At 45.8% G+C, this 144179-nt stretch overlaps 1 pseudogene; it reads left to right on the top strand.

The window, feature by feature from the left end:
• Nucleotides 1-35485: 35485 nt before the first annotated feature.
• On the top strand, nt 35486-129848 carry LOC138666765 (zinc finger protein 420-like; annotated as a pseudogene).
• Nucleotides 129849-144179: the final 14331 nt, after the last annotated feature.

The following is a 144179-nucleotide window of genomic DNA, read 5'->3' as shown; positions in this document are numbered from 1 at the left end:
TATAGGTATTGGGATTACGTTGATTGAGGGCTCTGGCCAAGAGTCTACCACTTTTATTACCGAGCTGATAGAAGCGGCTCTTGAGTCTTTCTCTGAGGTATTTAGATTTTTGGTCTATTATAGATAGCAGTTTTTGTCTGGCCGAGGAGAGCCTAGCAAATGTGCTGGCTTCAAGGTCTCGTTTATGTTTGTTTTCTAATTGGTGGATTTGATCTGTTAAGCTAAGTATTTCCGCCGCTCTTTCTTTTTTTAACCTCGCGCCATGGGAGATGAGGACGCCTCTTATTACACTTTTCAAAGCCTCCCATTTTATAGTAGGGGACGTGGTGTCTTCCTCGTGGTCAGTCAGGAAATCTGTGATTGTTTGATCAATCTTGGATTTACATATGGGATCCTGTAGCAGGTTTTCATTCAGACGCCAGGAGAAACCTGGTCTCGAGGCAGAATGAAGTGAGATTGTTAGGTAAATAGGAGCGTGATCTGACCACAATATCGACCCCACGTCCGCCTTTACCTGCATATCAAGCAACTTATGTGTTATGAAGAAATAATCTATTCTACTGTAAGTGTTGTGTATTTTTGAGAAGAAGCTGTAATCCTTAGTTGTTGGATTAAGGACCCTCCAGACATCTACCAGTCTCAAGCTGCGCAGCTGGGATCTTATTTTTTTAATAGAAGATGTAGGATATGAAGACTTACCGGAAGAGACATCCACCGCAGGGTTCATAGGAATATTAAAGTCGCCCCCAAGTATCACAGGAGAGGAACCAGCAAACTCCTCGAGACGTCTTCTGCAGTTGGCTCCAAACTTCTGTTGCCCTTGGTTTGGGAAATATACGTTAGCGATTACAAGTTTATGTGCTGCCCATGTGATGAGTAGGAAGATATATCTGCCGTTTTTGTCAATTTGTGAGTCTAAGATCTCAGGCACAAAGGATTTGTGAAAGGCTATTGAGACACCTTTTGATTTTGAAAATGGGTTTGGGCAGTGATACCATTTAGGGTAATTTTTTGTGGTACAATGTGGCAACACACCAGATTTGAAATGTGTCTCTTGGAGCAGTAGCACAGAGACCCTCTGTTTGTGGCTATCAAATAGGACCCGCCGTCTTTTTTCAGGTATATTTAGCCCCTTAACGTTGAAGGAGCAAAATTTAATTTCATCCATTATCAAATACCTTTATGCCATTCCGCAGTACCATGCGCCCCATCCGCCAGAACACGCGACAGCCAGAGGTAGTAGGGAAGAGACAGTAGGAGGGAAGGGAAAAAGGTGGGGTAAAGAAGAAATAATAGAGCATGGAAAACATGAAAGAAGGTGCGTTAGGATTGACGCACCAGGTTAGACTATGCATCTGTATATTTAGGGCAAAAGAATGGAGAAGGAGAAGTCTCCTCCCTTCACCCGAGCACCTTAAGTGGATAAGGGAAGCCAAGGGAGATACCGATCCCCCCAACCCCCACGAACTTGGTAAGTCCCATAAACGAGAATTTGCAAACATGTAACGTCTAGTTAAACAGGATAATTGTCCTTGCACCGGCGAGATGTCCCGCATGCCATCAGAGAACACGGAGAGGAAAAGAAAAAAAAAAAAAAAAGGGGGAGGGGGGGATAAATTCACCGATGACAGGCAAGACACCACGCGCCCAGGTGCTCAAAGAATAGGATCAAACCTCCAAGGCGAGCCCGCTGTGGGACAAACCGTCCCGCCAGGAGACTCGGCCTACTAACAATAAGTGTTCATGGGACCACACAGCTGCAGCAGAGTATCTGGGCATATTGCAACAATGAATAGAAACTAATTGAAACTAAGAAGAAAATGGAACAAATGAAGAGGGAAAAGCTTCATGGGGGATCTGAGGAGCCTTCGTTGGCATGACGATTCTTGGAACGTGGAACCTTGAGCCACCTTGGAGGAGCATCTGGAAGTGTCGGAGCCTGAGGCCAATCTGGGAGATCTATTAGTGAGAGTTCAAATGTTCCTAGAAAGTTAGCCAAGTCCCCAATCCGGCGGAAGTATGCGCTTTTGCCACCTTTGAATGCTGTTAATTGAAAAGGGAACCCCCACCTGTAGGGGATATCTCTTTCCTTGAGAGCTTCCAGCAAGGGCTTCAGAGCTTTGCGCAGGAATAGAGTGCGCCTGGATAAGTCTGATAGGAGTAAGATTGGATGACCTTCAAACTGGAGCGGTCCCTTTTTCCTAGATGCCATCATGATGGCCTCCTTAATTCTGAAATAATGCACCCTGCAGATGACATCTCTAGGGCGAGCCTCAGACGTGGGTTTAGGACCAAGTGATCTATGAATCCTGTCGAACTCGATGGTGTTGTCTCCATGGTCGCCGAGAATGTCCAGAAATATTCTCTGAACTGTACGGTCTAGGTCCTGAGGACTGACCGATTCTGGTAGGCCACGTATACGGATATTGTTGCGCCTATTGCGATTTTCCAGGTCCTCAAGGCCAGATGACATTTCCTCCAGTTTCATGGCGTGGTCCATTAAAATTTCTCTGTGCGCCTGAAGTTCCTGTGAGATATTCTCCTGAGTCTTTTCTACATCTTCTATGCGCGATGTAAATTCTGTCTGTAAATTATGTATCTCTTTTTTGTACGAGTTCTCAAGCCTGCACGCAAAACTTTCCAGATCCGTTTTAGTTGGAAGAGCTTTAATGTATTTACTCAGTTCAGCTATATTCATGTCCTCCGGCATGTCTCCATCTCCCCCACTGTTGTCTGTTGTTTTTTTAGGAGAGATCTGTGAGGTCTGTGGCTCCTTTGGGGAGGAACTATTTTTGTGCGGTGTTTGCGACATTGCTGATCTGGTGTTCCTTGTTTGAGGTGGCTGGTTTAAGAAACGTTCCATGTCCTCTATATGAGGTTCCTTGTGTAAGCTTGCGGATTGCCCAGAAGTCTTCCTAGTTTTACCCATAAATGTCTGCTGCTATTAATTGTACATGGTAGTGTTCAGGGGAGCATGGGGGTGCAGCGGTCACCGCTTCAGACAAAGCCCTCCATCAGCAAGCCCCCTCCGAGGTGCATTAGTTATGATCTTGAAGTTAGTGGGGCATATATAATGTCCAGGTCCAGAAAAAGGGAGCCTCTAGATGTTATGCACAATTCCAGCACTAGGTGTCGCCAGAGGTCTGGACTTATAAATTGTAAGCTTGTTATGTGGTGAGCTGAAGTTCTTTTTCTGATAATAAAGTAGATAAGGCACAATGATAGCCCAGTAAAGGGTAATGGTAGGGTGTCTGCACCGCTTCTGCAGCAAGGATGACAGGCAAAGCAATATGCAGGGGTGCCGGGTGTCTTGGGTATTCCTGCCCTGAAATGGTGCTTCTCTATGAGGAGCCCCGTCCCCAAGATGGCGTCCACCCTCTCACTGGCGGGAAAACAATCAGCGCTGACGGTGCAATGGTGGGTGCCCTAGGGGCTCCCTTAACCCGCATATAACAGTCCTACCTTCTTTTCCTCCCTCTTTAGTGAGGTGCAGTCTTCAGGGTTTCCCCAGCAGGGATTTCAGAGTGCCCGCAGCGCTCTCTCTATAAGTGTTCACCTCGTGCCGCCTGTCGGGCCTCCCAGGGACGAGACACCAGCTGACTGCCCCCTGTGGTTGTTCTAGGCCCGCTCCGTGAGGCAAGCCTGAGGTCCGCAGGCCGCAGATGCCGGTGTGTCCTCTCTGCGGGTCGCCTCTGAATGTGCAGTCCGGGCTCCAGGTCAGGGGAGCACCTGACTTCAGCGCTCCGGATCTGTCTGGCACCGCTTCGCCGGCTTCCGGCGCCTCACAGCCAGGTGCCGCAGGGACCACTCCACCGAGGATGCCGCAAGTGCGTGTGCCCCTCACCGAGGGGTTACCTAAGGGAACCCACTTCCGACGGTGTTTGCCGCTGATCGCCTCTGTCCCAGGCGCCGTCCTTCTAGCCGGTGCGGGTATAGCAGGGGGCCGCTGCAGCGATGGAGGATAGGGAGGGCAGGAAAGCTGCTGCACGCGCGCCTAAGCGCCAATCTTCCCCCGGCAGTCTCTTCCTCCTCACGTCGGCACCAGGGAGCCACGCGCCGTCACCGGCTTCAGGTCTGCAAGTAGGCCTCCGATGTTCCTCTTGCCCGCTCTCACAAATATGGCCAATATGGTCTAAATAAGTGGCCGGGTCCTGCAGGCAGGTGTGTGGAGCTTTTAAAACGAGCAGATTGCGTCTCTATATAAAGAGATTAAGCAGATTATATCTGCAATACGAGGAGCTCAGGGAATGTGCGTCCTGCTTCTTCTGCGGCTAGCCACGCCCCCTCATATATATTATTATTTATTCCAGCGCGAGATAGCTTTAAAGCCGGTAATTCAATGACGGGCTTTTGCTCTCTCCTTCCTAAACCCGACATGATTTGAGACATGGTTTACATACAGTAAACCATGTCATATCCCCCTTTTTTTTTGCATATTCCACACTACTAATGTTAGTAGCGTGTATATGCAAAATTTGGCCGTTCTATCTACTAAATTAAAGGGTTAAATGGCGGAAAAAATTGGCGTGGGCTCCCGCACAATTTTCTCCGCCAGAGTAGTAAAGCCAGTGACTGAGGGCAGATATTAATAGCCCGGAGAGGGTCCACGGTTATTGGCCCCCCCCCCCTGGCTAAAAACACCTGCCCCCAGCCACCCCAGAAAAGGCACATCTGGAAGATGCGCCTATTCTGGCACTTGGCCACTCTCTTCCCATTCCCGTGTAGCGGTGGGATATGGGGTAATAAAGGGTTAATGCCACCTTGCTATTGTAAGGTGACATTAAGCCAAATTAATAATGGAGAGGCGTCAATTATGACACCTATCCATTATTAATCCAATACTAGTAAAGGGTTAAAAAATACACAAACACATTATTAAAAATTATTTTAATGAAATAAAAACAAAGGTTGTTGTAATATTTTATTCAACGCCCAATCCACTCACTGAAGACCCTCGTTCTGTAGCAAAAATAACATAATAAACCAACAATATCCATACCTTCCGCAGATCTGTAAAGTCCAACGATGTAAATCCATCTGAAGGGGTTAATATATTTTGCAGCCACGAGCTTTGCTAATGCAACGTTGTTCATGGCTGCAAAACCCCGGGGAATGAAGGTAAAGTAGGTCAATGACCTATATTTACCTTCATTTGCGGTGAGGCGCCCTCTGCTGGTTGTTCCTAGATCGTGGGAATTTTCCTAGAAAGCTCCCAGGCTCGAGTTCATATGAGGACAACCAGCAGAGGGCGCCTCTTATGAACTCGAGCCTGGGAGATTCGAACTCGGCTTCAGGAAAATGGCCGCCGCGATGTCCATCTGCGCACGCGCGGCATCCCGCGGCCATTTTACTGAAGCCCCGGGAAGCAGGAGACTCCATCTGCGCACCCGCGGCCTCAGGAAGATGGCCGCACCCACCGAGAAACCGCTGAATAGCGGCGAGCGCGCTCTTTTTCTACAGCTGCGCAGTGCATTCGGCACTTGCGCATGCGAGAAGCATTACGCCACCAACGGGAACATAAGCAAGATGTGGGGGAGAAACAGCGCTGTGACCACGCCCATCCGACCTGACCAGCCTGATTGACAGGCGAAAAAGGCCACTTTTGTAAGGTATTTCGGCAGCATAGGTAGGGAATCAGGGGACAAAAAATACCCTATTGTAATGCACCGCTCAGGCCCTATTTAACGGTATTTTTATCTCCTACTGAAAAAACGGGGTGACAGGTTCCCTTTAAGGCATACCCCAACACCATTTGCATGTCTGTTATTAAGCCTGCTACATTACAATTCAGGCCTACAGACAAAATGGAGGAGATCCTGAGGCAGCTGGTCCTCACACAGCAACAACAGCAACAAACGAATAACCTGTTGCTGCAGCAAATTACAGCCCTGCGTGAGGCACCTCCAGCACCGACCCCGGAATGTCGCGATGCCCGAGACAAGGTCCGCTCCGCTTTGAGAAAATTGAGTCCAGAAGATGACGTGGAAGCTTTCCTCACCGTCTATGAGCGCACGGCAGAGCGGGAGAAGTTGTGGCTCCGTTCTTGAGGGGTGATGCGCTAAAGGCCTACTTTGACCTCAGTCGGGAGGATGCCCAGGACTATTCCAAGCTAAAAGGTGAGATCCTTGCCCGACTGGGGGTTAATACTTATGTGAGAGCTCAACAGGTGTTTTCTTGGACTTTTGTGGAAGCCCAGCCTGCCCGGTCTCAGATTTTTTACTTACTGCAGCTTGTGAAACGGTGGCTCCAACCTGAGACTTTAACCACAAGTCAGATAGTGGAGAGGGTGGTGGTCGACCGACTGGTGAGGGCTCTGCCAGCAGCCATACAGCGTTGGGTGGGTCAAGGGGACCCGGGTACCCTAGACCAGGTTGTAGGTCTCATAGAGCGATATAAGGCCACCCAGGACTTTATACGGGACACTGCTCTGCTTCGGCTGTCACGTAAGGCTCCGCCAGCCCAGGAGTCTGAGAAAAGTCCATGACCCTCCACTGGGACAAAACCGGACCGAGTCCGTGCTGAAGGGTTGTCTCGGAAAGAGAGTGACCACAGACCTGTGTCCCCTAAACTGGCCCCAAGGTTACCTCGTGCCACAGTCGTTACGTGTTGGCGGTGCCAAGAACCTGGACATGTGGTTGCTAATTGCCCCCTAACAACAGAACCCATGGACTGCAGGTATACCCGCCGGGTGTCTATGTATGCCCAGCCAGTCTGCATTGCCACTACAAACCCTGCTGGTACCGAACCTCAGCTATGCAGAGTACTCGTTAACGGGTACCAGACGGATGCTCTCTTGGACTCGGGGAGCTTTGTGACCCTGGTACACGGGTCCCTGGTTGCGGGGGACAGTCCTAATGGACGAAAGGTGGGGGTAGTGTGCATACATGGGGACCTCCGAGAGTACCCGACTGCGGAGGTCACGTTCTCCACTCCATGTGGAGAGATAAAACATGTGGTGGGAGTGGTAAAGACTCTTCCGTATGGAACCGTGATGGGTAGAGACTTGCCATTGTTCTGGTCCCTCTGGGAAACCAGAGTTAACCCTCTCAGGGTAAAAAGCATTCCGGGTGCAGAACCCGAAGATCCCGAGTCAGGGACACCTGCCATAGGGGTCGCCACGATAGGGACAGTGTGTAATCCCGATAGGCTTCCCCTAGAGGTGTTGGCAGGAGAAGTGGAAGAGAATCCACCAATTCCTGAGCTGGAGGTGTCACCTGGTAAGTTTGGGACTGCCCAGCTCCAGGATCCCACTCTAACCCGGGCAAGGGAAAGAGTAATCGAGGTGAATGGGGTGGCACAACAACCTGGTGCAGAAAAGGAGTTTCCCCGGATGATGATCAACCAGGAGTTACTGTACAGGGTTGATAAAATCCGGGATGAGGTGGTGGAACAACTGGTAGTGCCCCAACCCTATCGTCGGGCGGTGCTCTACATGGCTCACACTCACATGTTGGGGGGCACTTGGGGGCCAAAAAGACGTTAGAGCGCATATTGCAGAGGATTTTTTGGCCTGGTGTCTACGCTGAGGTTACAAATACTGTGACACATGTCCTGAGTGTCAATTAACTTCACCCACCACGAACTACCGGAGTCCATTAGTGCCTCTGCCCATCATAGAAGTACCCTTTGAGCGGATAGCGATGGATCTGGTGGGACCAATAGTAAAATCCGCCCGGGGCCATCAGTACATATTAGTAGTCGTAGACTACGCCACCCGGTATCCAGAGGCGATACCGCTCCGGCACTCTTCGGCTAAACTAATAGCCCGTGAACTGTTTGCCATGTTTTGTCGCCTTGGGCTTCCCAAGGAGATCCTTACAGATCAGGGAACCCCTTTTATGTCTAAAGTGACTAGGGAGCTATGTAAATTGCTCCAAATTAAACAGTTGCGTATGTCAGTGTACCATCCACAAACCGATGGGTTAGTCGAGAGGTTTAATAAGACCCTCAAGGCCATGCTCAAAAAGGTGGTCGCCAAGGATGGGAAGGATTGGGATATGTTATTGCCATATTTAATGTTCGCCATACGCGAGGTACCGCAGGCGTCCACGGGGTTCTCCCCATTTGAGCTATTGTATGGCAGGCACCCGAGGGGACTGCTGGATGTAGCCAAAGAGACGTGGGAACAGGAGCCCACTCCACATAAGAGTGTTATCGAGTATGTGGCAAGTATGCAGGATCGGATTGCAGTCGTGCAACCCATAGTAAAGGAGCATCTGTTGGATGCCCAGGCCGCTCAGAGCCGTACATATAATAAAAGGGCCACGGTCAGGAGCTTTAAAGAAGGAGACCGGGTAGTTGGTACTAGTACCCACCCCAGAGAGTAAACTCATGGCCAAGTGGCAAGGGCCTTATGAGATACGGGGGAAGGTGGGGGAAGTGAATTACAAAGTGTACCAACCCGGAAAAAGAAAACCCGAGCAGTTGTACCATGTAAACCTGCTAAAGGCCTGGAAGGACCGAGAATGTTTGGTCACAAATGCAACTACGGTCATACAATCGGAGGTCCCTCTGGCCCTGGCCAAGGACACGGCCAGGTGTGAGGTAAAAGTCAATGATGCCCTCACAAAACAGCAGCGGCGGGAGGCTCGAGCTTTGGTACAGCAGAATATGGATGTATTCTCAGAGCTGCCGGGGCGAACCTCAGTGATTCAGCATGACATTGTCACTGAGCCCCGGGTAAAGGTGCGGATGAAACCGTACAGAGTGCCAGAAGCCCGAAGGCAAGCCATCGCGGCCGAGGTAAAGCAAATGCTTCAGTTGGGAGTCATTGAGGAGTCCCGAAGTGAGTGGGCTAGCCCCATTGTACTAATACCAAAACCTGATGGGTCATTACGCTTCTGTAATGACTTTAGGAAGTTAAATGAAGTGTCAAAATTTGACCTGTACCCCATGCCACGGGTGGACGAGCTAATTGAGAGACTGGGGAAGGCCCAGTACTTCACCACGCTGGATCTCACAAAAGGTTACTGGCAGGTTCCCTTAACAGAGTCAGCTAAAGAAAAGACTGCTTTTATAACCCCAGAGGGTCTCTATCAATACGTTGTCTTACCTTTTGGGTTACATGGGGCTCCGGCCACATTCCAGAGGCCGATGGACATTGTGTTAGCGCCACATAGAGATTACGCATTGGCCTATTTGGATGACATAGTCATCTTTAGTACCGACTGGGATACCCATCTGTCCCAGGTACAAGCAGTGCTGGAGTCTCTTAGAGCCGCAGGGTTAACAGCAAACCCAAAGAAATGCGCGATAGGTCTCACGGAAGCCCGGTACTTGGGATACGTGATCGGCCGGGGGGTTATCAAACCTCAAGTGAACAAAATTGAGGCCATTCAAAAGTGGCCCAAGCCCTTAAGTGCCAAACAAGTGAGGGCATTCCTTGGCATCATTGGGTATTACCGTCGATTTATACCCAATTTTGCTGGTAAATCGGCTTCCCTAACGGACCTGTTAAAAGGGAAGAAAACGGTGATGGTCAAGTGGAATCCTCAAGCAGAGGAAACTTTCCAGTCCCTGAAGTCGGCATTGTGTGGACAGCCGGTCCTCATCAGCCCCGACTTCAAGAAAACCTTTGTTGTGCAAACCGATGCTTCAGAGGTAGGCTTAGGAGCGGTGCTGTCGCAAGAGGTGAACGGGGATGAGCATCCAGTCACCTATTTAAGCAGGAAACTGACCCCGGCAGAGAAAAATTATAGCGTAGTGGAGAAGGAGTGCTTGGCGATTAAATGGGCCTTGGAGTCTCTACGCTACTATTTGCTCTGGCGTCAGTTTCGGTTGGTAACGGACCATTCACCCCTTGTCTGGATGAGAAATGCAAAAGAGAGGAAGGCCCGAGTCACCAGATGGTTCTTGTCCCTACAAAACTTCAGCTTCTCTGTGGAACATCAAGTCTGAACAGAGGGGGGGGTATGTAAGGCAGTGACCGGTGTCATATGCGAGGGTCGCTATGTATCCCCCAGGATGTGCTTAGAAGCATATTAGATCCGCTGGAGTGCCCTGTGCTCACAGCAGGTTTGCCTGTGAGACACAGGAAAGAATAAAAGTGAGTGTGAACTGGATCAAGTTATTTGACCCAGAAATTATTCCCATGGCCATAGAATCTGGAGGAAAGAAAAAAAAAACCCTGCAAGAGAGTTTGGGTGTGTCAGTATTGGTCTGGGAGTCAGACCTAGCAGGAGGCTTATGAGGAGCTCTTTCCCTGTGGAGCAACACGGGCCTGGCAGAGCCTGAAAAGCCTGACACCCCAGCGTACACGGTGGTGTAATACGTTCACGGCAAGGATTGTGGACTGTCTTTGTTTTTCCCGGCTGCATACCAAAGGACTTGTTTGCTTATGTTTTCGCTTTGTGAGTATGCTGTGAAATAAAAAAGACTTTATTTTGAACTTTATATGGGTCACTGCCTTCTCACTGCACAGCAAGGACATCGCTACATCACAGGATAGACAGTAGGTATATTTAGTCTCAACGTGTGACTAAAACAAAGATTGATGTTTCTTACTGGTCATAACAAACCAGTTTTAGCACCTCAAAGAATATATTATGTTATCCCTATAACCCTTATGTTTCCATATATACAAACTGCAGCCAAAAATGTCAAGCAGGCAATATGTATTGATAAGCTGTCTCTCTGGGCTATCACTATTTTGCTGATGTTCTCATATTTCTGTATAAACCATGTGGGGATTATTCCCTGATGTATGTAATAGCAATTTGACCATATCTTGGACTATTATAAATAGCCCTAATCATACTTCAATCCATAGCTAGGGCACTGATAATAGCATTATATTTGCTATTACCCCTTCAACCCGAAGCCTGTTTTCACCTTCCTGAACGGGCCAATTTTTACAATTCTAACCACTGTCACTTTATGAGGTCATAACTCTACTCTACTTCAACGGATCCCGTTGATTCTGAGACTGTTTTCTCGTGACATGTTGTACTTTATCACAGTAGTAAAATTTCTTTGATATGACTTGCTTTTATTTGTTAAAAAAAATGGAAATTTGGCAAAATTTTTGAAACTGTTGCAATTTTCTAAATTTTAATTTGTATGCCCTTAAATCAGAGTCATATCTCACAAAATAATTAATAAATAACATTTCCCACATGTCTACTTTACCGTAGCACAATTTTGGAAATATAGTTGTTTTTTATTAGGAAGTTATAAAGGTTAAAACTTTACTAGCGATTTCTCATTTTTAGGGACCACCTCACATTTGAAGCGACTTTGAGGGGTCTACGTAACAGAAAATACTCAAAAATGACACCATTCTAAAAACTGCACCCCTCAAGTTACTCAAAACCAAATTCAAGAAGTTTATTAACCCTTCAAGTGCTTCACAGGAAATTTTGGAATGTGGAATAAAAAAAACAAACATTTATTTTTCTTTCACAAAAATTTTCCTCCTGACCTAATTTTTTAACTTTTGCAAGGTAACAGGAGAAAGTGGACCATACATTTTGTTGTGCAATTTCTCCTGAGCATGCCGATACTCCATATGTGGGGGAAATCTACTGTCTGGGCACACGGCAGGGCATGGAAGGGAAGTGTCATGGTTCAGTCCTGAGTTTGTTTTAAGCTGTCTTGTCTCTGGTCTGGTCATGCAGGAGTTAATCCCCTCTGCCTTGCTATGCAGCTGGCTGTGTTATTTCAGTCCTCTGCAGCCTGTGGGCCAGTGTCAGCTATAGTTCAAGAGTCCTGGCTGGAGCCCAACCTGTATTCCTATTAGTGATCCTTGTTCCTCTGACTGCCGACACCCGTGTATGACTCGATATGATTTCTGGACTTCGCCCCTTGTTCTCCGTCTTTGATACCACGCTTCCCGACTGGTTTCGACTCTGGCTTGTATCCCGACTTCTTCTTACGTCTCACGTTTTGGTTACCACGTTCCCGGTAGGCTCTGACTTCTTGTTTGTCCCCGACTGTCATGATCCCAATGGCAGGGGATCACAAAAGGACAAGCACAAAAAACAGAACGAGCTCTAGGGTGATGGAAACTGAGCTGACCGCGATCCTGAACCTAATTCACACAACTAGCAGTAGCCGGGGAACGTGCCTACGATGATTCCTAGACGTCTCGCGCCAGCCGAAGGACTAACTTCCCCTATTAGAAGAAACACAGACCTCTCTTGCCTCCAGAGAAACACCGCACAGAAATAGCAGCCCCCCACATGTAATGACGGTGAAATGAGAGGAAAGCACATACGTAGTTATGAAAACAGATTCAGCAAAATGAGGCCCGCTAAAGCTAGATAGCAGAGGATACAAAAGTGAAATGCGCGGTCAGCGAAAAACCCTACAAAAAACCATCCTGAAATTACTTGAACTCATGTGCCAACTCATGGAACATGAGGAGTAATATCAGCCCACCAGAGCAACCAGCAACAAGGAATCACATATCTGCAAGCTGGACTAAAACAAAAATAAAGCAAAACGTGGAACAGGAAAATCAAAAACTTAGCTTGTCCTGAAGATTACAGAAGCGGAAAGCAGAGGTAACAAGACACACTGATTACATTGATAGCCGGCGAGGAAATGACAAGAAAGCCAGGTTAAATAGGAAACTCCCATATCCTGATAGAACAGGTGGACACCAGAGACCGCAGAGAACACAAGTCACCCAGTACCATCTGTAACCACCAGAGGGAGCCCAAAAACAGAATCCACAACAGTACCCCCCCTTGAGGAGGGGTCACCGAACCCTCACGAGAACCACCAGGGCGACCAGGATGAGCCCTATGAAATGCACGGACCAAATCAGCAGCATGAACATCAGAGGCAACCACCCAAGAATTATCCTCCTGACCATAACCCTTCCACTTGACCAAATATTGAAGTTTCCGTCTGGAAACACGAGAATCCAAGATCTTCTCCACAACATACTCCAATTCTCCCTCCACCAGCATCGGAGCAGGAGGCTCAAGCGAAGGAACAACAGGTACCTCATACTTCCGCAACAACGACCGATGGAACACATTATGAATAGCAAACGATGCCGGGAGATCCAAACGAAACGACACAGGGTTAAGAATTTCCAAGATCCCCTGGTGCTAATGCAAATGCCCAATTCTGAGGGTCACCCCGCAGGAAAGATATAACAATCTTGACTTGCTGAGCAGGGTCTCCAGAGGAGCGAGATTTCAAAGAAAGAAACAACTTGCAATTGTTCCTAAAATTCAGAAAACTAGATCTATCTCCAGAAAAAAACTCTGGGATAGGAATTCTAGGTTCAGACATAGGAGCATGTACAACAAAATCTTGTATATTTTGAACCTTAGCAGCAAGATTATTCAGGCTGGAAGCCAAACTCTGGACGTCCATGATAAACAGCTGAGGTCAGAACCATTCAAGGATTAAGACGAGGTAAGACGCAGCCAGGCTGCAATTAAGGCTAGGCAGCAAACTCTGAGGGGAGAAAAAAAAAAAAAAAAAAACTTCCTCAGACTACTTTTCCTCCTACTTCAGCCAATACGATTACCACTTTTTGGGCCGGCTATACTGTCATGATCCCAATGGCAGGGGATCACAAAAGGACAAGCACAAAAAACAGAACGAGCTCTAGGGTGATGGAAACTGAGCTGACCGCGATCCTGAACCTAATTCACACAACTAGCAGTAGCCGGGGAACGTGCCTACGATGATTCCTAGACGTCTCGCGCCAGCCGAAGGACTAACTTCCCCTATTAGAAGAAACACAGACCTCTCTTGCCTCCAGAGAAACACCCCACAGAAATAGCAGCCCCCCACATGTAATGACGGTGAAATGAGAGGAAAGCACATACGTAGTTATGAAAACAGATTCAGCAAAATGAGGCCCGCTAAAGCTAGATAGCAGAGGATACAAAAGTGAACTGCGCGGTCAGCGAAAAACCCTACAAAAAACCATCCTGAAATTACTTGAACTCATGTGCCAACTCATGGAACATGAGGAGTAATATCAGCCCACCAGAGCAACCAGCAACAAGGAATCACATATCTGCAAGCTGGACTAAAACAAAAATAAAGCAAAACGTGGAACAGGAAAATCAAAAACTTAGCTTGTCCTGAAGATTACAGAAGCGGAAAGCAGAGGTAACAAGACACACTGATTACATTGATAGCCGGCGAGGAAATGACAAGAAAGCCAGGTTAAATAGGAAACTCCCATATCCTGATAGAACAGGTGGACACCAGAGACCGCAGAGAACACAAGTCACCCAGTACCATCTGTAACCACCAGAGGGAGCCCAAAAACAGAATCCACAACACCCGACTATTCCTCTGACTCCCCCTGTGTATGGTGCTGACCTCTCTGTGTATGACCTTGGCTTGACTGACTTCACTTTCATTACCTGTAGCACCTGAGTTGTTGTTCAGTGTTGCTACGCTGTGTGTACAACCTCTTTTCCCTCACCAACACTCCCTGGTGGAGTTTGCACTATACTGCACTGCAGCAGCACACTACAGGAAGGAGGGCCATTTCACTTTTTGAATGTAAAATTTGCTGGCATAATTTGCAGTCGCCATGACGTGTTTAGAGCGCCCCTGATGTGCCTAAAGAGTGGAACCCTCCAAGTGTCCCCATTTTGGAAATTATAACCCTTTGGGATGTTATCTACAGGTGTAGTAACATAGTAACATAGTAACATAGTTAGTAAGGCCGAAAAAAGACATTTGTGCATCCAGTTCAGCCTATGTTACATCATAATAAATACCCAGATCTACGTCCTTCTACAGAACCTAATAATTGTATGATACAATATTGTTCTGCTCCAGGAAGACATCCAGGCCTCTCTTGAACCCCTCGACTGAGTTCGCCATCACCACCTCCTCAGGCAAGCAATTCCAGATTCTCACTGCCCTAACAGTAAAGAATCCTCTTCTATGTTGGTGGAAAAACCTTCTCTCCTCCAGACGCAAAGAATGCCCCCTTGTGCCCGTCACCTTCCTTGGTATAAACAGATCCTCAGCGAGATATTTGTATTGTCCCCTTATATACTTATACATGGTTATTAGATCGCCCCTCAGTCTTCTTTTTTCTAGACTAAATAATCCTAATTTCGCTAATCTATCTGGGTATTGTAGTTCTCCCATCCCCTTTATTAATTTTGTTGCCCTCCTTTGTACTCTCTCTAGTTCCATTATATCCTTCCTGAGCACCGGTGCCCAAAACTGGACACAGTACTCCATGTGCGGTCTAACTAGGGATTTGTACAGAGGCAGTATAATGCTCTCATCATGTGTATCCAGACCTCTTTTAATGCACCACATGATCCTGTTTGCCTTGGCAGCTGCTGCCTGGCACTGGCTGCTCCAGGTAAGTTTATCATTAACTAGGATCCCCAAGTCCTTCTCCCTGTCAGATTTACCCAGTGGTTTCCCGTTCAGTGTGTAATGGTGATATTGATTCCCTCTTCCCATGTGTATAACCTTACATTTATCATTGTTAAACCTCATCTGCCACCTTTCAGCCCAAGTTTCCAACTTATCCAGATCCATCTGTAGCAGAATACTATCTTCTCTTGTATTAACTGCTTTACATAGTTTTGTATCATCTGCAAATATCGATATTTTACTGTGTAAACCTTCTACCAGATCATTAATGAATATCTTGAAGAGAACAGGTCCCAATACCGACCCCTGCGGTACCCCACTGGTCACAGCGACCCAGTTAGAGACTATACCATTTATAACCACCCTCTGCTTTCTATCACTAAGCCAGTTACTAACCCATTTACACACATTTTCCCCCAGACCAAGCATTCTCATTTTGTGTACCAACCTCTTGTGCGGCACGGTATCAAACGCTTTGGAAAAATCGAGATATACCACGTCCAATGACTCACCGTGGTCCAGCCTATAGCTTACCTCTTCATAAAAACTGATTAGATTGGTTTGACAGGAGCGATTTCTCATAAACCCATGCTGATATGGAGTTAAACAGTTATTCTCATTGAGATAATCCAGAATAACATCCCTCAGAAACCCTTCAAATATTTTACCAACAATAGAGGTTAGACTTACTGGCCTATAATTTCCAGGTTCACTTTTAGAGCCCTTTTTGAATATTGGCACCACATTTGCTATGCGCCAGTCCTGCGGAACAGACCCTGTCGCTATAGAGTCACCCTCTAGTGACGATTTTGATTCCATGGGTGTTTTCCAGAAACAGGCAGCAGTGGATGTTGCTGAGTGAAAATTGCAAACTGCCGTTATAGCGTCCAGTACATTATGCCCAGCTCATGCTTCTGGAGACAGGCACCTGTAAATTAGGCGGGCTCTCATCACTATAGAAATGCCAAACATGTGGGCGTTATATGTGGTTTAGGCACACTGGGGCCCAGAAGGGAGGGGGGCATTTGGAAGCAGAGAATTTGCTGAATTTATTTTGGGCAGCGTGAAGCCACTTAGCTTTTCCAGAGCCTTTGTGCTACCAGTAACTTGGAAGCCCCCTATAATTCTGTTAACAGATGACAGACCTGAGTGAGGACTTGCTTTTCTTTTCTGGATTTAGTTGAAGCTTTTATTGGTAACATTTTACATAACGTTTGGGATCACATTTATCCGTGGCTCTACGCTGAGCACTTTGGGGTTTACATCTAAATCTCTGAGTGACGTGACAGATGAAACCCCCGAAGGATCTATTCACTATAATGAGACAGTAGATTTACTCTGGACTCTGTCTGGCCTCTGTTCAGTGGTGTCCTTTTATACAGTGCACAAAACTGTGGCCGACGGCACTTTTATGCAATCCTAAAAAGACCGACACTGACGGATCACAGGTCCTATGGCGCCCACATTGTCTCCATCTGCCTCATTATAGGGAATTTTCCACCGCTGGTTCTGTCTAAATCACGTATTTCAGAGATTTACTATACATGGAAACCCCGGTGTAAATGCTCAGCGCAGCCTTACTGCGATCTTTGCGAATCAGAATGAAAAAAATTCACAGCAGGTGAAGAATTGATTTTATTTTTTACACCATTCCTCGTGCGGTATCAGTGATTAGGCAACTTTATTCTTCGGGTCGGTGCAATTACAGCAATACTAGATTTATATTGGGTTTTTATGTTTGACAGCTGTCACACACTAAAAGACGCTTTTTATTGTGAAAACTAGTTACCGTATATACTCGAGTATAAGCTGACCCCCTTAATTTTGCCAAAAAAACTGGGAAAACTTATTGACTCGAGTATAAGCCTAGGGTGGGAAATGCAGCAGCTACCAGTGAATTTCAAAAATAAAAATAGATGCTCCATACCGTTCATTATTGCCCCATAAGATGCTCCATATAAAGCTGTGCCACATATAATGCTCCATACATTTCATTATGGCCCCATAGATGCTCCATATAAAACTGTGCCACATATAGTGCTCTTCACCGTTCATTATGGCCCCATAGATGCTCCATATAAAGCTGTGCCATATATAATGCTCCATACCATTGATTATTGCCCCATAGATGCTCCATATAAAGCTGTGCCATATAGAATGCTCTGCACCGTTCATTATGGCCCCATAGATGCTCCATATAAAGCTGTGTCATATAGAATGCTCTGCACCGTTCATTATGGCCCCATAGATGCTCCATATAAAGCTGTGCCATATAGAATGCTCTGCACCGTTCATTATGGCCCCATAGATGCTCCATATAAAACTGTGCCATATAGAATCCTCTGCACCATTCATTATGGCCCCATAGATGCTCCATATAAAACTGTGCCATATAGAATGCTGCTGCTATAAAAAAAAAAAATGACATACTCACCTCTCTTGCTGCCCGCAGCTCCTCAGCGTCTCGGCGTCTCTCCGCACTGACTGTTCAGGCAGAGGGCGGCATGCACACTAGTACGTCATCGCGCCCTCTGACCTGAACAGTAAGTGCAGAGGACGGGAAGATGGAGCGGTGCCTGGTTGGTGGAACGCTTACAGGTAAATATGAGATACTCACCTGCTCCGGCGTCCCTGGCTCCTTATCCCGGAAAGATGGTCTCCGGGTGCCGCAGCCTCTTCCTCTGTCAGCGGTCACTGGCACCGCTCATTAGAGGAATGAATATGCGGCTCCACCCCTATGGGAGTGGAGTCCATATTCATAACTTTAATGAGCGGTACCACGTGACCGCTGAACTGGGGAAGAGCTGTGGCACCTGGAGACCATGGGACAGGCAGGGGGAGCGCCAGGATCCCCGGAAGCAGGTGAGTATGCGACAGTCCTCTCTCCCCCTCACCCGCCGACCGTGACTCGAGTATAAGCCGAGAGGGGCACTTTCAGCCATTTTCGGGCACATAACATTTTTTGATCGCTTTCTATTCCAATTTTTGGGAGACAATGAACAAAAAACAGCATTTCAGGAATTTTTTTTTTATACCTTTCTGCATGTGGTAAAATTGATGAGACAGCTTTATTCTTCGGGTCAGTATGATTACAGTGATACCACAATTATATTTTTTTATGTTTTGGCGCTCTTACACAATAAAACTATTTTATAGAAAAAATAATTATTTTTGCATTGCTTTATTCTGAGAGCTATAACTTTTTTATTTTTCTGTTGATGGAGCTGTGTGGCAGCTGTTTTTGGGGGGACAAGATGACGTTTTCAGTGGTAACATTTTTATTTACATCTGTCTTTTTGATCGCGCTTTATTGCACTTTTTGTTCGGCGGTATAATGATAAAGCATTGTTTTATGCCTCGTTTTTTATTTGTTTTTTACGATGTTCACTGAAGGGGTTAACTAGTGGGTTAATTTTATACAGCGGGTCGTTATGGACATGGCGATACCAAATATGGGTACTTTCATTGTTTGTTTTATTTACATAAATAAATGTATTGGAAAAATATATATTTTTCTTTATTTAGGAATTTAAAAAAATATATTTTTACACATTTTTTTTTTTTTTTTTACATTGTCCCAGGATGGGATATCACTATATAATGTCAGATCGCTGATCTGACACTTTGCACTGCCGAGTATCAGATCAGTGGCATTAGAGGTGCTAAATGCCCGTGATTGGTGTTAACATCGATCGTGGGCATTGCTGCGGGGTGTCAGCTGTCACATACAGCTGACACCCGCACCTGATCGCCGCGGCACTCAGCGTGAGGCCGTGCGATCGGTGCGCCATACTAGTACTGCTGTTTGCGGGAACACACCTCCCGCAGAGCAGTACTAGTACGGCGCATGTCGGGAAGGGGTTAAGCAATACTTTTTGGACCCCTAAACCATTTCTACCTCATTAAGGCTATTTGGGCAAGCAGTGTCTGGGGCCCACAGGAGGAATGGACTCATTACAGTAGAGTCCCACCATTCAGCTATATGCAAATATATGTAAGCTGCTATCGCTGGTATAGGGGAGCATCGACTGTAAAACCCAGACAGCTCCTGCACATGTATTGTGCGCCACCATAACTGGGATGTACAATTATGGTAGTTTAAAGAGTTTGTTGGTTAAAACAAGTTATTACTAATCCATGGGCTCTGCAGGATAGGTGATTGCTTAGGTCTGACCATCAGAAACTGCACAGATCGGAAGAATGAGGAAGTTTTATCCATGACAGGACACTTATCCCTATTTTAAAATGGAGCAGGTAGGATGTCTGACCGCAGCCCCATTCATTCTCTCTGGGGCTTCCAGAAAAAAAACAAGTGAAGCGCTCGCAGCCACTGAGGGAATGAATGAATGGATGAGTGCTCAAGTCGAACATGCCACTCCAGTCTAATGGGGATAAAAACTCCACATTCTGCCGATTGGGTCGAAGCAATCAGACCCCCACCAATCCTGTACCTCTTTTCTTCCTCTCATCCCACTTAGCTCGGTCTCTGGAAGGCTTCCTACGACTAAACCTTTTTCGGCTGAAGGGACGCCGGTAGGAAGGGGTTGACCAGCTGGGAAATCTCTTTCTCGTCCCCTGCTTTCTCCAAAAGCTCATCCAGAACCAGACCAAAGAGGTACTCCCCCCTCACATGGAATGGAACAGAGTCTGGACCTGGCTTGACTGTCTTCTGGCCAGCATTTTAACCACAACGCCCTCCGAGCTGCGTTACAAAGCCCTGCTGCTCCTCTAGCAGCCATCCTGACATAATCTGCTGAAACATCGGACAGGAATCCCTGAATCACTGCTAAGCCATTCAGAATAGTCCCACGAGGGGTTCTCTCTTTCAACTGAGTCTCTAGTTGGTCCAGCCAGATCATCATTGACCTGGCCGTACAAGGGCTCCTTTAAGAAAAGTGTCAGCCTTCCTATCTAGAGGGTCCTTCAGGGTCCCTAGGTCCTCAAAGGGCAAAGAGGATTTCTTTGAAGCCTTGGCCACCGCCGCATCAAGTTTTATTGGCTTTATCCCAATTATTTACAGCAGTGTCCTCGAAGGGGTACCTTCACTTAAATGCCGGAGGCAAGGAGCCCCTTTTTTCCGGCCTCTTCTACTCCCAGTGAACTAGGTCCTGAATTTTCTCATTCGGGGAAAGGATCTACGTTTTCTCTGATCTAATCCCCCAAACATGACATCCTGTACCGAACGTTCCGGCCTGGATTCTGTCATCCCCATAGTTCCTCTGATTGCTTTTACTAATTTGTCCACATGGTCTAAGGGAAAGCAGAAAAGGCCCGAGTCTTCTTCTGAGGAAGAAGATGAAGAGGAGGAGACCGAGGAATCCTCATCCCTCACATAGTAAATAGAGGGGTCTGAATCCGAAAAGCTTGCTCTACGTCCTTTCTCCTTCTTTTTGAAACTTTCTCCCTGAAATAGGGATCTCATGGACTCCCTCACTTCTATTTTAATGATCTCCTTCAGGTTTGAGGTGAAGTTGGCCATTTCCTCTGCTACCGGTGGGGGGGTAACCATGAGGCACTGTATCCTACCCTAGTGGCTGATACCCCCCCTCCCCGAAGAAGCCTCACCATCTGTGGGACACAGGGCTGACATAACCTTTTCGGACATGAGTCCGGCAGGGGGCATCTGCAGAGGGCACATTCCCTGTACATTTCTTCCCCTAGCAAGATAGGAAAATAAGGGGAAGACTGCATCACCGGGAGCACATGAAGAAAAGGACAGCAAGCTTGAAAAAGGTCCACGGACCGAAACGTTGCAGATGGCAGAATAAACTTTGGAGCTGTCTTTTCACAATTGCTGTGGTGCTGTCCTTTTCTTCATGTGCTTCTGGATTTACCTACTGGGATGGATCCCCTGGTGAGGACGTGCACTCTGCTGTCCATAGAGACATTGCCATTATAGGGTGCGGCTTTACTATTTATATTTGATACTTGCATCACCGGGAGAACATTAATGAAGATCGCTTACCAGTGTTGCAGTAAATAGGTACCGGATCACGAGGGGGGCATCTCTCAGCCGACGCTGCTGATTCGTCCACTCTGGAGGAGCTCCTGCGGCTGGACCGACCACTCGCCTGGCCATCACCCGTCTCAACACGGGTCTTCCGCTGGGCAGCACTGGGCTTCTGAGTAACATGCTGCTGTGTAGGGCTCTCCTGCTGCTGCTCACCTACATCCATTATGGCAAATGGCTCAGAAGCTCAGATGCATGTGCATGCTCCTTTAAATGCAGGTCCTCTCCTGGGCGTGCTTTTCTTCCCTGGACCCGGCACGCCCCCAGCATCCGCAACAGCCGCAGCCCCAGGCGCCGCTGAGCGCGCACAACCGCAGTGTTATTTCCAACAAGCCGGCCGGCACCTGGCATCCAAACACCCCCCAGGCTCCGCCCCCCAACGCAATGCTACAGCGATCCAAGCCAGGGATGCCACTGCGTCAAAGGACACTATATACAGAGCTTCTGTGTATAATGTCACTGGTAATCACTGTATGTCTTGTACACTGACACTATATACAGAGTTCCTGTGCATAATGTCACTGCTGATCACTGTATTACCTGTACACTATATACAGAGCTCTTGTGTATAATGTCACTGGTGGTAATAAGTGTTGTTAGTATTGTGGTTTGTATTCATAATCAGTATTGCAGTAGTATTATTATTTATTTATATAGCACCATTGATTCCATGGTGCTGTACATGAGAAGGAGTTACATACAAATTACAGATATCACTTACAGTAAGCAAACTAACAATTACAGACTGGTAGAGAGGGGTGAGGACCCTGCCCTTGTGGGCTTACATTCTACAGGATGGTGAGGAAGGAGACAATAGGTTGAAGGTTGCAGGAGCTCCGGTGTTGGTGAGGCGGTAGCTCAGGTAGTGGTGAGGATGCAGCGGTGTCAGTACAGGCTGTGAGCTTTCCTGAAGAGGTGGGATTTCAGGTTCCATCTGAAGGATCCGAATGTGGTTGATAGTCGGACGTGTTAGGGCAAAGAATTCCAGAGGATGAGGGATATTCGGGAGAAGTCTTGGAGGTGGTTGGGAGAGGAGCGAATAAGTGTGGAGGAGAGAAGGAGGTCTTGGGAGGACCGGAAATTACGTGAGGGAAGATATCGGGAGATTAGTTCAGAGATATATGGAGGAGACAGGTTATGGATGGCTTTGTAGGTCAGCATTAGTAATTTGAACTGGAAACACTGAGGGAATGGGAGTCAGTGAAGAGACTTGCAGAGGGGAGAAGTTGAGGAGTAGCGAGGAGAGATATGAATTAGTCGGGCAGCAGAGTTAAGGATGGACTGGAGAGGTGCAAGGGTGTTAGCAGGGAGTAGTATTCAGTCACTATGTGGTGGTAATTTGTGGTCTGGTCACAGTGTGGCAGTATTTGTCCCTTTGTATGTGGTATTATTTGGTCAATATATGGCAGTATTTGTCCCTTCTATGTATTATTCGGTCACTATGTGATGAAATATGTAGTCTAGTTATGGTGTGGTGGTATTTCTACTTGTATGTGGTATTATTCGGTCACTATTTGGTCTGTTCATCGTGTGGTGTTTATGTTCTTTGCATGTGGTATTATTCGGTCACTATGTGGCCTGATCATGGTGTAGTGGTATTTCTTCCCTGTATGTGATAGTATTGGTGTTGGTATAGGGGATTGTGTTGTGTATGGTGGTCAATTGTTCTCTCTGATATTACTTACGAGAAGATTTTTTATTTTCATAAGTGATTAAATACTTGGAACACAGTGGCAGAGATGCACTTACATGGGTTCTCCTGTTTAAAAAAAAAAAAGTAATCACCTCTCCACAGGATAAGTGATAGCGTATTGCTTGGATCCAATCGGCAGAATGTGGAACTTTTATCCCCATTAGACTGGAGTGGCATGGTCAACTTAACCACTAATCCATTCATTCACTCAGTGGCTGTGAGCGCTGCTCTTATTTTTTTCTGGAAGCCCCAAAAAGAATGAATGGAGCTGCAGTCAGACATCTCACCTGCTGCATTTTAAAATGGGGATAAGTGTCCTATCAACGATAAAACTTCCTCATTCTTCAGATTGGTGCAGTTTTTAATGGTCGGACTTAAGTGATCACCTATCCTGTGGAGCCCATGGATCAGTGATAACTTGTTTTAACAAACGAACCTCTTTAATGTAAACTACCATAGTTGTACATCCCAGTAACGGTGGCACACAACAGACGTGCAGGAGCCACCTGGGTTTTACTAAAACAGAGATAACGGATTACAGATATTTGCATATAGCTGTAGGGTGGGCCCCTAGGGTCAATTTCCCTTGTGGGTCTCAAACACCCCAGTTTGACCCTGCCTAAGGCCGGTTTCACACGTCAGTGGCTCCGGTACGTGAGGTGACAGTTTCCTCACGTACCAGAGCCACTGACCAGGGGCAGATTATCAGAGGGTCAATATGGGCGGTAGCCCAGGGCCCAGTGGTCTGGGGGGGCCCTGGGCTACCGCACAGATTGACCCTCTGATAATCATCTGTGAATGCCGGCGGCCGCCGCCGGCATTTATGTGCCCCCCCGCTGTACCCGGTGGGCAGAGAGAGGGGGCCCGCATCGGGCCCCTTCTCATCTGCTCACCGGGCCCCTTGCGGCGCTGCGGCGGTTTCCTATTGACGTGCGGGCGCGCTCCCGCACGTCAATAGTTAACAACAGCCGCAAGCCAATTGGAGGCTGGCGGCTGATGTCGGCCGCAGGCGCACACGTCGCCGGCGTCTGACGTCATTGTCAGTCGCCGGCGAGTGTGCTCTGCTGCAGGGAGCTCGCCGCCTGGAGCGCAGACAGGTGAGGAGACTGCTTGTTTTTTTTTTTTTTTTTTTTATAACGGTGGACACACTGGGGCAATGCTGGAGGACACTGGGGCAGATGGCTGGAGGACACTGGGGCAGATGGCTGGAGGACACTGGGGCAGATTGCTGGAGGACACTGGGGCAGATTGCTGGAGGACACTGGGGCAATGCTGGAGGACACTGGGGCAGATTGCTGGAGGACACTGGGGCAGATTGCTGGAGGACACTGGGGCAGATTGCTGGAGGACACTGGGGCAGATTGCTGGAGGACACTGGGGCAGATTGCTGGAGGACACTGGGGCAGATTGCTGAAGGACACTGGGGCAGATTGCTGGAGGACTCTGGGGCAGATTGCTGGAGGACACTGGGGCAGATTGCTGGAGGACACTGGAGCAATGCTGGAGGACACTGGGGCAATGCTGGAGGACACTGGGGCAATGCTGGAGGACACTGGGGCAGATTGCTGGAGGACACTGGGGCAGATTGCTGGAGGACACTGGGGCAGATTGCTGGAGGACACTGGGGCAGATTGCTGGAGGACACTGGGGCAGATGGCTGGAGGACACTGGGGCAGATGGCTGGAGGACACTGGGGCAGATGGCTGGAGGACACTGGGGCAGATGGCTGGAGGACACTGGGGCAGATGGCTGGAGGACATTGGGGCAATGCTGGAGGACACTGGGGCAATGCTGGAGGACACTGGGGCAGATGGCTGGAGGACACTGGGGCAGATTGCTGGAGACACTGGGGAAGATTGCTGGAGACACTGGGGCAGATTGCTGGAGACACTGGGGGCAATGCTGGAGACACTGGGGGAAATGCTGGACATACTGGGGCAGATTGCTGGACACACTGGGGGTAATATGCTGGACACACTGGGGCAGATTGCTGGACACACTGTCTGGGGGCAATGCTGGACACACTGGAGGCAATATGCTGGAGACACTGGGGCAGATTGCTGGACACTGGGGCAATATGCTGGACATACTGGGGCAGATTGCTGGACACACTGGGGGCAGGACTGGAGGCATGGGCAGAATGTAGACACGGGGCATGATTGGAGACACGGGGCAGAATGAAAGATATGGGGCAGGATTGGATCATGGGGGAGGATGGATACGATGGAGACATATGGGGCAGGATGTGGAGATCATATGGGGTAGAATGGATACTCATGAGGGCAGGATGCGAGAACATATGGCTGGAGCCAGGAATGAGACACACGGGGCCAGGATGTGGAATATTATTACCATAGGGGCTAATTAAGGGATATTATTACTGCAGTGATGTATTTATTTTATTTTTTGAGTATACTGTTTTAAATGGGGGTCGGTCCTGTTACTGTGCAGAGTGACACTATATCGCCTTTTTTTCTTCATGTGGTGTAATGTAGAAGTTGTGAAAAATTAAGTAATGTGTTCTACAAGCGGAGCTCGAGATAACTGTGTTATTTCCTGCAGAAACGAGTCCTGGCTGGAAGAAATGATGGCGGTCTGTGCTGGATGAAAGATGAAGGACTTCACCTAGAGACGTCACTGGTGAGTCAGTGTTACCTATACACTGACACTATACACTGTATACTACCGTGTTTCCCCGAAAGTAAGACCCTGTCTTACATTAATTTTAACCCAAAAAGTCCCACCCTGTCTTACTTTCGGGGGAGGTCTTACATTAGCCGAAAAAAAAAATGACAATTTCTTTTTAACCAATAAATTAACATTTATTAACATACCATACCATAACAGTGCCGTATCCCACTGCACACAGCCCCATACCCCATAACAGTGCCGTATCCCACTGCACACAGCCCCATACCCGATAACAGTGCCGTATCCCACTGCACACAGCCCCATACCCCATAACAGTGCCGTATCCCACTGCACACAGCCCCATACCCTATACAGTACATGTTTCCCTACTTGGTTTTTAAATGCTGGACGTTTTCCTCTGCGGTGCGGCTGTGGGTGCGGAAGGCCTGTGCTGCAGGGAACGCTGTGCCAATCAGCAGGGAAACAGCGGTGACGTGGGGCTGGGGCGGCCAATTACAGCCCGAGCTGCTGGGCCAATCAGCACTCGAGCTGATTGGCCAATCAGCGCTCGAGCCGGGGGCCGGCGGTGACGTGGGGAGCAGGGGCGGCCAATGAGCTGTTGAGCTGGGCGGATTGCGGGGTTAACACGGCGAGTTAACCCCATGAGCGCTGGACCCGCCCAGCTGCACCTGAGGACACCTCTGGAGCCTGGGGACCCAATGGGGGACAGCGGCGGCCCAAAGGTAAGGGCCTTACATTTCACAGCGGCCCCCCCAACCCTGCCTTACATTCGGGGGAGGCCTTACATTGGAGGACCCCCCCGAAACCCCCACCCTGTCTTACTTTCGGGGGGGTCCTACTTTCAGGGAAACACGGTATAATCCCATACATGCTAAATATCCCAGAACGCCCGGAAGTCTTCTGGAAATAAGCACTATGCCTCTTGGAATAGTCAAGTAACGATTGTGACCCTGGCAGTGGCGGGCTGGGCCAGGGGGCCGAGGGGCTTTTGACCCCCACCCCAGAACGTCTTCCATGATGCTGGCCACTTTTCCGATTTTTCTTTTGAGAGCCTCTCCTCCTTTATTTCCCAGTCTCCGTACCCGTATCGGAGCTGGTTTAGCAGAATAGTTGCGGTTTGTATGACCCTGTCATACATCTCACCATATAGTGACCTGAATATTGTTGATTGGGTTTTATTCTTGTGGTGTGCGGTAAATGTGACGTGGTATCGTGAGTCTTCGGGTCACTCTGATTGCAGCGATACCAACGTATAGTTTTTTTCCATTTAGTGGAGAAAAATATGGTCGCCATATTCCAAGTATATGTGAAAAAATGTCCCGCTCGTCTCAATTACGGTGTTGAGCAGAGAAGGCATACGCCTTCCATTCCTCCGATATGGATAGTGAGGTAGAGGACGTCACCTTCCTTTATTTTTCAAATATCAATCAAAAAAATCCGGCACTCAGATTATCTGCAACTTAGATTTATTTAAATGCAATCCAAAAATTCATATAACGTTTCGGTCAGTAACTTAGACCTTCCTCAGACTAGGATTGAAACACAAAACAAACAAAATTAACAATAAATACAAACAATGCCTTAAATGTGAGTCATAATATAACGTCCTGGCATTAACATAGCACGTAACATCAGAAGGCTGTAAATGTTTTTATCTTCCACAGAGATTAGTGTCAGTTGTCCAAAGTACAAGCACAAAGAATAATATCTTCAAAATGTGTCACAAAAGTAAAAAGGCAGAACATACAGAGCTCAATAACTGAAAAAAAAAACCAAGATATAAGTTCTGATACATAGTAACAGACATCCTTGCCATATAGGCTGTAATAAAGAAACATGGTGGAAGCAATGTGGACAAAGTCATTATTTGCTATAATAAGATCCCTTTTGTAGCACATGGGTTTATGGAGATAAAATGAAAAAGAAAAAAGTCATACCAAAAATTCTGAAAAAATGGATAAAACATGGGGGAGGGAGGGGAGAAAAAAGGGAAAAGAAAAAAGACAAAACCAAAAAATGGCAATAAAAAATGTTGATAAAAGAACGGTGGTAAAAAAAAGTTGGTAAAAAATGTGTGCAAAAATCCTTTATTTTTCATCCTCCTTTTCCTTAGGGCAGTCTCACACGTCCAGATAATTCCGGTACCGGAAAAATCGGTACCGGAATTATCCGTGTCAGTGTGCTGGTGCGTTTCTGTGGCACATCAGTGTGGCACACATGTGCCGCCCGTGTGCCCACTGGGTACCACACGCACCGTGCAGGAGACAGCGCTAAAGTTTAGCGCTGTCCCCTGCATCTGGTGCTGAAGCCGCGATTCATATCTTCTCTGCAGCAGCATTTGCTGTAGAGAAGATATTAATAATCGTGTTTAAAATAAAGATCCATGACCCCACCTGTTATTAAAATACTCACCCGGCTCCCTCGCTGGCTGGCGCTGCTTCCTGTCCTGGCCGCACCTTCTACTGTATGAGCGGTCACGTGGGGCCGCTCATTTACACTAATGAATATGTGGCTCCACCCCTATGAGAGGTGGAGCCGCATATTCATGATTGTAATGGGCGGCCCCACATGACCGCTCATACAGTAGAAGGTGCGGCCAGGACAGGAAGCTGCGCCAGCCAGCGAGGGAGTCGGGTGAGTATTTTAATAACAGGTGGGGTCATGGATCTTTATTTTAAACACGATTATTCATATCTTCTCTACAGCAAACGCTGCTGCAGAGAAGATATGAATCGCGGCTTCAGCACCAGTGGGGGGGACAGCGCTTACAGTAGCACTGTCTCCTGCACGGCACACGGACTGCACACTGACAACGTCCGTGTGCGGTACGTGTTTTACACGGACCCATTGACTTTAATGGGTCCGTGTAATCCATGCACTCCCACGAACACTGACATGTCTTGGTGTTTGCCACACGGAGACAAGGTCCGCAAAAAAATCAATGACATCTGCACAGATGCATTGATTTCACTGTCTCTACGTGTGTCAGTGGCAGGGGTGGATTAAGGGTAGCCAGGGCCCCGGGCTGTTCAGACACTGGGCCCCCCCCCGGTCATGTGACGGGGTCATGTGACGGGGGTCATGATATACCCGAACCAGATTATTCCAGAAAAATGGCCGGGCCCTACTCTACTGTAACCTATTAAATATTTGGTAGAATCTGCAATACAATTTAGGTATATTTTGACCAATAATATCACATACAAGGAACAAATACCACCGCACCATGTCAAGACCACAAATTACCACCACTTGGTGACCAAATAGCACATACGAGGAACAAATACCACAACACCATTTCCAGACCACATATTACCACCACATAGTGACTGAATACTACAATACTGATCAGTAAAAAACAACAACACAATACTATCACCATAAGTGCCAGTATTCACAGGAGATCTGTACTTAGTATGCAGTGTGTGTACAGGTAATACAGAGATCACTGGTGACATTATACACAGGACCTCTATATACGGTAGTACCGGACAATGGAGAGAGAAGGTGGACGTGAATAGAACTACAACTCCCAGCATGGTATGGCTCTTATCAGCCTGCATGGGCATCTGGGATACATTTCTGCTGTGTAACAATCACAGAGAAGCCCTCAATTCTCCACTGTCCTATCACACGGCACGGGAGTCACCCACCCACCAGAGAGCAGCTTCTCTCGCTGCTGAGATCCGCCCCCTAATGTCACATGACCTCACCGCAGGTCCTGCAGTCACTTCTTAGTGTCGTCTCCACAGAGCCAGCCCGAGCCCAGCTGTCACTGACCACGTGACGGTGACGTCACCACAGGTCCTGCAGGCAGCAGTATCGCGCAGGTGCAGCTGAGCTCTAGCTCGGGGTATGTATGGCTTGTAGTTCCCGGGGTTGTGTATGTTCTATAGGACGCTATACTATAGGACAAGGGAAAGACCGACGTATAACTATATGACCCCAGAAATCTTCACAAATCCTTGTGGTTGCCATGGAGCTGGTAAACAATGCCTCTCACCCAGAGGCGTAGCTAGTGTTTTGGTTCGGGGGGGCTCCTAACCAGGTAACCTTCATTACAACTGGGTGACGCGCCCTAATAGTGGAGGAGAACCTCAGCAGATGACCGCGCTGTTACTGAAAATAATCTCTATACAAATACCCCAATACTGAGCCTCTGCTGGCGTATGTGTCCCTATTACTGCCCCTGATACCCCAATACTGAGCCACTGCTGCCGTATGTGTCCCTATTACTGCACCTGATACCCCAATACTGAGCCACTGCTGCCGTATGTGTCCTTATTACTGCACCTGATACCCCAATACTGAGCCGCTGCTGCCGTATGTGTCCCTATTACTGCCCCTGATACCCCAATACTGAGCCGCTGCTGCCGTATGTGTCCCTATTACTGCACCTGATACCCCAATACTGAGCCGCTGCTGCTGTATGTGTCCCTATTACTGCACCTGACACCCCAATACTGAGCCACTGCTGCCGTATGTGTCCCTATTACTGCCCCTGATACCCCAATACTGAGCCGCTGCTGCCGTATGTGTCCCTATTACTGCACCTGATACCCCAATACTGAGCCGCTGCTGCCGTATGTGTCCCTATTACTGCACCTGATACCCCAATACTGAGCCGCTGCTGCCGTATGTGTCCCTATTACTGCACCTGATATCCCAATACTGAGCCACTGCTGCCGTATGTGTCCCTATTACTGCCCCTGATACCCCAATACTGAGCCGCTGCTGCCGTATGTGTCCCTATTACTGCACCTGATACCCCAATACTGAGCCGCTGCTGCCGTATGTGTCCCTATTACTGCACCTGATACCCCAATACTGAGCCGCTGCTGCCGTATGTGTCCCTATTACTGCACCTGACACCCCAATACTGAGCCACTGCTGCCGTATGTGTCCCTATTACTGCCCCTGATACCCCAATACTGAGCCGCTGCTGCCGTATGTGTCCCTATTACTGCACCTGATACCCCAATACTGAGCAGCTGCTGCCGTATGTGTCCCTATTACTGCACCTGATACCCCAATACTGAGCCACTGCTGCCATATGTGTCCCTATTACTGGACCTGATACCCCAATACTGAGCCACTGCTGCCGTATGTGTCCCTATTACTGCACCTGACACCCCAATACTGAGCCGCTGCTGCCGTATGTGTCCTTATTACTGCACCTGATACCCCAATACTGAGCCGCTGCTGCCATATGTGTCCCTATTACTGCACCTGACACCCCAATACTGAGCCACTGCTGCCGTATGTGTCCCTATTACTGCCCCTGATACCCCAATACTGAGCCGCTGCTGCCGTATGTGTCCCTATTACTGCACCTGATACCCCAATACTGAGCAGCTGCTGCATGTGTCCCTATTACTGCACCTGACACCCCAATACTGAGCCACTGCTGCCGTATGTGTCCCTATTACTGCCCCTGATACCCCAATACTGAGCCGCTGCTTCCGTATGTGTCCCTATTACTGCACCTGATACCCCAATACTGAGCAGCTGCTGCCGTATGTGTCCCTATTACTGCACCTGATACCCCAATACTGAGCCACTGCTGCCATATGTGTCCCTATTACTGCACCTGATACCCCAATACTGAGCCGCTGCTGCCGTATGTGTCCCTATTACTGCACCTGATACCCCAATACTGAGCCGCTGCTGCCGTATGTGCCCCTATTACTGCACCTGACACCCCAATACTGAGCCGCTGCTGCCGTATGTGTCCCTATTACTGCACCTGATACCCCAATACTGAGCCGCTGCTGCCATATGTGTCCCTATTACTGCACCTGACACCCCAATACTGAGCCACTGCTGCCGTATGTGTCCCTATTACTGCCCCTGATACCCCAATACTGAGCCGCTGCTGCCGTATGTGTCCCTATTACTGCACCTGATACCCCAATACTGAGCAGCTGCTGCCGTATGTGTCCCTATTACTGCACCTGATACCCCAATACTGAGCCACTGCTGCCATATGTGTCCCTATTACTGCACCTGATACCCCAATACTGAGCCGCTGCTGCCGTATGTGTCCCTATTACTGCACCTGATACCCCAATACTGAGCCGCTGCTGCCGTATGTGCCCCTATTACTGCACCTGACACCCCAATACTGAGCCGCTGCTGCCGTATGTGTCCCTATTACTGCACCTGATACCCCAATACTGAGCCTCTGCTGGCGTATGTGTCCCTATTACTGCCCCTGATACCCCAATACTGAGCCACTGCTGCCGTATGTGTCCCTATTACTGCACCTGATACCCCAATACTGAGCCGCTGCTGCCGTATGTGTCCCTATTACTGCCCCTGATACCCCAATACTGAGCCGCTGCTGCCGTATGTGTCGCTATTACTGCACCTGATACACCAATACTGAGCCGCTGCTGCCGTATGTGTCCCTATTACTGCACCTGATACCCCAATACTGAGCCGCTGCTGCCATGTGTCCCTATTACTGCACCTGATACCCCAATACTGAGCCGCTGCCGTATGTGTCTCTATTACTGCCCCTGATACCCCAATACTGAGCCGCTGCTGCCGTATGTGTCCCTATTACTGCACCTGATACCCCGATACTGAGCCTCTGCTGCCGTATGTGTCCCTATTACTTCACCTGATACCCCCATACTGAGCCGCTGCTGCCGTATGTGTCCCTATTACTGCACCTGATACTCCAATACTGAGCTGCTGCTGCCATATGTGACCCTATTACTGCACCTGATACCCCGATACTGAGCCTCTGCTGCCGTATGTGACCCTATTACTGCACCTATTGTGTGGTTCTCTGCACCCTCTAAATTCTAATGCAACCCTCTATAATGTAGTAATGCCGGGTGCAAGTGCCCTAGAAAACAGTGCCCACATTTCTCTATCGCCTCATTGGGGGACATAGGAACCATGGGTGTATGCTGCTGCCACTAGGAGGCTGACACTATGCACAAAAAAAGTTAGCTCCTGCTCTGCAGTGTACACCCCACCGACTGGCATTATGAACTTCAGTTTAGCTTAGTGTCAGTAGGAGGTGGACACGGGTATTTTATGAGACCCATATCTACCTCAATGTGCGTCGTTTTGTTTCAGGTTTTTCCGGAGGGATACAGTGTGAACAGTCACAACTGTAATCCCACAATACAGACTATGAGTACGGCGTGTACTGCCACCCCGTATCCTCATAGATCCCACAGCAGGACCAAGTCCCTAGCACACAAGCGTGCTCAGAAGACCGGTCCTAGCTCCGTCCCCCACCCACTCGCCCACCAGAGCCTGTCGGTTGGAGGAGACGAGGATGTCCATCACCAGCTCCATGGTTTTTTAATTAACTAAGGGCTGCAGTTTTACCAGGCTACCTTGACCTGGTCGTCGCTCCTATCGGCGGGTCCCACGGGGCAGGGATTGCATTGCAGCAGCCTTGCTGGCAGACTCGCTTCCCCTTCTTGATCCGGGGGGCCGCTCTGTCGTTCTGGTCCGGTGCAGCGACTTTTTCAGCAGCCACACTGCCTTTTATTCCGGGCCGCTCTGTCTCCTGCTCCGGCCGGCGGCCTCTACAGGCAGCCGCGCTGCTTCCTTCCTCCGGCGGGCACGTTCCTCTGTTTTCCAGCGCGGCGGCCTTGGCAGGGAGCCAGACTGCTTCCTTTCCTGCCGGCCGCACTGCTCGTTCTAAAGCGCAGCGGCCCTCTCCAGCCTCTAATTTAGGCCCCGGCTTCTTCCCAGGCCTACTTCCGGCCGCGACTTCACCCTCTTCCCACCTTTCTCTCGGGCGGGCTTTTCTCCCGCCCGACTTTGAGCCTGCCCACCAGCGCCATCTTGGAGCTCCTGAACAGGGGATTCATCTCCAACCTCCACTCCCTTGCTGCGGCAATACTTTTTCGGCGCCACGAACACTCCGCCCACCACCAAATAGCGTGACTTCCTAGCGTCCTCCTGCGGTCGTGCTGTCCCTTCAGGCCCGCACCAAGCTCCAGTCACGAGTGTGCCCCAATAACCTTCCCTGACTGTGTTCCTGAGGATCATCATCCAAGCCGTGCAGCCTTCCTTCTGGACACCCGATTCGTCTGCCGTGAGTAGCTCTGCACTGCAGACTAACACTCTCCTCTCACACGTCCCAGACCCTTGTGTCAGTGCTCGATCGGCTGCCTCTGCAGACTTCCACAGTAGCCAGCGGGTCGCAGGAAGCTTCGTCCGAGACTTCCAATATAAGCCGCAAAAGATCCAGACAGGAACACCGGTCTGAGTCCTCTTCCCCTTCCATTTACCCCATGGTCCATCTCTGTGGTCGGCTTCCCCCCGGTCCTCCTCCCCTGAGTCAGTCGAGGCGTTCTCAGATGCGCCTTAGGAGGATATTTCGGAGCTGGACCCCAACCAAAACTCTAGCATGAGGGATATGGTTCAGAACCTCATTGGAGCAATAAATCAGACCTGTTCCATCAAAAACTCCTCTACAGAATTCTCAGTCGCTCAGTTTAACGGTGTGGCTGTTGAGACCGCAGTTCTAAGAGCGTCCGGCCTTTCGGATTGGGTGATTCACACTATGATCCAGGCTAGGAAGCCTTCGTCTTCCAAGATCTACTATCGTACCTGGAAGGCTTACTTCCGTTGGTGCAAGTCCAACCACGTTTCACCTATGTCCTTTTCCCTTCCTTCCATTTTGGCCTTCCTTCAGGCTGGACTGGATTCGGGCCTCGCTCTTAGTTCCCTAAAGGGCCAGGTTTCTGCGTTCTCCATCCTTTTTCAGAAGACGCTATCTTCTCGGCCACAGGTCAAGACTTTCCTTCAGGCAAAAGCCCATGCTGTCCCTCCGTATAAGGCTCCTGTGGATTCATGGGTTTTGAATCTTGTGCTGGAGGTTCTGAGGGGTTCCCCCTTTGAGCCTCTCAGGGAGGTTTCCCTGTCAGTTCTATCCTGGAAGGTGTGCCTTTCTTGTGGCCATCACCTCTATCCGGCGCGTTTCCGAGTTGGCGGCCCTTTCTTGCCGACCTCCTTGGTTATCCACCAGGACAAGGTGGTCCTGAGGCCTCCGCCTTCCTTCCTTCCTAAGGTGGTTTCCACCTTCCACCTCAACGAGGACATCATTCTACCTTCCTTTTGTCCAGCTCCAACTCATCCTCTGGAGCGATCATTGAACAAGCTGGACCTCGTCAGGGCGGTGAAGGGCTACCTGGCTAGAACGACCGCTTTCCGGAAGACGAATTCTCTTTTCGTCATTCCTGATGGCACGCGTAGAGGCATGCCGGCTTCCAAGGCGACTATTGCTCGCTAGATCATAAAGGCAATTTTGGAGGCTTACCGGGTCAAGAACAGAGTGCCCCCTCCCGGGATTAAGGCTCACTCTACCCGGGCAGTCAGTGCCTCCTTGGCGGTGCACCACAGGGCTTCCGCCCTACAGCTTTGCAAAGCGGCAACCTGGTCTTCCATCCACACGTTCGCCAAATTTTACAAGGTCCATACCTACGCTTCGGCGGACGCCAGCCTAGGCAGAAGGATCTTGCAGGAGGCAGTGGTGAGTCCTCTGACCTGATGGAAGTCTGTTTTCTCTCCCCAGGGACTGCTTTAGGACGTCCCATGGTTCCTGTGTCCCCCAATGAGGTGATAGAGAAAACAGGATTTTTGGTTGCTTACTGTAAATCTGTCTCTCGGAGCCTTCATTGGGGGACACAGCACCCTCCCATGTTATTCAGTTTATGTTGTTCTGTGACTGTTCTCATGTTTACAGTTCTCATGTTCGTGGTTATGTTATTTCAACCTTATTGTTTTTCTCCTACTGCATTCTCACTAACTGAAGTTCATAATGCCAGTCGGTGGGGTGTCAGCCTCCTAGTGGCAGCAGCATACACTCATGGTTCCTGTGTCCCCAATGAAGGCTCCGAGAAACAGATTTTACGGTAAGCAACCAAAAATCCTGTTTTTGCCCCCTAGAAAGTAATAATGCCCTGTGTGCCCCTTTGACAGTCACAGTAACCTGAGTTCCCCTATAACAATAAGTGCCCACTTTATATTTAATAAAGTCCCGAGTCTGCCCCCCCTGTACAGCTCCCCTATACGCAGTATGATGCTCTCTTATACACAGTAAAATGCCCCCTCACTGTATAGTAACATCCACACAGTATACTGACCCCTTAGTAGCCTCCAAACTGTTTGATGGCTCCAACACTGCATGATGGCCCCCTCACTGTAATCTCCACACTGTATGATGACCCCTTTACTGTAATCCCCACACTGTATGATGGCCCCATAGATAACCTCCATATAGTATAATGTGCCAGATAGTCCTCAATATAGCACAAGGCAGCACCCCCATAGGCAGACCCTGTAGTATAAGGCAGCACCCCTATAGGCAGATTCTGTAGTATAAGACAGTACCCCTATAGGCAGACCCTGGAGTATAAGACATCACCCCCGTAGGCAGACCCTGTAGTATAAGGCAGCACCCCATAGGCAGACCGTTTATAAGACAGCACCCCCATAGGCAGATCCTGTAGTATAAAGCAGCACCCCCATAGGCAGACCCTGTAGTATAAGACAGTACCTCTATAGGCAGACCCTGTAGTATAAGGCTGCAAACCATAGGCATACCCTGTAGTATAAGGCAGCACCACCATAAGCAGACCCTGTAGTATAAGACAGTATCCCTATAGGCAGACTCTGTAGTATAAGGTAGACCCCCATAAGCAGACCCTGTAGTATAAGACAGTACCCCTATAGGCAGACCCTGCAGTATAAAGCAGCACCCCCATAGGCAGAACCTGTAGTATAAGACAGTATCCCTATAGGCAGACTCTGTAGTATAAGGCAGCACCCCCATAGGCAGACCCTGTAGTATAATGCAGCCCCATTAAAAAACCCACAATAAATACTCACCTCTCTTCCTTCTTGTTCCAGCGGTGCTCCAAGCTCCCGCTGATCCCCTGACAGTGGGCGCCGGGCAGTGACGTCATCGCGCCCACTTTCAGTGTTGGCGACCCCAGACTCTGACAAGAGGATGATGTGAGAGGGAGCACCACCCCCCCCCCTTCCCCCCCACCTGCTCAGGGGCCCCTTAGCGGCAAAGCAGGGAGATCGATTCTCACTACTCTGCCACAGAATGTAACTGTATCGGCGTTCTGCGGGCTCCGATGCAGGTACAATAGTGTAGCTCCAGGTGGGCCCCCTCAGAACGTGGGGCCCTCGGCGACCGCCCCCTCTGCCCCCCGGTAGCTATGCTACTGGTCTCACCCCAAACCACAGCACAGTCAGTAGTGAGCAGGAGCTTTAGCTCGACCGCCAACGTCTTCTCCCAGACCTGAGGCGTTGGGAGCTATAGAGGTAGCACTGTCCCTTATTTCTGAAGAGTTTGTCCAGTTTGCTCCACACGTAATATATGTTACTGTACGAGGCTGAAGTTGGTTTCTTATTCAGCAATTTTTTCTTTTCTGTTTTTTATAGGTTTAACAACAAAAATAAGCCTCACAATAATAACATATAATGCAGTGAGGTGCCCTGATGTGAATACACTTAAAAACCGCTACAAAAATTATAAAACTGGCACAAAAAAAGGGCATCAAAGTGGGCACCAAAGGGCGTTAATGAAAGGGTTAAATGACTTTGGGCCACTGATATCACACTGCAGACATATAGAACAGGAAACCACACATCAAAACCACGTCCCTCCAGCCTGGCCCAAATGGGTTCTGGGCATCAGAATTGGCATCAAAGTGGGCAAACAAACAATTTTCACAGATTTGAATAAGTGATGTTTTTAAGGGGTTAAATGACTTTGGGCCACTGATCTGACACTTAGGCTGGAGTCACACTTACCGTATGGAAAATCGGCCCGAGTCTCCCTGCTGAGAGTCACAGGAGTGTTCTCCGTATGGTGATCCGTGTGTAATGCATTTGCAATGCAATGATGTGATTTTCTCGCATCATGTATCCGCATGACGTGCATATGGCTTTACATTTCTCACTGTTTTTCCTCATTGAATTTAATGGCTCAATGGGCTAAAAGGAGAAAAATGTGTGCTTATTTCTCGCAAGTCACACTGATGGTCGGTGTGGTGTCTGTTTTTTTATCGCACCCATAGACTTGCATTGGTGAGACTCGGCCGATATACGCGTACAATCGCAGCATGCTGAATACGCCCGAGAAAAAAAAACAGTGATGTGAGCTTCCCCATAGAGTGCTATTCAATGTTTTCTCTCATAGCACTCGTTCGTATTATACACTAGTGTGACTCCGACCTAAGAATACACATCTGTGCATTCTTAGTGTGAGATCAGTGGCCCAAAGTTATTAAAAACATCAGTTACTTATTCAAATATGTGAAAATGAGCTGTTTGACCACTTTGATGCCAATTCTGATGCCCAGAACCCATTTGGGCCAGGTTGGAGATAACTGGTTTGGATGTGGGGCGCCCTGTTCTATATGTCTTCAGTGTGAGATCAGTGGCCCAAAGCCATTTAACCGTTTCATTAACGCCCTTTGATGCCCTTTTTTGTGCCAGTCTTATAATTTGTGTAGCTATTTTTAAGTGTATTCACATCAGGGTACCTCGTTGCATTGTATGTTATTATTGTGATATTTTTTGTTGTTGTTGTTGTTAAAGCTATAAAAAACAGAAAAGAAAAAATTGCCGAATTAGAAACTGACAAATAAGAAACCAACTTCAGCCTCGTAGTTACTGTATGGAAACCTCTGTGACTGTGAGAGCCGTAGGTCAGAACACGACACCATAAGAAGTCATCAGATGTGATGTCACACACGTGTCCAACCTCTGGGAAACCACTGGGGGTCATGTGCTTACAAACGCCTTGTCCTTGGTGGGATTTGAACCCAGGACCCCAGCACAGCAAGACAACAGTGCTAACTACTGAGCCACTATTTGTTCCCTGTGTGAATGTTTTTGGGGTCATGCTCCCTATTCAAACATGTAGACTTAATGTAGGAACTCTGTGATATAGCGGACTATTATCACTTGGGGGGATTGTCATTATTTCTTCCATTTTTTGATTTTGCATTATGTGATTTGTTAAACAATGTAAAGAGAACATAAAATTGTGCGAAGCATTTACAATATATGGGGCGGATAGACGTGATATTGTAGTATTACACCGTACTCTCTATGTCGCTGTGTAGCCCTCATCTAAAACTCACTGCAATATGTACATAATGCACAAATCAGGGGGGCCCCAGAAGTTGAGCCGCTCTGTACTGTTTTTGACTAAAACAGTCTTAACTCTGACTCCCCTCAATTACATCCATATCGCTCCCCCCCCCCTCCCAACACTGCACAGGTAGGCATCTCTACACAGTAGATTCGCCACAGTGTTAATCGCATTGAGTCCTTGTGTTTGCAATGAGTTGATTTCTATTGGGAGCATTGTTGGTGATATGGTTAACACCGTAGCCGCCTGGCACGTTTCAGCCTTTCATTCTGCGGCGGCTGGTCTGTTGTCTTTAATCGCTTACGGTGTTACTTTTATGTACAGTGCCTTGCGAAAGTATTCAGCTCCCTGGAACTTTTCAACCTTTTCCCACATATCATGCTTCAAACATAAAGATACCAAATGTAAATCTACAATTCTGGAATGCTGTAGATAAGCCCTCGATGTATCCTAAAAGATAAGAAAAAGAGGTTAGATTATACTCACCCAGGGGCGGTCCCGGTCCGGTCCGATGGGTGTCGCGGTCCGGTGCCTCCCATCTTCATCAGATGACGTCCTCTTCTGGTCTTCACACTGCGGCTCCGGGCCTTTCTGACCTTTCCCGGCACCTGCGCACTGCAGTACTTTGCTCTGCCCTCAACAGGGCAGACAAAGTACGCCTGCGCCAGAGCCACAGCATGAAGACCAGAAGAGGACGTCATCCTATGAAGATGGGTGGCGACGCCCACCGGATCGGACCGCCCGCCCAGGTGAGTATAATCTAACCTCTTTTTCTCATCTTTTAGGATACATTGGGGGCTTATCTACAGCATTCTGTAATGCTGTAGATAAGCCCCTGATGCCGGTGGGCTTAGATCACCCTCGCTTTTGGGGGTGACCGGTTCCCTTTAAACCTCTCCACAACAGTATCATGGACCTGCCTGTTGTGTTCCTTGGTCTTCATGATGTTCTCTGTGCTTCAAACAGAGCCCTGAGACTATTACAGAGCAGGTGCATTTATACGGAGACTTGATGACACACAGGTGGATTATATTTATCACCAGTATGCATTTAGGGCAACATTGGATCATTCAGAGATCCACAATAAACTTCTGGAGTGAGTTTGCTGCACTGAAAGTAAAGGGGCCGAATAATATTGCACGCCCCACTTTTCAGTTTTTGAATTTCCACAAAAATGTAAAATAACCAATAAATTTCGTTCAACTTCACAATTGGGTTCCACTTGTTGTTGATTCTTCACCAAAAATTAACATTTTATATCTTTATGTTTGAAGCATGATATGTGGGAAAAGGTTGAAAAGTTCCAGGGAGCCGAATACTTTCACAAGGCACTGTATTTGTGATATTCTGTTCTTTAACTTTACCGGTTATCTGTGATCTATTGTGGATTCCCCTATACTCCTGTTTCAGCAGATTTTTGTTCTGTTTATTTATTATTATGTGTATTCTATTTTAAATAAAATTATTTGGTATAAAAACTCTATTTCTCCCCCTTTTCTTCACTAATTAGTGGGGGTGTTGGCAGGGTTTAAAATGGAAATATTGCCCAAAGTACTTTACCATTTTTCAAACCTTTTTTGTGATATTAGCTGGAGTTACTCTATTAGGCAGCTCAGAAAAAGGAAAGACTTTATATGGCAGAGTGGAAAATCCCACATACCCAAATTTCATGGCGCAAATTAAAAGAAGGTGTGAGTCAACCACTCTCTGTGAACCATGTGTCTTGTATCTGAAATTTCATTTTAGATTTGTTCCATCATAAATTCACAACATTATAGATGAAGATAGGACATATTCTGTCCAGACTCAAGGGTTATTCTGTCTACCCTTAGATATGAACTCGGCATCTGTAAAATTAAAGGGAACCTGTCAGCAGGTTTGGCCGATATAAGGTGCGTCCGCCTTTCAGGGCTTATCTACAGCATTCTATAATGCTGTAGATAAGCCCCCTGTCCGACCTGAAAGATAAGAAAAATAAGTTTTATTATACTCAACCGGCGGGGGGGAAGTCCGGTCCGATGGGAGGCGCCGGACCCGGACAGCAACACTCATCTTCCTGCGATGCCGCCCTCTTGCTTCTTCATTGTTCCCCGGCATCGCGCTCCAGCGCAGGCATAGTTATCTGTCCTGTTGAAGGCAGAGTAAAATATTGCAGTGCGCAGGCACTGGGCCTCTCTGACTTTTCCCTGCGCACTGCAGTACTTTACTCTGCCCTCAACAGGACAGATAAGTACGCCTGCGCAGGAGCACGATGCCGGGGAGCGATGAAGTAACAGAAGGGCGGCATCGCAGAAAGATGAGAGGCGCCGGATCCGGACCTGCGACACCCATCGGACCCGGACCTGCGACACCCATCGGACCGGACCGCACAGGACCGCCACCCCAGGTGAGTATAATCTAACTTATTTTTCTTCACTTACAGGTCGGATTGGGGGCAGATATACAGCATTATAGAATGCTGTAGATAAGCCCTGAAAGGCAGTGGTCATATCTTATATCGGCCAAAACTGCTGACTGGTTCCCTTTACCCCCTACTCTCTTTAAAGGGAACCTGTCACCCCTCCCAGGCATTTTTAACTAAAAGAGCCAGCTTGTGCAGGACTAATGCTGCATTCTGTCAAGGTGGCTCTTTTAGTTCTTGTCCCTGCCAATGCTGACATGATCGGTTTTAGAATTTGTCCCTCATACCTTGAATTTGTCGGGGAGGCAGGTCTTTCTCCCCTAACACAGACGCACCACAGCTGTCAGTTATTTCCTCTTGTCTCCCTGGCGCCGCCTCCTCAGTGTCATGGCATTTTCCCGGCGCCTGCGCTGTAATCTTGTAATCTTAGGCCTTGGGCATGCGCAGTTAGCGCTGCCCGTCCACTGACATCACATGATGTCTTTCTTATTGCGCCTGCGTGGGCACGCGGACGGAGATACCACCCCGCAGTCTCTTCTGATTTATTCACACTGCAGGGCTGGGATTCTTGGGCATGCGCAGTACTTATCTGCGGCTCTCCCTCCACCTTCCTCCTACTGTGCAGCGTCATAGGAATCTGACGATATCTGACGATTCCTATGACGACGCACAGTAGGAAAGAGGCGGAGGGAGATGAGGTAGAGCCGCAGATAAGTACATCCCTTGGGTGCTTCATTTCCCCACTGCCTTACATGAATCTACTCTAATTTTCTACTCTCATTTTGTACTCTGACAATCTTATTTTTCTCAGCAAGGTATGTGTACACAATGTCTTTTTCATCAAGATCTAAAAACGACATAGCTGTGCACATGTTCAGTCTTTGGTTACTTCTTTTAACTGCTTTAGGGTTTGGAAACCAAGAAGCCGTTAAAAGAAATAGCGGGCTCCTTTTCAGCCACTGTAATGAAAAGAATAGGAAAAAAAAGTTGTCCGTGGCAGAGCCATCACTTTTAGGAGCACGAATGATAAAGCAATCCTGTAGAGGTTTCACCTAGAAAAACTTGGTTGCGCTGCCACCAGAAAAAATATGTGTTGTGCACATACCCCAAGCCAGTGTTTCCAACTCCGGTCCTCAAGAGCCACCAACAGGTCATATTCTCAGGATTAATGTAATACTATGGAAATCCTGAAAACAGGATATGTTGGTGGCTCTTGAAAAGCAGAGCTAAGCGATGTTCTGTACATCACACATTAATTCCTCTATCTGATTTTGGAGCCTCTTCTCTTTTCATGAAGATTCTTGCAGTACATGAAATATCCCAATGATTCATCTAACTCAGGTTTTCATCTCTAATTTTTTTTTAACAGAACTGCTAAGAATAATGAAGGACGATATTACATTTAGGAAAAAAATATTAGACTTCGCCCTGGAGATCATCTACCTATTGACCGGAGAGGTGAGGAATTTCTCTAATCTTTATTGACTTTTTTTTCCTGCAGTTTAAACAAAGATAAAGAAAAGTAGTATTTGTGATTGGTAACACCTGAAGTACAAGAAAATAAGAATTATATAGTATAAAACAGGAACATATATCACTAACAAAGATGAGGCCTAACTACATAAAGAAGAGGTAAGGAGCCCACCAAGGCAAAAAAAATATATACCATATACACTCGAGTATAAGCTGACCCGAGTATAAGCCGACCCCCTAATTTTGCCACAAAAAACTGGAAAATCTTAATGACTCGAGTATAAGCCTAGGGTGGAAAATGCAGCAGCTACCGGTAAATGTCAAAAGTAAAAATAGATACCAATAAAAGTAAAATTAATTGAGACATCAGTAGGTTAAGTGTTTTTGAATATCCATATTGTATCAGGAGCCCCATATAATGCTCGATACGGTTCATGATGGCCCCATAAGATGCTGCATATTAAAATATGCCCCATATAATGCTCCATACAAAATACGCCGCCTCATATAATGCTCCATACAGTTTGATGGGCTCCATAACATGCTTCATATTAAAATATGCCCCATATAATGCTGCACAAAGGTTGATTATGACCCCATAAGATGCTCCATACAGACATTTGCCCCATACAATGCTGCACAAATGCTGATTATGGCCCCATAAGATGCTCCATACAGACATTTGCCCCATACAATGCTGCACAAATGCTGATTATGGCCCCATAAGATGCTCCATAGACATATTTGCCCCATATAATGCTCCACAAATGTGGATTATGGCCCCATAAGATTCTCCATAGAGATATTTGCCCCATATAATGCTGCACATGGCCCCATAAGATGTTCCATACAGATATTTGCCCCATATAATGCTGCACATGGCCCCATAAGATACTCCATACAGATATTTGCCCCATATAACGCTGCACATGGCCCCATAAGATGCTCCATAGAGATAATTGCCCCATATAATGCTGCGCATGGTCCCATAAGATGCTCCTTAGAGATAATTGTCCCATATAATGCTGCACATGGCCCCATAAGATGCTCCATAGAGATAATTGCCCCATATAATGCTGCACATGGCCCCATAAGATGCTCCATACAGATATTTGCCCCATATAATGCTGCACATGGCCCCATAAGATGCTCCATACAGATATTTGCCCCATATGCTGTTGTTGCGATTATAGTCAGCTGACACCCAGCCGCGATCGGCCGTGCTCCCCCCGTGAGCACGGCCGATCACATATGACATACTATCCTGTCACTGGGAATTAAGTCCCAGGACACCTCGACGATATAGTACGTCATATGGGGTTAAGGGGTTAATATAATTGTGTTCCCCCATTTTCAGTGTATGAACAATGTGATATAGTGGAGTGCTCCTGAATAATTACGATCAGAGACAGAACAAATTGAGTAGCCATGAACCACCAGAATACAATAAAATACAAAGCTTATTAGTAAGGCATAATAAAAGTCAAAATACATAACAACAAAAATTGATCTTCTAGCAAAGGAGGAACAACTCAACAAAGGGAGGTGTTCCTATCCATCAAAGTTATCCATCGTGGGAGGAAGCAGTCACTAAGTTCAGTCATGGGAGGAAGCAGTCACCTGCAGCATGCTGAAATGGCATGTCGCAGTTAATAGGTAGAAGAATATATGACTAAAGATTCATGAGTGGGAAAAGGGAATTGTAGGTTGCAATTCACATAAGGAGTCAATAGGGTAGAGAGAAGATCAGAAGTGATTGTGTAATTGTGTAATTGTAAACTCCTAGTCACTCAACCCTAGTGAATTCACGGAAAAGGAACCACACCAAAAAGAAGCACAAGTGGCTACCTTAAAGCAGCGTTCTGTACATAGTAGTATCACTCAAAGCCGCAAATCAGCAGTACGATCCATAACTTACCGCGCGTTTCGCTATCGTTTTCTCAAGGGGAGTTGTTCCTCCTTTGCTATAAGATCAACTTTTCTTATGTTTTTTGACTTGTTATTATGTCTTACTAAAAAAAAACTTTGTCTGTTATTCTATCATGGTGGTTTATGGCTTCCCCATTTGTTCTATCTCTAGCCCCTAAATTGCTTGAAAAAAGACGTATGTAACACGCGGAGGTCTCCTAGGACTGTGTCCAACCCCTCTTAAGCTCTTTAACATAAACACGACATTTATGTCAGTGACCTCAAAATACACAGTTCAACATTGTAATTGAAAAGCCAAAAAGAAAAAGTCATGGAATGACGGAAATGACAATATGGACAGATGTTGCAACTTGGCAGAACATTCCTCAGACAACCATGAATAACCTCACTGATAGTAGCCAAGGTGTGTAAGTGCATGCATTTCTACGTGTGGTGCTCATATTCAATATTGAATCAAGATTTTTAAAATGTTTTTCTTTCCATTTTCTCCTCATTTCTACCTACACATGTGGTCAAAATTGTTGGTACTCCTCGTTTAGTGACAGAAAAACCGACAATGGTCACAGAAATAACTTGAGCCTGACCAAAGTAATAATAAATAAAAATTCTATGAAAATGAACAAATGAAAATCAGACATTGTTTTTCAACCATACTTCCACAGAATTAAAAAAATAAAAATAAAACTCATGAAATAGGCTTGGACAGAAATGATTGTACCCCTGAAAATAATGTGACAAAAGGGACATGTTAAATCAGGGTTTGTCCACTACCTACCATCACAGGTGTCTACAATCTTGGAATCAGTGAGTGGGCCTGTATATAGGGCTACAGATACTCACTGTGCTGTTTGGTGACATGGTGTGGATCACACACAACATGGACCAGAGGAAGCGAAGGAAAGAGTTGTCTCAGGAGATTAGAAAGAAAATTATAGACAAACATGCTAAAGGTAAAAGTTATAAAACCATCTCCAAGCAGCTTGATGTTCCTGTGACTACAGTTGCACATATTATTCAGAAATTTAAGATCCATGGGACTGTAGCCAACCTCCCTGGACGTGGCCGCAGGAGGAAAATTGATGACAAATCAAAGAGACGGATAATACGAATGATAACAAAAGAGCCCAGAAAAACTTCTAAACAGATTAAAGGTTTCAAGCTCAAGGAACATCAGTGTCAGATAGCACCCTCCGTCGTTGTATGAGCCAAAGTGGACTTCATACGATGAAATAAAGGGTTTGTGGATGTAGTCTGCGCTGCCAAAATGTAGAATTAGGATATCCAGAGAAAAAAAGTAGTTTATTCAACGCGTTTCAAAGTTCAAATGACTTCTTCCTCAGGACATAGCCACATGTACCTGTGCATAACCACATGCACCTATGTAGCATCAATATTAAAAACATATAATGTTAAAAATAATTAAAAAAAAACAAAACATTATATTCTCAAGTTGTCACGGGGTCCTTGTCCGGTACCACACAATCAACAGAGCAAGAGTATAGTAAACAATTTCAAGACCTTTTATTTAGGCAAAAATACGAAAGGTCCATATACCATCCACCACACAAAGGATAAAATAGTCCAGAACACTAATGCAGTTCAGTAACAGGATAAAAGTCCAACAGTCCAGCAGACAGAGGATAGCACAGTCCATATACTCTTCTTTCTCTCTGAGATGCTCTGAACACACCATCATTCCACACAGGACTGACTGTGTCTCACCTCCCTGATATTTACAAGTCCCTCTCCTCATTCACAGGTTAGGGGGATAGGTCTCAGGGGCTCATTCTTTCAACAAGCTAGTTCAATACGTCATTAACATATTAGCAAACAACATTATTCACTGACCCTGTGGAGAGATAACAGTACAGTACTATGTGTGTGGGGGTGGGAGGGGGGAATATCAGATGGCAAATAACTCATCCTACAAGAGAACACCATGATAATCAGTAAATATAAATATACACAAAATGATACCCACATAACATGTCACACCATCACAACCTCTCCCCCCTCATAATAAGTGAGCATGCCATGAGGTCTACACAGACCTCTGGCCTGCTCACTTTAGTCCACATTGTTCAATCTTTTATAGTTCCTTGTACAGTGGCAGTGGTAGGTCGGCCTGGGGAACCTATGGTTCTTCTTGTAGAGACAGTCCATCGGCGTTCTGGTGTTGGCTTCCCCGCTTGTATTGGATGGAGAAGCTGTAGGGCTGTAAGGACAAGCTCCACCGCAGCAATCTTCCATTGTCCCCTGATACGCTGTTCAGCCATGTGAGGGGATTGTGGCCGGTAACAATTGTAAAGTCTGTGCCATACAAGTATGGCTGCAGTTTTCTTAGAGCCCATACGATGGCAAGGCACTCCTTTTCAATAGAGGCATGGGCAACTTCCCGATCCAGTAGTTTCCGACTGGCAAAAGCAACAGGATGTCCTTCTCAGGTGGTGCTAAAAATGGCAATGTCATCTAAGTAAGCACAGGCAAAGTAATTACATTGTTGTAACAGTTGATCTACCAGTCTCTGGAAAGTAGCAGGGACATTTTTCATCCCAAAGGGCATTCCCAGGAATTCAAAAAGCCCAAAGGGAGTAATGAAGGCCGAGCACTCCCGAGCGTCCTCCGTTAGGGGTATCTGCCAGTACCCCTTGCTCAAGTCTAACGTGGTCACAAATTGGGCACTGGCCAGACGATTCAATAGATCATCAATCCTAGGCATGGGGTAAGCATCACTCTTGGTGGCATCATTTAATCGTCTGTAATCAATGCAGAATCGTGTTGTACCATCTTTCTTGTGGACCAGGACGACAGGAGAGGCCCAACAACTGTGAGATGACTGAACAACTCCCAGTCATTTCATCTCCTCCAGTTGGTTCTTTTTCATGCCTTGAACAGCCTCTGGAACCCGGTAGGCAGCCTGTTGGATGGGACGTTGTCCGGGGGTTTCCACATGGTGGATGGTGAGAGTAGTCTTCCCCGGCTTTGAGGAGAAAGCAGCAGCCCTCGGCCTTAGTACGGAGAGAATATCGTCCTTTTGTATATCCGATAAATGGGAGCCCACGGGCACTTGTTCCAGTGATCCTCCCGCTTGGGCGGCCTGGAGAAGATCGGGAAGATACTCATCGTCGGCGATATCACTAGGGGGTGGCAGACGGCTAGAACAGGCAGAGATCGGTCGTGGTAGTCTTTCAGCATGTTAATGTGAACGGTTTTCTGTCGTTGACCACTAGAGTCCAGGGCAATAACGTAGTTAGTGTCATTAATTTTCTTGACAACCTGATAAGGGCCTTCCCACACTGCTTGAAGCTTGTTGGCAGGGGGAGCAGTAATCATGAGCACTTGTTGTCCTTCCATAAATTCCCAGGTCCTGGCATTGCGGTCATACCAGGTATTTTGTCTGGACTGGGCCATTCGCTGACGTCTTTTTAGCCAAGGTAGCTAGCTGGGCAAGACGGTCTCTTAACTCTAGAACATAGGGAATGATGGGCATTCCGGATTCTGAGATATCTCCCTCCAACTGTTTTTTCAGAAGAGTGAGAGGCCCACGGACCTTCCGGCTAAACAGTAGTTCGAAGGGAGAGAACCCTGTGGACTGTTGGGGAACCTCCCGATAGGCGAAGAGGAGATGTGGCAGGTATTTTTCCCAGTCTTTTTCAACATCAACAAAAGCCCTCAGCATATTTTTTAGGGTTCCATTAAAGCGTTCACATAGTCCGTTGGTCTGCGGGTGGTATGGGGTGGTGCAAATGGCTTGAACACCACAGGTATGCCATAGGGACTGCACCAGATCTGACATGAACTGAGTGCCTTGATCCGATAATACTTCACTAGGAAACCCTACCCGGGTAAAGATGGTAACAAGGGCCTTGGCTACCTTTACTGCTGTAATACTGGACAGGGCCACAGCTTCAGGATACCTAGTGGCATAGTCCACCACTGTCAGGATATTTTTTTTTCCCCGACCGGCTGGGGTGGGCCAGAGGACCTATGATGTCAACAGCTACACGCTGAAATGGTTCTTCAATTATGGGCAGGGATTGCAGGGGTACCTTATGTCGAGCTCCTGGATGCCGCATTCGCTGGCACACATCGCAGGTGCGGAAATAATGGGCTACCGACTGCGAGATGCCAGGACAGTAAAAACTCTGGGTGAGTCTCTTTTCAGTCCTTTTCCTCCCTTGATGCCAAGTCAAGGGGATGTCATGGGCCAGTTGGAGTAGCTGTGCCCTGTACTTCTGAGGGACAATGAGTTGCCTGGTCGTTGCGTCAGGGTTGCCATTGTCACTGACCTTTGTTATGCGATAATATAGTCCGTTTTCTCGAGTGAAGCCATCCCCATTATCTTCCATGTGCCCAGTTTCTGCCCTTAGCCTAAGGGCTGCTAAGGTAGTGTCACCCTCTATTTCTCTCCTAAACTCCTCTCTATCCCAAGACTCTCCCAATGTAGTAGCAGCAAACGTATTGCTCACCAACTCTGATGCGGTTTAGGGTGGTTGCTCCCCGGTGAGGTCCGGATGACGTAGTGCTTGAAGGGCCTGTAGTCGGGTGACTGCTCCCACAAAATGACATTGTAACTCCCCAATGTCATTTCCAAGGAGGATATCTGCAGGAAATCTTCCCATAACTCCAATCCAACACAGTTTTTCTCCACAACCATAATCCAAATGCACAGAAGCTCGCTATATATATTTGCGGGCACCCCTCGCCAGGACAATGGGAATTACCCGGACCCTGGTAAATTGCCTCGGGTCGAACCACACGGGGGTCAGGATAATTAGGAAGGCCTGCGTGTCTCTAAATCCTGGCACTTTGTTTCCATCAATTAAGACATCCTGCAGGTGGCGTTGCCGTTGCTGTGGGTAGCTAAAGGACAAGGACAAGGGCCGGAGTCCGTACATACCAGTAGGGGTATCTAAGGTGCCGGGGTTGGTGTTCCACTCTGGTGGGGGTGGTGGTAGCTCTTCCTCAGGCGGGATGGAATGTACAGGATGCACTGGACGAGGTGGGGTGCCTTCCGAATCCTTGCGGGACATCCAGACTGCAAATGTCCAGGTTATCATGATTAAGGGTGCTTAGTCACCAGAAACACGTTGATATCGCATTTTATCTTTTGTAATTGCTGATGTTTTTACCCTCCACTGAATATACTTTCAAGTGAATAAAGAAAGAAGTTTTTTTCACTACCTCGTTGAGCTGGATTCCTCATTTCTTCTTTGATTTTCTACACCCTGACACTGCAGTTCTGTGCTTCGAGTCTCCAAGGATGTCGACCATGGTGAGCTGGACTTTGTTCGAAAATGTCCAGGTTGCCCACACCCATAACATCTCCTCTTTTTGATACCCCCAGTTTCTGGTGGGAACTGTTGGGGCCCAGGATTGTGAGGCATGATTGTCATCGGCTTGCGACTAGGTGGAAGGGCAGATATAATCGGAGGGGGATGGGGCGCGGGAGCAGGCCGTGGCTCATTGTCCAGAAGCCTCCTCCATTGCGGCCGGATATTAAGTGTTTCATCTGCCAGGGCTGCAGCTCTATCCACAGTACGCATCGTGCGCTCCCGGACCCATTCCCGTACCACTGCGGGGCACTTGGCAAGAAATTGTTCTATAAGGAACGCCTGTATAACATCTTCCACAGTAAAGGCGTTTTCTGCTTCCAGCCATCTCCGACAAGCCTGGGACATCTTATGTGCATACATCCTAAACGATCCCCCCGTAGTGCATGGGAGGTCTCGGAACTTGGCCCTATATGAGTCTGGGGTGATAGCATGGTAATCCAGGATAGTCCGCTTTACAATGTTAAAATCCCGATTCCGCTGTGAGTCAGTGGTTCGGTAAGCCCTCCGCCAGGCTACCGATCAGGAGTCCCACTAACAAACGCATCCAGCCTGAGTGGGGCACCTCCATCACTGCACACTGCTGCTCAAAGTCCTTGAAGAACCCCTCCGCATCTCCGGAAGCCTCATCAAATGACTTAAACTCTGTCCGAGTGATCCGTACAGGCTCCCGAATCGTTGGGTTTACATTCCACATTGCGCTCCTCCCTCTTTCAAGCTCCATTGCTTCTTGTCTCCGCTGTGCCCAGCGAGCAGCCTCCTCCTTATACTCCTGAGATACACCTTGGCCCAGAACCGCCATCTCTTCTTCGTACCACACCACTCACTGGCTTTTTGGGGTGGGGGTCCTCGTCTCCAGTGCTCATCCTTCAGACATCTGGGAAGAGATGGCCAGGCTAGCACCCACCTGTAGGTCAATTAAGGCTTCTTTAGTCAGTCCCTGGTAGTTCAGGCCCAGGTCTCTGGCTCTCTCCTGTAAACTGGATACAGTCCAATTTCTTTACTCACTCTGTGGGTGGTTCTCCATTGGGTTACACTCTGTTGATCCCACCGCTGCCACCAGTTATCACAGGGTCCTTCTCCGGTACCACACAATCAACAGAGCAAGAGTATAGTAAACAATTCCAAGACCTTTATTTTGGCAAAAATACGAAAGGTCCATATACGAGCCACCACACAAAGGATAAAATAGTCCAGAACACGAATGCAGTTCAGTAACAGGATAAAAGTCCAACAATCCAGCAAACAGAGGATAGCATAGTCCATATACTCTTCTTTCTCTCTGAGATGCTCTGAACACACCATCATTCCACACAGGACTGACTATGTCTCACCTCCCTGATATTTACAAGTCCCTCTCCTCCTTCACAGGTTAGGGGGATGGGTCGCAGGGGCTCATTGTTTCAACAAGCTAGTTCAATACGTCATTAGCATATTAGCAAACAACATTATCCACTGACCCTGTGGAGAGATAACAGTACAGTACTGTGGGGGGGGGGGATATCAGATGGCAAATAACAACTCATCCTACAAGAGAACACCATGATAATCAGTAAATATAAATATACACAAAACGATACCCAGATAACATATCACACTCACCTTCCAGCGTCCGCAGCAGCCTTTCCCGCTCCTCGCGATGCTCCGGTCCTAAGAATGCATTGCGCCATGACCACAGATGACGTAGTGGTCTCACAAGACCGCTACATTATCACAGGTTATTGCCGCAAGGCATTACTGGGAACGGAGCGTCGCGAGGAGCATCGCTAAAGGCCTGGCCTGGATCTGGGGGCCGCCGGAAGGTGAGTATATAACTATTTTTTATTTTAATTCTTTTTTAACAGGGATATGGTGCCCACACTGCTATATACTGCGTGGGCTGTGTTATATACTGCGTGTGCTGTGTTATATACTGCGTGGTCTGTGTTATATACTACGTGGGCTGTGCTATATACTACGAGGCTGTGCAGTATACTACGTGGCTGTGTTATATTCTACGTGGCTGTGTTATATACTACGTGGGCTGTGTTATATACTGCGTGGGCTGTGCTATATACTACGTGGGCTGTGCTACATACTACTTGGGCTGTGTTATATACTGCGTGGGCTGTGCTATATACTGCGTGGCTGTGCAATATACTATGTGGCTGTGCAATATACTACATAGCTGTGCTATATACTACGTGGCTGTGTTATATACTACGTAGCTGTGCTATATGCTACGTGGGCTGTGTTATATGCGATGTGGGCTGTGCTATATACTATGTGGCTGTGCAATATACTATGTGGCTGTGCAATATACTACGTGGCTGTGCAATATACTACGTGGCTGTGCAATATACTACGTGGCTGTGCAATATACTACGTGGCTGTGCTATATACTACGTGGCTGTGCTATATACTACGTGGCTGTGCTATATACTACGTGGCTGTGCTATATACTACGTGGCTGTGCTATATACTACGTGGCTGTGCTATATACTACGTGGCTGTGCTATATACTACGTGGCTGTGCTATATACTACGTGGCTGTGCTATATACTACGTGGCTGTGCTATATACTACGTGGGCTGTGTTATATACTATGTGGGCTGTGAGACTCTTTCGCCCGGAGCCCTCCAAAACGTGGTGGCCTGATTCTAATGCATCGGGTATTCTAGAATATGTATGTAGGCCCTCACTCCTCTTGATATGTTTTGAACTGTATTTCTGTTATGCTGTAATGTCTATTGTATGTACAAGTCCCCTCTATAATTTGTAAAGCGCTGCGGAATATGTTGGCGCTATATAAATAAAAATTATTATTATTATTATTATTATTATTATTATTATGTAGTTTATTTTTGAAGATTTCAGAATAATGCAATGACTACACAGGATTCGGCCGGCCGCGAACAATCAGCAACAGACACAGTCCGGCTACGAATTGGCGCGGTATTTGAACCACGCTTCGCTAATTGGTCACGCCCGGCCGGCCAAATCCTGTGTAGTCATTGCATTATTCTGAAATCTTCATAAATACATATTCTAGAATACCCGATGCGTTAGAATCGGCCTACCATCTAGTGCTGAATAATCATAAGACTGCCAATGTTCAATCACATTTATACCAGCATAAATACCAGTAGGTAGGTAAACATCTTTAAATAACTCTGGTGGCAGCCTGTTCCACCCATTGATCACCCTCACTGTCAAAAAGTTTTTTTTTCTAATATCTAATCTGTCTCCCCTCCCATTCAGTTTCATCCTGGTAGCTGGGATATATGGGAAATATTTGACATCTAATATAATTTTGTCATTGGAATTTACCAAGTGATATTACCTGTTTCCCTCCGCACTCAGGATTACGTATTAGCTAAGAAGACATCTGAGTCTGCCTCACCAAGCAGTTATCATCCTGTATCAGGAGGATGGAGCAGGACCCACAGCCCCATCATGGAGCCTCCACCTCACTCACTGATACCTGAGAGATACAATGATCAGAAGATCCTGGACCTCACCAACAAGATGATTGAGCTGCTGACTGGAGAGGTGAGCGCTGCTGGGAATACTGGGGCATTATACACTAACACAAGGGATGATGTGTCTGGATGATGACTGTATCATTGTGTGTCAGGTTCCTATAAGGAGTCAGGATGTCACTGTCCATTTCTCCATGGAGGAGTGGGAGTATGTAGGAGGACACACGGATCTGTACATGGACATCATTACTGACCATCTTCTCACATCAACAGGTAGGGAAAACTGTTTGTATTCAGCTTAGTGCAAAATAAGCTTTTATTCAGGCTCCATACTTAGACTCCAGTAAGTGCATGCATACAGGGGTCAGCCATGTTGAAACAATCACACCACCATTCACAATGGATCCACATGTGTGAAAAAATATGCCCTCTGTAGGTTGAAGTTTCACCTCGTTAAATTATGCTGGCACCTGCGGATGTTCTTCACCTCTTTAATTTGGCACCCCACTACTGCTTCCACTAGGGGCGGCCATCGTGGTGCTCGTCGCTGAGGATACAGATATAACAGGAACTAAGTTTTAAGGGAATCGGTCATGAGGTTTTAACTATGTAATCTGAGAGCAGCATGATGTAGGGGCCAGATACATTGATTGAATCAGGACTGTTTGGCTGCAGTTTTTGTAAAATAAGTATTTTATCAGCAGGAGATTATCACTAGAGGACTACTTGGCCTGCTGCCAGAGAACTGGTAGATCAGCAGCAGATAAGGCAGTGATTTTATCAAAACTGCACTAAGCAGCCCAGTAAGTGACAGATCTCTGTCCGCACTTTATGCTTCTGTCAGATGGAGTAGCAAAAACTTGGTAAGGCTAGGTTCACATTACATTAATGGGTTAACGCTAACGGACTGCGTTGCACAGCGAAAATGTCGCAATTAACGCCGTGCAACGGGTCCGTTAGCGTACCCATTGACAGCAATGTGATTTGTGCCTGTAGCGCATCGCTAGTGCATGCCATTTTCGGCACGCGCTAGCGATGTGTCGTTCTTTTGTGACAGACCACGGACGCTGCTTGCAGCGTCCGAGGTCCGTCCCTCGCTAGCGCAGATCTTTGATCTGCGCTAGCGGGGACGACGAACGCGGACCCAAAATAACCATTGCGTTAGTGCAATCCGCTAGCGCTATGCGCTTAACGGATTGCCCTAACACAATGTGAACCTAGCCTAATAGATTCCCTTTAAGAGTAACAGCTAAGAAGTGGCCACTGAAGATCACATAACAGTACTGGTGTCCGAGCTTACAAGTTGTCTTTCCTAAAGGTACCGTTACACTAAACGACTTACCAACGATCACGACCAGCGATACGACCTGGCCGTGATCGTTGGTAAGTCGTTGTGTGGTCGCTGGGGAGCTGTCACACAGACAGCTCTCTCCAGCGACCAACGATCAGGGAAACAACTTCGGCATCGTTGAAACTGTCTTCAACAATGCCGAAGTCCCTGGGTAACCAGGGTAAACATCGGGTTACTAAGTGCAGGGCCGCGCTTAGTAACCCGATATTTACCCTGGTTACCATTGTAAAAGTAAATATAAAAAAAACATTCCGATGTCTGTCACGTCCCCGGCGGTCAGCTTCGCGCACTGACTGTGTCAGCGCCGGCCGTAAAGCAGAGCACAGCGGTGACGTCACCGCTGTGCTCTGCTTTACAGCCGGCGCTGACAGTCAGTGCAGGGAAGCTGACGGCGGGGGACGTGACAGACATCGGAATGTAAGTATGTACTGTTTTTTTTTATTTACTTTTACAATGGTAACCAGGGTAAATATCGGGTTACTAAGCACGGCCCTGCGCTTAGTAACCCAATATTTACCCTGGTTACAAGTGAACACATCGCTGGATCGGCGTCACACACGCCGATCCAGCGTTGACAGCGGGTGATCAGCGACCAAGAAAAGGTCCTGATCATTCCCCAGCGACCAACGATCTCCCAGCAGGGGCCTGATCGTTGGTCGCTGTCACACATAACGAGATCGTTAGCGGGATCATTGCTACGTCACAAAAAGTGTGACGTTGCAACGATATCGTTAACGAAATCGTTATGTGTGAAGGTACCTTTAGTTACACCTCGTTACTAACTTCTAGATAATGCATCATTGTTTCCACCACAGATGGAGCCAAGGACAGAAATGTACCAGATAGAAGCCCTAGTCCTCTAAGTCCTCGAGATAATGCAGAGAAAAATGGTGTCCTGCAGATCCATCAGGTAAAAGGCACATCAGATGTTCTTCTATAATAGCTTTCCATCTATAGACCAAACTTATATGTTCTTTATATATTTCTTCCTTGTCTGTTCAGAGTGAACATCTGCGTGATATCAAGGCTGAAGTTATCGGAGAAGACGAGGTCACTAATGTGAAGACTGATCTTCAGTGTAAGGAGGAGGAAATGCCATTAGGTATTGGAATAGGTAAGTAACAGCGTTTCCTTACAATAATGTTTCATCTTGTCATATTTAATATTCTGTTAGGGAACTGGATTTTCACCCATGTACTCGTCCTTAAAAAGGTGTATATAATGTCATGGAACTTCAGGCTAACTTCAGATTTCATCACTGCGCCCAGACTGAGCAGAAACGCCATATGCCGTAGCACACATTTGGGAATCTGTCGGTAGCATCAACCCTCCTAAGCCGTCTATATGGGTCATAGGAAGCTGAATAAAATGATACCTTGATATCTGCGATCTGATGTCTAATTCGAGAGAAATCCACGTTCTTCTTACATGTAAATGAGCTGTTCCCAGCTGGGCCACACACTGATCTGTATGAGAACCTGCCTGCAGGCTTATATTAAAGGGAACCTGTCACCTGAATTTGGCGGGACTGGTTTTGGGTCATATGGGCGGAGTTTTCGGGTGTTTGATTCACCCTTTCCTTACCCGCTGGCTGCATGCTGGCTGCAATATTGGATTGAAGTTCATTCTCTGTCCTCCATAGTACATGGCTGCACAAGGCAAGATTGCTTTGCGCAGGCGTGTACTATGGAGGACAGAGAATGAACTTCAATCCAATATTGCAGCCAGCATGCAGCCAGCGGGTAAGGAAAGGGTGAATCAAACACCCGAAAACTCCGCCCATATGACCCAAAACCAGTCCCGCCAAATTCAGGTGACAGAGTCCCTTTAAAAGATAGGGGCCATAAACAGTGTGAGACACGTAATGACTGACAGTTCTAATCGCACTCAGCAGAACTGATCCTTGTTTCATTGCATTTTAACCCCTTAACGACAGATACGCCTTTTAAGGGCGGCAGTTAAGGGTACTTTAACGGTGCTGTGGAAAAAGTGAATAGCGCCCCCCAGAGTCGGATTACCCCCGGTAACCGAGACCCCAGAGAACATGATTCTGGTTTTTTTTTTACCAACCCCCGGGTTGCGATCGCCGGTAATTAACCGTTTACCGGCGGTCGCAAAAAAACCCAAAAAAACGCGATTTGATTTCTCTGTCCTCCGATGTGATCGCACATCAGAGGACAGAGAAATGGGGTCCCCGATTGCCCCCTGATACTCAATCTGTCTCCCCCGGTGCTCGTTGTGGCTCCCGATGGGTGCCGCCATCTTGTTCCGGCCAAAAAATGGCGGGCGCAGTGCGCCCGCCGGCCAGCACCCGGAAGATCTTTGGGATCTCAGCTGCCGGGGGTAGCCGAGACCCCAAAGAACATGATCGAGGTCGGTTTTTACCCCTGTTTTGTGATCGCCGGTAATTAACTGTTTACCGGCGACCGCAAAAAAAAAAGCGGTGTGTTATTCTCTGTCCTCTGATGTGATCGCACATCAGGGGACAGAGAAATAGGGGGGTTCGGGGACCCTGTTATACTTACCGGTGTCCCTGGATCCTCCTGCGTCCCCTTCTGCCCGCCGGCTTCTTCACCCGGTAAGAAAATGGTGGGCGCATGCGCAGTGCGCCCGCCATGATCTGCCGGCCGGCAGCTAGAGGAGTTGGGGCTAAAATTAGGGTTAGGGTTAGGGTTGGGGCTAAATTTAGGGTTAGGGTTGGGGCTAAATTTAGGGCTAGGGTTAGGCTTCTTTCACATTTGCGTCGGTATGGAGCCGTCGCAATGCGTCGGCCCGACACACGTTGTGAAAATTGTGCACAGCGTGGGCAGCGGATGCAGTTTTTCAACACATCCGCTGCCCAGTCTGTGTCTTGGGGAGGAGGAGGCAGAGATACGGCCGCGCATGCGCGGTCGTAAATGGCGGATGCGATGAACAGAAAAACGTTACATTGAACGTTTTTTGTGACGACGGTCCGCCAAAACAAATCGGATCCAGTGCACGACGGACGCGACGTGTGGCCATCTGTCGCGATCCGTCGGCAATACAAGTCTATGGGCAAAAAACGCATCCTGCGGGCACATTTGCAGGATCCGTTTTTTGTCCAAAACGACGGATTGCGACGGATGCCACATAACGCAATTGTGAAAGTAGCCTTAGGGCTGGGGCTAAAGTTAGGGTTAGGGTTGGGGCTAAATTTAGGGTTAGGGTTGGGGCTAAATTTAGGGTTAGGGTTGGGGCCAAAGTTAGGGCTAGGGTTGCGGCTAAAGTTAGGGTTAGAGTTGGGATAAGAGTTAGGGTTTGGATTAGGGTTGGCATTAGGGTTACGTTTGGGATTAGGGTTAAGGTTAGGGTTGAGATTAGGGTTAGGGGTGTATTGGGATTAGGGTTAGGGTTGAGATTAGGATTAGGGGTGTGTTGGATTTAGGGTTTTGATTAGGGTTATGGTTAGTGTTGAGATTAGGGTTGTTTTTGGGTTAGGGTTGTGATTATCGTTAGGGTTGTGATTAGGATTATGGATCGGGTTGGGATTAGGGTTAGGGGTGTGTTGGGGTTAGGTTTGGAGTTAGAATTGGGGGGTTTCCACTGTTTAGGTACATCAGGGGGTCTCCAAACACGACAGCCAATTTTGCGCTCAAAAAGTCAAATGGTGCTCCCTCCCTTCTGAGCTCTGCCGTGTGCCCAAACAGTGGTTTATCCCCACATATGGGGCATCAGCGTACTCGGGATAAATTGGACAACAACTTTTGGGGTCCAATTTCTCCTGTTACCTTTGTGAAAATAAAAACTTGGGGGCTAAAAAATCTTTTTTGTGGGAAAAAAAAATATTTTTTATTTTCACGACTCTGCATTATAAACTTCTGTGAAGCACTTGGGCATTCAAAGTTCTCACCACACATCTATATAAGTTCCTTGGGGGGTCTAGTTTCCAAAATGGGGTCACTTGTGGGGGGTTTCTACTGTTTAGGTACATCAGGGGCTCTGCAAATGCAACATAATGCCCGCAGACCATTCTATCAAAGTCTGCATTCTAAAACGGAGCTCCTTCCCTTCCGAGCTCTGCCATGCGCCCAAACAGTGGTTTACCCCCACACAAGGGGTACCGGCCTACTCCGCATAAATTGCACAATAAATATTGGGGTCCAATTTCTCCTGTTACCCTTGTGAAAGTATAAATTTGGGGGTGAAAATACAATTTTTGTGGAAAAAATATGATTTTTTTATTTTCATGGCTCTACATTATAAACTTCTGTGAAGCAGTTGGGGGTTCATAGTGCTCACCACACATCTAGATAAGCTCTTTGGGGGGTGTCTGGTTTCCAAAATGGGGTCACTTGTGGGGGTTTCTACTGTTTAGGCACATCAGGAGCTCTGCAAATGCAACATGACGCCCGCAGACCATCCCATCAAAGTCTGCATTCCAAGTGGCGCTCCTTCCCTTCCGAGCCCCGATGGGTGCCCAAACAGTGCCCCCCCCACATATGGGGTATCGGGGTAATTAGGACAAACTGGTCAACAGATTTTGGGGTCCAATGTCTCCTGTTACCCTTGAGAAAATAAAAAATTGCAGGCTAAAAATCATTTTTGAGGAAAAAATAAAGGATTTTTTATTTTCACGGCTCTACGTTATAAACTTCTGTGAAGCGCTTCAGGGCTCAAAGTGCTCACCACACATCTAGATAGTTCCTTAAGGGGTCTAGTTTCCAAAATGGTGTCACTTGTGGAGCATTTCCACTATTTAGGCACATCAGGGGCTCTCCAAACGTGACATGGCATCTGATCTCAGTTCCAGCCAATTCTACATTGAAAAATTAAAATGGCACTCCTTCTCTTCCAAGCTCTGCGGTGCGCCCAAACAGTGGTTTACCCCCACATATAGGGTATCGGCGTATTCAGGAGAACTTGCACAACAAAATTTATGGTTAAATTTCTGTTTTTACACTTATGAAAATTAAATAAAATGGTTCTGAAGTAAAATGTTTGCAAAAAAAAGTTAAATGTTCATTTTTTCCTTCCACATTGTTTTAGTTCCTGGGAAGCACGTAAAGGGTTAATAAACTTCTTGAATGTGGTTTTGAGCACCTTGAGGGGTGTAGTTTTTAGAATGGTGTAACACTTCGTTATTTTCTATCATATAGATCCCTCAAAATGACTTCAAATGTGATGTGGTCCCTAAAAAAAAAAATGGGGTTGTAAAAATTAGAAATTGCTGGTCAACGTTTAACCCTTATAACTCCCTAACAAAAAAAAATTTTTTTTTCCAAAATTGTGCTGATGTAAAGTAGACATGTGGGAAATGTTATTTATTAACTATTTTTGTGACATATCTCTCCGATTTAAGGGCATAAAAATACAAAGTTTGAAAATTGCAAAATTTAAAAAAATTTCACCATATTTCCGTTTTTTCATAAATAATCGCAAGTAATATCGAAGAAATGTTACCACTAACATGAAGTACAGTATGTCACGAAAAAAAAATCTCAGAATCAGCGGGATCCGTTAAAGAGTTCCAGAGTTACAACCTCATAAAGTGACAGTAGTCAGAATTATAAAAATTGGTTCGGTCATTAAGTACCAAATTGGCTCTGTCACTAAGGGGTTAATACAGTTTGTGTTTTTGATTCTTTCTTTTCAACGACAATCTTCCACGTCTGCCTTTAAAATCTGAGGTCTAACAAAAGTCATGTACAACTAATATAACACTTATGTTTGATCCTTGCAGTGGCATACTGCCAATAGCAGTAGGTCACACAACCGCTGTGAGGCCTGTGACTTGGGGTAGTCCGGTTTCTAACAGCCTTGTCCCCTATCAGACTACATAGATATTTGTAATATGTAGCATCAGCAAGGATCATACCCGATATAGCCAAGAAGTGATGTCTTCTGCCTGCCTCAGCACAGATGTTAGAGTCCATGTACTTGTCCTTTTGCCATACCCTGGATCGTATTACTTTTCTCTGTTACTATACTTTGTTACCCTCAATGGAGACATACCATGCAGCTGCTGAATCGCCCCACCCCAGACCAGCTTCCGGCCACTTCTGTCAATGTGGTCCTGACTCCCAGGTCATGCCAATAAGCAACTGAACCTACAGACCTTTCTTGTCAGATTCTTCTATGCGCTATGACCTTACTGGATGAAGGGTGGCAATTTGGACTTTTGTTACGGGGCCTTATGATTTTTATGGAACTTCTTGAGGTTTTACTCCGTTAAGACATGTTAAAGGGAATTTGTGACACCTAAAACTCGACTTGAACTAATCAAATAGTTATATAGAGGACTTAACTCCTATAAAAACCATGACTGTTGTTTAGTTTTCTCAGCTATGATTATCCAGGAGTTATATTAATTTATTGTGTAACTAAGGATGCTGGGTGCTTCCTTGCTATGGCCGAGCTCTCCGTTCTTCATTCCGCCCCTGCTCTTTTGATAGCACTCACTTGTATAGAGCAAGTACTGCCTGGAAAAAAAAAGTTGTAGATGAAAATTCGGCCCTCAGACTTATGCAATAAACTGACAAACGCAGAGTCAGCCCCTTACTGATAGCGACTGACATCGCACTTCCCACAGCTTGGACACATGCCCATCCTGTTCCTTACGCAATCAGTCTCATTCTGATGAAGGGTCAGACACTGGACTGAAGCGTCATATTATTTTGGATCTGTTGGATTGTATGAATGAATATCTTCTGTTCCTTGTATTCATCTAAGTGCCGAGTTTTCATCAACATACTGTTACGAATTGGAACCCTACCCGGGCACCAACCTACACTACCGGAGTGCTATATATTGACTACTATGGACTGAAAAGTCATCCATGCACGCACAAACTGACATTGCATGAGCAAAGTGCGCACAGTGTCAGTGCATTAGGTACATATATCCCTCTCCAGTCTGCTGTGTCCACTCACTACACTGATCCACAGTGGGGAGCGGCAGCACCAGACGAGAGAAGGATGTGTGCTTGGCTGCTGCAGTGTCGGTGTACATGTATACAGCCGAGTTTTCATTTCAGGCTGGGCTCGCTCTAAGCAAACAAGCAGTCTCAATCAGCAAAGAGGGAAGAGATAGGATGGTGCATTGGAAATTTGGCCATATTTTTTATGGCAGGCAAACTAAAAACCTCAAGTTTGTGTGTTTTTTTTTATTTTAGTTTTGCAATTTTTTTATTTATTTTATACACTGTACACTCTTAAAAGACGTCACCGCTCTGCTTTCCGGCTGCCCGGCGCTCACAGCCAGAGCAGAGAAGCACAGCGCCGGGGACAGACAGCGGTAGGTAAGTATGTAGTGGTTGTTTTTTTTTTACTTTAACGATGGTAACCAGGGTAAACATCGGGTTACTAAATGCGGCCCTGCGCTTAGTAACCCGATGTTTACCCTGGTTACCGGCATCGTTGGTCGCTGGAGAGCTGTCTGTCTGACAGCTCTCCAGCGACCAAACAGCGACGCTGCAGCGATCCGGATCGTTGTCGGAATCACTGCAGCGTCGCTTAGTGTGACGGTACCTTTACTCCGGGAATCTGTTATAATTTGGAGTACTCGAATGTGCTGACAAGGGTGAGATGGAGGTTCAGATAAGGTAATTATTACATATACCTGTAAATAAGTGACTTCTGTGTAAATACATGTCTTTGTCATAGACTAATTTTAAAATCTGAGAAGCATTATGAAACAAATCTATTTTGTGGCTTGTAAAACCTAAAAGTATAATCAAATCTATTTTTTGTCTAGCAGAAAATCCTTGTAAGAACTTGGAAGAAAACTGCTGTGTAACTCTAAATTATATGGAAGACGTGAAAGATACCTTGCAACATTCGTCAGTAGAAAATCTCACCCATGATGTACATATGGAACTTCAAACTACAGAGCTGTTCTCTAATCTTGAAGAACAATCTCCTAACCAATCACAAATTGTTACAAGCCAGACAGAGGGTGGAATGTTTCAATGTGGTGAATGTGGAAAGCAGTTCACAAAAAACGCAAATCTTTTCCAACATAAAAAAATTCACACAGGGAAGAAGCCATACTCCTGTTCAGAATGTGGAAAATGTTTCACACGTAAATCGGGTCTCACTCAACATAAAATGATTCACACAGGCCAGAAGCCATTTACGTGTTTGGAATGTGGGAAATCTTTTAATCAGAAATCCTTTCTTTTAACACATAAAACAACTCACACAGGAGAGAAACCGTTTGCATGTTCTGAATGTGGGAAATGTTTTACCCAAAAACCTCACCTTGTTCAACATCAAAGAACTCACACTGGGGAGAAACCATTTTCTTGTCCTGAATGTCAAAAATGTTTTTCTAGTAAAGCCAGAGTCAGGGACCATCAGCGAACTCATACAGGGGAGAAACCTTACTCATGTTCTGAATGTGGGAAAAGTTTTGCTCAGAAACCTTCTTTTGTCGAACATCAGAGGCTTCACACAGGGGAAAAGCCATATTTGTGTTCAGAATGTGGGATGTGTTTTATTACAAAAGCCAAACTTAGGGATCATCAGAGAACTCACACAGGAGAGCAACCATTTTCATGTTCTGAATGTGGAAAATGTTTTAACCAGAAATCATATCTTGTTAACCATCAAAAAATTCACTCTGAAATCAAGCCATATTCATGTTCCGAATGTGGAAAATGTTTTATAAAGAAATCTATACTTGATTATCATCGTAGAGCTCACTCAGGGGAGAGGCCATTTTCATGCTTGGAATGTAAGAGATTTTTCTCCCAGAAATCAGATCTTGTAAGGCATCTGAAAATTCACACAGGGGAGAAGCCGTTTTCATGTTCTGAATGTGGAAAATGTTTTACTCAAAAATCAACTCTTGTTAGCCATCAGAAACTTCACTCTTGTTCAAAGTCATATTTGTTTATACCATAGGAAATATTTTGTATTAATAAATAAATAAATCAGAGGGCCGAGAAAGGGCTGTTTCCGTACTCATTATATCAAAAAGGTTTTTGTTACAATCAGTGATTTTTATACAGTGCATTAGGCTCACTCATGCAAGACTGTCAATTACAAAAGAAAGTTTTGTGAAATTTTCTGAGATCTGTCAAAACATAAAATGTTTTTAACATGTAGCTGTAATTTATTGTGTAAAGAATTTTCTATCATAAATTCAACCATGCGCCACTTGAAATGACATAGAGAATCATGTACACTTCAGTTGTCAAAAAAAGGCAAGATTTTTAGCTCTTATGCTGATGGTTATAATATGGCTGCATTTTGGCATCCCTATACAAAATTGCCTCTCCCCTAAACTTAAAAATAAACAGATTGAAACACGCACTATTGTTGGTAAAATATTTGAAGGGTTTCTGAGGGATGTTATTCTGGATTATCTCAATGAGAATAACTGTTTAACTCCATATCAGCATGGGTTTATGAGAAATCGCTCCTGTCAAACCAATCTAATCAGTTTTTACGAAGAGGTAAGCTATAGGCTGGACCACGGTGAGTCATTGGACGTGGTACATCTCGATTTTTCCAAAGCGTTTGATACCGTGCAGCACGAGAGGTTGGTACACAAAATGAGAATGCTTGGTCTGGCGGAAAATGTGTGTAAATGGGTTAGTAACTGGCTTAGTGATAGAAAACAGAGGGTGGTTATAAATGGTATAGTCTCTAACTGGGTCGCTGTGACCAGTGGGGTACCGCAGGGGTTGGTATTGGGACCTGTTCTCTTCAACATATTCATTAATGATCTGGTAGAAGGTTTACACCGTAAAATATCGATATTTGCAGATGATACAAAACTATGTAAAGCAGTTAATACAAGAGAAGATAGTATTCTGCTACAGGTGGATCTGGATAAGTTGGAAACTTGGGCTGAAAGGTGGCAGATGAGGTTTAACAATGATAAATGTAAGGTTATACACATGGGAAGAAGGAATCAATATCACCATTACACACTGAACGGGAAACCACTGGGTAAATCTGACAGGGAGAAGGACTTGGGGATCCTAGTTAATGATAAACTTACCTGGAGCAGTCAGTGCCAGACAGCAGCTGCCAAGGCAAACAGGATCATGGGGTGCATTAAAAGAGGTCTGGATACACATGATGAGAGCATTATACTGCCTCTGTACAAATCCCTAGTTAGACCACACATGGAGTACTGTGTCCAGTTTTGGGCACCGGTGCTCAGGAAGGATATAATGGAACTAGAGAGTACAAAGGAGGGCAACAAAATTAATAAAGGGGATGGGAGAACTACAATACCCAGATAGATTAGCAAAATTAGGATTATTTAGTCTAGAAAAAGGAAGACTGAGGGGCGATCTAATAACCATGTATAAGTATATAAGGGGACAATACAAATATCTCGCTGAGGATCTGTTTATACCAAGGAAGGTGACGGGCACAAGGGGGCATTCTTTGCGTCTGGAGGAGAGAAGGTTTTTCCACCAACATAGAAGAGGATTCTTTACTGTTAGGGCAGTGAGAATCTGGAATTGCTTGGCTGAGGAGGTGGTGATGGCGAACTCAGTCGAGGGGTTCAACAGAGGCCTGGATGTCTTCCTGGAGCAGAACAATATTGTATCATACAATTATTAGGTTCTGTAGAAGGACGTAGATCTGGGGATTTATTATGATGGAATATAGGCTGAACTGGATGGACAAATGTCTTTTTTCGGCCTTACTAACTATGTTGCTATGTTACCATGACATTTGTTTTCCTTTCTTGTCACCCCATTGGTGTAGTGTTGCCTACTTATGCATTGCTACTGATGTCACATCTGCAGTGATATGTGCACAATTATTAAGCATCGCTCACCTGTACTTTTCATTACAATAGGACACACTCTTGATCGCTGCCCACAGTACACATGTCCTTGCATTATGTGCAGGCACAAAGTCATCAGTACCGCTGGCTTCCCAATGCAAAAGTGAGCGACGCAAGCTAACCCTTTCAATAAACCAATCCGGCATTTGGTAGAACGTGCGTCTGATGTGTCCCTGCAGTTGGTGACCATAATTACACTTCTATACGCTGATTGTTTCACATCTGTTTCTATACTGTTTTTGTCTTGGAGCATGTGTTACTGTGTACAGTTTGCTTGGCACTATTGTCATTGATTTGTTCTTTATTTTGATTATGTATGCCAGATATCTATACATTTTATTCCTAAAACACAATTAGAATTCCTGACATTTTGAGACATTACTATCTATGTTTGTGTTGTTTTTTTAATTGAATTTATTTTACTAAAGTACTTGATTGTTCATTATACCAGTCTCCTGCATATTTCTTAAAATAGAGAGGGATGCAGGTTTGTGGAATAAAACTTTCTTTATTAGTAAATTAATTGAATTCCTATGGTGAGGGATAAAATGTCATATCAAAAGCATGGCGTAGCGTAGCTAAAAAGTAGGTGCACAGTCCATGACTAAATAGTCAGACGATTGATCAGGCAAGCCGATCTACCGATTTCTTGTGTTATTCACCCTTAATCATGATCATACTATGCTTTCGATATGACATTTTAACCCTCACCATTGTGATTGAATGCATTCGCTAAAGGCGCGGTCAGATGGCAGTATAACACGGACGATGATTGGAACTCAATGCTTGGACTGGCCAGCAGCTCTCCCAACCCGAGCGTGATAGCATGTATTTCTATGCGATTGCCACGATCGGGTTAGGAGAAAAACTGGCCAGTCCATGCACTATGCAATCATCAGTGCTATACTGCTGTCTGATTGCACCCTAATAAAGAATATTTTACTCTACGGACCTGAATCCTTCTCTTTATCCCCCCCCCCCAAGGACAACATCTGCAAGGAGCTTGTATCTACTCCCCGTGTTTGCATGGGTTTCCGCCGGGTTCTCCTGTTTTCCTCCCACTGCTTACAAGCGGGTTAGTAAATGAGTTAACCTGGCATATGATAGTGATAACCTTCTCTTAAGGTACCTTCACACATAACGATATTGTTAACGATATCGTTGCTATTTGTGACGTAGCAACGATATCGTTAATGAAATCGTTATGTGTGACAGCGACCAACGATCAGGCCCCTGCTGGGAGATCGTTGGTCGCTGAAGAAAGTCCAGAACTTTATTTCGTCGCTGGACTCCTGCTGACATCGCTGGATCGGCGTGTGACACCGATCCAGCGATGTCTTCACTGGTAACCAGGGTAAACATCGGGTAACTAAGCGCAGGGCCGCGCTTAGTAACCCGATGTTTACCCTGGTTACCATCCTAAAAGTAAAAAAAAACAAACACTAGATACTTACCTAACGCTGTCTGTCCTCCAGCGCTGTGCTCTGCACTCCTCCTGTACTGGCTGTGAGCCGGAAAGCAGAGCGGTGACGTCACCGCTCTGCTTTCCGGCTCACAGCCAGTACAGGAGGAGAGCAGAGCGCAGCGCTGGAGGACAGACAGCGGTAGGTAAGTATCTAGTGTTTGTTTTTTTTTTACTTTTAGGATGGTAACCAGGGTAAACATCGGGTTACTAAGCGCGGCCCTGCGCTTAGTTACCCGATGTTTACCCTGGTTACCGGCATCGTTGGTCGCTGGAGAGCGGTCTGTGTGACAGCTCTCCAGCGACCAAACAGCGACGCTGCAGCGATCCGGATCGTTGTCGGTATCGCTGCAGCGTCGCTTAATGTGAAGGGGCCTTTAGGGTACCGTCACACAGTGGCATTTTGATCGCTACGACGGCACGATTTGTGACGTTCCAACGATCTCGCTGTGTCTGACACGCTCCTGCGATCAGGGACCCCGCTGAGAATCGTACGTCGTAGCAGATCGTTTGAAACTTTCTTTCGTCGTCTAGTGTCCCGCTGTGGTCGCATGATCGCATCGTGTAACAAAGGTGTGCACGATATTGTATACGATGTGCGCATAGTAACCAACGGCTTCTACATCGCACATACGTCATGAAATTATCGCTCCAGCGTCGTACATTGCAAAGTGTGACAGCAGTCTACGACGCTGGAGCGATATTGTTACGATGCTGGAGCGTCACGGATCGTGCCGTCGTAGCGATCAAAATGCCACTGTGTGACGGTACCCTTAGGATAGGTTGTTAGTATCAGATTGGTGAGGGTTAAGCATCCGGCACAACCACCGATCACCTGTTACCAGCCTGCACATGATCATACAGAAGAAATATAATTATGCTGCACAAATAAGCAGGGCATTGAAAGATATAAGCTGACAAAGCTGCAAAAGATACAAAAGACCTTGTGCTCAAGTACTACAACAATAGAAGGTTAGCATTCACAGTGACTGTGATATGCTGAACAATAAATAAAGTGCAAAGAATGAAGAAGTCTGACAAGTAATACGCTCAACATAAAGCTACCTGAGACATGTAAAGTGCATGGTGCGAAAAGAATCCTGGATTGAAAAAATAGTTGGCATGGAACGGTGGGATAAGATGGTCGATGTGTATCGCCACCTACTGTGGCTTCTTCAGGTGCCTAAAGCTCAGCTACAAGTCAAATTATTTAAATATCCATCACAGAACGTGTAAACCAAAAAATAATTCGGTCACCACTATAGTACTATATTGAAAAAATGTAAATTTTATTAAACATATATTATTTTCTAAAACAAGAACCATATAAAATAGTACACATTACTACATAGATGAAGAAAGGTGCCAATCCTCACAAATGAGGGACTACATTGCCATAAGTAAGCATCCAACTCCTAGGCCAAACATATACATTCAATGACATCACTGAATCATGGGGAGACACACTCCAACAATGTATCCCATGCAATAGCTTCTTCTGGACGCCTCCAGAAGAAGCTATTGCGAAACGTGCGTAGGGGCAGAGGGACGCCGAGGTTCGCACACTAGGCCCACCTATCAGGTAATATACCGCTTATCAATACTGCTATACACATACTCTGGGCATCCTGTTCATCATTATATGATCTCGTGTCATTCCCCGTTAGGAGTTATGGTACCATAGGGGTTATTTTGACACATGGGATACATTGTTGGAGTGTGTCCAAATCCAGTGCGCACCTGTACATATTAAAGACATGAGCCAGTCATGGTAAATTTTGTGTGTGTTGGATCCTTTTTTATCCATCATTTTCTAAAGTGTTGGCCCACCATTTTAAATAAGGAATTAGATGCCAGAGAGGTGGCCCAGAACAATCAGGCACAAGGCATTTTCAGTAGTGCTTCTGTGGAACAGGATAAAGGTGTGGATGCAGGTTTTCAGAGTATTTCAAGGGAACGCATTAATTTACATAAATCCCTTACCAGAGTGTGGGGAACATTAAAAGTCTTGAGGAGTATAAGAGGTCTCACCTGATGCCAAGGGGATTTAGGGTGCAAATCTTTCCTGCCTGGGAGGCTGATGTCAGGTTTGAACAGACATGGGAGGCAGGTTTAGTTAAATGTTCATTCATTATGGACATTCCCATTGAGCATGTTCGCTCTCTTTTGGTCAAGATTAAGGAGGACATCAAAACATGTGAATCCAAACTAAATGCCTTTGATAACAACTTGGTTATCCCCTTTTAACAAAAACTCAAAACCACCATTGACCAATATGAGAAGGATATTAGTGGGGTAAAAACCACAAATTTTACATAGATAAAATCACACTAATAAAATAAATGTGCTTATAAATGGATTCATCAAGGCAACAGGAGGTCAAATGCAATGGATTCCAACATCGGGCATGCATATGGTCAACATGAACTATCATCGACATTACTTTATCACCAGCCGACTATCATTGATGACCTACGATGAGAGACAGGTTTTACGGCATTAAATTGAGTTATTACAGGAGAACGAGAATCCTGAGGTCAGAAAGAGGTTTACGGACAGATTGCTTTAACGGGCACCATTTTTTTTTCACTATTTCCGGTAACTCAGATTTGCTTTGATACTGTATACAGAGATATTCAAAATCTTAAATTGGATTAGAACAGAGAAAATAATATCAATCAGAATTACGTGATAGCAATACGTGAATTAACCCCTTTGCGACCGTGGGTTTTTCCATTTTTGAGTTTCCATTTTTTGCTCCTTTTCTTCCCAGAGCCATAACTTCCTTATTTTTCCATCAATATGGCCATCTGAGGGCTGTTTTTTGCAGGACGAGTTGCACTTTTGAACGACAACATTGGTTTTGCCATATAATGTACTGGAAAAAGGGAAAAAAAATTCAAAGTGTGAAGTTGCAAAAAAAAGTGCAATTTCACAATTTTTTTTTTGTTTTGTTTACCATATTCTCTAAATGCTAAAACTGATCTGCCATTATGATTCTCCAGGGCATTACGAGATCGTAGATAGCGAACATGTCTAGGTTCTATTTTATTTTAGTGGTAAAAATATCCACAATTTCTTTAAAATAAAAAAAAAAAAGTAGCAATTTTCTGAGACCCGGAACGTCTCCATTTTTTGTGATCTGGGGCTGGGTGAGGGCTTATTTTTTTTACGTGCCAAGCTGACGTTTTTGTTACCATTTTTTGTGTAGGTACGATGTTTTGATCACCCGTTATTGCATTTTAATGCAATGTTATGACGACTAAAAAACGTAATTCTGGGGATTCGGGTTCTTTTTCTCATTATGCCATTTACTGATCAGATTAATTATTTTTATATATTGATAGAACGGGTGATTTTGAACGCGGCGATACCAAATATGTGTGTGTTTAATTGTTTTTATTTTGAATGGGGTGTAGTGCAGCCGGGTTGGTGCAGTGCGACAGATAGGCAGTGTCACGTACCCGCTTCTCAGCACGTGACGGGGTTGTGCCTGCAAGGGTTAATCTCTCACTCAGTCCAGCATTCAACCTCTGTCCTATGCTGCAATGGGAGCATAAATCGCACCCCCAACACAGACCATGCTCCCCACTTCATAAACACTACCACCACTCACCGAACACACGGGTGATGAATCCCAGAAGTACTACTACTGTCTTGACAATCAGCAGGGTCACACACTCTAAGGCTATGGATTCTTTAGAGCATACCAAGGTTCAAACTTATTAAAGTTTTAAGCTTTAATAGAAAAGGTACAGTGCTTACAATAAAAGATATAAAAATATGGAAATAAAAAGTGACATACAAATATGCAAAACAGTTATAAAAATAAAGGGAGAAAACTTACAGAAATATCTAAACTTTGCAGTCTGGCATTCTGCTCCCTGAGGGGGGTATGAATATGGAATTGCGCACATCAGTTTGGCTGCCCCTCAATCTGTGAACAGCTTTCTATGTGTAAAGGCCTAATTTATAGAGTAAACCTGGAGGTCAAATTTCTAGACCAGCCTCTCAGGTTAATATTCTAATCCTTGGATTGTTACTGGATCCTGGCTATTTTACCAATGAATACATTATTTTTCTTTGAACCTATTTGTGCGACCTTTCTCATAGTAAAGGCTACGTTCACATTAGCGTCGCGTCGCTGTTGCGTCGGCGACGCAGTGGCGACGCGCCCCTATGTTTAACATAGGGGACGCGTGCGTCTTTTTGCACGCGTTTTCCGACACGTGCGTCGTTTTAGACGCTAGCGTCGGACGCAAGAAAACGCTACAAGTTGCATTTTTCTTGCGTCCGATTTCGTCAAAAAACGATGCACGCGTCGCAAAACGCGCGCGTTTTTGCGCGTTTTTCCGTGCGTCGCGTCGCCGACGCAGGGCGGCGCAACGCTAGTGTGAACGTAGCCAAACAGTGTCATGCTGCAATTCGCGTATCTGTTCAAAGGAGTCAGAAGGTATGAAGTGTTTCCAATTCTGTGTGTTCAGGACATCCCCCTGGGGTGACTGGAGACCAGGAGAACTGCCTGCTCAGGATAACATAGGTCATGATCTTTGTGAGAGCTGCAGTCTAAGGACAGAAGTTAATTTACTGCTGGTCATACATCCATACATATACATATTTCACTACAGGCAGGGACCACAGAAATGTTCAAAGCAAATGTCTTTAAAGGAAACCTGTCAACAGGTTTGGCCGATACCATTTACGGCCACCACCTTTCAGGGTTTATACACAGCATTCTATAATGCTGTCTATCTGCCCCCAACACGACTTGTAAGAGAAGAAAAATAACTTTTATTACACTCACCTGCCGGGTGGTCCTCTTCTTGGTCTGGCACCTCCCATCTTCTATCGATACCGTCCTCCTGCTTGCTTCAGACTTGCAAATTTCAATGGATTTTATTTGAGGAGGTGTTTGAGACATGTCACTTTTCCGGAATCTTTGTTCTACAAGTAACGTGGGAACCCCTATATTTCCAGTGAAAGATGACAGATCTGAGTGGGGGTTGATTTTTTGCGGGAGAAGTTAGCGTTTCTATTGGTGACATTTTGAGGTACATAGCATTTTTTGATCACTTTCAGAATAAAGCTGGGATCACATTCTTGTGTTTTACGCTGAACACTTACGTTGTGGTTTTCGTGTAAATCTCACAAAAAAGTGATCTAGATGAAACCTCCAATCACACCGCTCACTATGAGTCAGATGGAGACACTTTGGAGTTCATTTGGCATCCGGAGGTATCCATCTTTTTAGGCGTTCATAAAACTGTGGTCATCCACATTTGTTTACTAAAATGATGAGACTGTCAGAACAGAGATGAGACCGATAACAAAATGTCTCCATCTGCCTCATAAGTGAGTGGTTCCATCAGGAATTTTCTCTGAATTGTATTTTTTGGGTTTTACATGAAAACTCTAACATAAGCGCTCAGCAGAGAGTGCAAGACAAACCTGAACCGAGCCTTATTCCCATTTCTGGGAGGCACACAATGAACAAATAGCAGTACAAGAATCGTTTTTATTTTTGCACAGTTCACCATGCAGTATAAATGATAAAGCAGATTTATCAGCGATAGCAGATTCATATTGGGTTTTTTATGTTTTGCTGCTGTCGCACAGTAAAAATGCCTTTTAAAATAAATAAATTTTTGTCATGGAAACATTCTGAGACCTGTAACTTTTATATTTTTTGGCGACAAGAGCTGTATGAGGGCTTATTTTTTGCACAAGTTGGAGATTTTTTTTGGTACTATTTTAGGTTACATAACATTTGTTTTTAACCCCTTCATGACATGCGCCATACATGTACAGTCATGGCCAAAATTTTTGAGAATGACACCAAAATTATATTTTCACATGATCTGCTGCCCTCTGGTTTTTATTAGTGTTTGTCTGATGTTTATATCACATACAGAAATATAATTGCAATCATATTATGAGTACCAATAGGTTATATTGACAGAATGAGTTAATGCAGCAAGTCAATATTTGCAGTGTTGACCCTTCTTCTTCAAGACCTCTGCAATTCTCCCTGGCATGCTCTCAATCAACTTCTGGACCAAATCCTGACCAATAGCAGTCCATTCTTGAATAACCAATGCTTGCATTTTGCCAGAATTTGTTGGTTTTTGTTTGTCCACCCGTCTCTTGATGATTGACCACAAGTTCTCAATGGGATTAAGATCTGGGGAGTTTCCAGGCCATGGACCCAAAATCTCTATGTTTTGTTCCATGAGCCATTTAGTTATCACCTTTGCTTTATGGCAAGGTGCTCCATCATGCTGGAAAAGGCATTGTTGGGCGCCAAACTGCTCTTGGACGGTTGGGAGAAGTTGCTCTTGGAGGACATTCTGGTACCATTCTTTATTCATGGCTGCGTTTTTAGGCAAGACTGTGAGTGAGCCGATTCCCTTGGCTGAGAAGCAACCCCACACATGAATGGTTTCAGGATGCTTTACAGTTGGCATGAGACAAGACTGGTGGTAGCACTCACCTCTTCTTCTCCGAATAAGCTGTTTTCCAGATGTCCCAAACAATCGAAAAGGGGATTCATCTGAGAAAATGACTTTGCCCCAGTCCTCAGCAGTCCACTCCCTGTACCTTTTGCAGAATATCAGTCGGTCCCTGATGTTTTTTCTGGAGAGAAGTGGCTTCTTTGCTGCACTCCTTGAAACCAGGCCTTGCTCAAAGAGTCTCCGCCTCACAGTGCGTGCAGAAGCACTCACACCAGCCTGCTGCCATTCCTGAGCAAGCTCGGCACTGCTGGTAGTCCGATCCCGCAGCTGAAACATTTTTAAGATACGGTCCTGGCGCTTGCTGGTCTTTCTTGGGCGCCCTGGAGCCTTTTTGACAACAATGGAAGCTCTCTCCTTGAAGTTCTTGATGATGCGATAGATTGTTGACTGAGGTGCAATCTTTGTAGCTGCGATACTCTTCCCTGTTAGGCCATTTTTGTGCAGTGCAATGATGGCTGCACGTGTTTCTTTAGAGATAATCATGGTTAACTGAAGTGAAACAATGATACCAAGCACCAGCCTCCTTTTAAAGTGTCCAGTGATGTCATTCTTACTTAATCATGACTGATTGATCGCCAGCCCTGTCCTCATCAACACCCACACCTGTGTTAATGGATCAATCACTAAAACGATGTTAGCTGCTCCTTTTAAGGCAGGACTGCAATGATGTTGAAATGTGTTTTGGGGGTTAAAGTTCATTTTCTGGGCAAATATTGACTTTGCAAGTCCAGTAATTGCTGTTAAGCTGATCACTCTGACATTCAGGAGTATATGCAAATTGCCATTAGAAAAAATGAAGCAGTAGACTTTGGAAAAATTAATATTTGTCTCATTTTCAAATCTTTTGTCCATGACTGTACTGCTCTGCGGGAGCTGCATTCCTGCAAAAACAGCAGTACAGGTGTGGCGCACCGATTGTGCGGCCTCACTCTGAGCGCCGCAGCGATCGGGTGCTGGTGTCAGCTTTGTGTGAGAGCTGACACCCCACAGCAACTGCTACGATCGGTGCTAGAACCAATTGCAGGCATTTAACCCACGTGATGCCGCTATCAGTAGTAAAGACGAATGTAAATAAAAATGGTACCTCTGAAAACGTCATCTTGTCCTGCTCTTCTCTGAGCGCTTACACCATGGTTTCCATATAAATCTCTGAAATATGTGATTCAGACAGAACCTCTGGCGGAAGATTCCCTAGAATGAGGCAGATGGAGGCACTGTGGACTCCATAGGACCTGTGATCCGGCGGTGTCCGTCTTTTTATGATTGCATAAAAGTGCCGTCGGCCACAGTTTTGTGCACTTCTGAAAAGAAGGACACCTGATAAGAGGCCAGACGGAATCCAGAATAACTCTGCTGCCTCATTATAGTGAATGGATCCATCGGGAGTTTCATCTGTCACGTCACTCTTAGATTTAGATGGAAACCCGATGTAAGTGCTCAGCTTAGAGCGCCAGATATATGTAATTATAAATGTTATGTAAAATGTTCCCAATAAAAGCTTCAACTCAATCCACAAAAAAAGCATGTCACTAACTCAGTACTAAATATAGGGGCTTCCATGTTACTGGTAGCACAAAGGCTCTGGAAAAGCAAAATGGCTCCTCGCCCCTCCAAAAGAAATTCAGCAAATTCTCCACTCCCAAATCCAAATACCCCTCCCTTCTGAGCCCCAGTGTGCCTAAACAACATTTAGCGCCCACATGTTTGGCATTTCTGTAGTGATGAGAGCCCTCCTAATTTACAGGTGCGTGTCTCCAGTAGCATGGGCTGGGCATAATGTACTGGTCACTACAAGGGCAGTTTGCAATTTTCACTCAACAACATCCACTGCTGCCTGTTTCTGGAAAACACGCATGGAGTCAAAATTGTCACTACATCTGTAGATAAATTCCCAAAGGTGTAGAATTTCCAAAATGGGTCACATGAGGAGGGGATTCTGCTTTTCTAGACCTAGGGGCTCTGTATATGGAGTTTGCAAACTATTCTAGGAAAATCTGTGCTCCAGGAGGCAAACAGTGCTCCGTTCCTCCCGAGTCTCTCCATATGGATAAGCAGTACTGTACAGCCACATATGGGGTATTTCTACATTCAGCAGAAATTATGGGACAAATTTTGGTGCCATTTTTACCGTTTTCCCAGCATGAAAATGTAAAATTTGGGGCTAACACACAATTTTGGTGGTAAAAACGTAAATTATTTTTTCTTCACTGCCCAATGGTATAAACTTCTGTGACACACCTGAGATGTCAATATAATCACTGCACCCCTAAATGAATTAATTGAGAGGTTTAGTTTGTAAAATGGGGTCAATTATGGGGGGGTTCTGCTGTTCTGGCACCTCAGGGGCTCTGGCAATGTCGCATGGCATCCTCAAACCAGTGCAGCAAAATCTGCACTGTAATATGGCGGTCCTTCCCTTTTGAGCTTTGCACAGTGCCTCAAACGTAATTTTTGACCACATATAGGGCATCGTTAAACTCAAGAGAAATTGCAACACAATGTTTGGTGTTCATTTTCTCCTATTACCCTTGTGAAAATACAAAATTTAGCGCTAAAAAAGATTTTTGCGGGAAAAAAATGATTTTTTTAATTTTCACGGCTTAATGTTCTAAACTTCTGTTTAAGCACCAAGGGGTTCAAGGTGTTCAATACACATCTAAATAAGTTCTCAAGGGGGTCTAGTTTCCAAAATGGTGTAACTTTCTCATTTTTACAACACCATTTTTTTAGGGACCACATCACATTTGAAGTCACTTTGAGGGGTCTGTATGATAGAAAATATCCAAAAGTGACACCATTCTAAAAACTGCACCCCTCAAGGTGCTCAAAACCACATTCAAGAAGTTTATTAACCCTTCAGGCGCTTCACAGGAATTTTTGTAATGTTTACAAAAAAAATGAACATTTAACTTTTTTTCGCAAAATAATTACTTCAGATCCAAATTTTGTTATTTTCCCAAGGGTAACAGGAGAAATTGGACCCCAAAAATTATTGTGCAATTTGTGCTGAGTACGCTGATACCCCATATGTTGGGGTAAACTCCTGTTTGGGCGCATGGCAGAGCTCGGAAGGGAAGAAGCACTGTTTTACTTTTTCAACGCAGAATTGGCTGGAATTGAGATCGGACGCCATGTCGCGTTTGGAGAGCCACTGATGTGCCTAAACAGTGGAAACCATTAATTCTAACTCCAACCCTAACCCGAACACACTGGGATCCATTGAAGCGTTCCAGAGTTATTACCTCATAAAGTGACAGTGGTCAGAATTAAAAAAATTGGCCTGGTCAAGAAGGTGAAAAACAGGCTTTGGGGCGAAGGAGTTAAAGGGAACCTGTCACCCCCAAAATCGAAGGTGACCTAAGCCCACCAGCATCAGGGGCATATCTACAGCATTCTGGAATTGCATCCGGTCTGGTTTGGACGCGGTGGTGCCAATTATGTATACTTCATTTTTCTTTTAATGCACATGCTGCGTTTTTAATGGTGAAATGGCTTTTCGTGATTTGTGCGTTTTTTTTTACTTTACATTGCTTATTTTACTTTTTTCACTTAGTCTCACACTGGGACATGTATTATTTTTACTCTCTTCACAAGATAACCTCAAGGTGCCATGTCAATGATCTGCATGCGCAATGACAATTGTGGGGAGCGGTGGTCAGTCCTGCCATAGGGGGTCTTTAACCCCTCAATGACCGTCAATACGTCTTTTAACGGACCTGAGATATAAGAGAATAGCATCCCCACACAGGTGACAATCCGTCAGCTGCCGGCTGTACACTATAGCTGACAACTTGCTGCATCAGCCACGATCAACATTGGCACCGTCCATATCTGTTTAACCCCTTAGAAGCTGCTGTCAATAGTGACTACATCATTATAAATGGTTAACAGAGTGTGGGGGCTCCCTCTTTATCCCCATTGGCCCCCTGAGATCATGATTGTGTGGTCCTGATGTTTGCCATGGCAATTCACAGCCAAATAGCGGCCTTAGAGTCTGCCGGCTATAGTGGCCTGTTCAAATGTCAGTGACATTTAGGTGGTAAAAATACACATTTTCATTCCTGTCATGTCACTTTGCATTAATTCCTGAAAATCACCTGCAGGATTAATAAACCTCGTTATGGCAAATTTTAATATATCAGGGGGTGCTGTTTTTAAAATGGTATCACTTTTGGGGGTTTCACGATATATAAGACCCCTAAATTCACTTCAAACCTGGATAGGTCCTTAAAAAAAATAATTTTGTGAATTTCCATGAAAAAATTACTGCTACCCGTTTAAACCTCCTAAAATGCTAACAAAATAAAATAACATTTTACAAACGGTGCTGATGTAAAGCCGATATGAGGGAAATGTTATTTATTAATGGTTTGCTGTGGTATGACCATCTGGATTAAAGGGATAATCATTCAAAGTTTGAAAATTGCTATTTTTTTTAATTTGTCAAATTTCTAATATTTTTTTATAAACACAAAACATATCGACCTAAATTTACCATCATCATAAAGTATAATGTGTCACGAAAAAAGCAATCTCAAAATCACTGGGATTTGTTGAAGCGTTCCAGAGTTATTACCACATAAAGGGACACTGGTCAGATTTTTTTTTAAATTTGGCTCCGTCACTAACCTTTTTTAACCAGTTAGATATCGCGACAGCGGAATTTAAGGGGTTAATAGGCCATCTCCTATTCCTGGGTCACTGCCTCTTTTCAGGATTCAGTGGGTTCAGGAAATTGGGGAACTCGTGCAAGGAGGCCTCTGGGATATTTGACAAGTATGTGATTATATTACAGGATAACGCATATGTGAATAGAACTACAACTCCCAGCATGCCATGGCTCTTATCAGCTGCCCTGCACGAGCCGCTGTGATACATTTCTGCAGTCACACTCCCAGAGCAGCATCTTCTCACTGTTAGCTCCGCCCCCTAATGTCACATGACCTCACCGCAGTCAGCGTCCTCTCCACACAGCCTGCCCAGCTGTCACTGATCACGTGACGGTGACGTCACCACAGGTCCTGCAGGCAGCAGTATTGAGCAGGTGCACTACTTCAGTTGCTTTTCCGGGTATGTATGACTTGTCTGGTAAAGGACTCTATATAATATAACTATATGTCTCCAGAAAGCTTCACAAATAGCTGTGGTTGCCATGTTGCTGGTAAACAACAATAAAACCTGTCTGGGATGCCTCTCACCCCAAACCACAGCAAAGTTACTACTTAAAGGGAACCTGTCACCCCGTTTTTTCAGGTAGAGATATAAATACTGTTAAATAGGGCCTGCGCTGTGCATTACAATAGTGTATGTAGTGTACCCCGATTCCCCACCTATGCTGAGAAATACATTACCAAAGTCGCCGTTTTTGCCTGTCAATCAGGCTGGTCAGGTCGGGTGGGCGTGGTGACATCGCTCTTTTCTTCCCCAGCTTTCCGTTGGTGGCGTAGTGGTGTGTGCATGTCGCAGTGACGAATCCACTGTGCGCACGTGAAGCAAAAGCGCGCGTTCTGCGCTGTCATCCCTTTCGTCGGTGGGGGCGGCCATCTTCCTGGGGCCGCGCGTGCGCAGATGGAGTGCTCTGCTGCACGGGGCTTCAGGGAAATGGCCGCGGGATGCCGCGCGTGCGCATTAGAGATCGCGGCGGCCATTTTCCCAAAGCCGAGTTTGCATCTCGGCTTTGGGAAAATGGCCGCCGCGATCTCTTCTGCGCACGCGCGGCATCCCGCAGCCATTTTCTTGAATCCCCGTGCAGCAGAGCACTCCATCTGCGCACGCGCGGCCCCAGGAAGATGGCCGCCCCCACCGATGACAGGGGCAATAGCGCAGAACGCGCGCTTTTGCTTCACGTGCGCACAGTGGATTCGTCACTGCGACATGCGCACACCACTACGCCACCAACGGAAAGCTGGGGAAGAAAAGAGCGATGTCACCACGCCCACCCGACCTGACCAGCCTGATTGACAGGCAAAAACGGCGACTTTGGTAATGTATTTCTCAGCATAGGTGGGGAATCGGGGTACACTACCATACACTATTGTAATGCACAGCGCAGGCCCTATTTAACAGTATTTATATCTCAATCTGAAAAAACGGGGTGACAGGTTCCCTTTAATAAGAGTTTCAGTCTAATCCCAGACCTGATGCGTTGGTAGCCATAGATTCAGCACTGTCCCTTATTTCTGAAGGCTTTGCTCCACATGTTGTAACATATAAGTTACCGTATGGAAACCTCTGTGACTGACAGCCACAGGACAGAACGCGACACCATAAGAAGTCATCAGATGTGATGTCACACGTGTCCGACCTCTGGTGAAACCACTGGGTTCATGTGCGTCCACAGGGTCCGCACTATAGATATGCTTCACACAATGATATAGTCTCTTCAGGCCGCTTAGCAGAGCACATATGAAAGCAACATAAAGAAATGGCAGAAATAATAATAATCTTCATCCCAAGAGACAATGGTCTGCTATATCGCAGTAATATATCATCAAGTCCACATGGAGGCGCTACTTGTGACGTATATTCTCATCACAGGCTGCTTGTGGTGTGTATGACGCTGAGTCCACTCCATAATGAGCAGGAGCCATTTGTGTTACACAGCCGGCATCTGCCGGTAACAACAGAACCAGAGCTAGCGCTGATCGCTTTTGTTTAACCTTTTATTGTTCAATAAGATTTTATTTAAGCATATCTGGAAACTTCAAACATGAAAGCCATAGTAATACCGGAAGGGAAGGTCTCCAGCTCAATATTATTCATATGACCTCTTCAGAGGTTTCACATAAGTATTAACATATGCCCGCATTAAAGGGAACCTGTTATCAGTTTTTGAGTATTTAAATAGAACCAGTCAGCAGGATTTACCCCTATAAACTAAAGGCAAGGCCATAATGGCGCTGTGATGCTGATTAATCTGATCCCTGGTGTGAAGGGATCTGCTCAGTGGCGGCCATGGGGGGGGCAGGGTCTTCATCTGGTTCTCCTCTCCACAACACCCCCCACGAGCCTCCCCTGCTCCTTGTACAGGTTACTTATTATTCACCTGCCTCCTTTTTAAAATTCCACACCACTACCATCATTGTGTGGGTGGCGCGTGAGCAGTGGGAGTCGGTGTCCTGTGTGAAGGACTTCAATAAAACAGCACATGCGTAAATCAAGATTTTGGCTCATTGAAAAATTTACTAAACCTGAAATCTCGACCTGCACATGTGCCGCCTCCGGCACCATTTTATTGAAGTGCTGCACACAGGACGCCAGCTCACACCACACACAAAGTCATTTTTGCACGGAATTTTAAAAAGACGGGTCACTAAATAATCAGTAACCTGTACAAGAAGTGGAGGATGTTATGGCTGGCAATCAGGCAACACAGCGTGCAGTAATCAGCGCACATACAGAGATCTGCAGACTGTGAGCCCTCGCGGGCAGGGTCCTCCCTCCTTATGTACTCGTGTGCCTTGTTATCTGCTCATGTTTAATGTATTTGTCTATATTTGCCCCGTATTCACATGTAAAGCGCCATGGAATAAATGGCGCTATAAAAATGTATAATAATAATAATAATCTGGCAATAACCAAAAACAATAGGACGAGCTCTGAGACGTGGAATCTCTGTAGACTGCAGTACCTGATCTATCCTCACACAACTATAAGCAGCAGTGGATTGCGCCTATAACTACCTATGCAACTCGGCACTGCCTGAGGAGCTGACTAGCCTGAAGATAGAAATACAAGCCTGACTTACCTCAGAGAAATACCCCAAAGGAATAGGCAGCCCCCCACATATAATGACTGTTAGCAAGATGAAAAGACAAACGTAGGAATGAAATAGATTCAGCAAAGTGAGGCCCGATATTCTAGACAGAGCGAGGATAGCAAAGAGAACTATGCAGTCTACAAAAAACCCTAAAACAAAAACCACGCAAAGGGGCAAAAAGACCCACCGTGCTGAACTAACAGCACGGCGGTGCACCCCTTTGCTTCTCAGAGCTTCCAGCAAAAGTTAATAGCAAGCTGGACAGAAAAAACAGAAAACAAACTAGAAGCACTTATCTAGCAGAGCAGCAGGCCCAAGGAAAGATGCAGTAGCTCAGATCCAACACTGGAACATTGACAAGGAGCAAGGAAGACAGACTCAGGTGGAGCTAAATAGCAAGGCAGCCAACGAGCTCACCAAAACACCTGAGGGAGGAAGCCCAGAGACTGCAATACCACTTGTGACCACAGAAGTGAACTCAGCCACAGAATTCACAACAGTACCCCCCCCTTGAGGAGGGGTCACCGAACCCTCACCAGAACCCCCAGGCCGACCAGGATGAGCCACATGAAAGGCACGAACAAGATCTGGGGCATGGACATCAGAGGCAAAAACCCAGGAATTATCTTCCTGAGCATAACCCTTCCATTTGACCAGATACTGGAGTTTCCGTCTAGAGACACGAGAATCCAAAATCTTCTCCACAATATACTCCAATTCCCCCTCCACCAAAACAGGGGCAGGAGGCTCCACAGATGGAACCATAGGTGCCACGTATCTCCTCAACAACGACCTATGGAATACATTATGTATGGAAAAGGAGTCTGGGAGGGTCAGACGAAAAGACACCGGATTGAGAATCTCAGAAATCCTATACGGACCAATAAAACGAGGTTTAAATTTAGGAGAGGAAACCTTCATAGGAATATGACGAGAAGATAACCAAACCAGATCCCCAACACGAAGTCGGGGTCCCACACGGCGTCTGCGATTAGCGAAAAGCTGAGCCTTCTCCTGGGACAAGGTCAAATTGTCCACCACCTGAGTCCAGATCTGCTGCAACCTGTCCACCACAGAATCCACACCAGGACAGTCCGAAGACTCAACCTGTCCTGAAGAGAAACGAGGATGGAACCCAGAATTGCAGAAAAATGGAGAGACCAAGGTAGCCGAGCTGGCCCGATTATTAAGGGCGAACTCAGCCAACGGCAAAAATGACACCCAATCATCCTGGTCAGCGGAAACAAAACATCTCAGATATGTTTCCAAGGTCTGATTGGTTCGTTCGGTCTGGCCATTAGTCTGAGGATGGAAGGCCGAGGAGAAAGATAGGTCAATGCCCATCCTACCACAAAAGGCTCGCCAGAACCTCGAGACAAACTGGGAACCTCTGTCAGAAACAATATTCTCAGGAATGCCATGTAAACGAACCACATGCTGGAAGAACAAAGGCACCAAATCAGAGGAGGAAGGCAATTTAACCAAGGGCACCAGATGGACCATTTTAGAAAAGCGATCACAGACCACCCAAATGACCGACATTTTTTGAGAAACGGGAAGGTCAGAAATGAAATCCATCGAAATATGTGTCCAAGGCCTCTTCGGGACCGGCAAGGGCAAAAGCAACCCACTGGCACGTGAACAGCAGGGCTTAGCCCTAGCACAAATTCCACAGGACTGCACAAAAGCACGCACATCCCGTGACAGAGATGGCCACCAGAAGGATCTAGCAACCAACTCCCTGGTACCAAAGATTCCTGGATGACCGGCCAGCACCGAACAATGAAGTTCAGAGATAACTTTACTAGTCCACCTATCAGGGACGAACAGTTTCTCGGCCGGACAACGATCAGGTTTATTAGCCTGAAATTTCTGCAACACTCTCCGCAAATCAGGGGAGATGGCAGACACAATGACTCCTTCCTTGAGGATACTCGCCGGCTCAGATAACCCCGGAGAGTCGGGCACAAAACTCCTAGACAGAGCATCCGCCTTCACATTTTTAGAGCCCGGAAGGTACGAAATCACAAAATCAAAACGAGCAAAAAATAACGACCAACGGGCCTGTCTAGGATTCAAGCGCTTGGCAGACTCAAGATAAGTAAGGTTCTTATGATCAGTCAAAACCACCACGCGATGCTTAGCACCCTCAAGCCAATAACGCCACTCCTCGAATGCCCACTTCATGGCCAGCAACTCTCGGTTGCCCACATCATAATTACGCTCAGCAGCAGAAAATTTCCTGGAAAAGAAAGCACATGGTTTGAACACTGAGCAACCAGAACCTCTCTGTGACAAAACCGCCCCTGCACCAATCTCAGAAGCATCAACCTCGACCTGGAACGGAAGAGAAACATCAGGTTGACACAACACAGGGGCACAGCAAAAACGACGCTTCAACTCCTGAAAAGCTTCCACGGCAGCAGAAGACCAATTAACCAAATCAGCACCCTTCTTGGTCAAATCGGTCAATGGTCTGGCAATGCTAGAAAAATTACAGATGAAGCGACGATAAAAATTAGCAAAGCCCAGGAATTTCTGCAGACTTTTTAGAGATGTCGGCTGAGTCCAATCCTGGATGGCCTGAACCTTAACCGGATCCATCTCGATAGTAGAAGGGGAAAAGATGAACCCCAAAAATGAAACTTTCTGCACACCGAAGAGACACTTTGATCCCTTCACGAACAAGGAATTAGCACGCAGTACCTGGAAAACCATTCTGACTTGCTTCACATGAGACTCCCAATCATCTGAGAAGATCAAAATGTCATCCAAGTAAACAATCAAGAATTTATCCAGATACTCACGGAAAATGTCATGCATAAAAGACTGAAAAACAGATGGAGCATTGGCAAGTCCGAACGGCATCACCAGATACTCAAAATGACCCTCGGGCGTATTAAATGCCGTTTTCCATTCATCTCCCTGCCTGATTCTCACCAGATTATACGCACCACGAAGATCTATCTTGGTGAACCAACTAGCCCCCTTAATCCGAGCAAACAAGTCAGAAATCAATGGCAAGGGATACTGAAACTTAACAGTGATCTTATTAAGAAGGCGGTAATCAATACACGGTCTTAGCGAACCATCCTTCTTGGCTACAAAAAAGAACCCTGCTCCCAATGGTGACGACGATGGGCGAATATGTCCCTTCTCCAGGGACTCCTTCACATAACTGCGCATAGCGGTGTGTTCAGGTACGGACAAATTAAATAAACGACCCTTAGGGAATTTACTACCAGGAATCAAATCGATAGCACAATCACAATTCCTATGCGGAGGTAGGGCATCAGACTTGGACTCTTCAAATACATCCTGAAAGTCCGACAAGAACTCTGGGATGTCAGAAGGAATGGATGACGAAATAGACAAAAATGGAACATCACCATGTACTCCCTGACAACCCCAGCTGGTTACCGACATAGAGTTCCAATCCAATACTGGATTATGGGTTTGTAGCCATGGCAACCCCAACACGACCACATCATGCAAATTATGCAGTACCAGAAAGCGAATAACTTCCTGATGTGCAGGAGCCATGCACATGGTCAGCTGGGCCCAGTACTGAGGCTTATTCTTGGCCAAAGGTGTAGCATCAATTCCTCTCAACGGAATAGGACACCGCAAAGGCTCCAAGAAAAATCCACAACGTTTAGCATAATCCAAATCCATCAGATTCAGGGCAGCGCCTGAATCCACAAACGCCATGACAGAATACGATGACAAAGAGCACATTAAGGTAATGGACAAAAGGAATTTGGACTGTACAGTACCAATAACGGCAGAGCTATCGAACCGCCTAGTGCGTTTAGGACAATTAGAAATAGCATGAGTAGAATCACCACAATAGAAACACAGTCTGTTCAGACGTCTGTGTTCTTGCCGTTCTACTTTAGTCATAGTCCTGTCGCACTGCATAGGCTCAGGTTTACTCTCAGACAATACCGCCAGATGGTGCACAGATTTACGCTCGCGCAAGCGACGACCGATCTGAATGGCCAAGGACATAGACTCATTCAAACCAGCAGGCATAGGAAATCCCACCATTACATCCTTAAGAGCTTCAGAGAGACCCTTTCTGAACAAAGCCGCTAGTGCAGATTCATTCCACAGAGTGAGTACTGACCACTTTCTAAATTTCTGGCAATATACTTCTACATCATCCTGACCCTGGCATAAAGCCAGCAGATTTTTCTCAGCCTGATCCACTGAATTAGGCTCATCGTAAAGCAATCCCAGCGCCTGGAAAAATGCATCAACATTACTCAATGCAGAATCTCCTGGTGCAAGAGAAAACGCCCAGTCCTGTGGGTCGCCGCGCAAAAAAGAAATAATAATCAAAACCTGTTGAATAGGATTACCAGAAGAATGAGGTTTCAAGGCCAAAAATAGCTTACAATTATTTCTGAAGCTCAGGAACTTAGTTCTGTCACCAAAAAACAAATCAGGAATCGGAATTCTTGGTTCTAGCATCGATTTCTGATCAATAGTATCTTGAATCTTTTGTACATTTACAACGAGATTATCCATTGAGGAGCACAGAGCCTGAATATCCATGTCCACAGCTGTGTCCTGAAGCACTCTAATGTCTAGGGGAAAAAAAAGACTGAAGACAGAGCTAAGAAAAAAAAATGATGTCAGGATTTCTTTTTTCCCTCTATTGGGAATCATTGGTGTGGCTCCTTGTACTGTTATGGCTGGCAATCAGGCAACACAGCGTGCAGTAATCAGCGCACATACAGAGATCTGGCAATAACCAAAAACAATAGGACGAGCTCTGAGACGTGGAATCTCTGTAGACTGCAGTACCTGATCTATCCTCACACAACTATAAGCAGCAGTGGATTGCGCCTATAACTACCTATGCAACTCGGCACTGCCTGAGGAGCTGACTAGCCTGAAGATAGAAATACAAGCCTGACTTACCTCAGAGAAATACCCCAAAGGAATAGGCAGCCCCCCACATATAATGACTGTTAGCAAGATGAAAAGACAAACGTAGGAATGAAATAGATTCAGCAAAGTGAGGCCCGATATTCTAGACAGAGCGAGGATAGCAAAGAGAACTATGCAGTCTACAAAAAACCCTAAAACGAAAACCACGCAAAGGGGCAAAAAGACCCACCGTGCTGAACTAACAGCACGGCGGTGCACCCCTTTGCTTCTCAGAGCTTCCAGCAAAAGTTAATAGCAAGCTGGACAGAAAAAACAGAAAACAAACTAGAAGCACTTATCTAGCAGAGCAGCAGGCCCAAGGAAAGATGCAGTAGCTCAGATCCAACACTGGAACATTGACAAGGAGCAAGGAAGACAGACTCAGGTGGAGCTAAATTGCAAGGCAGCCAACGAGCTCACCAAAACACCTGAGGGAGGAAGCCCAGAGACTGCAATACCACTTGTGACCACAGAAGTGAACTCAGCCACAGAATTCACAACAGGAGGAGGCTGGGCGGGGGGTTGAGGACCAGAAGAAGACCCTGCCCCCACATCCTACCCCAAAGAACACAGAAGCACATAAGACGTAATTTTATGAAAACTTCACAAGGTGAGTATTCAACAGCAAATGATCGGATCCCTTCACATCAGGTGTCAGATTAATCAGTATAATACTCTTTTAGTACGGCTTACAAATGTGTATAATATGTACAGGCCCCTCTGTATAACCCCCAAAATACCATTTGAATTTCTTCTGCACTGGACTTTAGGACAATAGGACTTTATTAATCTGGAAATATGAATTTAAAAAAACTATTTTTGGTGATATCTGCATGTGATGTTTGGGTTTCACAATCGATTAAATAGGGAGAATATGTCATTCCAGAGAGGGTGGAACCCTGGACAAGTCCACCAGATGTGCAGCATTGTCCCAGAAGTCGAGGAGCACCTCCAACAAATATCTGTAACAGAAGAAGCCATCCTGTAGAGTTTAGAAGAGATGAGGTTTTTGGTGGCGTTCAGGTGGTTGGGTGATGAACCAACTCAACCTAAGGCATGGGAGACAGCACCAGGAGTGAACTCGTTTGGCGAATAAGTATTCGTCATCATTTTATTTTTTATTTTTTTTAGATTGCTAATCGCTTTTGTTAAAGGGAGGTATTTTTATGTGCACTTTGCAATTTTACCAATTTAATAAGATGAGACAACCCCCGTAATGGGCCTATGTCAGACCTTTTCTCTATAGGAAATGGGACCATACAGGGGGACCTGTTGTGCCCATATCTATACATCTTAGTTCTGGAGTCATTGGCCAAATGCTCTCTGACAAAATTTATATATCAAAGGTCTTTGTATTGGTCAAATGTAACATCCACTGTTAATCTTTGCTGATGACGTTTTGCTCCCTCTCCCAAAATCAGCTACTGCCCATCTCAAAGAAGTTTTGTAGATTGAGCAATAAGGAACGTTGCAATTCTGCATAACCAAAGTTCAATGCCTACATTTAAAGGAGGTGAGGGTCAGCTACAATTCTCTGTGCCATTTAGCTTATATCTACAATTCCATAAAAATATGGGTGGAGATCGAACACAAATTTTCTTGCCTGTAGGCTCAATGACTGTTCTGGTTATCCTTAGGTACAAACTTGGAGGCAATAAATGTATCCCCTATTCTCCTTAACATACTGAAACCTGGAAGAGGTTCACAAAGCACCTTGATCTTGTTCACATGTTAAGTTCTCTTCATTTCCCTACTGCCTTACGTAAGTCTACTCTTATTTTTCTACCTAAAGATCCTATCCTTCAGATATGTGATGTACTTGATTCCTCTAGAAAAACTCTTGACGCACTTATGGGGTCCAGGAAGTAAACCATGTACTTGGGTATCTGTAAATTCAGAGGTATTTTAAAGGGTTGTACACTACTTTACTATAACCTATTCTTAAATACTGTATTTCCCAGTGTAAAATTAAAAAAATAGATACCTCTCAAAGCCACTTTATTTCAGTGATGTCGACACTGGGTCTCCTGGGAAGTGTGTGAACTCAGTCCAGTAATGGCCTTTGATTGGCTTAAGCTCGTATGTGGCACAACAAAGTCATGCGAGGGCCAGGAGACCCAGTGCTTACATCGGTGAAAGGGCGCAATTGTGGTAGGTAACCGTCTTATCATTTTGCACTGGAGAGTAGTGCCTTTAAGAAGGTGTTGTCCAGGTAGTAATTTAGAAGAAATGGCTGCACTCAGACAAAAAGAGGCAGGTGCAGGCTGAACCTGGATATGGTCCAGTTGAGTATAAATAAGTAACAAACAGCCTCACTCAAGATTTTAATTTTCAAATGCAAAAATTAAGTGACATTTTATTGTATTCACCACAGTAGCATAAAGATGTTGAGGTAACGTTTCGACCCCGTAGTGGGCCTTTATCAAACCTCACTTGTTGTAGAATCAATTAGAGAAAGGAGATATCGCAGTAGAAGAGCGAAGAAACACCGCAGTAGGCAAATACTAATCTGAAAAAGGCTCCTAGGTAGAGCTAATGGCGCTGTATGAAGAAATATGGTAGGGTTTGAAAGGGGGATGTGGTCCCAGTCCGAGCTGCGGGTCCGGGGGCGTAAAGGTTCCTGTGGTGATGTCCACGTAGTAGACAACCCCTTTAATTCACTGGTGCATACTTCCAATTTTCAATCTGCACTTTTGAGAGGTTTTGCTTCTCTTCAGAGGCCCCCATGGCATTTCTTTGACACTGTAATGTTATATATCAGAGGACAAAATCCTTAAATTTATGACGTTTTTATGACTGTTCAACTTCATAGAAGCTATCCCTCTGTTCCGGATGTTGGTGGTGCTCCTTTGCTCCCTCTATGATACTACACATGTGGCAGAGATGTCAGGTAGACAAGTATATTTGGAATGATGTTTTCACCCTCTACAACAGTTTATATAATTCATCAGTCCAGATGTAACCAGAAATTGCTGGGCTGGACACAGACCTTCTTGAGAATCTGCTTCAAGAGCTTATTTTAAATGAAAGGGGGCAATACCAGTTTGACACTTGTGACAACTGACAGTCTGCTCTCCTGATGTAATGTTTTACATTTTAATTCTTTTTTTTAACAGGGATATGGTGCCCACATTGCTATATGCTACGTGGCCTGTGTTATATACTGCGTGGCCAGTGTTATATACTGCGTAACCTGTGTTATATACTGCGTGGCCTGTGTTATATACTGCGTGGGCTATGTTATATACTACGTCGCTGTGCTATATACTTCGTGGGCTGTGCTATATACTATGTGGGCTGTGCTATATACTACGTGGCTGTGGAATATACTACGTGGCTGTGCTGTATATTACGTGGCTCTGTTATACTATGTGGGCTGTTTTATATACTGCGTGGCCTGTGTTATACTGCCTGGGCTGTGTTATATACTACGTGGGCTGTGTTATATACTACGTGGGCTGTGTTATATACTACATGGCTGTGCAATATACTACATGGCTGTGCAATATACTACGTGGCTATGATATATACTACGTGGGCTGTGTTATATGCTATGTGGGCTGTGAGACTCTTTCGTCCTGGGCCCTCAAAAACCTGGAGCCAGCCCTGGCTTCACTGATTGGTTGCGGCCAGCCGGGCGCGACCAATCATCAACAGACGCAGTCTGGCAGCGAATTGGCGCGGGATTTGAGCCACGCTTCGCAAATTGGTCTCGCCCGGCCGGCCGAATCCTGTGTATTCATTGCATTATTATGAAATATTCATAAATAAACTACATGCTGTACATATTCTAGAATACCCGATGCGTTAGAATCGGGCCACCATCTAGTACTGTCTATAAACTGTGTCCTCCATACATCTCCAAACTAGTCTCTCAATATCTTCCTACACGTAATCTTGGGGGTTTCAAGTCTTCCTTCTCTCCTCCTCTCTTGTATGTTCCTCAGCCAGTTGCCTCCAAAACTTCTCCCGAGCATCCCCCATCCTGTGGAATTCCATGCCCCAAAACGTTTGTCTCCAACATTTTAAACCTTCAGACAGAACTAGAAAACCCAGTTCTTCAAGAAAGCAGGTGACCCTGCTGTCACCTCAACACCACCACTGAAGCTCCTGCAAACCCCCAATCTATTGTCTTTTGAATGTAAGCCCATGTGGGTAGGGTCCTCTCCCCTCTGTTCCTTTCTGTCACTGTTATCAGTGTTGTTGTAATCTACTTTGCCTGATATGCTTCATTTACAACTTATAGGTTTAATAAAATGTATTTTTTTTTTTTTTGTATTTTTTTCAAAGTTCAGAATTTTGTTGGTATTGTTGGAATTGTAATGGAATCATATTGTAATTAAAATCATAGTGTAATGTAATTTTTACTACACAATGTTGAAAAACACGGTGGCTCTGCTGTCGGAAAGAAAATGTTGTGTGCACATACCTTGAGCGAGGTGCTATATTTTACAAGTGTATTCCTCCATAGGATTTTAGAGCCTCTCCTCTTTTCATGAAGATGCAAGGAGTATGAAAAATCTCCAGCCTTCTCAGATTCTCATCTTTTAAGTAATCCAGTAAGAAAAATGAAGGACGATAATACGATTAGGAAAAGAATATTAGACTTCGCCCTGGAGATCGTCTATGTATTGACCGGAGAGGTGAGGAATTTCTCTAATCTTTATTGAATTTTTAGCATTTTAAACAAGGGGAAAGTAAAATAATATTTGTAATTGGTGACATACAAACTACAAGAACATAAGATTTATGTAGTATAAAAGAGGAAAAAATATCATTGCACTTTTAGTATATTTGGATCAATAGCAAAAGCTGCAGCCCAACTAGATCGAGGTACGGAGCCAACCAAGGCACAGAGATAAAAGAAACAATCAAAAAGGAGTATGACCTGAAAATGTTTGAGTCCTAAAGGCTTATTTCAGCCAGGAGCATTTATCATTTTACCATCAGAACTATTGTTTGCAACAGTGCCATGGACTTTAGGTTACGTTAACTAAGACTATATTACCATAAAAAGTCATGTGAGTTTTTCCACAAGTGTTTCCATGAATGTTTTCCATTCCTTTCCAACTTATTATGTGATGGTATGTCTTATGTTGGGTGCAGGTGTATGGAGCAAGCTCAGGAGCTGAACCTGTGGCATGCAGTGTGGATGTGGGCTGTGTTATCAAAGCCAGCGCCAATTACTGCTGTAAATGTCACTGTTATTCGCCCCATAATTGCGATTTGACAATGACTTGCCATTAGAGATGAGCGAATCTTTTAAAGTTCAAATTTGACAGCTTGGTTTAATTTTTCCCTAAATTTAACCCCTTTCTGACCTCGCTCGGACGGGATAGTACGTCCGAGGTCAGAAGCCCCTCTTTGATGCGGGCTCCGGCGGTGAGCCCGCACCAAAGCCGGGACATGTCAGCTGTTTTGAATAGCTGACATGTGCCCATAATAGGTGCGGGCAGAATCGCGATCTGCCCGCACCTATTAACTAGTTAAATGCCGCTGTCAAACGCTGACAGCGGCATATAACTACCGCATCCGGCCGGAAATGACGGCATCGCCGACCCCGTCACATGATCGGAGGTCGGCGATGCTTGTACCTTGTAACCATAGAGGTCCTTGAGACCTCTATGGCTACTGATCGCCAGTATCTGTGAGCGCCACCCTGTGGTCGGCGCTCACAGCACACCTGATTTTTTGCTACAAAGCAGCGAACAGCAGATCGCTGCTATGTAGCAGAGCCGATCGTGCTGTGCCTGCTTCTAGCCTCCCATGGAGGCTATTGAAGCATGGCAAAAGTTAAAAAGAATGTGAAAAAAAAATAAAAAAAATATAAAAGTTTAAATCACCCCCCTTTCGCCCCAATCAAAATAAATCAATAAAAAAAATCAAATCTACACACATTTGGTATCGTCGCGTTCAGAATCGCCCGATCTATCAATTAAAAAAAAGCATTAACCTGATCGCTAAACGGCATAGCAAGAAAAAAAATTTGAAACGCCATTATTACATTTTTTTGGTCGCTGCGACATTGCATTAAAATGCAATAACGGGCGATCAAAAGAACGTATCTGCACCAAAATGCTATCATTAAAAACATCATCTCGGCACGCAAAAAATAAGCCCTCAACCGACCCCAGATCATGAAAAATGGAAGCGCTACGAGTATCGGAAAATGGCGCAATTTTTTTTTTTTTTTTTTTAGCAAACTTTGGAAATTTTTTTCACCACTTAGGTAAAAAATAACCTAGACATGTTAGGTGTCTATGAACTCGTACTGCCAAAAAAGATCAAAAATGAAGATATTTTATCAAATACCCCCACCATGCTCAAACCCCAAAGTGGGGCAGCTGCCCAGGGAGATATTTAACTACTATTTGTCACAACGGACACTCCTCAGAATAGCATACAACAAAAGAGCAAATGGAGTTCAGGTCCATAGATAAATGTCTTTTATTTCACAAAAATAATGACCATAATAGAAAACATACACAAATAATGGTGTTCTCAAGTAAAACCTTATATAAATAATTGCAAGGAAGGTGAATGGTAGCAGAAGATGGAAAACAGACACCTAGTGGGGTAACCTAATGCCCAGTTATTATCTTTTAACTGGGCCAAGGACCAAGAAGTGTGAGGTTCTGATATATAAATCTGTCAAGCTGATATAAGTAATATAAGTAGTATCAGCCCTGCGCACAGACTGAGTGACCAAAATAAGGTCAGTAATGAACCAGCCAGATAAAGGGAACCGCTATAAATCAGTCAAAAATGATCCTTACCCAGATAAGAGGCAGCTAGGATAACCCACCAGGTGGGTTACTGACCTGGAGAATCATAAGGTCAGGTCAGTTTTAGCATTTAGTGAACCTAGCAAAAAAGCCAAACAAAAAACAAGTGTGGACTGCACTTTTTTTGCAATTTCACCGCACTTGGAATTTTTTTCCCGTTTTCTAGTACACGACATGCTAAAACCAGTAATGTCGTTCAAAAGTACAGCTCGTCCCGCAAGAAAATAAGCCCTCACATGGCCAAATTGACAGAAAAATAAAAAAGTTATGGCTCTGGGAAGGAGGGGAGTGAAAAACGAACACGGAAAAACGAAAAATCCCAAGGTCATGAAGCGGTTAAATAGCAGCTAATGCTTTCACCTTGTATCTCAATACTGCAAAGCCCCCCAAATTGCTTGAAAAAGACACATGTAAAGCTATGTTCACAAGTTGCGTTTTTGCTTCGTTTTTCCCTCATGGAACACCTGCTCTCTTGGCAGTAAAGAAGGTTTTTGCTGCGTATTTTCGGTGTCTCTGTTGTCTCTTCTGCAGGCTGATAAAGTTTAGTGCCTCCCAAAAAATCATTATGCAACTTCCTTTAGGTTTTTCCACCAAAATTGCGGAAAAATCTGATACATGCGTTTTTGCACTTAAAAAGTAATGGGTATGTGTGAAAAAATGATGAAAGAAATGATAGTGCAGTTTTCCAAATCAGTCAGGAAAAGAACCAATGTGTGTGCATGAGATTTCTGATATCTCATAGGTTTTGTTGCTACTGTAAAACGCAGCTTCAAATTTGCATAAAAACAACACAGTGTGTGAACATAGCCTAACACTCTGAGGTCTAAGGGTACCGTCACACAGTGGCATTTTGATCGCTACGTCGGCACGATTTGTGACGTTCCAGCGATATATCCATGACGTTCCAGCGATCTCGCTGTGTCTGACACGCTCCTGCGATCAGGGACCCCGCTGAGAATCGTACGTCGTAGCAGATCGTTTGAAACTTTCTTTCATCGTCTAGTGTCCCGCTGTGGCGGCATGATCGCGTGGTGTAACAAAGGTGTGCACGATATTGTATACAATGTGCGCATAGTAACCAACGGCTTTTACATCGCACATACGTCATGAAATTATCGCTCCAGCGTCGTACATTGCAAAGTGTGACAGCAGTCTACGACGCTGGAGCGATATTGTTACGATGCTGGAGCGTCACGGATCGTGCAGTCGTATCGATCAAAATGCCACTGTGTGACGGTACCCTTAGTCTGTATCCAATCTCTATCAAACACTTTCATGCACACACAGGCTTAGTAATGTCCGTGACCTCAAATTACACAGTTCAACATTGAAATTGCAACACCAAGAAGTAAAAGCCATGGAATTATTTATCTTACTCTTTTATATAGCGCCTTTAATTTCACAGTGTTTTAAAGACCTCAGCATCGCTGCACATATTGGGGCTCACACTCTAAATTCCCTACCAGTATGTGTGTGAAGTGTGGAAGGAAACCCACACAAACACGGAGAGAACATACAAACTCCTTGCAGATGATGTCTTTGGTGGGATTTGAACACAGGAATCCAGTGCTGCAAAGCAAAAGTGCTAACTACTGAGCCTCCGTGCTGCCCTAATTATAGAAATATGTCTTATGATATGTCTTATGCAAATGATGAAAAAATAGAAGCAAAATTTTGTAAATATCTCAATTTATTCTATATCAAGTATGCGTGATCGCTCATACAGGAGAAGGTGCGGTGAGGACAGGACACTGCGAGGGAGCTGGGTGAGTATTTTAGTAATAGCGGGGGGGCGCACAGGGGGTGGGAGGGGGGTGGCGACAGGGATCTTTATTTTAAACACGAGGACAAAAAAAAAAAAAGGATTTTTCATATCTTCTTTCCAGCGAACGCTGCTGGAAAGAAGATATGAATGGCCGCTTCAGCACCACGTGGGGGGGGGACAGCGCTTACAGTAGCGCTGTCTCCTGCACGGCACACGGACTGCACACGGACAGCGTCCGTGTGCGGTACGTGTTTTACACGGACCCATTGACTTTAATGGGTCCGTGTAATCCGTACGCTCCCACGAACACTGACATGTCTCCGTGTTTTGCACACGGACACACGGTCCGTGAAAACACGCTGACATGTGCAGTGACACATTGCTTTCAATGTGTCTATGTGAGTCAGTGTCTCTGGTACGTGAGGAAACTGTCACCTCACGTACCGGAGCCACTGACGTGTGAAACCGGCCTTACACAGATGATGGGATTCTTGGTCGTCCAGCTGATGCAAGTATCACCTGTGTAATACTAAGGAAATCCTGAAAACGTGGCCTGTTGGTGGCTCTTGAGGACAAAGTTGGGGAACATGTTGTGAATTCTGTTGTCGGGCTCCCTCCTGTGGTCATGAATGGTACTTCGGCTGGTTCTGTCCATGGACTTTCTCTGGTGGCTGTGGGTGTTTCTGAGTTTCCTTCCACAGGTGACGAGGTTAATTCGTTAGCTGGCTGCTCTATTTAACTCCACTTAGATCTTTGCTCCATGCCACCTGTCAATGTTCCAGTATTGGTCTAGTTCACTCCTGGATTGTTCTTGTGACCTGTCTTCCCAGCAGAAGCTAAATGACCTGATAGTTACTGATAATATAGGACGAGCTCTGGGACGTGGGAACTCTGCTGACCGCAATCCCTAATCCTATCAACCACACTAGAAATAGCCGTGGATTGCTCCTAACGCTCCCTATGCAACTCGGCACAGCCTAAGGAACTAGCTAGCCCTAAAGATAGAAAAATAAAGCCTACCTTGCCTCAGAGAAATTCCCCAAAGGAAAAGGCAGCCGCCCACACATAATGACTGTGAGTAAAGATGAAAATACAAACACAGAGATGAAATAGATTAAGCAAAGTGAGGCCCGACTTACTGAACAGACTGAGGATAGGAAAGGTAGCTTTGCGGTCAGCACAAAAACCTACAAAAGACCACGCAGAGGGCGCAAAAAGACCCTCCGCACCAACTCACGGTGCGGAGGCGCTCCCTCTGCGTCCCAGAGCTTCCAGCAAGCAAGACAACAATCAAAATAGCAAGCTGGACAGAAAAATAGCAAACCAGAGAAAAACAAGCAGTCACTTAGCTTCTGCTGGGATGACAGGTCACAAGAACGATCCAGGAGTGAACTAGACCAATACTGGAACATTGGCAGGTGGCCTGGAGCAAAGATCTAAGTGGAGTTAAATAGAGCAGCCAGCTAACGAATTAACCTCGTCACCTGTGGAAGGAAACTCAGAAACACCCACAGCCACCAGAGAAAGTCCATGGACAGAACCAGCCGAAGTACCATTCATGACCACAGGAGGGAGCCCGACAACAGAATTCACAACAGGAACACTGCTGTACGCGAAACGTGTGTCAAGGATGCTCCTTTGGTGGCCACAAAGGTCTATTTCTACCTTAATTCATAAATAAAAATGGTATTGTTGAAAATGTCATCTTGTCCTGCAAACAAAACAATCTGCCATACAGCCCTTTTCTATTAAATTGCTTTTATGGTGTAAAAGCGCCAAAACATTTACTTAAATGTGGTACTGCTGTAATCGTACTGACCCGGAAAATAAAGCTGGCTTATTTTACCGCATGCAGAACCGCATTACCAAAAACTCCTAAAAAACAGTTCCTGAATTGCTGGTTTTTGTTCATTCTGCTTCCCAAAAAAATTTTATGTGCCCAAAAATGGTACCAATAAAAACGTAACTTTGTCCCGCAAAAAACAAGCCTTCACATGACTCTTACCAGCAAAAATATAGGAACATTATAGCTCCCAAAATATGGCGATGCAAAAAATAGTTTTTTTGTAACAAAAAAGTTAGTGTTCTTCACCTGCTGTCGATTTGTTAATTCTGCGTCCCAAAGATCGCAGTAAGGCTCAGCGCATAGTTATCTTACACTTTACGCCGATCGTTTACATCGGGGTTTCCGTGTAAATCTCTGAAATACGTGATTCAGACAGAAACCCCAACTGGAAATTCCCTATAATGTGGCAGATAGAGGAACTGTGGGTGCTGTCTGGCCTATGGTCTGTCGGTGTACGTCTTTTTAGGTGTGCATAAAAGTGCCGTCGGCCACAGTTTTGTTTACTTCTGTAGAGGCCTGAAGAAGTCCAGAGTAGCTCTGCTGCCTCACTATAGTAAATGGATCCCTTGGGGTTTTCATCTGAATCACATCACTCGGAGATTTAGCTGGAAACCCCGATGTAAATGCTTAGCATAGAGCTCCAGATGAATGTGATCCCAAACGTTATGTAAAATGTTCCTAATAAAAGCTTCAAATCAATCCACAAAAAAAGCACGTCCCCAATAAGGTCCGTCATCTGTCAATGGAAATATCGGGGGCTTTCATGTTACTGGTAGTACAAAGGCTCTGAAAACGCGCTATAGCTCCTCAACCCCAAAAAGAAATCCAGCGAATTCTGCACTCTCAAATCCAAATGCCCACCTCCCTTCTGAGGCCCACAGTGTGCCTAAACCACATTTAGCATCCACATGTTTGGCAGGGGTATAATTTGCAAAATGAGAAGGGTCACTTGAGGGGGCTATTCTGCTTTTCTAGCATATTGATGTTCTGTATATGAATTTTCAAACTATTATGGGAAAATTTGCACTCCAGGAGGCAAACAGTGCTCCGTCCCTCCTGAGTCTCGCTGTATGGCTAAGCAGTACTGTACAACCACATACGGGGTATTTCTGTGACCCACCTGTGGTGTCAATATGATCACTGCACCCTTAGATGAATTCATTGAGAGGTGTAGTTTGTAAAATGAGGTGACTTATGGGGGAGTTCTTCTGTTCTGACACCTCACGGTTTCTCCCAGTGGATCATAGCACCAGCAAACCATAAGTAGACAGTAAAAACTGCACTATAATATGGCGCTTTTTCCCTTCTGAGCTTTGCACTGTGCTACAAAAGTAGTTGCCGATTACATGTATGGTATTGTTGCAATTAGGAGAAATTGCACAACAAATGTGAGAGGTCCATTTTTCCCTAGTAGCCCTTATAAAAATTAAACATTTGGGGCTAAAACAACATTTTGGCAGTAAAAATGTAATTATTCTTTCTTCACCAACTAGTGGTATACATTTCTGAGAGGCACATTTGGTGTCAACATGCTCCCTGCCCTCGTAGATGAATTCATTGAGAGGTGTAGTTTGTAAAATGGAGTCACTTATGGGGGGTTTCTGCTGTTCTGGCACCTCAGGAGCTCTGCCGATTTGACATGTCACCCACAAACCATTCCAGCAAAATCTGAACTCCAGTATGGCGCTTCTTCCCTTCTGAGCTTTGTACTGTCCCTCAAAAGTAATTTTCGACCTCATATGGGGTATTGGCTCCATAAATTGTACAATAAGTTGCATTGTGCATTTTTGCCAGTTACCCATGTGAAAATAAAAAAAATTGGGGCTAAAATAACATTTTTGTGGGTAAAATGTGTTGTTTCCCTCCTCCCCCCCCCCCCCATAAATGTTCACGGTTTTACATCATAAACTAATGCGAAGCACCTGTGGGTTCTAAATACATAGATTCCTTGAGGAGTCTAGTTTCCAAAATGGTGTCGCTTGTGTGTTTCCACTGTTTAGGAACATAGTGGGCTCTCCAAATGCAACATGGTGTCAACTCTTGATTCCAGCCATTTTTGCTTTCAAAAAGTCAAACAGTTCTCCTTCCCTTCTGAGCCCTGCCATGCCCTCAAGCAATAGTTTTCCCCCACATATGGGGTACTGGCATACTCATTAAAAATGCACAACAAATTCTGAGTTTCATGTTCTCCTGTTAGCCTTGTGAAAATAAAAAAAATTGGGGCTAAAGTAAAATTTTTGTGAAAAAAAGTAAAATGTTTTTTCCTTCCACATTACATTAATTCCTAGGAAGTACCTGAAGAGTTAATAAACTTCTTGAATGTAGTTTTGAGGACTTTGAGTGGTGCAGTTTTTAGAGTGGTGTCACTTTTTCTGTCATATATGCCCCAAAAGCCACTTCAAATGTGATGTGGTCCCTAAAAAAAAAAAGTTCTGTAAATTTTGTTGAAAAAATGATTGCTGATCAACTTATCCCTTTCTAACTTCCTAAATTACTGTATGTTTCAAAAATTGTCCTGATGTAAAGTAGACATGTGACTCTTATTCTCTAGTTTAAGGACATAAGAATTACAAATAAGAAAATTGTGAGATTTTTTAAATTTTCACTAAATTTCCGATAGTTTCACAAATACACACAAGTCATGAAGTCTCCGAATCGGTAGGATCCGTTGAAGCGTTCCAGAGTTATGACCTCATAAAGTGACACCAATCACATTTTAAAAAATGAGGCCCAGTCATTAACGTACAAAGTGGTTCGGTCCTTTAGGGGTTAAATCATTAATACTTAGTTTGTTTTATTATTTTTGGCATGATGCATTTTCTTTAATCCCTTAACGTCCAATGACAGATATATCCGAAATTGGACACCTCCCGCCTCATCGCCAGAACCCTCACCTTTTTTCGACCCATGACAGCTGATCTGATCAGCTGTCATGTGCCCGTAACAACCGCTGGTGGAATCGCGATCCACCCGCAGCTGTTAACATGTTAAATGCCGCTGTGAAACTAGGACAGCAGCATTTAACATGCACGCGCATGATGTGCGTCTTTAACCCCGCACATGAGATGGGTTGGCATGATAACCTAGGGTCTGCAGCAGACCCCTGTGGTTGTCATTGCCGGATCGCTGTGAGTGCCGCCCAGCAGTCGGCCCTCACAGCAAGTAAAGCAAGTGAGCATTTTCCCTTTCGCCACGACAGCACCCCACTGGAGAGAGGGATCCGCCCCGCAGGAACAGGAAACCTACCGAGAAATAAAAGGGGGCGGTCCGCCTCTCCTCCTCAGTTTAGGTTTCCTGTTCCTGCGGGAACATCTAGGAACGACAAGGACTAAACATACCTGGGCTAGCATGCCGCCTGCGCGGTGTCCGTGAGAACGGCAGGGGCTGCAGCTCAGAAGCAGCGTCGGGGGAGTTCCGTTAGACGGCTCCCTCCTCGTCTGGTGGATCGAGCAGACGGCCGGGTCCGGGGAGGGCCGCCCGGCGTCTTCTCCTGCGTGCGGTGCGGCCAGGAGCCGGGTAAGGTGATCTCCATTGCGGTCCGGCGCTAAACCCCGGACCGCGCATGCGCCGACCGCCGCAATACTGGCTACCCCGGAACTGAAGGAGTCACTTCCGGGGCGCCTAGGCCGGATCTGGGGCGGGGGAGCCAGCGACGATCCGCACATGCGCATTGCGCAGCGGAAGGAGAAAAAAAAAGGGCGCACTATTTAAAATGCCAAGAAACAATAATGCGGCGATGCAGAGATGTCATCCCCAGGTGCCATGGACCCCACAGCTGGAGATCCAGTGCCCCCCACCAAAGATCACAAAGGATCCTCGGAGACCGCTCGTAAGAGTGACAGTTCCAGAACAGGATCTCGGCCTTCTGATCCGGTACTATTCGCTTCACTGGGTGAGTGTTAAAACTCTGCCTATTAAGCTGACGTTGTCTCCCTATCTCTCTCTCTTTTCTCTCTCTCTCGCTACTTATTACGCCCAGTCGAAAAAACGACAAAAGTCCAAGCATAAGGAATGTGCCTTGTGTAGCCAGCCCCTTCCGGACTCATACCCCAAAAAACTGTGCAAGGACTGTTTTAAGGAAACAACTCAGGGAGCGACAGTGTCCATTACGGACTTACGGGCCATTATTAGGGAGGAGCTAAAAAATATGACCCAGGAAAAACCGCGTAAAGCTAAGTCCAAAACACCAACACCTGTGTCAGACTCCGAAAGTGACCAGACTGTACTGTCAGAAGCCTCCCTATCATCATCATCATCATCATCTTCCTCATCAGAAATCGAGGGTCGTTCATGTTTCCCCTTAGACAGTGTGGACAACTTGGTAAAGTCAATCCGCAATACCATGGGGTGTGAGGAGGTAAAGGGTGCGCAAACCACGCAGGAAATTATGTTTGCGGGTTTGGCAGAGAGAAAGAGGAGATGTTTTCCGGTTATACCAGCGGTGAAAGCATTAATTAAAAGAGAGTGGGAGAAGCAGGATCAAAGAAGCTTTTTGCCCTCCGCCTCTAAACGTAAATATCCGTTTAGTGATGAGGAGCTTCTTACATGGACCAAAGTCCCTAAGGTCGATGCAGCCGTAGCTTCTACCTCCAAGCAATCCACTCTGCCTGTGGAGAATGCGGGACTTCTGGTCGATCCATTAGACCGTAAAGCTGAATCATCCCTTAAACGATCTTGGGAAGCAGCTACAGGAATTTTTAAACCTGCAGTAGCCAGCACCTGCGCTGCCCGGTCAATGATCATTTGGATTGATCAGTTGGACCAGCAGATCGAAAATAAAATTTCAAGAGAGAAACTACGAGCGGCCATCCCCTTAATACATGGAGCAGCAGCTTTTATGGCGGATGCATCTGCCGACTCTCTTCGGTTAGCAGCGAGATCTGCAGGCCTTGTGAACAATGCAAGATGCGCACTTTGGATGAAAAGTTGGAAAGGGGACGCGCAGTCTAAATCTAAAATATGCGCAATCCCATGCGAGGGTGAGTACCTCTTTGGTAAAACCTTAGATGAGATACTCAAAAAGGCAAAGGACAGGTAGAAAGCTTTTCCTGATTCCTCTATTCCCTTTTACAGGAGAGCCTTTAAGAGGAGACCGTTTGGTAAAAGGAGGCAAACGGATAGGTCTACAACATGGACTGCTAAAGAGGACAGGCAAAGAGGTACCATGTTTAGAAGACCCAACCCCCCAAAAGACAATAAATTCTGAGGATATACCAGTAGGGGGCAGACTAAAGTTTTTGCCACCCAATGGGAAAAAGTAACATCTAGCTCGTGGGTTTTAAACATCATCCGAGATGGAATTAAACTACAATTCTCGTGTTCCCCACGAGTCATATATTATAACATCCCTCAGCTCGCCTGCACAACAGCAGGCTCTAGAACTGGAAATTCAAACCCTATTATCAAAGCGGATTTTAGTCCAAGTCCCCGAGGGACAGGAAGGCAGAGGATTATACTCTCCCTTATTCCTGATTTCTAAACCCGACGGTTCTTTCAGGACCATCATAAACCTTAAAAAACTCAATTCATTTGTTAAAAACCATACATTTAAGATGGAATCCATTAGATCCACTATAAAACTCCTCTTTCCAAACTGTATGATGGGGGGCATTGATTTGAAAGATGCTTATTATCATCTCCCTATCCATGACAGATACCAAAAGTACCTCAGAGTAGCAGTCACAATCAACGGCGAGATTCATCATTTCCAGTATACAGCCATGCCCTTCGGCCTTTCAACAGCACCGAGGATCTTCACCAAGATAATGCTAGAGGTGATGGCCTACCTTCGCCAAAAAGAAACCTTAATTGTTCCCTATCTGGATGACTTTTTGGTCATTGGAAATTCAGTTACTCAATGTGCTGATCGTTTGGCTCATGCAATTTCCTCTCTACAGGATCTAGGCTGGATAATCAATACCAACAAATCCAGACTCACTCCGCTATCTTGTCAGGCGTTCTTTGGGTTCCATCTAGACTCCGTATCTCAAAAGTGTCTCCTGCCTCAGGTAAAAATACTACTGATCAAACACAAAGTCCTAGCGGCAATAAACAATCCACGTATATCCCTAAGACAAGCTATGTCCTTTCTAGGATCCCTTATCTCTTGTATACCTGCGGTAAAATGGGCTCAACATCATACCCCTACACTGCAACACCAGATTTTACAAGAAGATAGACGGTTATCTGGTCACCTAAATGTAAAAATAACCTTATCTCAGGAAGTTGTGGCTTCCTTATCGTGGTGGCTGAATTCAGACCATTTGATGAGTGGTGTTCCATGGATAATAACGCCATCTCATACCATAACCACGGACGCCAGTCCTCATGGATGGGGCGCTCATATGGGGAATGATTTTTGCCAAGGGTTATGGAACATGGAGGAAAGCTGCTATTCCTCTAATGTTAAAGAATTAAATGCAGTAAAATACGCCTTATGCCATTTTCTCCCACAGCTACGAGGGAAAGACGTCAGAATCCTTTCCGACAACACCACCACAGTGGCGTATCTAAACAGGCAAGGAGGCACGCGATCAGAGACTCTGATGTCTTCTGCTACAGAAATCCTGAATCTAGCAGAAAGTCACCTAACATCCCTTACTGCACTGCACATAAGAGGGGAAAACAACCAGCAGGCAGACTTCTTAAGTCGACACACCTTGAAACAAGGAGAGTGGTGCCTAAACCAGCAGATTTTTCAAGACATAGTATCCCTATGGGGTCGACCTCAAGTAGATCTCTTCGCCACAAGAAAAAACAAAAAAGTCCGGAAATTTGCCTCCCTATCTCTAGCGGATCATCCGGACATTCTGGACGCTCTCCAAGCCCCTTGGCAGTTCAGTCTAGCATATGCTTTTCCGCCGATCATACTACTACCCCAAGTCATTCGCAAAATCAGAACCGAAGGAGCGAGGGTGATACTAATAGCTCCATTCTGGCCGAAGAGGCCTTGGTTCTCGTGACTGCAAACCATGTCGGTCTCAGATCCTTGGGTCCTCCCCTCAACACCCAATCTTCTCTTCCAGGGTCCGTTTTTCCACCCTCAAGTGGACAGTCTACATCTCACGGCCTGGAATTTGAGAGGCAGATGCTAAAATCAAGATTGATAAACACACTCCTCCAGAGTAGAAAACCTTCCACTACAAAAATTTACACAAAAATATGGAAGAAATTCCTACAATTCCATACATCTTCAAACACGTCAGAAATTCCGATATGGTCTATCCTGGAATTTCTTCAAAAAGGGAGAGAACTAGGTTTAACTGCAAACACCTTAAAAGTCCATGTTTCAGCACTAGGAGCTCTCTATGGCCATAACATTGCGGGGGATAGATGGGTATCCCGATTTATTACAGCCTGTGAACGGATAAATCAAGTTAAGATACCTAGAGTTCCTCCCTGGGATCTAAATTTAGTTTTACAAGCCCTAACAGACTCTCCATTCGAACCAATAGATTCAATACCAATCAAGATCCTATCGCTAAAAACGGCCCTCTTGGTAGCACTGACTTCAGCCAGGAGAATCAGTGACATCCAAGCACTCTCTATAGATCCACCTTTCCTGCTAACTTTTCAGGATAAGTTGGTCCTTAAACCAGACCCTTCCTACCTTCCCAAAGTAGCTAAGACATTCCATAGGTCTCAGGAAATAATCTTGCCCACTTTCTTCAGTAATCCTTCCACTCCTGAAGAACAAAAGTACCACACTCTAGATGTTAAAAGAGTAGTGTTAAAGTACATTGAAAGAACCTGTAGCTGGCGACAGTGTAGGGCTCTGTTTATTTCCTTCCAGGGTCACAAGAAGGGTCATGGAATAACAAAAAGCACGTTATCCCGGTGGATCAGAGAGTCTATCAGACTGGCCTATTCCGCGAGTAAAGAAAACCCTCCGGAAGGCATAACAGCGCACTCTACCAGAGCTATGGCATCCTCCTGGGCAGAAAGGGGAGAGGTCCCAATTGAGACTATATGTAAGCGGCAACTTGGTCAAATCCCTCTACATTCTATAATCACTATAGGCTTGACCTATCGTCAACTTCTGACCTAGACTTTGGCAGGACTGTCCTCAGCACGGTGGTTTCCCCCTAGGTGATGGTCTCTGTAAGATCTCCAGTGGGGTGCTGTCGTGGCGAAAGGGAAAAAGCCGGATTACTCACTGGTAATACTCTTTTAGTGAGTCCACGACAGCACCCTCTTACATCCCTCCCTATATTTACTATTGAGTAAAATTCTTTTAATCATATATGAGCAAATAAGTTTGAAAATGGAATAAATGATATTTGCCTAATACTGGCGGTCCTCCGGGTACTCTGAAATCAAAACTGAGGAGGAGAGGCGGACCGACCCCTTTTATTTCTCGGTAGGTTTCCTGTTCCTGCGGGGCGGATCCCTCTCTCCAGTGGGGTGCTGTCGTGGACTCACTAAAAGAGTATTACTGGTGAGTAATCCGGCTTTTCTGCGTCATAGAGCAGGGTTGCAGCCAGCAGCCCTGCTCTGTGTAGCACAAGCGAATAAAAAAGAACCTAGACATATATTGTATCTACGAACTTGTAATGACCTGGAGAATCATAATGGCAGGTCATTTTTAGCATTTAGTGAACATGGTAAAAAAAAAATCCATAAAACAGTTGTGAAATTTCACTTTTGTTGCAATTTCACCGCAACTTGAATTTTTTTCCTGTTTTCCATTACGAGATATAGTAAAAATCAATGGTGCTGTTAAAAAGTAAAACTCGTCATGCAAAAAACAAGCCCTCGCATGGCCATATTGACATAAAAATAACAAAGTTCTGTCTCTGGCAAGAAGGAAACACAAAAAAGGGAAATACCCCTGGTCCTTACGTGGTTAAAGCAAACACAGAAGTTAAGGTACCTTCACACTCAGCGATGCTGCAGCGATACCGACAACGATGTCGATCGCTGCAGCGTCGCTGTTTGGTCGCTGGAGAGCTGTCACACAGACAGCTCTCCAGCGACCAACGATCCCGAGGTCCCCGGGTAACCAGGGTAAACATCGGGTTACTAAGCGCAGGGCCGCGCTTAGTAACCCGATGTTTACCCTGGTTACCAGCGTAAAAGTAAAAAAAACAAACACTACATACTTACCTACCGCTGTCTGTCCCCGGCGCTCTGCTTCTCTGCACTCCTCCTGCACTGACTGAGCACAGCGGCCGGAAAGCACAGCGGTGACGTCACCGCTGTGCTTTCCGGCTGACCGACGCTCACAGCCAGTGTAGGAGGAGTGCAGAGAAGCACAGCGCCGGGGACAGACAGCGGTAGGTAAGTATGTAGTGTTTGTTTTTTTTACTTTTACGCTGGTAACCAGGGTAAACATCGGGTTACTAAGCGCGGCCCTGCGCTTAGTAACCCGATGTTTACCCTGTTTACCAGTGAAGACATCGCTGGATCGGTGTCACACACGCCGATCCAGCGATGTCTGCAGGGAGTCCAGCGACAAAATAAAGTTCTGGACTTTCCTCAGCGACCAACGATCTCCCAGCAGGGGCCTGATCGTTGGTCGCTGTCACACAGAACGATTTCCTTAACGATATCGTTGCTACGTCACAAAAAGCAACGATATCGTTAACGATATCGTTATGTGTGAAGGTACCTTTACTCATTAGGTTTTAAAAAACTGCCTCACCCCAACTGCTGGTAACGCCCACATCACAGTTTGAGGTGTAGAAGTTAGGCGTGTGTTCAGCCTGATGACTGGGATATTGGTCATCTAATGTACTGTAACTTTGTCATTGGGCATGACTTCTTTCTGTGTAACTGAAACATACTGGGGAGGTGATTTATTCTAGGTATGTACCGAATGATATTACCTGTTTCCCTCTGCACTCAGGATTACATATTAGCTAAGAAGACATCTGAGTCTGCCGCACCAAGCAGTTATCATCCTGTATCAGAAGGTTGGAGCAGGAGCCACAGCCCCATCATGGAGCCTCCACCTCACTCACTGATACCTGAGAGATACAATGATCAGAAGATCCTGGACCTCACCAACAAGATGATTGAGCTGCTGACTGGAGAGGTGAGTGCTGCTGGGAATACTGGGGAATTATACACTAACACAAGGGATGATGTGTCTGGATGATGACTGTATCATTGTGTGTCAGGTTCCTATAAGGTGTCAGGATGTCACTGTCCATTTCTCCATGGAGGAGTGGGAGTATGTAGGAGGACACAAGGATCTGTACATGGACATCATTACTGACCATCTTCTCACATCAACAGGTAGGGAAAACTGTTTGTATTCAGCTCCGTGCCAACTATGGGGCCGATTCTTTAGACTGGCATTGAATATGCCAATCCTAATGGAGGCCTCACTTAGAGGAGTTTTCCCATAAACAAAATTCATTATAATCAACATTTTAATCAATAGATCTTTAAACAATAATAAGTTCCACATTTGAATGTGTTTAAAAAAATGTTCCTGTGCTGAGATAATCTTATATATGTGCCCCTGCTGTGTCTGACCATGCAGGAACATATCACATCCTGGGCAGGAGAGGATGCAAAAGTGAGGGTACAGGCAGGACAGCACAGGATTGAAAATTATTATTCCTTTGAGGTAAAACATTGCTTAAAAACAGCCAGTGAAAGAATCATCTGTGATCCCGTGCTGTAATGCCTGTATACGTTTCTGCTTCCTTCCCTGCACAAGAGCGGTGGTATGATCAGACCATGTCCCTGCACAGTCACACACAGGCATTACACAATACACAGCAGGGCCACATTTATAAGATTATCTCAGCACAGGAACATTTTTTTTAACAAATCCAATTGTGGAAATTATTATTATTATTATTCCAAGATCTATTAATTAAAACGTACTTTGTTCGTGGGAAAACCCATTTAAGTACGATTCATCAAATTCATTAAGAGACGCATGCCACTGAATTTAGGGCATCTTTGTGGCGTGCGACTCGATGCACCTTGCCAGAAACGCTACTCCAGTTATGGACTGAAGTAAGATTTCTGACATAAAAAATTTTTATCACTTTTCGAGAATTTGACAGGCAGGTGTAACCATTCCCCATCCCACTGTGGCTCCCCCCAGCTCTGCATAAGTTGCAAGATTTTTATATCACTGTGCATTGCACAAAATCTGTTGTGACTTTTCAAAGCACTTTCAACAGTATTTGGGTGTAAAAGCTTTGATGAATCACCCCCTAAGTCTGTATTCAGGCTCACCACTATGCCAGTGCATGCAAATATCTGCCATGTTGAAGCAATCACACTGCCATGTATGATGGATCCACATGTGTGAAAAATCAAGTCATCTGTAAGTTGGTGTTTGTCCCCGTTAACGCCTGCTGGCACTTGTGGATGTTCTTCTCCTCTCTGTAATTTGGCACCTCACTACTGCTCCCACAAGCAGCTGCCATTCTAGTGCTGGTCACTGAGGATAGGGGTAGGTCATCAATATCACATGGACAATCCCTTTAAGCGTGATAGGAATTAAGCTTAAGCGTAATGGCTAAGAAGTGGCCAGTGAAGATCACATAACAGTACTGGTGCCGAGCTTACAAATCAGTATTTTATCAGCAGGAGATTATCACTAGAGGACTACTTCTTTCAGATGGAGTAGCAAAAACTTGGTAACAGATTCCCTTTAAGAGTAACGGCTAAGAAGTGGCCAGTGAAGCTCACATAACAGTGCTGCTGTCCGAGCTTACAAGTTGTATGTTCTTAGTTGCACCTCATTACCGACTAGATAATATATCATTGTTTCCACCACAGATGGAGCCACAGACAGAAATGTACCAGATAGAAGCCCTAGTCCTCTAAGTCCTCGAGATAATGCAGAGAAAAATGGTGTCCTGCAGATCCGTCAGGTAGGAGGCACATCAGATGTTCTCCTATAATAACTTTCCATCTATAGACCAAACTTATGTTCTTTATATATTTTTTCCTAGTCTGTTCAGAGTGAACATCTGCGTGATATCAAGGCTGAAGTTATCGGAGAAGACGAGGTCACTAATGTGAAGACTGATCTTCCGTGTAAGGAGGAGGAAATGCCATTAGGTATTGGAATAGGTAAGTAACAGCGTTTCCTTACAATAATGTTTCATCTTGTCATATTTAATATTCTGTTAGGGAACTGGATTTTCACCCATGTACTCGTTTTTAAAAAGGTGTATATAATGTCATGGAACTTCAGGCTAACTTCAGATTTCATCACTGCTCCCAGACTGAGCACATACAAGAGACAAATACCGTCACACCAGGACCAGACCACATATTACCATCACATAGTGACCAAATAATACCACATACAGGGGACAAATACGACCCTACCATGGCCGAACCACATGTTACCACCACATGGTGACTATCATTAATAAAAATTAAAAAACACAATACTAAGTGCCGTTATACACAAGAACTTTGTATTTACTGTCAGTGAACAGGTAATGCAGTCAACACACCAGTGACATTATACACAGGAGCTCTGTATATAGTGTACAGGTAATACAGTGATCACCAATGACATTATACACAGGAGCTCTGTATATAGTGTATAATGTACAGGTAATACAGTGATCACTATTGTCATTATACACAGGAGCTGTGTATAGTGTACAGGTAATACAGTGATCAATGACATTATACACAGGAGCTCTGTATATAGTGTACAGGTAATACAGTGATCACCAATGACATTATACACAGGAGCTCTGTATATAGTGTACAGGTAATACAGTGTCATTATACACTGGAGCTCTGTCTATTGTGTCAGTGTACAGTTAATACAGTGATCACCGATGAGATTATACACAGGAGCTCTGTATAGTGTACAGGTAATAAATACAGTGATCACCAGTGACCTTATTCACAGGAGCTCTGTATATATTGTCAGTATACAGGTAATACAGTGATCACTGGTGACATTATACACAGGAGCTCAGTATATAGTGTCAGTGTATATAGTAACTTGCAGTACCCACTGAATTCATTTTATAAAGAAAACATTTATACATATCTCAAAGACGTTCCCCAGCAGCGCAGCTCTGCTTCCAGCGTTCGCTACATGTCGGTTCGTATGCGATGACGTCATCACGTGCCCGCCGTCTTCTGACCAGAAGTACAGAGAAGACTGAGAGAGCACGAGCTGCGCAGCCGTCAAGGTTTGACGGCCGTGCACAGCTCCGAGAAAGCTCCCAGGCCCCAGCACCTATGTGTGGACCGCAGCGCACAGCACTTTAGTGCACGATGGGGCCTGGTGAGCAGAAGCACAAGAGCTGGGCCCTGGACCTGAGTGCTCCTCTCTGTACTGCTGCTCACCGGGCCTCATACAGCAGTAAGGGCAGTAATGCCCTGATGGCGGCCCTGGCTGCATGCACAACAATGTCAAGCAAGTATGAATATCTGAGCAGAAAGTTATGATGGCAATGTGACACAACATGGTGGACAAGAAAGTGGGCAATAGAAGCACTAAATGCACATGGAGTAATACCTGGTGGTCCAGAGATCAAAGTATGGCGCCCATCCCAAATGTGGACTATGGCTATAACACAGCTGTGTGTGTACTATGGCTGTTGAAAATCTCTGAATGTGCCAGATGTTAGAGCCCATGTACCTCTCAATTTGCCATATCCTGGACCAGACTACTTTTGTCTGTTACTGTATAGACCAGACCTGGGCAAGATGCGGCCCGCAGGCCGCATCCGGCCCGCCTGATGATTTTAAACGGCCCGCCAGCTAGCTGTCACTTCTGACAGCCGCCCCTGGCACCGCTCGGCCAGCTGCCAGACGCTTCTGAGGAGGACCGCTGGCGGCTGGAGTGAAGGCCCCGAGCTCATACGCATCGGCCCTGTACGTCACATGCAATGTGAGCAGCAGAGCCGAGTTGATCACCTGTTTATCGGTGGCGGTGGCCATCTTCCCGAGGCCGCGTGTGCGCAGATGGAGCGATCTGATTCACGGGGCTTCAGGAAAATGGCCGTGGGAGGCCGCACGTGCGCAGATGGAGATCGCGGCGGCCATTTTCCTGAAGCCCCGTGAAGCAGAGCACTCCATCTGCGCACGCGCGGCCTCGGGAAGATGGCCGCTGCCACCGATATTCAAACCGGCTCTGCTGCTCACATTGCATTCCGGGCCACTGCGTCACCTCACCGGTGGAAGGGACCCTGCGCACGCCATACCGCACCTCTGCCATCGCCACACCACTGCTGCAACTCCCCCATGGACAACAGGCCGTGGCATTGCCCACCTAAGCAGGAAGGGACCCTGCTCAGGTGCACGCCTCACCGCATCACCCCACCTCTGCCGATACCATGCCTCCTGTGACCCTGCTCTGCCACCGCCAGCCCTCAGGTAAGATACTGTAAATTCGGACAATAAGACGGACCCCCATCTTATAAAAAATCTTTTTTTCTGCAATTTTCACCCCAAAATTATAGTCCAAAAAATACGGTAATTATATTAGTCCGGCCCTCTAAAACCATCCCAATTTCTCATGCGGCCCCATGGCAAAATTAATTGCCCACCCCTGGTATAGACAATGGTGTACCCTCCAGGGCTGTGGAGTCTAGTCCATTTTGGTGTAGTCGGGTTTGGAGTCGGTATAAAATGGACAGTGCTGGATGTGCTGTAAATGTTTTCATAATTTAGGAAAGTTATGAATTGCCCTATAAAAGTCTGTTCTTTTCCTGATCTAAGGATCTCGGTCGGGTTTTAGTTGAGATGAATCTGTGCTGCACTTTATGTACATGCTAAGTAGTGACCAGCGCTGTGGGGTCGGGAGTCAGGGAAATTGAGGAGTCAGAGGTTTGGCTTACCTTATCCACAGCCCTGGTACCCTCATGGAGACATACCATGCAGCTGCTGAATCGCCCCACCCCATGACCAGCATCCGGCCACTTCTGCCAACCATGTCCCTACTTCCAGGCCATGCCGATAAGCAACTGAACCTACAGACTTGTCTGGACAACTTCTATGACCCTACTGAATTTTTTTTTTTGGGGGGGGAGAGGGTGGCAATTTGTGTTCCTATGAGTCCCTACAATTTTTAGAACGCTCCTGGATCCTAGTGAGGTTTTACTCTATTTTAAAGGAAATATGTGACCCACCTAAAACTCAATTTAAACTAAGCAAATAATCATATAGGAGACTTAACCTCTAAAAAAACATGATTGATGCTTGGTTTTCTCAACTATGATTATCCAGAAATTGATCTTAATTTATTATGTAAATGAGGATACTGGGTGCTTTCTTGCTGTGGCCAGGCTCTGTGTTCCGTTCTGCCGCCTCCTCTTTTGATTGATGGCATTGACTTACCTAGAGTAAGTAATGCCTAGACTGGAAAACCGCTCTGCACACATTCACTGACCCTGCATGAGCAGAGCGCACAGTGTCAGTGCAGGAGATGAGCAGACACATACATCCCTCTCTCGTGTCTGCTGTGTCCGCTCTACTCTGATCCATGGAGATGAGTGGCTGCAGCAGGCCAGAGATGGATGTGTGCACTCCTGCAGTGTCAGTGTGTATGCATGCAGCCGATTTTTCAGTTCGGACTGCGCTCGCTCAGGGCAAGCAAGCACTATCAATCCGCAAAGGGGGAGGGGCAGTACGGTGCATTGAGAGTTTGTCCACACCAAGAGTGCTATTAGCCCTCTTATTTGCATACCTAAGGATTAGTTTCTGGATGATCCAATTCGAGAAAACTAAACAACAGATATGATTTTTATAGAGGCTAATTCCCCGATATGACTATCTGATTAGCTTAAACTGAGTTTTGGGGTGACAGACTCACATTACCGTCACTAATTTGGCGCTTTTGTATCAGATGCATATCTCCTGTTCCACTACATCCCACATATGCTCTATAGGATAGAGCGCTTGTAATTGTACAGGCTAGTAGAGTACACTGATGTTTTTGGCATATACAGTACAAGTCAAAAGTTTGGACGCACCTGTTCATGTTATGGTTACCTTAGTTTTATTATAATGTGCACATTCTAGATTTAGACTGAAGGCAGCAAAATGCTGAAGAAATACACATGAAAACAAGGAGTAAAGTAACGTGTGAAACAAACCAGTATGTGTATTGCTCTAACATCTGCTTGTGGAGTGGAGCTCCACCCGCGGTTATTAATCTTGACTATCAACCTGTTAAATGCCGCTTTCAATCTTTGACAGTGGTGTTTACAACGTGTGTCCCATTATGAATTGTTTGACAGATGTGGATCTGCTGAAGACCCCCATGCATGACATGTCATGGACATTTACCATGTTGCATGGAGTATTTGGAAATGTATTTCTGTATTTGTTTGTTATGGAGAGAATTTGTAATATGATTTTGAAATGAAGATAAATAGTAAAATATTTCACAATTGAATCATCAGTGTCAATAAGTGATATTTTGTGGTTTTGAGCTGGGACTGAGTGTCCTTAGTGAACTTGATTACTTTCCATCACAGCCAGAAGTAAGCTAGGATTAGTTCTGTGTCAGATGATATACAGTGGGGCAAAAAAGTATTTAGTCAGTCAGCAATAGTGCAAGTTCCACCACTTAAAAAGATGAGAGGCGTCTGTAATGTACATCATAGGTAGACCTCAACTATGGGAGACAAACTGAGAAAAAAAATCCAGAAAATCACATTGTCTGTTTTTTTTATCATTTTTTTTGCATATTATGGTGGAAAATAAGTATTTGGTCAGAAACAAACAATCAAGATTTCTGGCTCTCACAGACCTGTAACTTCTTCTTTAAGAGTCTCCTCTTTCCTCCACTCATTACCTGTAGTAATGGCACCTGTTTAAACTTGTTATCAGTATAAAAAGACACCTGTGCACACCCTCAAACAGTCTGACTCCAAACTCCACTATGGTGAAGACCAAAGAGCTATCAAAGGACAACAGAAACAAAATTGTAGCCCTGCACCAGGCTGGGAAGACTGAATCTGCAATAGCCAACCAGCTTGGAGTGAAGAAATCAACAGTGGGAGCAATAATTAGAAAATGGAAGACATACAAGACCACTGATAATCTCCCTCGATCTGGGGCTCCACGCAAAATCCCACCCCGTGGGGTCAGAATGATCACAAGAACGGTGAGCAAAAATCCCAGAACCACGCGGGGGGACCTAGTGAATGAACTGCAGAGAGCTGGGACCAATGTAACAAGGCCTACCATAAGTAACACACTACGCCACCATGGACTCAGATCCTGCAGTGCCAGACGTGTCTCACTGCTTAAGCCAGTACATGTCCGGGCTCGTCTGAAGTTTGCTAGAGAGCATTTGGATGATCCAGAGGAGTTTTGGGAGAATGTCCTATGGTCTGATGAAACCAAACTGGAACTGTTTGGTAGAAACACAACTTGTCGTGTTTGGAGGAAAAAGAATACTGAGTTGCATCCATCAAACACCATACCTACTGTAAAGCATGGTGGTGGAAACATCATGCTTTGGGGCTGTTTCTCTGCAAAGGGGCCAGGACGACTGATCCGGGTACATGAAAGAATGAATGGGGCCATGTATTGTGAGATTTTGAGTGCAAACCTCCTTCCATCAGCAAGGGCATTGAAGATGAAACGTGGCTGGGTCTTTCAACATGACAATGATCCAAAGCACACCGCCAGGGCAAAGAAGGAGTGGCTTCGTAAGAAGCATTTCAAGGTCCTGGAGTGGCCTAGCCAGTCTCCAGATCTCAACCCTATAGAAAACCTTTGGAGGGAGTTGAAAGTCCGTGTTGCCAAGCGAAAAGCCAAAAACATCACTGCTCTAGAGGAGATCTGCATGGAGGAATGGGCCAACATACCAACAACAGTGTGTGGCAACCTTGTGAAGACTTACAGAAAACGTTTGAACTCTGTCATTGCCAACAAAGGATATATTAAAAAGTATTGAGATGAAATTTTGTTTCTAACCAAATACTTATTTTCCACCATAATATGCAAATAAAATGATAAAAAAACAGACAATGTGATTTTCTGGATTTTTTTTCTCAGTTTGTCTCCCATAGTTGAGGTCTACCTATGATGTAAATTACAGACGCCTCTCATCTTTTTAAGTGGTGGAACTTGCACTATTGCTGACTGACTAAATACTTTTTTGCCCCACTGTAGCTGCCACAATCGCCCTCCCTCAACCCAATTGAGATGCTTTGGGATGAGTTGCATTATAGAGTGAAAATAAAGCAGCCAACAAGTGCTCAGCACCTCTGGGAACCCCCCTTCAAGGCATTTGGAAAGCCATTCCAGGTGACTATCTGATGAAGCTGCTAGACAGAACGCCAAGGGTATGTTATCATCAGAATAGGGCTGGAGTCGCACTAGCGTATAAAAAAAATTGGTCCAATGTTGAGCCAGAAAAGTAGGACCAGTGTCATGCGAGTACAATGCGACTTTTCTCAACTAGCATCTGTATGACATGCTTATGCAATCCATATGCAATGCATTTTTAACATCGTCTGCTACATACTGTAATTCTCTGTAATTTAATGCCAGTTTTCAAACTAATAAAGCAATCTTATACATAGATATAGGTAGAATATATAGATATTATGTAGACATTTCATTTCACAAGCCCCATACATATAATAAAATGTCACCCTTTATTGCCTTTGATGTGGCACTAAAGGATGTTTTGCCTTTTTAAACATTAAATAATTGAAAAAAACCGAAGTGGGGTTCCCTCCATTTTTGATAACAAGCAAAGCAGACAGCTGTGAGCTGATATTAATAGGCTGGGAAGGTCTATGGTTATTCTACCCTTCCCAGCCTAAAAATACCAGCCTGCAGCCTCCCCGGAATTGGCGCATCCATTAGATGCGCCAATTCTAGTACTTTGCCCGGCTCTTCCTGATTAACTTGGTGTGGTGGCAAATGGGGTATTGGTTTATGGGTTTAATGTTAGCTTTGCAATGTCAGCTAGCATCAAGCCCAGGAGTTAGTAATGGAGAGCCGTCTATCAGACACCCCCATTACTAACCCAGTAATCATACATAAAAACACACACAGAAAAAAAGTGTAATTAAACACTCCCCTACACCTCATTCACCAATTTAATTTAAAAACAAAACTATCATCCGAAGTAAGGGAACCTGAGAGACAGAAAAGGAAAGAATGAAATAAAGGCAAGAAACACTCCCTCGTTCACCACTTATTAGAAAACAATCCCCACAGCTACGATGTAATCCATTGCATGCCCACACTGTTAATATATATATATATGTATTATCAGCTGTGAGCTGATATTAATAGACCTGGAAAGGTTAATGATTATCTGTCTCTTCCCAGCCTGATTATATAAGCCCACACCTGTCTGCTTTTCCTTAGCTGGTTATTAAATACAGTGGGGAAAAAAAATATTTAGTCAGTCAGCAATAGTGCAAGTTCCACCACTTAAAAAGATGAGAGGCGTCTGTAATTTACATCATAGGTAGACCTCAACTATGGGAGACAAACTGAGAAAAAAAAATCCAGAAAATCACATTGTCTGTTTTTTTAACATTTTATTTGCATATTATGGTGGAAAATAAGTATTTGGTCAGAAGCAAACAATCAAGATTTCTGGCTCTCACAGACCTGTAACTTCTTCTTTAAGAGTCTCCTCTTTCCTCCACTCATTACCTGTAGTGATGGCACCTGTTTAAAATTGTTATCAGTATAAAAAGACACCTGTGCACACCCTCAAACAGTCTGACTCCAAACTCCACTATGGTGAAGACCAAAGAGCTGTCAAAGGACACCAGAAACAAAATTGTAGCCCTGCACCAGGCTGGGAAGACTGAATCTGCAATAGCCAACCAGCTTGGAGTGAAGAAATCAACAGTGGGAGCAATAATTAGAAAATGGAAGACATACAAGACCACTGATAATCTCCCTCGATCTGGGGCTCCACGCAAAATCCCACCCCGTGGGGTCAGAATGATCACAAGAACGGTGAGCAAAAATCCCAGAACCACGCGGGGGGGCCTAGTGAATGAACTGCAGAGAGCTGGGACCAATGTAACAAGGCCTACCATAAGTAACACACTACGCCACCATGGACTCAGATCCTGCAGTGCCAGACGTGTCCCACTGCTTAAGCCAGTACATGTCCGGGCCCGTCTGAAGTTTGCTAGAGAGCATTTGGATGATCCAGAGGAGTTTTGGGAGAATGTCCTATGGTCTGATGAAACCAAACTGGAACTGTTTGGTAGAAACACAACTTGTTGTGTTTGGAGGAAAAAGAATACTGAGTTGCATCCATCAAACACCATACCTACTGTAAAGCATGGTGGGGGAAACATCATGCTTTGGGGCTGTTTCTCTGCAAAGGGGCCAGGAGGACTGATCCGGGTACATGAAAGAATGAATGGGGCCATGTATCGTGAGATTTTGAGTGCAAACCTCCTTCCATCAGCAAGGGCATTGAAGATGAAACGTGGCTGGGTCTTTCAACATGACAATGATCCAAAGCACACCGCCAGGGCAACGAAGGAGTGGCTTCGTAAGAAGCATTTCAAGGTCCTGGAGTGGCCTAGCCAGTCTCCAGATCTCAACCCCATAGAAAACCTTTGGAGGGAGTTGAAAGTCTGTGTTGCCAAGCGAAAAGCCAAAAACATCACTGGTCTAGTGGAGATCTGCATGGAGGAATGGGCCAACATACCAACAACAGTGTGTGGCAACCTTGTGAAGACTTACAGAAAACGTTTGACCTCTGTCATTGCCAACTAAGGATATATTACAAAGTATTGAGATGAAATTTTGTTTCTGACCAAATACTTATTTTCCACCATAATATGCAAATAAATTGTTAAAAAAGCAGACAATGTGATTTTCTGGATTTTTTTTTCTCAGTTTGTCTCCCATAGTTGAGGTCTACCTATGATGTAAATTACAGACGCCTCTCATCTTTTTAAGTGGTGGAACTTGCACTATTGCTGACTGACTAAATACTTTTTTGCCCCACTGTATAGGGGGAGGTCACACGTCATATTTTTTTTATTTTAGTTAGTTATTTATTTAATAGGTTTAATAAGGCTAAACACCCATTAGTGCCACATGAAAGTCACTAAAGGGAGTTTATTATATGTAGTTGGCTTGTGACATTAAATTTGTCTATCTAATCTACTGTTAGGGCTAGCGGAACGCACCAAATAATAAGACAGATAGAATAAGGTGCGTTCGCAGCCCGGGGTCCACCGTGCAGAGATGGAACCTGCTGCCAAGTAATGACGGACTATATGGCGGTACAAAGTGAATACACACATGGGCTAACCTCACCCTGTGTGAAGGAAGCGAACCCTGTTACGTCACAGGGCCGTGATACCGCACCAAGAGCGCAAGCAACGAGTCTCAGAACTCAATCACAAGACACAGGATTTGAGTACATAGACCTCATGCGCTCGACACCGCTACTGAGGTGTCAGAGTGACAGCAATAGAAGCACGAGAGTGCTTGCAGTGCCACACTGGCGAACGCCACTAACCACCCAGGCTTGGGTCAGGAAAGCGCTGTGAAAGCACAAGGCGCCGCATTGGCGGTCACAGCAATAAGACGCTGTATTGTGTGTTTACGTGCTGATGGCTAAGTCGGGCGCTAGATAGCAAACATACACCTTCCGCGAACAGTCATCCAATAGGGAGGGTTATTTAAAGAGCGACTTTCACTCACAACACACACACATTTACAAATGTACACTAGCGCATGGCCGTGCGGTCATGCACAGCTGACAGTTAGGTCCATATATATTTGGACAGAGACAACATTTTTCTAATTTTGGTCATAGACATTACCACAATGAATTTTAAACAAAACAATTCAGATGCAGTTGAAGTTCAGACTTTCAGCTTTCATTTGAGGGTATCCACATTAAAATTGGATGATGGGTTAAGGAGTTTCAGCTCCCTAACTTGTGCCACCCTGTTTTTAAAGGGACCAAAAGTAATTGGACAGATTCAATAATTTTAAATAAAATGTTCATTTTTAGTACTTGGTTGAAAACCCTTTGTTGGCAATCACTACCTGAAGTCTTGAACTCATGGACATCACCAGACGCTGCGTTTCCTCCTTTTTGATGCTTTGCCAGGCCTTCACTGCGGTGGTTTTCAGTTGCTGTTTGTTTGTGGGCCTTTCTGTCTGAAGTTTAGTCTTTAACAAGTGAAATGCTGCTCAATTGGGTTGAGATCAGGTGACTGACTTGGCCATTCAAGAATATTCCACTTCTTAGCTTTAATAAACTCCTGGGTTGCTTTGGCTTTATGTTTTGGGTCATTGTCCATCTGTAGTATGAAACGACGACCAATCAGTTTGGCTGGATCTGGGCACACAGTATGGCTCTGAAGACCTCAGAATTCATCCGGCTGCTTCTGTCCTGTGTCACATCATCAATAAACACTAGTGACCCAGTGCCACTGGCAGCCATGCATGCCCGCGCCATCACACTGCCTCCGCCGGGTTTTACAGATGATGTGGTATTCTTTGGATCATGAGCTGTACCACACCTTCGCATACTTTTCTCTTTCCATCATTCTTGTAGAAGTTGATCTTGGTTTCATCTGTCCAAAGAATGTTCTTCCAGAACTGTGCTGGCTTTTTTAGATGTTTTTTAGCAAAAGCCAGCCTAGCCTTTTTATTCTTGATTCTTATGAGTGGCTGCACCGTGCAGTGAACCCTCTGTAGTTACTTTCATGCAGTCTTCTTTCTATGGTAGATTTGGATATTGAATAGCCGACCTCCTGGAGAGTGTTGGTCACTTGGTTGACTGTTGTGAAGGGGTTTCTCTTCACCATGGAGATTATTCTCCGATCATCCACCACTGTTGTCTTCCGTGGGCGCCCAGGTCTTTTTGCATTGATGAGTTCACCAGTGCTTTTTTTTCTTTCTCAGGATGTACCAAACTGTAGATTTTGCCACTCCTAATATTGTAGCAATTTTTCAGATGGGTTTTTTCTGTTTTCGCAGCTTAAGGATGGCTTGTTTCACCTGCATGGAGAGCTCCTTTGACCAGATGTTTACTTCACAGCAAAACCTTCCAAATGCAAGCACCACACCTCAAATCAACTCCAGGCCTTTTATCTGTTTAACTGAGAATGACATAACGAAGGGATTGCCCACACCTGACCATGAAATAGCCTTGGAGTCAATTGACCAATTACTTTTGGTCCCTTTAAAAACAGGGTGGCACATGTTAAGGAGCTGAAACTCCTAAACCCTTCATCCAATTTAAATGCGGATACCCTCAAATGAAAGCTGAAAGTCTGAACTTCAACTGCATCAGAATTGTTTTGTTTAAAATTCATTGTGGTCATGTCTATAACCAAAATTAGAAAAATGTTGTCTCTGTCCAAATATATATGGACCTAACTGTATATAGTTGCAGCACGTTCAGGACCTTCCAATAAAGGACCAATGGGAAGCTGCTACCAAAGTTTTGCCCTTTCAGGACCTTCCTGGAGGACCAATGGGATGTGCTGCAGTACCTGAGCATGTGACCCTCGATCTCCAATGGGAGATCTTGCCCTGGGCATGCTCAGAAAGAGAAAAGCAGGACTTAGCCCCAAAAGCATCTGCTCGCCGCTGCCCAACACTGACTTCAATGGCAGAAGCAGGAAAAGCAGCAGTAACTCTTTGTACAGAGTGAGACTGAGCAAGACGCTGGGACCGACGTCTCTGCTGAGCAGACTCCACTGCGGCTGGATAAGAATGGGAGACCGCAGCGGAGATGGCTCGAGATTCCCCTTGTGCAGAAGCGGGAACTCGACACCTAACATTACCCACCCTCCTAGGACCCCCCCCCCCCCTCCTTGGGCCTCGCTACGCTCGAAGGCAGCAATGAGCTGTGGGGCCCGAATGTTTTCAGCAGGCTCCCAGGACCTGTCCTCTGGGCCATAACCCTTCCAATCCACCAGATAGAACTTTTTGCCACGTACCACCTTGCACCCCAAAATAGCGTTCACCTCGTAATCGTCCGTAGACGAACCCAATGTCCCGGCAGATGACTCGGGAAAACCGGGACATGTATACGGGTTTCAAGAGGGACACATGAAAGGTGTCGGTGATACCCAAGCGTGGAGGAAGAGCCAGACGGTAGACCACAGGGTTAACCTGTTCAAGGACCTTGAAGGGACCCAAGTAGCGAGGTGCAAACTTAGTGGACTCAACACGCAGCCTGATGTTACGGGCGGAGAGCCACACTAAGTCGCCAGGAGCAAAGGTCGGAGCGGGACGCCGGTGAGCATCGGCGGAGGACCTCATTCTCTCCTTGGAGGCCCGAATGGCATCCTAAGTGCGGTCCCAAATGTTCCGTGCCTCCACAGCCCAGTCTGCCACCCTGGAGTCAGCAGAAGACACAGGCATGGGCACAGGGACACGCGGATGCTGGCCGTAATTTAGGAGGAATGGAGTCTGACCGGTGGAGTCGGCTACGGCGTTGTTAAGCGCAAACTCTGCCCACGGTAGCAAGGATGCCCAGTCATCCTGCCTGGCAGAAACAAAATGTCGTAAATATGTGACCAAGGTCTGGTTGGCCCTCTCTACCAACCCATTCGTCTCGGGATGATATGCCGAAGAGAGATTCAACTCAATACTGAGTAGACGACAAAGCTCTCTCCAGAATCGAGACGCAAACTGGGGACCCCGGTCACTAACAATTTTGTCTCGCATACCGTGTAGGCGAAAGATATGTTTGATGAACAAGACAGCCAACGCCCGTGCAGAAGGTAGCCGTGGAAGAGGCACCAAGTGCACCATTTTGGAAAAATGGTCGGTGATCACCCAGATAATGGTGTAGTTACGAGACTTGGGTAAGCCCACCACAAAGTCCATCTTGACCATCTCCCAGGGCCTGTCCGCCACCGGCAGAGGGTAAAGCAAACCAGCTGGCCATTGCCGAGGGGACTTGTTCTTGGCGCAAGAGACACACGCCCGAACATATTCTGCGACATCACGAGCCATATGCGGCCACCAGTATGTCCTCGCCAGTAACTCCGATGTCATTTTGGAACCAAAATGTCCACCCACCCTGGATGAGTGTGCCCAAGAGAGAACCTCCGGTCGCAAACTGGATGGTACAAAAGTCTTGCCCGGAGGCACAGACTCTAGCGAAACCGGGGCCACAGTTCTCAAGCTCTCGGTGGGGACAATATGCCGAGGCTCCTCTTCCTCCTCTGCAGATGACACAACGGAGTGAGAGAGAGCGTCGGCCCGAATGTTCTTCTCCCCAGAAAGAAAATGGAGGGTGAAATGAAACCGGGAGAAGAATAAGGACCATCTGGCCTGGCGAGAATTCAACCGCTGGGCTGTCTGCAGGTACACCAAATTTTTATGGTCTGTGAAGACTTGGAAGGGAAAACGTGCTCCCTCCAAGAGATGTCTCCACTCCGAGAAAGCCAACTTCATGGCTAGCAACTCCCTGTCCCCGATGGAATAATTCCTCTCTGCTGGTGAGAAGGTCTTAGAAAAGAAGAAGCAAGGATGCTTCCGACCTTGAGCATCCTTTTGGAAGAGGACTGCTCCAGCACCAACAGAAGAGGCATCCACCTCCATGATAAATGGCTTATCAACATCGGGGCGATGTAGGATGGGAGCGCTAGCGAAGTGTGATTTTATGGAGTTATAGGCATTGGAGACCTCCTCAGACCACAATTTGGGATTTGCCCCTTTCTTGGTGAGGGCAACCAAGGGAGATACCAAAGTTGAGAAGTGCGGAATGAACTGGCGATAATAATTAATGAACCCCATAAAGCGCTGCACCGCTTTAAGAGAATGGGGTTCCTGCCAGTCCATCACAGCCTGTAGTTTGGCAGGATCCATAGCCAATCCCTGGGCAGAGATGATGTAGCCTAGGAAAGGTAAGGACTCCTGCTCGAACATACACTTCTCCAACTTGGCATAGAGGGAGTTTGCCCGTAGGAGGTCGAAGACTTTGCAAACATCTCTCCGGTGGGAGTCAATATCTGGAGAGTAGATGAGAATATCATCCAGATAGACTACGACCGAGGTGGAAAGCATATCCCGGAAGATGTCGTTCACAAAGTCTTGGAAAACGGCTGGGGCATTACAGAGCCCGAAGGGCATCACCAGATATTCATAGTGCCCATCCCTGGTGTTAAAAGCCGTCTTCCATTCGTCCCCCTCACGGATGCGAATCAGGTTGTAAGCACCCCGCAGATCTAATTTAGTAAATACCCTTGCTCCCCGGAGCCTATCGAAGAGCTCAGATATCAAGGGCAAAGGATACTTATTCTTAACGGTGATGGCGTTAAGACCCCTGTAGTCTATGCATGGACGCAATTCCCCATTCTTCTTCTGTACGAAGAAGAACCCTGCCCCAGCAGGTGACACTGACTTCCTAATGAATCCTCTTGCCAGATTTTCCTGGATGTACTGTGACATTGCCTCCGTCTCCGGGAGAGATAACGGATAGACTCGACCCCGGGGAGGCTCAGCACCAGGCAAGAGATCAATAGGACAGTCATAGGGGCGGAAGGGTCTCCGCCGCCCTTTTGGAGAACACGTCTGCATAAGACCAATACTGCTTGGGGAGAGAGGATAGATCTGCGGGTACCTCTGTAGTAGCAACCTGAACGCACTCCCTCTGACACCTACCCCCACAAGATTCGCCCCATCCCAGAATTCTGCCTGAGGACCACTCGATATGAGGAGAGTGGTACCGTAGCCAAGGTATTCCCAACAGGACCTCATCAATTCCCCCAGGAATGACGAGCAGAGATATAATCTCCTGATGAGATGGCGACATGGACAGAGTAAAAGGGATGGTCTGGTGTGTTATCTGTAAGGGCAGTGTCGACCCATTCACCACTCGTACCGTTACTGGTTGAGCTAGCATAACCAGGGGTATTGCGTGACGTTGGGCGAAGGCAGAAGACCTAAAATTGCCCTCCGCCCCAGAATCCACGCAGAGCTCTACCGAGTGGGAGAATGAGCCTATAATAATTGTCCCCTTAAAGGACAATTTAGAGGCAAACGTCGCCGTGTCTAGTGTACCTCCACCTACTACCACTAGACGCTGACGTTTCCTCGACCGCTGAGGACATCTGGTGGCTAGATGTCCTGACTGCTGGCAAACATGACAGACCTTGAGTGCACAAGCGGTCCGGGACTTAGATCCCGCTTGTGACACTTCCATGGCCTCATGTGACTCAGGAACCAGGACCGGAGATTCCAGAGGTTTGGCGAAGGTAGGAGCCAGCCGAAACCTCTGCCTACACTGGGCTCGCTCTAACCTCCGCTCGTTAAAACGGAGGTCAATTCGAGTGGAGACAGTTATTAACTCCTCCAGTGTGGCAGGAATCTCCCTAGTGGCCAGAGCGTCCTTAACGTGATCAGCCAGGTTCCTCCAAAATATGGGGATAAGGGCTTTATCCGACCAGTCCAGCTCAGAAGCTAAAGTGCGGAATTGGACGGCAAAATGACTGGCCAAGGACTCACCCTGAGTTAATGCCAGCAGTTGGAGCGCAGTATCATGGGTGACTTGAGGTCCTAAAAAGACCTGTTTCAGAGTGCTCAGGAACAGCGGAGCACTCTGCCACGCTCCCACAGCGGCGTAGCCCATTCCAACGCCCTGTCCGACAAGAGAGACACTATAAATCCCACCTTAGCCCGCTCTGTGGGAAAACGTGCAGCCAGGAGCTCGAGGTGAATAGAGCACTGACTCACGAATCCCCTACAAAATTTGCTATCACCAGAAAATTTTTCTGGCAGCGGGAGGCGAGATAATGTCGGAACAGGGGTGGCAATGGACAAGGTTGCTGCAGCCACGCTAGCAGCCTGTACAGCAACTGCGGTAACATCCACAGCTGAGGTTGAGCTCTCGAGAGCCGCCAACCTACCCTCCAGCTGCTGGATATACCGCAAGGATTGCTGTTTGTCCGTCATTACTAGCCAGACCCTGGCGCTAGTGTAATGTTAGGGCTAGCGGAACGCACCAAATAATAAGACAGATAGAGTATGGTGCGTTCGCAGCCCGGGGTCCACCGTGCAGAGATGGAACCTGCTGCCAAGTAATGATGGACTATATGGCGGTACAAAGTGAATACACACATGGGCTAACCTCACCCTGTGTGAAGGAAGCGAACCCTGTTACGTCACAGGGCCGTGGTACCACACCAAGAGCGCAAGCAACGAGTCTCAGAACTCAATCACAAGACACAGGATTTGAGTACATAGACCTCATGCGCTCGACACCGCTACTGAGGTGTCAGAGTAACAGCAATAGAAGCACGAGAGTGCATGCAGTGCCGCACTGGCGAACGCCACTAACCACCCAGGCTTGGGTCAGGAAAGCGCTGTGAAAGCACAAGGCGCCGCACTGGCGGTCACAGCAATAAGACGCTGTATTGTGTGTTTACGTGCTGATGGCTAAGTTGGGCGCTAGATAGCAAACATACACCTTCCGCGAACAGTCATCCAATAGGGAGGGTTATTTAAAGAGCGACTTTCACTCACAACACACACACACATTTACAAATGTACACTAGCGCATGGCCGTGCGGTCATGCGCAGCTTATATAGTTGCAGCACGTTCAGGACCTTCCAATAAAGGACCAATGGGAAGCTGCTACCAAAGTTTTGCCCTTTCAGGACCTTCCTGGAGGACCAATGGGATGTGCTGCATTACCTGAGCATGTGACCCTCGATCTCCAATGGGAGATCTTGCCCTGGGCATGCTCAGAAAGAGAAAAGCAGGACTTAGCCCCAAAAGCATCTGCTCGCCGCTGCCCAACACTGACTTCAATGGCAGAAGCAGGAAAAGCAGCAGTAACTCTTTGTACAGAGTGAGACTGAGCAAGACGCTGGGACCGACGTCTCTGCTGAGCAGACTCCACTGCGGCTGGATAAGAATGGGAGACCGCAGTGGAGATGGCTCGAGATTCCCCTTGTGCAGAAGCGGGAACTCGACACCTAACATCTACATATCTATTCTATTCTATCCTGACTGTTCGGGCTGTGAACTTAACCCTCCGTCACATACAACTGATCTGACAGGCGCTTCTCTTTTACTTTCATTTCTCCTTCCTCACCAGATTGTGAGGAAACCCCCTCCCTCCAGGTAGTCTCCTGTCTCTTGAAAGTCTGTGAAACCTGATATCACAGTTGGATTTCAGAGCTTCAGGGGAGAGGATATAGCTGCACAGATCTCTCAGGCTCATTGTATGTGAATACGTCACATTCAGTAAGGTTGGTATTTTATGTTTTTATTCATCACAATAGTTTATTTAGCTTGTTTTATGAATGTATAGCACAAAATGTGAGGATATTTAATAGAAATAAGGGAGATTTTATAAAACAAAGTGTGCTGCTCAGGCATATACAGTAGTTCCCTAACATATTCCTTCTCTTGCTTCAGATTATCTGCTGAAATGGAGAGGAAAATGTACAATTTATCCAAACAACTTGATGTTGAGGAAGTAACAAACATGCTGTTAGATGATAGAGACCTCACACTGAATGAGGATTTAGGAGAGGAAAGTGAGATTGATTCTCATGATGAGGTGGAAGAATGTGTCCTGGATTCTGAAACAGAGCAAGATGGTGACAGTGGTGAGGATGAAGAAGTTGGATCATATTATATTGGAAAAGATAAAAATACTAAATGGAACAAGAAGCCATTCCAGAAAAAACGTAGGGAACCTTTAAACATTATTACTCACCTTCCTGCAGTAATAGGAACTGCACGTAATGCAAAAACTGCAGTTGAATGCTGGAACAGTATATTTACAGATGACATTCTGGACTCTATTGTCACATATACCAACCAATATATAGACATTATAAAGGACAAGTACATCTGCAACAGAACCATCAAGCCCACAGATGAAATAGAACTGCGTGCTTTTTTTTGATTACTGTACCTTGCAGGAGCTTATAGGGCAAATAGACAAAGTTTGGAGGAACTTTGGGGTAAAGATGGGGATGGAGTTGAAAAATTTAGCCTTGTTATGTCCATAAACAGATTCAAGATTCTAATTCGTTGCCTTCGGTTTGACGACAGAACTACCCGAACCGAACGCAAAACACATGACCGACTTGCTCCAATTCGTGATATATTTCAAAGATTTGTTGTAAACTGTAAACAAAGTTATTACCCTGGAGAGAATCTCACTATTGACGAAATGCTCCCTGGTTTTCGTGGTAGATGTGCCTTTCGTCAATATATTCCATCAAAGCCAAACAAATATGGAATAAAAATTTATGCCCTTGTTGATGCCAGTAAGACCTACACTTACAACCTGGAAGTTTATGCAGGAAAACAACCAGAAGGTCCTTACTGTGTGAGCAACAAACCCATTGATGTTGTAAAAAGACTGGCTGAACCCTTATTTGGATCAGGTCGCAATATTACAGCTGACAATTGGTTTGCAAGTTGTGATCTGATTGATTATCTGAAAATTCAGAAGCTGTCATATGTGGGAACTGTAAGAAAAAACAAAAGGGAATTGCCGCCACAGTTTGTAAGTGTGAAAGAGAGACAACAGTACAGCAGTATGTTTGCATTCCATAATGGAAAGGCTTTAGTTTCCTATGTACCACATGCCAAAAAAATCGTACTTCTTCTATCAACACTTCATGATGATGCTGCCATCGATCCTGGGACTGGGGCAGAAAAAAAAACCGGAGATAATTACATTTTACAATGCCACCAAAGGGGGTGTGGATACAGCAGATCAGATGTGCTCCACTTTCAACGTCAGCAGAAACATCAAACGCTGGCCAATGGTCATATTTTTTGCTATGTTGAATTTGGGTGGTATAAATTCACAAGTAATTTATCTTGAAAACAAGCTTGAACCACTCCGTAGACGATTGTATCTGAAAAAATTGGCCCATGAACTAGTACTTGGAGAGCTACGCAGGAGAAGCGTGAAAACAATCGGTATCCCCTCTCGCCTTCAAGTTCAGCTCAAAAGGTTCCGCCCAGAAGATGATGGTGAAAAGTCACCATCTGCACCACCTCACAAAAGAAGGAGATGCACCACCTGCCAAACGGAAAGCGGAACCAGAAGGCTTTCAAATTATGAATGTCTCAAATGTCATAAAGCAATTTGCCTGACACATGCAAAAATGGTGTGTAATTCTTGCTATTTGCTCTGCAAGTGTGACTTTTCTGGGGAAACCTCAGCATCTACTTCTGATTGAATATGTTTTTAATGGTACTTAAGGTACCTTAAAATTAAGTTTGTGTTCAAAAATTTTCTTTGTACATTTTTTTGAGAGAGTCGAACTGGGGACTATTTGGCGGGAATTTTGAAAAGTTTGTATTTCATAGTTATTAGTTTTATGTTAAGTAAATGTTTTTTTTTGCAACTGATTATGTGTAGTCTCTTTTTTTATTACATCCCTATGAAGGTCGCTGATCACTTTTAGAGCACTGAAATTACAAACATTAGATATTATAGGTATTTTTCCAGCAGGCGCCTGACAGGCACATTGTATGTGAACTCGTTAGTCCGAATATTGTATGTGACGGAGGGTTAATGCACTTCATTGATTAAATGCTGGGTTTTATTTGAGGTGTGTGTGTGTGTGTGTGTGTGTGAGAGAGAAAATCAAAAGACACCCGCATAGTCTTTGTGCAGTGCTTTTTTTTTTTTTCCTCGCACACATTGACTTTCATTGACGAGTGTGATCATATTCTCGCATCCACTCGCAGCATGCTGACATTTTTTTCTCAGTCTAATTAGAGCTGAGGAAAAACTCGATGAGCGCTGACTAAAAGGGGGGCGTACTTTGAGGAATCCTATACATATTTGTTTCAACGGTGTTGTAGTTTTGCTGCCTTCAGTCTGAGTCTACAGTGTGCACCTTCAAACTTTTGACAAGTACTGTAAATAGAATTAGTGTGTGTATTCTACACAGCATATTATCTTGTTAAAACTAGCTATTAGAAAAAAAGTTGATATTATCCTGGAATATACCTATAAAATTGATATTCAGGTAGTCTTTTATACCTTTGGAATACTCCGTATGGATGGTTCGAATGTGCTGACAAGGGTAAGACGGAGGTTCAGATAAGGTAATTATTACATATACCTGTAAATAAGTGACTACCATGTAAATACATGTCTTTGTCACACATTTAAGTTAAAATCTGAGAAGCATCATAAAATAAGTCTATTTTGTGGTTTGTAAAACCAAAAAGTATAATCAAATCTTATTTTTTATCTAGCAGAAAATCCTAGTAAGAACTTGGAAGAAAACTTCTGTGCAACTACAAATTATATAGAAGACGTGAAAGATACCTTGCAACATTCGTCAGCAGAAAATCTCACTCATAATGTACCTATGGAACTTCATACTACAGAGCTGTTCTCTAATCTTGAAGAACGTTCTCCTAACCAATCACAAATTGTTACAAGCCAGACAGACGGTGCGATGTTTCAATGTGGTGAATGTGGAAAGCAGTTTACAAAAAACGCAAATCTTTTCCAACATAAAAAAATTCACACAGGGAAGAAGCCATACTCCTGTTCAGAATGTGGAAAATGTTTTACACGTAAATCAGTTCTCAATCAACATGAAATGATTCACACAGGCCAGAAGCCATTTACGTGTTTGGAATGTGGGAAATCTTTTAATCAGAAATCCTTTCTTTTTAAACATAAAAAAATTCACTCAGGAGAGAAACCATTTGCATGTTCTGAGTGTGGAAAATGTTTTACTCAAAAACCTCACCTTGTTCAACATCAAAGAACTCACACTGGGGAGAAACCATTTTCTTGCTCTAAATGTGAAAAATGTTTTGCTAGTAAAGCAAAGGAAAGAGAGCATCAGAGAACTCACACAGGAGAGAAACCTTACTCATGTTCTGAATGTGGGATATGTTTTGCTCAGAAACCTTCTCTTGTTGAACATCAGAGGATTCACACAGGGGAAAAGCCATATTTGTGTTCAGAATGTGGGACATGTTTTATTACTAAAACCAAACTTAGGGATCATCAGAGAACTCACACAGGGGAGCAACCATTTTCATGTTCTGAATGTGGAAAATGTTTTAACCAGAAATCATATCTTGTTAACCATCAAAAAATTCACTCTGAAATGAAGCCATATTCATGTTCTGAATGTGGAAAATGTTTTATCAAGAAATCCAAACTTGTTTATCATTGTAGAGTTCACTCTGGGGAGAGGCCATTTTCATGTACTGAATGTGGAAAATGCTTTACTCAAAAATCAACTCTTGTTAGCCATCAGAAAATTCACTCTTGAAAGAAGTCATTTTCTCTTTCGCCTCATTGGGGGACACAGACCGTGGGTGTATGCTGCTGCCAATAGGAGGCTGACACTAAGTGATACAAAAAAAGTTAGCTCCTCCCCTGCAGTATATACCCTCCTGCTGGCTCTCAGCTAACCAGTTCTTGCTTAGTGTCTGTAGGAGGCACATGGGTCTGTTTCAGACCCCAACGTTTTTATTTTATTGTTTATTTTTCTGTAAATTTTTATTTTTTAATTAACGGAGTGAAGGGGGCGACGGTTCCTTTCAAGGTTCCGATCTCCCCCGAACCATCAACAGGCGAGCACGGCGAGTATACCTCCCCGTACCCTTTCCTGCGACGTGGGAAGCCATGCCTGAGCTCACTTCAGGGGCGACGGTTCCTTTCATGGTCCCGATCTCCCCACACCAGCATCAGGCGACCACATGGAGTGTCGCCTCCATGTATCCTCTCCTGGAGCCAGGCCTAATGCCGGACAACTGGCCCTGTCCACCCGGACTGAACTCCGTGGCTGTACAGAGGCCCCTCTCTATGGCGTCCGAGCAGCCCCCACTGTCCCACCATTGTGAAAGCGGATGGCACAAGGAGGCGGACGGTTCCTCTCCACCTCCCTAACAAACGGATGATGGATTGAGGCTTATCCCTGCACCGTCCACGCTGCACAGAACAGCGCTGAAACCCACATCCGCGGCGGCTCCATACCGGGACGCGCATCAATGGTGAGTGGATCCATCTTCAGTGGGATATCCACATGCTGACAGGCAGCCTCAGCCACTTCCCTGTGGCCCACCTCTCTGAGGTAACGCTCTGGATGGCTGCAAAAATTTAGTCCCCGGCTTCAGCCGATTTGTAGGCCGCATCCTGGAAGTCTTGCCTGGAACGCCCCGCTGGTGTCGCCCGCCGGCTACAGAGATTTAGGCCCCGGCTTGGGCCTATTCAACATCGTGTCTGTGGCTCCGCCCCCCAAGTTGGCGCTTCTCGCTCTCTGCGAGATTTTATCAACTCTGCAGCTCCCGGTGGCCATCTTGGTCCACCCGGCCAGCTCACACTGGGGTGACAGTATTTTTGCATTAAAGGGGCACATCGACTCTACATCAGTACCCGGGTAAGGAAGTACCTGGTCTTAAAGGCACATGACCAGTATTCTCTGGTCTTAAAGGCGCATGACCAGTATTCCCTGGTCTTAAAGGCATATGGCCAGTATTCCCAGTCTTAAAGGCGCATGACCAGTATTCTCTGGTCTTAAAGGTGCATGACCAGTATTCCCTGGTCTTAAAGGTGCATGACCAGTATTCCCTGGTCTTAAAGGCGCATGACCAGTATTCCCTGGTCTTAAAGGCGCATGACCAGTATTCTCTGGTCTTAAAGGAGCACGACCAGTATTCTCTGGTCTTAAAGGTGCACGACCAGTATTCTCTGGTCTTAAAGGTGCACGACCAGTATTCTCTGGTCTTAAAGGTGCACGACCAGTATTCTCTGGTCTTAAAGGTGCATGACCAGTATTCTCTGGTCTTAAAGGTGCATGACCAGTATTCTCTGGTCTTAAAGGTGCATGACCAGTATTCTCTGGTCTTAGAGGCGCATGACCAGTATTCTCTGGTCTTAAAGGCGCATGACCAGTATTCTCTGGTCTTAAAGGCGCATGACCAGTATTTCCTGGTCTTAAAGGCTTATGACCAATATTTCCTGGTCTTAAAGGCGCTTGATCAGTCCGAGGAGCCCTCCGCCGCCGACCCCAGCTTTATCCTTTAGTTCCCCTCAGTGGACTTCTTCACTGACCAATCCATGGTTCTCTGACCAAGAGATTGAATCCCTCTGTGTACCCTCTGTGTTTGGAGTGCTCGCAGGATCAATATACATGGTCCCTATCCTACATGGGAGCCGTCGGCTAGCAGGGGCCGCAAGTATTCTAGAAACGTGCAGGCGTCTAGAAACATACAGGTATCTAGAAAACGGAAGTTTTTCGTTTCCTGCTCCCTCACCAATGATTTGATGACAACAAGGCTCCGAATATGGATTGGATATTGCCTGAGCTTGCCAGAGCTTCAGAGACTAAACTCCCTCGAGAGCATTTGCCATTCAATTTGGATAAGCGATTCACTGGACAGAAGCCTCTACGTGGGATGCCATGCCTGGCCTGTTTTTTAAGGGCGACGGGTCCTTTAAAGGGCACCGATCTCCCCACACCATCAACAGCCGAGCACACGGAGTGTCGTCTCCATGTTTCCTCTTCTGCATCCAGGCCTAACGCTAGACAACCTGTCCTGTCCACCTGGAGACCTGTACTCTGTGGACATATAGAGGCACCCTTTTTGGCGTACGAGCTCCCCCCTCTGCATCACCACTATTTAGTGGATGATGCAAGAAGGCGGACAATTCCTCTCCACTTCCCTGTTAAGAGGTTGATGGATCGAGGGTGCCTAATTTTTATCTCTGCACCGTGAAAAGAGGAGATGGCAAGAGACTATGACCTGCTGGATGCAGCCGCACATTCTGCCATGGGGCAGATTAACCGGGTAGAATCTCCTGTGGTATTCCTACCAGTATCCCTACCTGATGGGTCATCAATTAAAAATACCACGGACTGTCAGATAGCAAATCTGGTTCGTTCCGTCTTGCGGCTTCGAGTCCAGCGCTCTATCCTCCCTAGCGGCCGCATGGATTGCTAGAGCAATGGTCTCCTGGCTGGAGACCTTAACTAACTTGATTCACACCAGCAACAACTGGCCAATCAAATCCTTTGAGCGGGAGACTGACAAAGGATTGTATAAGGATTGTCCAGCACAGTCTAGATCTAAGGGATCTTGGTTCCAAACAGGGGAACGAAAAGTAAGATCGACCCTGGACCTCAAACTTCTAACAACCTTTGACATGGTCCTCCTTCTTTGGATGGAGTTCCTCCGCTCAGCCGTTACTTCAACAGAAAAAGGTGCAGTTTCCGGCATCCATCGACATTCGGGTTGCTTGCCCTCTGCAAAAATTCCTTCGCCTTTCCATTCGTCAACAGCATTTTCATGTCACAACCTTGTCCTTTGGCCTTGCTTCCGCACCCAGAGTGTTCGCTCGGGTCATGGCGGATGTCATGTTTCTCTTGCACTCTAGAGGCGTGCTCGTCCTGCCCTGTTTGGTCTGTCTAGCCGCCCTTCCAGGACTATGCTGAGTCGTCTATATCTCTTGCGATACCTTCTCTCCTGGGCTGGCAGCTACACTTAGACAAGTTCCCCTCATTTCCAGCCCAGCAGATATCCTTTTTGAGGATGATCCTGCACACTTCTAGAAGGATGGTAATTCTTCCTCGAGACAAGGTCATGGCCCTTCAACAGGGAGCTCGCGCAAGGAGAGTTCTGAGGACTTGATTACTCACCCCTCATTTCATTCGATTTGCTAAGAGAGTTCTGAGGAAAAATGGTGACGACAATGGAAGCGGTTTCCTTCGCTCCGCTCGTTTTCAGCAAGTCAAATAGACTTTCAGACAATAGTCTCTGAGCTCCTTCTTTATCCAGGGCCTTTCTCCCGGTTCAATGGTTATTAGTAACTACCAATGCCAGTCTTCTTCTCCCCATCATTGTTCTGGAGATCCGAACGGTAGTCTTACATAAGGTCCACTGCCTTCTGGCGGGTCACCCTATCCGAATTCAATTGGATAATGCCACGGCGGTGCCTTACGTCAGTCATCTAGCAGGTACCCACGATCAGGCGCCATGACCGAGGTACCTCGCTTTCTCTGATGGGCCGAAGTCTATTATTCGGTGATCTCGGCAGTATATATCCCAGAAGTAGAACTCTGAACGGCAAACAAATTCAGCCGTCAGGGTTCCGCCTCAAGTCAGTGGGAACTTCACCCCGAAGTCTTCCATCAGATCTGTCCTTACTGGAGCTCTCCAGTTGTAGGTGGGATGACATCCAGACTGAAGGCCAATGTACTCGAGTTCGTGGTTCGGCCTCGAGATCCAAGAGCCTTCGCTCTCCATGCTCTGGTTCTGCCGTGGTACCAGTTTCCATAACTCCCCTTCCACTGCTTCCGAAAGCCTTTCGGAAGCAGAAAGGGGCCCCAGTGATCCTCAGAGATCCGCACTGACCACGTCCGTTTTTTGTTTGCGGAGCTAGTATCTTCTCGCCTTATCGCAGCACAACTGCAAGTAGGGACTTTCTCACAGGGAGTTTTCACACGTAGTTCTTCCCTATCGCATACCGTTAGATCATTGGGACCTTATTATTCCTAGGAGCCTTACAGTAGGCTCCTTTTTCATCCGGGCAGACTTTACTATCAGGGAAAGTCGTCCCGTTCTCCTCTGCGATATTCTCACTCTGATGAGTCTTCGGAGCTAGCTTTTCTGCTCTTTCAGACTTTTTTCCCTTATTACCTTCGAGGCAAGGTTGTCCTCAGGCCATCTCCATCCCTTGTTACCAAGGTGGTACTGTATTACCACTGTTATGAGGGCTTAGTTCTTCCCTCATCTCTTTTGGCTCCAGTCCACAAAATGGAATAAGATCCCCCATATTCTGGACGAAGTGAGTGCTCTGAGTAGGTACGTCTTGAGGACAGCGTCCTTCTGAAGGTTGGACATTTTATTTGGGCTTCCTGACGGTAGAGGAAGGCTTCCTGACATTTTCAGGAAGGGTTTAGCCGTTTCATCGACCATGATAACATGGTGAATTCTTTTCACCATCCAGGAGTCCTTCCATGCTAGATGTCAGCCTATCTCCCTGTCTATCAAGGGTTCTAGGCACCAGGCGTCAGCAAGGCACACCTGCAAGCTTGCAGATTCGTCCAGTCCGCATGCATTCTTGAAGCACTATAATTCCCACACTTCCACAGATGTGAGTCTGGGCAGGCGGACTCTGCAGGCCGCGGTGGCGCACTTGTAAGTAGCGGTTACACAGGGCCTGATCTATTGTTGTCCCCACCCAGGGACTGCTTTGGGACGTCCCACGGTCTGTGTCCCCCAATGAGGCGAAGGAGAAATAGGGATTTTTGTGTACTCACCGTAAAATCCTTTTCTCCGAGCCATTCATTGGGGGACACAGCTCCCACCCTGTTATTAGCTTATGCTTGTTTTTTAGAATATGACATGCTATACGCTCATATATTGTTATTGATCTCCTACTGCTTTTGCACCGAACTGGTTAGCTGAGAGCCAGCAGGAGGGTATATACTGCAGGGGAGGAGCTAACTTTTTTTGTATCACTTAGTGTCAGCCTCCTATTGGCAGCAGCATACACCCACGGTCTGTGTCCCCCAATGAATGGCTCGGAGAAAAGGATTTTACGGTGAGTACACAAAAATCCCTATTTTTTCTATAGCATAGGAAGCATTTATTTAAAAAAACAGGGTGTTGTTTCCATGCTAATTATGTCATAAAACGTTTAAGCAAAAATGAACAATTTTAATAAAACAGGTTCACGCATGTAAAACAGCCAATTAAAAAAAATCTCCTTTTGAGAAATTTTGCTAGATTTCACAAACCCTAAAATGTTTCTACCGGAGGTAACCTGTGGTTGCAATTCATTGTGGAAAGAATTGAGAAGAAATGTTAATGTCTATGAAAAGAATGAAGTTGCGGGGACCCTGCTTTTCTATTATAGATTATCATACTACACATTTAACAATGAGACTTTAAAGGGAATCTGTTAGCAGGTTTTTGCTATGTAATCTGGAGACCCCATGCTGTAGGGGTTAAAACGCAGATTTTAGTGATGCCTCTCTTGTCAAGCTCTGTGATTTTGTTTGCTTGCAGTGATTGTTTTAGCACCAGGAGCTTATCATTGCTGGACACAGCAACTCATGCCTCCTGGTCATGCAAGCCCCCTGCTGTAATGAGCACCTCACTGTCTATAGACATTGTATATACGGAGCCTGGTGTGGGCGGAGGCAGCTTCCTCAGCTCTGCTGCCTTGCTAAATGTAAAAGCTCTGATTGTGTCAGAATGGCTGCACCCAGTAAACTAAGTGACACATCATTGGATTCAGTGTCTCTTTACCTACATCATTCTGCTTTCAGATGAGGTAGCAAAAACCTTAATGACATTCTCTTTAAGGTTCTTTTTCAGATAGTCAGTCATAATATGGCTGAATTTCGGCATCCCTATTGGCAGGACTGGAATTAAACACTGTAATATTGAGTCTTATCATCAATGAATTGTTTTGTATTTGTCAATAAAAGTTTAAAAACGTATGAAATGCTTGTAAGGGTATGTGCAGAGGTTGAGCATTTTTCAGGATATGTTTCTAAGTGTTTACAGGAAAATTTCTGCTTAAAATACTGCATTAATGCATTTTTACTTGCGTTTCTTTCCCAATTCACTTGAATGGCTGGAAAACGCTTAAAGAATTGACATGCTACAAGATTTAAAAAAACAAAACGCTTTGCTGGTTCAGATCCACATGAGAAAAAAAATTAGCATGTGCAGGATATTTTAGAAATCTCATTTACTTTGCTGACATTGCAATGTGCAGCATTTTGCCCTTGAAAAATGAACAGAAAAAATGTGGCAAAAAGCAGTGAGGGAATAAGCACTGATTGTACTTCTGTATACTATAGAAACATCTGACTAAAATATCTAAAGGTACCGTCACACTAAGCGACGCTGCAGCGATACCGACAATGATGTCGATCGCTGCAGCATCGCTGTTTGGTCGCTGGAGAGCTGTCACACAGACAGCTCTCCAGCGACCAACGATGCCGAAGTCCCCGGTAACCAGGGTAAACATCGGGTTACTAAGCGCAGGACCGCGCTTAGTAACCCGATGTTTACCCTGGTTACCAGCGTAAACGTTAAAAAAACAAACACTACATACTTACCTTCCGCTGTCTGTCCTCCGGCGCTCTGCTTTCCTCTGCACTGTCAGCGCTGGTCAGCCGGAAAGCAGAGCGGTGACGTCACCGCTGTGCTTTCCGGCTGGCTGGCGCTGACACAGGATGCAGGAGGAGAGCAGAGAAGCAGAGCGCCGGGGACAGACAGCTGAAGGTAAGTATGTAGTGTTTGTTTTTTTAACGTTTACGCTGGTAACCAGGGCGGCCCTGCGCTTAGTAACCCGATGTTTACCTTGGTTACCAGTGAAGACATCGCTGGATCGGTGTCACACACGCCGATCCAGCGATGTCAGCGGGAGATCCAGCGACGAAATAAAGTTCTGGACTTTCCTCAGCGACCAACGATCTCCCAGCAGGGGCCTGATCGTTGGTCGCTGTCACACATAACGATTTCCTTAACGATATCGTTGCTACGTCACAAAAAGCAACGATATCGTTAACGATATCGTTATGTGTGACGGTACCTTTACTATACTGAAGCATCAAACTGTGAAACCAAAGTTTGTGTCAATCTCAAAAATTATGATATACCGTATATATTCGAGTATAAGCTGAGGCACCTAATTTTACCACAGAAAACTGGGTCTAAAGTATAAGCCGGGTATGCATTGTTCCCCTCATCCCTGTGTGGCTCCCCCGGTCTCCTAGTTGTATGCATGGTTCGGTGTCATCCCCTTTCTATGCATGGCTCAGCGCCCTCCCCCTTCTGTGCATGGCTCAGCGTCCTCTCCCACCCTCCCCTCCTCCCCTCCCCTCCTCCTTCTATGCATGGCTCAGCGTCCTCCCCCCCCCCCCCTCCTCCTTCTATGCATGGCTCAGCGTCCTCCCCCCGCCCTCCTCCTTCTTCTATGCATGGCTCAGCGTCCTCCCCCTTCTGTGCATGGCTCAGCATCCTCCCCGCCCCCCCCCCCCCTCCTCCTTCTATGCATGGCTCAGCGTCTTCCCCTTTCTATGCATGGATCAGCGTCCTCCCTCCCCCCCTCCTCCTTCTATGCATGGCTCAGCGTCCTCCCCTTTCTATGCATGGCTCAGCGTCCTCCCTCCCCCCTCCTCCTTCTATGCATGGCTCAGCGTCCTCCCCTTTCTATGCATGGATCAGCGTCCTCCCCCCCTCCTCCTTCTATGCATGGCTTAGCGTCCTCCCCTTTCTATGCATGGCTCAGCGTCCTCCCTCCCCCCTCCTCCTTCTATGCATGGCTCAGCGTCCTCCCCACCCTCCTCTTTCTATGCATGGCTCAGCGTCCTCCCCCTTCTGTGCATGGCTCAGCGTCCTCCCCACCCTCCTCCTTCTATGCATGGCTCAGCGTCCTCCTTTCTCCCCCCCCCCCTCCCCCTTCTATGCATGGCTCAGAGTCCTCCCCCTTCTGTGCATGGCTCAATGTCCTCCCCCTTGTGTATGCATAGCTCCGCGTCCTCCCCCGTGTGTATGCATGGCCCAGCTCTCCTCTCCTGTGTTCAACTGTCACTAGTACCGCTCATTAAGGTCATGAATATGCACTCCACGCCTATGGGAGTGGTGACGCATAGATATTCATTATATGGTACCACGTGACCCCAGAGAACAGGAAAGGAGAGCTGCCGGCGCCGGGACAACGGAGATGCAGGGACGTGCAGGACCACGCGAGGAGGGTGAGTATGATGTCACAGCCGGTGGCTCCTGCCGCCGCTCCCCCTCCCCCGCCGGCTTTCTGCCAATGACTCGTGTATAAGCCGAGGGGAGCTTTTTCAGCACAAAAAAATGTGCTGAAAATCTCGTACACGAGTATATACGGTATACACTATTAGATGCACTAAACACTACACCCTGGCTTATCCTCTCTCATTTCCCTATGGGAATTCTTGGTCAGGGATGGAAACAACTTTAATTATTAATTTTTAATAATAAGTTACCGTATTTTCCGGCGTATAAGACAACTTTTTAACCCCTGAAAATCTCGAAAGTCAGGGGTCGTCTTATACACCGGGTACGGCATGTGCAGAGCTCTGAAGTCGCCGCATATGGTGCAGGGAGCTGTCCCGGATGGTTCCCAGGGTCTGGAGGAGAGGAGACTCCCACACTCCCCTTGAAAAAGCACGGGCGAAACGCGCGTCGGGGCGTTCCTGGGCAGCGGTACACAACTATGGGTAAGCATTGATCCACTTACAATATCTGATTATCATACTATATACTGAATTCTCATCATCCGGGAACAATATATGTGTAATCACCTTAAAGGATGTCTTTGGGAATCTTATATAGGAATCTTAATTATAGTGTGCTTCAATGCTCAACATGACATGGTTAGATGTGGTACTTCCGCGGCTCATGGGATTTTGACTAATTCTCTTTGATAAAACTCACATGGTATCATGTACTATTTGTAAACTTGTTTTCAATAAACTTTATTGATTTTATGGCATTTGTGATATAGTGGTCTGTGGGTACTTGGTACTCATCTTGTGGTAGCTACACGCTATTATGTATACTAATATATACACCAGTAGATACACTCTGTTCTAACCTATTGGATGCGCTAAATACTACATACCAGGAGTGAATCTAGGTTTTTCTGATCGTCATTATGTCAATACATGAGGGTATGCAACATTCTGAACACAGTCCACTATTGGTATACACATAAAACATGAGGTTTTAAGAGCACGTTTTGATTAACCCCTTTGCGACATGCACCGTCCTAGGACGCCTCATGTCGCTTCTCTCCCTTTTAATGTGGGCTCCGGCAGTGAGCCTACATCTTTCCCAGAACATGTCAGCTGTTTTGAACAGCTGACATGTGCCCAGAGCAGTCGCGGGTAGAATTGCGATCCACCCACGGCTATTAACCCGTTAAATGCTGCTGTCAAACTCTGACAGTGGCATTTAACGTGTGCTTCCAGCCATCTGGCCAGAAATCCACCCAACAGTGACCCCCGTCATGTGATCGTGGATCACTGGTGGGTTTGCATGACAGCTGGAGGTCTCCTGGAGACCTCTACGTTTGTCACTGCCGGCTTACTGTGAGCGCCACTCATAGCAAGTGAGTAATTCAGCTACATGTAGGCGATCTAACCATTGCCTATATGTAGCAGAGCCAATCGAGTTATGGTAGCTTCTAGTCTCCCATGGATGGTATTGAAGCATGGCAAAAGTAAAAAAAAAAAAAAAAAAAAGTTTTTAAAAATATAAAAAAAATAAAAAGGTCAAATCACCCCCCCTTTCGCCCCAAAGATAAAAAAAAGAATGTATCTGCACCAAAATGGTATGAGCATGGTGGGGAAAAAAATGTGTGATTGTACTTTTTTCAATTTCACTGCATTTGGATTTTTTCTTCCTGTTTTTGAGTACAAGACATGGTAAAAGCAATGGTGTCGTTCAAAAGTACAACTCATCCCGCAAAAACCAAGCCCTCACATGACCATATTGGCGGAAAAATAAAAAAAATTATGGCTCAGTCCAGCCAAATTCAGGTGACAGGTTCCCTTTAAATGCAGCAGCAGTTCAGATGTCTGACCGCAGCTCCATTCATTCTCTTTGGGGGCTTCCAGAAAAAAACAAGAGCAGCCACTGAGGGAATGAATGGATCAGTGGTCAAGTCGGACATGCCACTCCAGTCTAATGGGGATAAAAAGTTCCACATTCTGCAGACTGGGTCCCAGCAGTCACACTCCCCACCACCACTACCACCAATCAATACGTTATCACTAATCCTGTGGAGAGGTGATTACTTTTTCACAGGAGAACACTTGTAAGTGCATCTCTGACACTGTGATCCAAGTATCTAATCTCTAATGGAAATGATCTTCTAATTAATATCAGAACAGATGACTGCCATATACAATACAATCCACTATACCAAGACCAATAATACCCCATACAGGGAAGAAATACCACCACACCATGAACAGATCACATGGTGACTGAATAGCACCACATATTACCAGGATATAGGGACCAAATAATACCACATACATGGAGAAATACCGCGACACCATAACTAGACTACATATTCCACCATAGTGACTGAATAATACCACATACAGGGAATAAATACTGCCAGACCACAAATTACCACCACATAGTGACCGAATGAGGCTTCTTTTACAGATACCGTGTTTTTCCTGACCGTTTTTGCAGCCACAATAGATTTCTATGGGCCGCAAAATCGGCCAGCAAAAATTCCACGGTGTGCCGTATAGCCGTGAGGGCCGTATTTGTGGCCGTGAAAAAAGATCAAGCCTGCTCGATTTTTTTTCACGGGGTACGGACATGGCCCCCCTTATATCCATCCTGCCGCCAGCCCCCCTCCCTCCCTTATATCCATCCTGGTCCTTTTTTCTGCCCCCCATATATCCATCCTCCCACCCACCTTATTTACATCCTGGTCCTTTTTTCCTGCCCCCCCCATATATCCATCCTGCCACCCCCATTATATCCATCCTGGTCCTTTTTTCCTGCCCCCATATATCCATCCTGCTGCCTCCGTTATATTCATCCTGGTCTTGTTTTCCTGCCCCCATATATCTATCCTGCCCGCCCCACTTATATCCATCCTGGTCCTTTTTTCCTGCTCCCCATATATCCATCCTGCCCGCCCCCCTTATATCCATCTTGGTCCTTTTTTCCCGCCCTCCATATATCCATCCTCCCACCCCCCTTATATTCATCCTGGTCCTTTTTTCCTGCCCCCCATATATCCATCCTCCCACCCCCCTTATATCCATCCTGGTCCTTTGTCCTGCCCCCAATATATACATCCTTCCGCCCCCTTATATCCATCCTGGTCCTTTGTCCTGCCTCCCATCAGGGCCGCCATCAGGGCATTAATGCCCTGACTGGCGTGTGGGGCCCGGTGGACAGAGGGGGCCCGCATCGGGCTCCCCGGGCCCCTACCGGCAGGCTAAACCAGGCCCTTAGCGGCACTGTGGCAGTTTAACGTTATTGACGTGCGGGTGCCCGCGCCCGCACGTCAATAGTTAACAGCCGCTAGCCAATCGGAGGCTGGCAGCTGACGTCAGCCGCAGCTCACACGTTGCCGGCGTCTGACATCATTGTCAGTTGCCGGCAAGTGCGCGCTTCAGCTGAGTGGAGGGAGCTTCACCTTCGCCACAGGAGCGCGGCCAGGTAAGAAGAACTTTTTTTATTATTATTATTGAGAACGGCGATCTGGGGGGCCTGGGGCAGAATGCTGGACACACTGGGGGTAGAATTATGGAGCACTGGGGGCAAAATGCTGGAGACGCTGGGGGCAGGATGCTGGACACAGTGGGGGCAGAATGCTGGAGACACTGGGGGCAGAATGCCGGAGCACTGGGGGCAGAATGCTGGACACTGGGGGCAGAATGCTGGACACACTGGGGGTAGAATGCTGGAGACACTGGGGGCAGAATGCTGGACACACTGGGGGTAAAATGATGGACACACTGGGGCAGAATGCTGGAGACACTGGGGGGCAGAATGCTGGAGACACTGAGACAGGATGCTGGACACATGGGGGCAGGACTGGAGACACTGGGGGCAGGATGCTGGACACATTGGGGGCAGGACTGGGGGCAGAATGCTGGACACATCGGGGGCAGGACTGGAGACAGATGGGCAAGAAATCTCTGAGCACTAAAAAATACTCGGAGGACACCTGAGCGTGCTTGGGAAATCTCGAGTAACGAGTATATTCGCTCATCACTATTTATAATAACATAGAATTTCACTTTTTGTATTGAACTGAAATAAATTAACTTTTTGATGGTATTCTAATTTAGTGTGAAGCACTTAAATTTTAAAATACAACTTTTAATGATTATGTCAAAGATTAACACTTATTCATAATCTTAACAATTTTCTTTGGCTAGGAAGGCCATCAGCAATGCTCTTTCTGCCCTTCCTTCATTTAGAGACAAAGCAGATGATCGGCTCTAGATGGTGTTTTATTTGCTCTTTAATATTAATGAAATGAAAATGATCTCCTAGTAGCAACTATTTCATCTTTACAGCTCTGTTTCTTTCCTTAAAGGGGTCTCAGGTTCTTAAAGGAGCCATTCAGAAGGAAAAAAAGATGTGTGCGTTGTCCAGCACTGAATATCTGGTGTTGCTCCTGACAACGTGTAGACTGAATGCCACACTCAGGGTATGTGCACATGCTGCGGATTTTGCTGCGGATTCGCAGCAGCTTTCCATGCGGTGTACAGTACCATGTAAACCTATGGAAAACCAAATCCACAGTGCACATGCTGTGGAAAAACGCGTGGAAATACTGTGTTGTTTATTCCGCAGCATGTCAATTCTTTGTGCGGATTCCGCAGCAGTTTACACCTGCTCCACAATAGGAATCCGCAGGTGTAAAACCGCAGGTGGAATCCGTACAAAAACTGCGAAAAAAACGCGGTAAATCCACAGTGCAGATTTACCAAAATCAGTGAGGAAAAATCCGCACACCTTTCTGCAACGTGTGCACATACCCTAAGGCTATGTGCACACGTTGCAGATTATTTGCGTTTTTTTAGCGTTTTTGTGCTATAAAAACGCTATAAAACCGGAAATAATCTGCATACATTAAGCATCCCATCATTTATAATGGAATCCGCAATTTCTGTGCACATGATGTGCGTTTTCCACATGAAAATCGCATTGCGGAAAAATAATGAACCTGTTCATTAATTTTGCGTTTTTTTTCGCGGATTTCCCACTGTCTAATGCATTGGGAAAAAACGCGCAAAAAACGTGCAAAAAACACGTCAAAACCGCGCAAAAAACACGCAAAAAAACGCATGCGGATTTCATGCGGAAATCTGGCAGAAATGTCCGGATTTCCACAGGAATTTTCTGCATGAATTCCTGAACGTGTGCACATAGCCTAAGAGCTACTGAACTCACGGATGTCGTTATGACACCAGCTATAAAGACAAAATGGACATCGGGAGCAGGGGGGAGATTCATCGCTGGACCTGGGGCGGGTGTGTGACGCTTGTAAACAGCGTCCGGGAACTGGGATTAAATGGAACAATTCCTTTAAATGGGTAAAACTGCAAAGTGATTGTAAAAATGGGCAACTTTGCCCCTCATTACAAATTGTCTCCATTGTCAAGGAGGGGTTTTGAATGTGATGATTTGTAGCTCGTTGCCCACATTACTGGCCACTGTGCAGGATTCCTAGACCCGCTCCTCATCTACAGATTATTCATTATATTATATACCTCCCTGTTACATCTGTGTGTCACTGTAAGGAGCGGGATGAGTGTGTATCAATTTTCCCTTCATCCTGACCGCGTATAATATTCTTAGTAAGGCTACTTTCACACCAGAGTCGGATTCGGCCCGTTGCAATGCGTCGGGCCGAGATTCCGACGCTAGCGTTTGATGCGCTGCACAACGGGTGCAGCGGATGCATTTCTCCGGCGCATCCGCTGCCCCATTGTGAGGTGCGGGTAGGTGGAGGCGGAGTTCCGGCTGCGCATGCACGGTTTCGGCTGCGCATTTAACGTTTTTTGCTCCCGTCGGTCCGCCAAAACACGGCGCAATGCGTCGGTAATGTAACTCTATGGGGCAAAAACGCATCCTGCAAACAACTTTGCAGGATGCGTTTTTTCCCCTAAACGATGCATTGC

Source organism: Ranitomeya imitator, chromosome 2, assembly GCF_032444005.1.
Source record: "Ranitomeya imitator isolate aRanImi1 chromosome 2, aRanImi1.pri, whole genome shotgun sequence".
Lineage (NCBI taxonomy): Eukaryota > Metazoa > Chordata > Amphibia > Anura > Dendrobatidae > Ranitomeya > Ranitomeya imitator.
The sequence above is the reverse complement of the archived record's forward strand: the minus strand, read 5'-3'. Positions and strand labels throughout refer to the sequence as shown.